Below are 144,179 nucleotides of genomic sequence, written 5' to 3'. Positions count from 1 at the left end.
CTTCAATATTTTGGGTGCTAATAAATACCTTAATATTTAAAGCTGGCATTTTCAGATATGGAAATGAACACTCTAGCTAACACGATTTGACCAAATTCATAGAGTGAGACAGAGTCTGACAAAGGACATTGAACAAATCCTTCCAAATTTTAAGGTAAAATAAACTTCATAAAGTGATGATATGGGAGATGAAGAGATACCACATTATGGCAGAAGATAAAAACATATTATATTTCCATTGTAGGTTAATAGTGCAAATATAGGTATATTTTATTGCATAAAGCAAAATTTACCACTAGAAATAAGTTGTGCATTTATTTCTTCAGGAATACAGTCTGTTTTACTGAGTGCCATATGGTGAGTCAGATGAGTATAATGAAAAATACATTGGATTGGTTTCAGTCAGTATAGCTTCTAACTTTGCCTACTGAAGATGGTAGTGTTTTAATTCTATGCACATCTCTTGACTGCCCTGAGTCTTAGGAGGAAGTTGAACTTGAACACTCTTTTCAGCTCTGAGATATAACTCTCTAGTAGACAAAATCTTCATTTGTTTAAAATATATATACCTTTTAGAAACAAGGGACCAATTTAATGCATTTATTATGTCAATTTTGTAACTGAAGGAATTTCAAATACTTTATGCTTTTCAGGGGCAATTATTTGAAATTATGCCACTAGTGTTTACAGTCTAGTTTTTACTTTGTGTGTACCTGCACTATTAGATGCATATTATGCATAATCTTTATTATTTTAAAAATTAGTTATACACTTACATTTAAATTCATATGGAAATTCAAAGGACCTGAGATAGCCAAACAATTTTGTAAAATGTCAACAGGAGGACTAACACTACATGACTTTAACATTTATTACAGTGGGACAGTCATCAAGGCACTACGGAATTGGCATGAAGACCAACAAATACATCAGTGAAAGAAAATAGAACAGACTCCAAGAACATTCCCACACTGAAATGTGTGGAATCAATCATGGTCAATTGATTTTGACAAAAATGTGTAAAGGCAATTCAGTAGCTGGAGCAATTGATATCTACATGCAAAATACGTGAATAAACTTAGGTCCATATTTCACACTATGCACAAAAATTAACTCAAAATGAATCAAGGATGAAAATGTAAAATCTACAGCTATAAAACTTTCAGAATAAGACATGAAGAAAACCTTGGTGACTTTGGGTTATATGAACATATTTTAAGATGTGATACCAAAAGCAATGTCCATGAAAGAACAAATTGATAAATTGGGCCTTATTAAAATTAAAAATGTGGCCGGTCACGGTGGTTCATGCCTGTAATCCCAACACTTTGGGAGGCCGAGGCAGGTGGCTCACAAGGTCAGGAGTTCAAGACCAGCCTGGCCAATATGGTGAAACTCCATCTCTACTAAAAATACAAAAGTTACCTGGAAGTGGTGGTGCACACCCATATTCCCAGCTGCTCAGGAGGCTGAGGCAGGAGAATCACTTGAACCCAGGAGGCAGAGGTTGCAGTGAGCCAAGATCATGCCACTGCACACCAGCCTGGGTGACCAAGTGAGACTCTCAGAAAAAATAAAATAAAAAATAAAAAATGTCTTATCTTTGAAGGACACTGTAAAAATATTCAATATATAATTTATAGACTGGGAGAATATATTTCCAAATCACATTTCTGATAAAAGACTTATATCTCTTAATACAACCTAATGTAAAACAAATGAGCAAAACATTTAAATGATTTACAAGAGATTTGCAATTAATAAGCATATGAAAACATACTGAACATCAATAATCTTCAGAAGAATAAAAATGGAAACCATGGGATACCACTACACATATATGACACTGACAAAAATTAAGGAAATTAACGACTCTAAATATTGTCAAGGATAGGGAGGAACTGGAATTCCTATACATTGATAGTGGGGACATAAAATGGTATGGCTACATCAGGAAAAGTGTGACAGTTTCTTAATAAATTAAGCATACATTTGTATATAATCTAGCCATTCCACTAGTAGATATTTACCCAAGATAAGTGGAAGCATATGTCTATATTAGGACTTGTACCTAAATGATCCTGACAACTTTATTTGTAATAGCTGGATTCTGAATGCAACCCAAATGTTAATCAGTGGATGAATGTGTAAATAACCTGTAGTATATCTATAAAATTGAATACTATTTAACAACAAAAAGGAAGGAACTATTAATACATAACATGAATATATTTAAAAATAAATATGCTGAAACAAGTTAGGAGTATTATACGATTCCATTTATTAAAAATACTCCAATAGAAAATGCAAATGAATCTAGGAAATCTTTGCCTAAAGCTTCTCTGTGGTTTGCCTGCGGGTGGAGGAAGGGAATTGGCCATGGAGGGGAGGGAAGGAGGTATTACCAAAAAATCATGTAGAAACTTTTGGGAATGCTAGATGTGTCTATCATTATTGTGACAGTGGTTTCTTGAACTTACACATATGTCAACACCTATACTATTGTACATTTTAAATGTGTGCAATTATACCTCAACAAAACTGTTTAGAATATGTGAAAATTATTATTCAAAACTGAATCCTTGCATGTGAGGTCCTTGTAATATTAATAGTAAAAATTACATATTAATGAAAAAACTAAAAAAATTATATGAAGCATACACACAAACATATGATAGAGATACTAATGCAAAGTGTATTGAAAAAAATGAGTCTTAAGGACAATGTAAATGTAGCACACAATGGGAGTAGGAATGGGAAAGCAAGACAGAAGGAAGTAGAAAGAAACATTTGATTAGCATTATACTTTATTGTTAATTTGAAAGAAGCAAAGCAATTTCATTAACCTCTTATTTGTTTTATTGTAATTCGGTTGGTGAATATTGTAGCTACAGTCCATACAAGGTCAAATAATATTGCTTATAGTCTCTAGAGTTCAGGCAGTTTTAATTGCACATTGGAAAACAAATATGTTTACGCTTTGCAGAGTGTTTAGTGTTTAAATTGAGGCGAAGCAAACATCTGCGGTGTTATAAAGTGAGAGGCATAACTACAAAAATTAATCAGCTGACATTTTTCATTATCATAAGGCTGAACGACTTTCAAAAGACCATGGTAGCTGTGCTCATTTGGACACCGACATTAAAATGTTTTAGGTGCTTTATGGCATCACTCTGACACTAATGTGCCTTATCAAAAGATAATACTGCAGAGTTAAGAAGAACACTGAAGAAGAAAGTAAGAGTGGCCAGAGGCCAGTTTGTTAACCTCTCTTTCCCTCTGTCCATGAATATTTTATTCTAGTTGTGTCAACTAAATGTGAATAATAAAAAGATTTTCAGGGAATTTTTATCATATCATTTTCCATATAAAATATTATTTTTGAAGCTTTTGTCTCTGGATCCTGTCTCCCTCAGCCCTCTTTGCCTGTTGAAAATCTATACATTTTTCTTAATCAGTTTAAGCACTCTTCTTCTATGAACTGTTCCAAATATTCAGGCTGGCTTTAGTCCTCCATCTGTTTGTTATATTTATATCATGTTTCTCACTTTGGTAGGTAGCATTTAGTCTACCTGGTTGATTATCTGTTATCTTTTCTGTTTCCTCTCTGGGCTAGCTTGGATCAGTGACTATGAATCCGCATGTACATACATTGAAACTACTAACACTCACTGTGTGTGATGGAAAGCACGGGGTTCAATGCCTTTTTCTGAAATCTCACCAAAAGAAGAAGATAAAACAAATATATAGCATACCTAATAGTTAGAAAACTCAACAGTTACATTGGAGAGTTTATACAAATTAAAGAGCTGTGTTGTTCAACAACAAAACTGAATGCAGCCATTGAAATCAACAACCAGAACTATTATAGGGGCTACTGAAGAAATGTATATTGATTTAACAAGATAACCCAGGAAACTTGCAGAGTGTGCTTCATGGTGTCATAATGGGTAAGTAACTTAACCAATCCTCTGCTCTGCATATAACAATAGCTTTATCTGTGCTTTGTTCCTAGGTTAAATAAAACTCATATGAACAGCTTTCTAATCAGAAATGAATGATTTTTGTATGCCATACACAAAGCATATTAGAGCTAGAAAGAAAAGGTGATATTTTTGGTAACTTTACTGCTCAAAATTTATACAGCTCACAGGCTGAAGCACATCATAGCCACTTATCAAAACAGGGGGTTTCCTATTAGCAACAGCATTTTGTGCTAATAGCACAAAATCATCAGTTTACTACACTGATCATTTATTATAGCTTATTATCACCAATCACCCTATTTATATGAATGGACAATGAATTACTATCAGATATATTAGGCAGATGAAGAGGGGAAAATAAAGATAACAAGCCCAATTAAAAAATCAACTTTTAAGAAAATAGGGAAATATAAAACTTAAAAATATATGTTTAATTTGTATTGTCAGAAATTCAAGAAGATTTTACATTGGTAATACAAGAACAGGATACTTTAATAAAAATAATTAGAGATTAAGTAAACTTTTAAAGTATTATTTAAAAAAATAAATTGATTCAATGAATAGCAGAAATCATGTAGTTGAAAAGAAAATTTGTATTTGGAATACATGTTTCCTTAAATATTTCAAGAAATCCAAGTTAAACCAGTAAAGAGAACAACTTGTAAGTCATAAAATGATTCAGTAAAGTGGCCTGTCCTAAATCACATCTATCTTAAATACCAACAATAATTAATGAGAAGATATATTATCAAATATTTTATTCACACAAACTAGTGACAATACGACACACACACCCACACACACTTAGTGGCAAAAAAATGTGCAAAGTGTTTGTGGTAGAGAAAATAATGGCCCTGTAAAGATGCTTACACCCTAAACTCTGTAATCTGTGAATATGCTACCTTATATGGCAAAAAGAAATTTACATGTGATTAAGTTAATAATCTTGAGATGGATCTGTTATTATAGATTATTTAAGTTAGATTCAATGTGATTATATCATGAAGATTCTTATAAAAGGGAAGCGAGAGGGTCAAAGTCAGAAAAAGGAGATGTGACAATGGAAACAGTTTGGAGTGATGCATGTTCAAGACTGAGGAAGGGTCCACAACCCAAGGACTGCAAATGGCCCCTAGAAGGTGGACAACACAGGAAAATGAATTCTCACTTGGAATTTCCAGAAAAAAAAAACAGTTATGCCAAACCTGCATTTTAACCCCCTCAGTCACCCAGAATTCAGACCTCTAGAACTGAAAAATAACAAGTTTGTAATGTTTTAAGCCACTAAACTTGTGGTAATTTATCACAACAGCAATAGAAAACTAATATAGCCTGTAGAATTTTGATAAATCAAAACTCAAACTGTTGGGAAGAATATAAAAAAGCTTGCATACATATGGTAACATATGAATTATTCCCCAATTAATCCATAAATTCTAAGCAACAAAATTAAAATGTTGTAGTCTTTACTCTTATTATAATCATTATAATCAGTATAGCTATTAATCTCCTACTATGTGATAAGCATTGATTTACATGTCAGACATAAAATCACAAGCAAAAATAGAAATAGTGTTGCTTACACTGAGGTTATAGTTTTGTGAAGAAGATAAAACTTTAAAAGATTATACATGCTTATATACATGCTGAGGGGTGTGTATGTATGTCTGTGTCTATGTCTGTGTATTTCTCTGACAAAGGCAAGAAAGATGGAAGATACAGGGTTCTATGAGAAAATACAATTGGGTAACTAATCTAAGTAGCAACATCAGGAAGTGATATAAGAGCTAGGATCCACAGACTGAGTAGGAGGAGCTGGTATAGGAGGAAAGGAGAAGTAGCATGTGCAGAAGTGTTTTGTGAAAAGATTACACCTTGTTCATGGTTCATAGAAAGAAAGGTCAGCATATATTAAATCTTATTTTTTACATAGGCCAATTAAAGATTCTATGCTTGTCCGAATAACACAATTGCGGCACAGGTGCACAAAGGTATTTGTGTAAGAATGCTTACTGTAATGTTTTTATAATGTAATAATAGAAATATTTAAGTATCTATGAATAAAGGAGACAAAGATACACAAACACACACACATGTATATATACCTCTACATATATTCCAGTAAGTTTAAAAATATAGTGACTTTTTTTAAGTTTATAATATATTATGGCATAGAAAAAGATCTTTATCGGTACCTGTATTATAGTAGTTTACATGCTTAAAATCTATTATGTGCATGTGTAAATTCATAAAAATGTATACTCATATATTCCTGTTGCTCTAGGCTTTAACTAGAGTGCGGAGAATATACACTAAGTATTTAAAAGTAGTTTCGTTTGCAAAGTGAGATTAGGCAAACGGGGGAACATTTTGGTTTTCTTACTGTATTTCTTTATTACTTGAGTTGATTAGAACAATTTATGATTTTGTTTAAAAATAGGAATAAAAATACATGTTGAACTTAAACAGATTTCAGTTGATGTTAACAAAAAAATCATCTAATTATTGTGTTTAACCATACATTTAATAACTCATCAGCCACTACTTATTTGGTACCCATAACATTATAGTCACAAAAAGCAACTGAGTCTTAAGCTTATTATTTTATTCTGTTTACTTTAAAATTCTGTAACGTAAGTATCTAGATGTCAAAATTACGTGAAAATTAATCCCTGTTTCATCCTTGATTATTGCGTGTATGTGTATGAATGCACATCATTAAAATTCTCAAATAGGCAGCCTCAAGTCAATGCAAGAAACTGAAAACGTAAATCTAATTAATCAGTTGCTCATAATTTTTCTACGTAGCAATATTATCCAAAGATATCTTGACTGATATAATAATAAAATTCTGTTTCACATTTTCTGTAAAATAATACAGAGGAATAATAATACAGGTAGACATCTACAAGGAGAACAAATATTTCCCTAATACTATAATCCCTGATCCAATTATCCTTACATTTTGTTTCCATCAGAAAAAAAGCAAATCATCTGAATAATTAAAAAATAGGCATAAACACTTTAATTTATACTTCTGGAATGTAGAAAGCAAATTTTAAATTTACTAAGTAAAAACAAATGTGTATAATTTTGATATGGCATTATTTATGTTGATAATTTAACAAATAACAATATCCTATACTTAACTTGTTCTGATTCCTTGCCTCCATTATGGGCTTAAAATGGAGAGGGTTCCACCTTTGGAGGTGGAATTCTCTTTGAGAAATTTGAAGACAATTCAAAAATCAGCTGGTTTTTGGCTACAGTATTCCTAAACTTTTACCTTAGCAAATCAAAATCATAGACAGTATTTTTTCACACTTCTATTAGAACAGTTTCTGTGCTGTTCCATAGTTAAAAAGTAGTATTGACATTCAACATACACAACACACAGAATTACACTGAATGCAATTATTTATTTAGCTTGTCTAATGTGATACATGACATCATTATGAATATACAGATTCCTATTCTGTTCCTAACCCTTTTTCAGAACTCAATTTATATTCGCATTCTCTATGAACTCATATCCAACCATTTTAGTTCTACTTGAATCTGCTCAGGCAGTTAAATAAGTAAATGTATGTCATATTTCAGTCTATAACTGCATGCTTCTGTATGTTAGCTGTCCTTCTACAACTAAATTGTCATCTTCTTGAAGGCAAACAACATGTTCTGCACTTACTGGTTGAACTGACATTCTCTCTATATGGTGTATTTCATTAGTTAATTGCCAACTAGAGGATGGTGTGGAATGACTTATCATTCATGCAAGTTTATGGAAAAGCTATGAATAAAGCTGATATCTAGAATGGAGAAGTCAATGTTGATTTTAAGATTTTTAAACTTTGTGTTTTTATTGTGTATTTTAGTACAGTTTATTTATAACTGATTTTTGTACAGATAATGCTCCTAATGTAACATTAAACTAAAACAACAGTTCCCCACTAACATAATCAGTCTATTGATACACACAGGGGCCCCTCAAAGTTTTGGTTTCATTTTGATGAAGGTCTCCAGCATTTAGAATAGACTCATATTTTGCTAGTAGCCCCTCCCTCTATTATTGCAGGATCTGAGATGCTGCTGCACTCTGGAATCTCTGAGAGATAACACAAATTATACATAGCAAAAAGAAAAGACTGTATATTAAGAAGTTGCGGGAAATGCTAGTTTAATTTGTATTATTGATTGCAGGAGCTCATATCACCTTTAATGGTTTAAAAAACATTGTTATTATCCAAATTCAGTTTTAGCATGCAGTGTTTCCTAGAATTAGTTCACACACTCACACTTTTGTAACTTCTGATTTAAAATACTTTGTATCACAGTTTTTATGACATCTACTGTATAATAATTATTCCAGGAAACCAGATAAACCAAATTTCTAGGAAATTTTGATATTTGTTACCAGAGAATTCATGGAATCGTGAAGGGCTTCAAAGGAATCTTGTTGAGGAATTTTAACCACATTATTCTGCTTGGGAGAAAATCATAGAACGCTACAAGTTGACAAGTGGTGGAGATAAAAAATAAACTTGCTATAATCCCTGAAATTTGTAACCAGTATATAACGTGATCAAATTTGCAATACTTACTTCCTATATGAGATAAAATATGAGTACGTTAACTGCCTCTCGTTATTAAGCAGGTTGTTCTTTACAAATACACATCTTTATTGTTTGCATGAACACAAATATTTCTTGAGAAGCATGTTGAGCCATGAAATATGAATCAATTATTGATAGAATTGAGCCATTGAGATGGTTAACAATGTCATTTTAATTCTATAAGCCACACCAGACAAAAACAAGCTTAAAAAATTTTTGGATGGTATCTGTATCTCTGAGATAGGAAGAATTCCAAAGGCTGATAATGAAATCTAAGGTTGTTCAGCTGCTTAAACAAGATGGTCGTAGGTATTTAAGTCTATCTCATGATGTTAAAACTGTCATAAAATGCATAAAGCTTTGTCACTTTATGCTCTATGATACACAGATAACTAATAGTAACAGTACTTACTTTATAGAGCTGATATGAAGATATCTATTTGATACAGTTTATATATATATATATTTGAAACAGGTTCTCACTCTGTCACCCAGGCTGGAGTGCAGTGGCACAGTCATGGCTTACTGCGACCTCCAACTCCAGGGCTGAAGGCATCCTGCTACCTCAGCCTCCTGAGTAGCTGGGACTACAGGCACACGCCACCATGCCCAACTAATTTTTGTATTTTGTGTGGGGGTGTGTGTGTGTGTGTGGAGAAGGGGTTTCGCCATGGTGCCCAGGCTGGTCTTAAACTCCTGAGCTCCAGCAGTCCTCCTGTCTCAGCCTCCCAAAGTGATGGGATTACAGGAGTGAGCCACTGCGCCTAGCCTATGAAGATATTAATAATAATATTGATGATGAAAAAGAGCTTAGAATAGTCAGTAACAGACTGTAAGTGCTATGAGTCCTTATTAAATGAAAAAGTACTATAATAAAGTAATAATAGTATATTAATATAAAATAATTTTCTTCTAGCTATCTTTTTATAAATCTGTAAAACTTCTAAAAGATGTAGCAGGCATTGAGATGTTACCAAGCCCTCACAGATGAGGAAAATAGAGTTTATTGAATAACATCTATAATGCATTCTACTGGGAGCAAAGCACAAAGAAATGCTGTGAGAAGTAAATATTCTCAGACAATGGCTCTGCATAGACCTTGTCCCTATGTACAGTCATTAACTGTTGAGATTAGGATTCAGGAATGATACAATTGCTAGTTAGATAACATGCTGCTGATACCTTAAACCTAGAAGAAAGGCAGAAACGTAAAATGTATGTGATATTAGACTAGTCCTGAATCTTATGGCTTGTTATTTAATTACAATACTACAGTAACCAGCCTTGTGATACAATAGCACTTTCAAATGATGCATAGTTGGAGCCCCTTCCAGTATGAATTAGAAATGCAGTCAGCAGTTCTGTCACACATGTGTGTCCTGATACCTGGTAAAAAGGTGAGTGCATGAAAACAGGCCCTGATGTTGCTTCTTATATGCTTTTAATTCCTTCTATTTTGAAGAAAATGAATGAAATTGCTGTTCAAGAATACATCAAGTCAAAATATACACCATTGCTAGAAATAAATGGGTTTTAATATACCCACATATTTGTTTCATTTAAAGTTCGAGAATATAATTTAAGACATCAAAATAAATATATGATAATAATAGAATAGCTCAAGAACTGAAATTAGGCAAAGTTCTATTTGAAGACTATTGTATGCATTGGATTTTTTTTCTACAGCACTTTCAAAAATGATTCTGAATTTTCTCAAATTTTATGGCTACTAAATAGATAAACTGCCTGACTTTCACTTAGTAATGATGGTTTCCACCCTTTCCCTGTGTTTTCTAAGAATTATAAAACGAATACAACTAAGATACGTCTAGTTACTTTTGGCACAGAAGGTTATAGCTGCGTTTTTATCCAAAACGCCAAGCATTGCTTTTGACTATGGAATCCTGTGAGCCCTAAGCAGTATGTTTCAAACTGTGAATTGGCCCATTTATATCTTATGGTGTAGTGGGCATTTCTTTAAGTTATTGGTTTCCCAGAAGGCTAGGAAACAAACTTATTTTTTAAGTAGAATAGAGTAAAACAAAACAGCAAATATCGTGATGCACAGCATATAGTAGAGTGTAAGGCTTTTTTAAAGAACATTCTCTTTCTTTTATGTGTATGTGTGCATACGCATCTGTGCATGCACACAGCTGTTGAAACATATGCATATTTATAAATATTTATAAAGTTTGAAAGTCACTGTGTGGGTCTGTGATTATATGTCACAGGTTTCATATGGCCTCGAAACGGTCATTAGAAATCTGTACATGCACATTTTCTAGGAAGAAGTTTTATGTTTTTCATTTGAAATACTTGTAAAGTTATCATATAAAAAACTTTGAGACATACTTATTCCAAAGCAAATTCAATCATATTTGTGGTTTTGGGATGAATATACTTCAAAATGTAAAATAACATAGAATAATTTATATTTATATGCCTATTTTGCAAATAGATGTACTATAATTGCTTATATGTTTTTTATATAAATTTAGGTTCTGAACATGGCAAAGTAGAACTCTCCAGCAATTGTTCCCTCATAGAACTATCAATTTGGTAAACTATTCACATAGGAAAATGCCTTCATAAGGGCTAGCAGGTAAGTGATCACAAATTTGTAGCATGATAATAAGAAAATATGCTGATTTTGTACCTTGCAACTTCGCTGAATTTGTTTATGAATTCCAATAACTTTTTAGTGGAGTCTTTAGGTTTTTCTAAATATAAGATCAGATCATGTGCAGACAAGGATAATTTGACTTCTTTTCCAATTTGGATGCCTTTAATTTTTCTTGTCTGATTACACTCTGGCTAGGACTTCTAGTACTATGTTGAATAAATGTGGTGCAAGTGGCATTCTTGTCTTACTCCACATCTTTCAGTTTTTCCCTGTTTAGCATGATACTAGCTGTGAGTTTGGCATATATAACTTTTATTATGTTGAGATATTTTCCTTCTATATTCAGTTTTTTGAGATTTTTTATCATGAAGATATGTTGAGATTTTTTTCAAATGCTTTTATGGCATCTATTTAAGTGGTTATAAGGTTTTGTACCTCATTCTGCTGATAGGGTGCATATTATTTATTGATTTTCATTTGTTGAGCCATCCTGGCATACCTGGAATGCATCTCACTTGATTACAATGAATGGTCATCTTAATGTGTTGTTGAATTTGATTTACTAGTATTTTATTAAAGATGTTTGCATCTATGTTCAGAGATATGGACCCATAGTTTTCTTTTTTGTTGTGCCTGTCTGGTTTTAAAATCAAAGTGATACTGGCCTCACAGAATGAATTTGGAAATATTCCCACCTCCTTTTTTTTTATAATAGTTTGAGTATGATTGATATTAATTATTTTTCAGCTGTGGTTCCATCAGGTCCTTGACTTTTCTTTGATTGAAGACTTTTTATTACTGCTTCTATCTTGTTACTTTCTATTTGTCGATTCAGGTTTTGGATTTCTTCATGGTTCAATCTGGGTAGATTGGATATGTCTAGAAATGTATCCATTTCTTCTAGGTTTTTCAATTATTGTCATATAGTTGCTGATAATAGTATCGAATTATTCTTTGAATTTCTGTGGTATCATTTGTAATGTCTTCTTCCTCTCTGATTTTACGTATTTTGGTCTTCTTTCTTTTTTATTTGTTAGTCTAGCTAAAGATTTGTTGATTTTGCTTATCTTTTCAAAAACTGAACTTTTATTTTACTTGATGTTTGTAGTTTTTAGTGGCTACTGCATTTATTTCTGCTCTAATCTTTACTATTTCACTTCCTCTAATTTGGGGTTTGGTTTCCTCTTGCTTTTTTATTGCAAAAAGACTTATCACAATGTTGTTTATTTGACATTTGACTACTTTTCTGACATAGGTGTTTATTGCTATAAACTTCCCTCTTTGTACTGCTTTTGCTATATCATACATTTTGGTATGTTGTTTTTCCATTTTTATATGTTTCAAATTTTTTTTACATTCTTTAACTTCTTCATTGACCTATTGGTCATTCAGGAGCATACTGTTTAATTTTTATGCGTTAGATACGAAATCAACATAAAAATATTAGTAGCATTTCCATATGCAAACAATGAACAACCTGGAAAGAAACCAAGCAAGAAAGCAAAATTTAAAATAACTAGAAATACAATAAAATACTTAGGAATTAACCAAATCAGTGAAAGATCTTGACAAAAACTATAAAAGGTAGTAAGATAAATGGAAGGGGACAGAAAAAATTGAAACATATTCCACATTCATTGACTGGAAGAATATTGTTAAAATGTCCATCCTACCCAAATCAGTTTACAGATTCAATGTCATCTGTATCAAAATACCAACAACCATTCTTCACAGAAATTTAAAAATCAATAAGAAAATTACAATGGAACAAAAACGACCCAGAATAAACCAAGTCATCCTGAACAAAAAGAAAAAAAATACTAGAGGAATCATGTTACCTGACCTCGAATTATATTATAGAGCCATAGTAACCAACACAGCATGAAACTAACTTATAAACAGACACATAGAACAATAAAACAGATTAGAGAACCCAGGATAAATCTACATATTTACAGTGAACTCATTTTTGACAAAGGTACCAAGAACATACATTGAGAAAATGTCAATTTCTTTAATAAATGGTGCTGGGGAAATGACATCCATGTGAGTAAGGATGAAACAACCCCCCACCCCCACCTTTTCTCACTATATACAGAAATCAAATTTAAAAAGATTATAGACTTAAATCTAAGATGAGAAATTGTTAAACTACTAGAATAAACCATGTGAAAAGCACTTCAGGTCATTGATCTGGGCAAATGTTTCTTGAGTAACACCTCAAAAGCACAGGCAACCAAAGCAAAACTGGACAAATGGTATTACATCAAACTAAAAAGCTTCTGTACAGCTAAGAAAAGAAAGTTAAAAGACAACACACAGAATGGGAGAAAGTATTTGCAAACTAGCCATATGACAAGTGATTAATAACCAGTATATATATATAAGTTCAAACAACTTAATAGGAAAAAAGACAATCCAATTAAAAATGGGCAAAGAATCTGAATAGACATTTATCAAAAGAAGACATATGAATGGCCAATTGTTATATGAAAAAGTGCTCAATATCATTGATCATCAGAGAAATGCGAGTGAAAATACAATGAGATATCATCTCTCCCCAGTTAAAACAGCTTTTAACCAAAGAGAAGCATAACATATTCTGACAAGGATGTGGACAAAGGGAAACTCTCATACACTGTTGGTGGGAATGTAACAATTAGTACAGTCTTTATGGAAAAGTGTATGGAGTTTCTTCAAGAAACTTAGGATAGAACTGCTATACAATCCTGCTGGGTATATAGCAAATAATAATAATAATAATAATTTTGCTATATAAGAGATACCTGCAATTCCATGTTTATTGAAGTACGATTCACAATAGTGTAGATATGGAAACAACCTTAGTGTTCATCGAAAGATGAATGGATAAAGAACATGCGGTAACCCAATGGAATATTATTCAGCTATAAAAATAAAGAAATCCTGTCATTGGCAGTAACGTGGATGAAACTGGAAGACACTATGTTAGGTGAAATAAGCCAGTCACAGGAAGACAAATATCAAACATTCCCACAAATATATGAGAGCTAAAAAGAAAAAGAATTGAACACATGGAGATAGAGAGTAGAATGATAATTACCAGAGGTTGGGCAGAATAGTCGGGAGTGGGGATAAAGGGGAAGTGGTTAATGGGTACAAAGATATACTTAGAAGGAAAAAGATCTAGTGTTCATTAGAACAATAGGGTGACTATAGTTAAAAACAATTTATCATGTATTTCAAAATAACCAGAGTAGAATTGATATGTTCCTAACATAAAGAAAGATATGATAAATGCTTAAGCTGATGGATACCCCAATTACGCTGATTTGAATGTGACACATTGTAGGCTATATCAATATATCACATGTAGTCCATAAATATGTGCAAGTATTGTTTATCCATAATAATTAAAAATGAAAACAATTTTTAAAGGAAAATTTGCATTTAAGAGGATCAGAAGAACATTTTGGCATTACTCGCATCACACCCCTGCCAACTCAATCCAGCAAAGCATGGAGGGAGACATCACCCACTTGGGGAAAAGATAAAAATATAAGTAAAGGACTTTGCTTTGAACTTCAGCACTGAGCCTGTCTTAGTAAAACCAAGCACGAGACAGAACCCACTGCCCCATCCTTCAGGCTAGCAGCCACAGACAACCTCTTGACCTTCCCTGTTACCAGGCATTGCTACACAGTCTTAGGCTTCAGTCTTGCTGATTTAACCTCTGGCCTGTATCACTGTTGAGTTACCTTCAGAGGACCCAAGCTCTGGAAAACTCTCAGCCATAAGCAGCCTTTAGAGTCCCCAGGCTTCTATTGTTGTCCAGTGCTGTGCTGGCTGCAGTGGGCCCTGGGCTTCTGGTTCCAATGTCCCAGTGCCATGTCAATTGTAGCTGCCTCCAGCTTCTGGTGCATTGCAGCTCTCTGCTTGCCACAGGTCTTTCCCAGACAAAGACAGTCGTTGAAAGCTAGAACAAGCAGCAAATTCTTCAAGTGCACAAACAATAATTTATGACCATAAGGAAAAAGAACAGTTAGGGAAACGTGTCATCATACAGACAAAATAAAGTCCCAGTGACTGATACTAAAGAAATAATGATGTATAAATAGCCTAATGAAGAATTCAAAACAACTATTTTAAGGAAGCTCAGGAAACTTAAAGACAATGCAGAGAAACAATTCCAAGAAATAAGGAAACCAATATGTAGCTAAAATATGAAATTTAACAATGACTTTTTTTTTAAAGTCAAATAGAGATCTTGGAGTTGAAAAAATACAATAAGTGACATAAATGCAATGTAAGCATCAATAACATAATTGATCAAACAGAAGAAAGAATTATGAACTCAAAGACAGGTTATTTGACTACACACAGTCGAGGAGTTTGGGGGAGGAAATAACCAGAATGAAAAGGAAGGAAAAAGTTTTATGACATTTATGGAGCATCAAAAGAGCAAATTTTTAAGCTCTGACTGTTTAAGAAGAAAAAAATAAGGAGGTAAAAAGCTTATTTGAAGAAACAGGGGTAGAAAACTTTCCAAACTTGGAGAAACATATGAATATCCTGGTATATGCCCCAATCAAATTCAATCCAAATAAAACTACCCTGAGACATAATCAAGTTATAAACGATCAAAGATGAAGAGAGAATCCTGAAAACTGCAACAGAAAAGAAACAAATTACATATAAGGAAGTTCCAATATGACTAGCAGCAGACTTAGCAGAAATCTTACAAGCTAAGAGGGAGTGGGATGAGATATTAAAAGTGCTGAAGAAATAAAAGTGTTAACAAAAAATACTATACTCAGCAAATCTCGTAAGAAGTGGAAGTGAGATAAGACTTCCAGACGAACAAAAGCTGAAGGAGCTTTTTTCCCACCAGATCTGTCTTAAATGCTAAAGGGAGTTTCCAAGCTGAGAGTAAAGGACACTAATGAGTAACATAAAATCATCTGAAAGTATAAAACTGGCTGGTAAAAGGAAGTATAAAACCAATTTCAAAAAGTACTTTAATACTGTAATAGTGGTGTGTCAGTCATTTATATCCTTATAAGTATGAAGGTTAAAAGATAAGCAAAATTTAAAAAGCTACAATCATTTGTTACACTATACATAATATAAAAAATATAAACTGACAGCAAAAATTCAAAATGTGGAGTGGAGATTGGAGTAAAAGTGTAAAGGTTTTAAAATATTTTTATCAGCTTAGCATAACCTATTATAACTATATTGTTTTTGTAAGCCTCCTGGTAATCACAAAGCGAAAATCTATAGTAAATTAACAAAAAATTAAAAGCAGGGAATCAAAATATAAACACAAAAGAAAAGTCACAAAGGAAGGCAGCAAGAGACAAAAAAATTAGTGAAAGATGTGGAAAACAACTAGAAGACAATGAATCAAAGCCATGGTAAGAACCGACCTGGCAATACTTAACTTGACTGCAAATGATTTAAGTTCTCCAATCAATATAGAGTGGCTGAAGTGATTATTTAAAAAAAGTTCAATTATAACTATGTTCTAATTATATTCTGTCTGTAAGAAACTTTATTCACCAGTAAGGACACACATAGACTTCAGGTGAAGAGATGGAAGAAAATATTCCATGCAACTAGGAAATAAAAGAGCAGGAGTGACTACACTAGATAAAATAGACTAGAAGTATAAAAATATAAGAAGAGACAAAGTAAGTCATTGCACAATGATAAATTCAGAAAAATCATATAACAATTGTAAATATATATATATATGCATACACCCAATGTTAGAGCACCTAAATATAAAAAGCAAATATTAATAGATCTGAAGAGAGAGATAAACTGCAATATTCAATCACAGAGGACTTTAACCCTCCACTTTTAGCAAGGGACACATCAGACAGACAGAATATTAGTAAGGGAAATTGGACTTAAACTATACCCTAGATCAAATGGACCAAACAGACATATGCAGAACATTTCATATCACAAATGCACAGTAAACGTTTTTCTCAACTAAACATGGAACATTGTCCAGGATAGATTAGACATTAGGCCACGAAACAAGTCTTAACAAATGTAAGAAGATAAAGCGACATCAAATATATTTTCTGACCACAGTTATGTAAAACTGGAAATCAATAACAGGAGGGACTTTGAAAAATTCACAAACCCATGGAAATTAAACAACATGGCCCTGAAAAATCAATGGGTTAGTAAAAAAATGAGTTAATGAAAAAATCAAAACGATATTTTAAAAAGTATCTTGATACAAATCAAAAGGGAAACACAACATACCAGAACAGATCAGATACAGCAAAAGTAGTCCTAATAAGGAAATTTATAGCAAAAAATGCCTCCATTAAAGAAATATTTCAAATGAACAACTTAATGTTTCACCTCAAAGTCCTAAAAAAAAAAGAACAAACTAAGCCCAAAGTTAGTAGAAAGAAGGAAATAAAGATCAGACAAGAAATAAATGAAATAGAAACTATAAAAGCAATAGAAAAGACCAGCAAAACTAAAAGTTGCTTTTTTGAAAACAAAATTAACAAACCTTTAGCTAAATGAACTAAAAAAATAGAGAAGACAAATTAAATCAGAAATAAAAAATTTGGCAACAGGTACAACAGAAATACAAAAGATAATAATAGACTATTATAAAAAATTGCATACCAACAAATTGGATAATCTAGAAAAAAAGTATAAATTCCTTGAAACCTATAACCAACTAATATGGAATTAAGAAGAAATAGAAATTTTAACAGACCAATAATGAGTAAGGAGATTTAATCAGTAATGAAAAGTCTCTGATCAAAGTAAAGCCCAGTATTTGATGACATCACTACTGAGTTGCAACAAACATTTAAAGAACTAATACCAATTGTTTTCCAACTCTTCCACAATTGTGAAGTGAAGGAAATACTTCCAAATTCCCTTTATAAGGCCAGCATGACCTTAATTTCAGAGCCAGAAAAGACACTACCAAAAAAAAAAAAAAAACTATAGCCAACATCCCTGATGAATACAGATGTAAAAATCTTCAATAAAATACTAGCAAACTGTATTAAACAACACATTAAAAAGATAATTCACCATGATCAAGTGAGATTCATTCCAGGGATCCAAGGATGGTTCAACATATGTAAGTCAACAAATGTGATATCACATTAAGAGAATGAGGGACACAATTCATATGATCATTTCAATAGATGCAGAAAAAACGTTTGCCAAAATCCAACATCTCTTCATGGTAAAAAACAAAACAAAACAAAACAAAACAAAAAAAAAAACCAACTCTCAACAAATTAGGCAAAGAAGGAATGTTGCTCAACATAATAAAGGCTGCATACAACAAACCCACAGCTAACATCATACTCAGTAAATAAAAGTTGAAAGCTTTTCATCTAAGCTCTGTATCAAGACAAAGATGCCCAATCTCATCACTTCTAGTCAGTATAGTACTGGAGGGCCTAGTTAAATTAGAATTAAAGAAGTTAAATTGTAATTGTTGGCTTATGACATGATCTTAGAAATAATGAACAAATTCAGTAACATTTAAGGATACAAAATCAACATAGAAAAATCAGTAGCATTCCCACTAACAGTGGACTACCTGAAAAAGAAATCATAAAACAATTCTACTTAAAATAGCTATAAGAAAATAAAACACCTAGGAATAAATTAACCAAGGAGGTGAAAGCTTTACACTGAAAAGTAAAAATCACTGATGAAAGGAATTAAAGTAGACCATATATGGAAAAAAAATTCATATTCATGGATTGGAAGAATGAATATTGTTCAAATGTCCATGTTACCCAAAGTGATTTACAGATTCAATGCCATTCGTTTCAAAATACAAATGACACTCTTCACAGAAATTTAAAAAATATCCTAAAATTTGCTTGCAACAGAAAAGACCCCCCAAAATAGTCAAAACAATATTTAGAGAAAAAAAAAAAAACCTGGAGGCATCACACTACCTGACTTCAAAATACTTATATTACAAAACTATAGTAACCAAAACAGCATGGCACAGGCATAAAAACAGACACATAGGCCAATGGAACAGAATAGAGACAAAAGGAAAAAACATGCACTTAATGTCAATTGACTTTTCAACAAAAGTGAGGTGACATGAACACATAATGGGAAAAGGAAATCTCTTCAATAAATGATGTTGGGAAAACTGGATATCCACTTGCAAAAGAATAAAATTAGACTTTTATTTGACATCATGTACCAAAATCAATTTTAAATGAGTTAAGGACTTAAACCTAAGACTCAAAACTATGAAACTGTTATAAGAAAACAGAGAGAAAGCTCTATGACATTAGCCTGGCAATGATTTTTTTTTTTATACGACCCCAAAAGCACAGGCAAAAAGAGCAAAAGTAGCCAAATGGTACTCTGTCAAACTGAAGAGCTTCTGCAGAGCAGAAGAAATGATCAACAGACTGAAGAGACAATCTACAGAATGAGAGAAAACGTTTCCAGATTACACATCTGATAAGAGATAAATATTCAAAATATTTAAGAAAATCAAACAACTCAAAGCAAAAAAAAAATAGACAAAGAACTCGAGTGTATATTTCTCAAAAGAAGACATAGAAATAGCCAAAGGGTAGATGAAAAATGTTCATCACTACTAATCATCAAGGAAATGCAAATTAAAACCACTAGGAGTCATCACTTCACACCTGTTGGAATGATTATTATCAAAAATACAAAGATAAGTATTGACAAGGATGTAGAGAAAAGGGAACTCTTAATACACTGTTGTTGAGAGTGAAAATTAGTACAGCCGTTATGAAAAACAGTATGAATGTTCTTCAGAAAAACTAAAAATAGAAACACCATGTGATTTAGCAATTCCACTACTGGGTATATATCCAAAGGAAATGAATTCAGTTGTCAAAGAGATATCTGCACTCCTGTGTTTTACTGTCTTATTTAAAACAGGCAAGATATAGAATCAACCCATGTCTGTAAACAGATGAATGAATAAAGAAAATATAGTCACATACACCATGAAAATCCTGTCATTTACAACAACATGGATAAAACTGGACAACATTATGTTAAGTTAAATAAGCCACGCAAAAAATGATGAATACCACATGATCTCACTGATATTGAAATCTACAGAAGCTGATCTCATAGAAGTAGAATTGTGGATTTTGGGTGCTGATGTATTTGGAGAAGGAGCACAGGGAAGATACTGGTCAAAGGATACCAAATTTCTGTTAGGAAGAACATCTATGCAATGTAGTGATATTGTATTCTTGAAAAATTCACTAAGAGAGAGTAAGTAAATTATTCTCACCACAAAAATGATAACTATGTGAGGTAATGCACATACTAGTTGGCTAGGTTTAATCATTCCACAATGCATATTTACTTCAATATGTTGTACATGATTAAAATATTCAATTTTATCTTTCAATTTAAAAAATAAATAAATTTAGATTCTAATTGAGTTACATACAAAATATATTTATCTTCCTGAAAATGAAACTAAATTTGAACTCCAACAGTGTGGAAATGGTGTACTGTATATGTCACTTTTCCTAAAATAGTTTATTATTCCTTAAAACAATTTTACAGGTTAAAGTTCATCTAAATATTATATTTCTATTCTTATAATAGATACATGATGTATTAAGTAGTGAGGACAGCAACCACAGGGGGAAGAGAGATATGGGAAAGACAGATGACTCTTAATGACCTTTTCATGACCTAGAGAAAGAGGCCAAAATTAACAAATCCTGAACAAAAATTATGTACCACCCACAGTGCTTTAAAGATCTTACATCAACCTGGCATAGTGGCTCACGCCTGTAATCCCAGCACTTTGCCAAGGCAGGTGGATCACGAGGTCAGGGGTTCGAGACCAGCCTGACCAACATGGTGAAATCCTGTCTCTATTAAAAATACAAAAAAAAATTAGCTGGGCTTGGTGGCAGTCGCCTGTAATCCCAGCTACTCAGGAGGCTGACGCAGGAGAATTGCTTGAACCTGGGAGATGGAGGTTGCAGTGAGCCAAGATCGCACCACTGCACTCCAGCCTGGGCAACAGAGCGAGACTCTGTCTCAAAAAAAAAAAAAAAAAAGATCTTACATCATTATGGTTTTCAGCACATATAAACTACCTTGTAAAGTGGGTAATATGTAAATTTTGCAAATAAAGAAAACAGGGTTCACTGTAGTTAAGATCTTTTGCCATCACAAAAGCAAGAAGTTGGTGAAGCTTAAATTTTAATCCACCCATGTCATACTGCACAGGATAATAAAAGAGGGAGATTCTCAATTCTAGTTCTCATCTGCATGTAACTTAAAATTGTAAAGTATTGGCCTCCCCCTTACAGCCCCATTTTATGGATAAAACAGAAGTTGGGTTATTGTAATAAACAGGCATCTCTGTCCAAGGGAAATTACATTCTTTGGCTCCATCCAAATTATTCCAGTCTATTGTCACTCAAATGAGACAGGACTGATTTGGAGGTATTTGTTACCCGAAGGGTTAAAATGGAGCTGGAAAGGTGTATATAAACAAATAAACAAATGCTTGCTTTTAAAACAATTGTGAGTGACAGCATTATGAGGGGTTCAAGCAAAGATTATGACCACAATCAAATTGCAAGAGTACATGTAGACAAGATCAGAGCTGAGCAGCGGATGGTAATGGTGAACTTTCTAGATCCCTACTGAGGGGGGAAAATCTTACTTCTCCAGTTGTTATGAGTGCTACTGCCTGATGGCTCTCTGCTGCCAGCCCTCTCTGGAAGTTGCCCTTTGTTGGAGAAGTCGCCTTACTTTTCACTGGGCAGCCTGCTTTCAGTGACTCATAGCATTTATAGCATAAAAGCCTGGTTCTCTTACTGCAACACAAGATAATAGAGATATCTTGGCCTCAGAAACTTTTCTACAACATACAGTCAGCTGAGGCTTCTGTTAAGACTAGTCTTGTTCTCTGCCCAATTCTGCTGCTTCCTTTTTTTCTCTTCTATAATAAAAAAAAGATTACTATAGAAGTAATCTTCTATATTAATTACTGGCACAATTATTTTAGCCCAATGAGACCTATAGAACCATCAGACAATATAGTTCAAGAACATACTCTTAACAAACTTTCAAAAATTTGTTCTTTATCTCACATTCTGTTTTCCAAGAAACCCAACCTTCAAAAGGATTTACAATAATGATTCCGTATCTGTTGCAAGCTACAGGAGATCCACAGGGATTGAGCAAGGGTAATTGGTGAAATGGCTAGACAAATGGTCACAGTTGGTCATTGACAAGACAATAAAAATGTAGATCTGGGGCAACAAAAATTCAAGGAAGAAGAAAATATGCCATTAATAGTGATCAAGTCTGTTCAGAGGAGATTACCTGTGATAGGAAGAAAAATGGTTCCCAAAGATGTCAACAGCCTAATCCCCAGAAACTGTGTGCATGTTGCTTTACATGACAAAAGGGACTTTGCAGATGTGATTAAGGTTAAGGATGGTGAGAATGGAATATTGTCCTGGATTATCAAGGTGGACCCAATGTAATCACACAGCTCTTTAAAAGCAGAGAGCCTTTCCAAGCAATGGTCAGAGCGGGAGATGTGACTAAGGAAAAATGGTCAGAGGGATGCAATGTTGCTGAATTTAAGATAAAGGGAAGGGAACAAGGACTGTCTATGGTTGGCCATTAGGAACTTGGAAATACAAGGAAACAGATTCTTTCCTAGAGCTTCTCAGAAAGAAACACAGTTGTGCTGGCACATTAACTTTAGCCGAATGGGACCTATAGAACTATAAGACAATAAACTTGCATTGTTTTAAACCACTAATTTTATAGAAATTTGTTACAGTGGTAACAGAAATATGGTACAGCATCTTTCAACTATTACCTGTTATAGTATTTGAAATACCAGTGAGAGGAAGTAAAGGCTTAAATCGGCAACTGAAAATGTGGTGATGGACAAGGGATAGGAGGCAATACGGGCTCTTCTCTGGGACATGTTCTCTACACTACACTTGAAACAGAAAAAAATCCACTTTTATGAAAATGCTAATTGATTTTACGTGTAGATAATCCTAACTCAAAGCATTAGACATATGTTACAAATGTTCTACTTCATAACAAAACTAAAATCATACCAAAGAAATTGGGAGTACTTCTTTATAGGTACAAATAATTTATATTCACTTTATTACTTTATGTTTTTCTTTGTATATGAAACATGACTGGGTCTAGCTGGTCCTTTTCATAGTAACAGGTACTTCATTGACTGTAATTATAAAGCTTTTCTTCTTGAGGGTTTTTCTTTTCACTGAATTGAAAAGAAATTGCTTCTTTTATCTCATCTGATTTGACTGAAATACTTATATTGTAAAAATGCTGACAGATCAGTTCTCCACAAAAGGAATGTTAAGCCTTTTATTCTTTTTGTGAAAGTGCTATGGAGAGGGGGATTTCACTGTTGCAGGATTAATTGATTTGCTATAACTGAACAGACAGAATTAACAATTAATTTCGGAGCAGTTATAACATTTATACATAAATCCAGGTTGTTGGAAATATTTCATTCAGACACTGAGTTTGTAAGACAATTTTAATGGATCATATAAATAAAAAATGCATAATAATCAGTGTGCTTATATCTACAGAAAAGTAAATGAAAATACTGTAACACTAAACATGTACTGTTTGAAGGAGAATTTTTCAGTCTTCAAGGTAAAGTGAAGTGTCTTTTCATTCCTTTCATAATTTTTGATGCCTCATGGGCCATACTCAACTATAGTTTTTTTTCTGTGATATTTAATTTTTGACCTTTTTTGTTTTCTTTTCTAGTCTCAAGTCATAAGATATTCAGTAATTTTTTTCAAATGTGGAAAATATGTAGGGATTCACTTTACTGAACACACACACACACACAGTTTTTGATGCTAGTTTGACTAGATATAGCAAAATAATTTTCTCAGTATTTTAAAGGATATTTCATATTATCTTACTTCTGTAGGTATTGATGACTGGAATTCATAGTAAAAATTTATACTAATTTGTATGTAAAGCAATTTCATCTTCCTTGAAATATCAGTGGAGTTCTAACTTGTCTAGAATATTATTTTTTATTCTTAGAATTTTGAAAGAAAATTTTAAGATATTTCAGATAAGGGAAATACACTTCTATCACATTGTTAATTGTCTTATTCTCTCTTTTTAGAACTCTTATTAAATGGAACAATTCTCCATATATCTTAATATTTTCCATAATTTTCTTTTGCTTTGGACTCTAGGGATTATTTTCCCAAGTTAATTTGTGATTATTAATTAGGTATGTAGTTCCATTGATTCTATTTTTTAGTCATTTTTAATTTTTATGATATTTTTAACTCAAAATAAATATTTCCCATGCTTCTTTACTTCTTGTTTTATAGACTTAGTAACTATATCTTCCTGAGAATCCTCAGTAAACTTTTTAAAGTTTTATATTATGTGTGTAAGTCAGTTTTGCTGTTTGCACACCTTGCACTTTCTTTATTGAATAGTTTATTTCTTCTCCTAAATTGTCAAGTGGTCAGAGTTGTTCGTTCACAGTTTTAGTCATGCTGTTCAGTAGAGATTGCTGCTCTGTTTTCTGTGAGGTGTGTGGGTCTGATTTCCCAATATTTCCTTCTCCTGGATGAGAATAAAAAGTGGGTTTTGCATGAGTTTGCAGAACATGCCAACTAGTAGGTTCTGCTGAAGTGTGTTATGTTGCAGACAAGTTGGGCACCGAACTGCTTTCAAAATAAGAAGGTGGGTGGCACTTCAGTAAATTTCTTCTATGAACATATATTTTTTTCTTTTTTTATTTGGAAGGTCTAGCTGTGCTCTCTTTCTTCAGGTCTTAATTCCTAAACGAGAGACTTTCTTGTGGGTACAGCCAATGCTTTTAGAACGAAAATGTTTATGCCATGTTAACATAGGTCTAGCTTTAAAGAGTTTTTGTTTTTTTTTACTCAGTACTTGCTGTATAATGAGAGTTCTTTTTCCTCTTGTGAAGTTTGCTCCAGCTTGTGTTGTATGTTTTGGGGGATGATGCTTTTGGTTCACTTTTGATCTAATCTCATTTGCATCACATATTCTGGAAACTCTTTAATTTTCTGGCTCACTAGTGGTGCCTTTTCATATTATGAAAATATATTTTATCATAGGAGAGGAGGTTCAGGATGGCATTATATAATCTGCACAGGAAATCTATAAGAAAGCATTTTTAACTGCTTTTTTTTAGTCAAGAAACTGAAGAAACTGGCTCTCTGACATATTTTTGAAGTGATTGAGCAGTAATTTGACTTGGGTTTCTCTGCTACCATGTCAAGATCTTTCATTTCTAACCAGGGATGGTCTTAACATTCAACTCTATTTAATTCTATTGAGTCAACAAAACATATTCTAAATGACAGTACTGTACAAGCTCTGAAAATACAGAGATGGCCACATAATATGCAAATGATAAAAGCAAACCTACTTATATATAGATTATAAGGCTTAATCATTTTCTCAACCTATTTAATACTTGTCAGAGACAATTTCTGACAAGGAGGTAAGTGTAATAAAAAGTAGCGTTATTAATAAGTAAAATGCATTAAAATATACTTAGGAAAATTAATGGGCTTGCTTAACTGTATCATTTATATTTTGACTATACTGTTTAAGTAAATAATACTTTGAAAGTTCCTTGAAATGTGATATCTTAGAGATCACTTGTCTGCCAGTCTTCAGTTTTAGAGAAAATAAAATATAAGGAAGTTAAGACTTCCTCTATGACCTCTATGACATATATTCAAAGGCATAGCCAAGTATACTCTGTAATTTACTTCTCCTAAGCTCCTTTTCTTAATGGAGTGGGAGGATGGGAAGACTTTTAGTCACTTAATTCTCCCAATTTCTTTTAGGGAAATTTTCCTTTGGTTTTATGGGAACATAGTACCTCAGTATTAGTATAATTATTTTGAAAAAACAACAGTTTAGGGAGAGGTAGACAATAATTAAACAAATAGAACCTTTGTTTTATGGAATAAATTTTTATTACATATAATGAAATTTGTTTCATTAAAAGCCCAAATACAGGGATACCTAATATCAGTGAAGTTTTTTGGTTGCTGACATCTATCCTATTGAAAATAAGACTGCTGTTGTTTCCCTCTATTATCAGTATTTAAGGAGGAAGCAGATTCATATGGTTCATGGTTCAAGGTCTTATTTTTAACTCCATTTTCCAATCTAGCTTCAAAGTAAATAAAGTGGCTGAGAAAAGCAAGATGCTGTTTGTTATTGGCTGAAGGTAAGTACATTTTTTCATGGAATCCAGTGATTAAGAAAATAACAATATAAAGAGATATATTTACATTCCCTATAGACATTGAGGACCTGAGGAAGGAAAAAATGTGCTTTCTTCAATGTAGGCACATTTTACCTATTGCAGATTCAAATTGCATATCAGTGGAACACCAATATGCAAAAGTGCCACAGAAATAATTGTTGCAGACAAGATCCATTAATGTATGTGAAAAGTAGTAGGAGAAAGCTTGGGAACAGGTTACTAATATAATCCTCAAAGTATCTATCCAAAGATATTTATTAATTACAATGGGAAAGATAGTAACCTAGCAAACACCATTCTAATTGATGATCAAATTTAACATCACCACTAATATGACATATTGATATTACAGATATTTTGATATGATACATTGAAAATGACATATTGTCATTTCTGTTATATATGCCAAATATTTATAAGCTCAGTTCAATAATGAAGAAACATAAAACAGACCCATAGTGAAGGACATTTTATGAAATAGTAGTACCACTCATAGGTGTCAATCATAAAAATGATACAGAAAAACCCATTAAAAAGTGGTCAAAGGACATGAAAAGACAATTTTCAAAAGAAGAGTGCATGCAGTCAACAATCATGAAAAATTTCAATATCATTGATCATTAGAAAAATGCAAATCAAAACCACAATGAGAGACCATCTCACAGCAGTCAGAATGGCTATTACTAAAAAGTCAAAAAATAATGGACGCTGGCAAGGTTGTGGAGAAAATTGAATGCTTATACACTGTTGGTGGGAAAGGAAATTAGTTCAGCCATTGGGGAAGACAGTATGATGATTCCTCAAAGACCTAAAGACTGAAATACCATTCAACCCAGCAAGCCTATTGACTGAATATATACCCAAAGGAATATAAATCATTCCATTATAAAGACACGTGCATGTGTATGTTCACTGCAGCGCTATTCACAATAGCAAAGACATAGAATCAGCTTAAATGCCCATCAATGATAGACTGGATAAAGAAAATGTGGTACACATACACCGTGGAACGCTACGCAGCCATAAAAAGAATGAGATCAGGGACTGGATGCGGTGGCTCACTCCTGTAATCCCAGCACTTTGGGAGGCTGAAGTGGGCGGATCACAAGGTCAGGAGATCAAGACAATCCTGGCTAATACGGTGAAATCCTGTCTCTACTAAAAATACAAAAAATTAACCAGGCATGGTGGCAGACACCTGTAGTCCCAACTGCTCTGGAGGCTGAGGCAGGAGAATGGCGTGAACCCAGGAGACAGAGCTTGTAGTGAGCTCAGATCATGCCACTGTACTCCAGCCTGGGCGACAGAGTGAGACTCCATCTCAAAAAATAAATAAATAAGAATGAGATCGTGTTCTTTACAGGAACATGGATGAAGCGGGAGGCCATTATTCTTAGCGAAGTAATGCAGGAACAGAAAACCAAATACTGCATGTGTTCACTTATAAGTGGAAGCCAAAAGATGAGAACACATGGATGCAGAGAGGGGAACACAGACAGGGGCCTATGGGACATTGGAGGGTGGGATAAGGGAGGGGATCAGGAAAAATAACTAATGTGTACTAGGCTTAATACCTGAGTGATGAAATAATTTGTACAACCCCCATGACACAAGTTTACCTATGCAACAAACCTGCACATGTGCCCCTGAACTTAAATAACTAACTAAATAAATAAAATACATAAAGACAGACTAAGAAATTGTTGCTGGCTGGGTGCAGTGGCTTATGCTCGTAATTTCAGCACTTTGGGAGGATGAGGTGGTTGGGTCACTTGAAAGCTCAAGAATTCAAGACTAGCCTGGGCAACATGAGGAAACCCTGTGTCTACAAACAATTAAAAAAAAAAAATAGCTGCACATGGTGGTGTGTGCCTATAGTCCCAGCTACTTGGGAGGCTGAGGTGGGAGGATCAGTTGTGCACAGGAGGCAGAAGCTGCAGTTCGCTGAGTTCACACCACTGCACTCCATCCCTCCAGCTTGGCAAGACCGAAAGAAAGGAAGGAGGGAGGGAAGGAAGGGAGGAAGGGAGAAAGGGAGGGTTCCAGATTGGAATTGGAAGAGACTAGAAAGACTAAAGAAAAATTTCAAAAAGCAAAAAAAATGCAACATTGAATCCTGGGTTGGATCTTAAACCAGAAAGATGACATTAACAGAAAATCTGATAAAATTTGAATATGATCTGTAGTTTAGAGTATTGTATAAATGCTAATTACCTGGTATTGATAGTGTACTATGTCAGATGTTAATATTGGCAGAAGCTGATGAGAGATATGTAGGATCCTCTGTACTGTTTCTGCAACTTTTCTTAGTCTAACACTTTCAAAATTAAAAGTTTACAAAATCATTTTAGCATAAGAATACAGATTTTGAGTAACCCACTTTCTCCACATATCTCTTAAAATCTCATTGAGGCTAGGCACAGTGGTTTATGTCTCTAATTCCAACACTTTGGGAGGCTGAGACAGGAGAATTGCTCGAGCTCTGGAATTGGATACTAGCCTGAGCAATGTAGGGAGACCCTTTCTCTCTATATATATATATGTATGTGTGTGTGTGTGTGTGTATGTGTATATGTGTATATATGTATGTATGTGTATATGTATATATATGCATACATATAATTATCATCCTGAAGTTGTTTGGTGGTATCTCATTGTGTTTTTGATTTGTATTTCCCTCATATTTAGTGAGGTTGAACATTTTTTTCATGCGTCTACAAGCAATTTTCCTATCTTCTTTGGAGAAATGTCTAACCAAATATTCTTTTCCATTTTAATTGTTTTTTCCCCCATTCTAGTTCAATAATGGGAGCTTTACTCTTTGAACCAAAACATGAGAATAGGTAAGGAACAGGAGAGATATGATTAAAAACTTTGGTCTCAATCCAGTATGTAAATCTGCTGTTATTCCCTAGGGATTACTATATCATCCTTGAAGTAATAGGTAACGAAGACTCTACAGGTTATGAGGAAATGGCAACATCTGGAAGCCCCAGACCCCAATCAGAACAGATGGCTGTTTCCCAAGGGATATAAAAGTAACCGCTTTCCTTAAATAAGCCATCTGTCTGAATAAAATAATTTTCACCAATTAATAAAGGCATGTGAAGGGCTGAGAAATTTCTAAACTCTAAAAATAGGAAGGATGAGAGAACTAAAATTTGCCCAATTATCAAAAGACACCATTCCAAGATATTTATGTTGAATATAAGATAGGACTTATTTTAGTTGCCCTTTCTGAAACATTCTGTGGACTAGCTGAACTGGTAAAAAAGCAAATCAATATATTAAACTAGTCTGTGATAACAAATTTGACTTACTTTACAGCAATGTATAGGATCATTGATCACCAATACCAAATCAGGTAGAATAAAGCAGCTCACATGCTCTTGTAATACAATAAGATCTGACTTGTTAAACTGGTGGTAAATTCAGGCAAGTGGGTAATTTTATTATACCTTTGTGTTGTTTCATTATTCTAATATTGGTTAAGCCCCTACCTACTGCTCATTAGCTGTCTTCCTCAAGTCTAAGCTCCAACCATATTGAAACATTTATAGTTCCACTGGCCAGACTGTTTTAAACTAACAAGCCCATGTAGATGCTGGTGTCAGCCCTAATAGACCTACAGTTTGACAAATTGGCAAACATTGCTTATCCTCCAGGTTCTAGCTCAGGCATCTTCTTTGAGAAGAATTATTTTATCACCCAAAAAAGCTGATGGTGTCATCTTAGCTTCCTCACTGTTTCTGATATGCATTAATAGTGCAGCATACTTCTCACTGAACTTACTCATTGCCAAAGGTTGATTCCCATATTAATGTGTGACTACATAAGGAAACAGACTGTTTCCCACTCATCTCTGATGAGTAGCCCTGATTTTTGAAAAGAAAACTTAAAAACAAAAAGCCTGTTTATGAATAAAACAGATTGAAACTACTAATGACAAATTAAGGCTTGGCTTTAAAAAATTATATTGATGATTATTTTGATAAACCTTTAATTCTTTGTTGCTTAATATAAAAAAACCTAGGAATAAAATTAAGTAGTCTCAATTTTCAAGCAACTAGCAAAAATATTTAATGTCTGGATACAGAGGTTCTGAGATTTGCAAATCTGATTTTTTGGGTTTAGGATTGGTGTAAGTTAAATAGAATTTGCTGTGATCTGTAACCCAACTTTAAACCTGGAAATTCGTGGGATTCAGAAATGTTGGTTCGGTATCCATACCTATAACTTTGTATTTCATAGTTAAAAAAAAATGCTCCCAAAGAGACTGATCTAATTTCTTAGTTTTATTAACTATTCTCAAACACACAAAATTGAAAAATCTAATATCCATTTCCTCTGGCTTAGCTGCAAGCTTAAAATATTTCGTCCTCTTCCCCACCCAAGTCTCCTGGGGTCAGACACATAGGGTAGAATGATATGCTACAGTCAAAGCTTGCATATCACGGTGAAAGTAACAATGGTATATACACAACAAAACTCACATTTTTCCCGGCAAAAAAAAAATCACAGAAAAGAATCAGTTCTTGATGAGGTGATCTGTCTGAATCCATAAGCCTGGGTAGATTTTTAAAAAAGGTTGCTCAGTGCAAGTTTGTTAGTTCTCTATAAATATATAAACATAAATTGTGTATATATGATGAAGACTGGCTTTCACTTCTTTCTATATTATCCTTAACTTTTATCCATTAGTCTCAGTTCTTTCATATTTCCTTACCTCATTTTTTCTCAGTAATTTTCTGAGTAGTGAGACTTTGCTTTTGGCAGCCCTTAATAATATTGCTTAAGGAAGGAAGTGCTCAGAATGAATTTTATGTTTGCTTATTTTATCCTAGTAGGAAAGTACTTTTGTATCATATTCCTTGCCTAGTGTCCTTAGTGCTGCATTCTCCCTCAGTTGATGGATTGTTTCCTGTCTGCAATCACTAACCACAGTGTCTTTTCGTCTGGGATCTTGCACGTTAACTCAAGCTGTCTCCTTGTCTGGTCCTCTTAATTTAAATGCTTGTCTCCTTGCCTCTCAGTCTAATAGCTCATTTCTTCTCCTCCCTATTACCCAGCATTGTTTCTCCATCATATCACTTGCAATTTCCAGGATGACATATTTTACTTCAGATCATAGCTCATTTAGTCTTTTCTCCTGCTGGTATGCTAATGGCATCTCAAGCTAATCATTAATTTCCACCCTGTGGTTTCAATAATTCCTTCCCTGCTAAATCTTGCATAGGAAAATTGTTTTAGATTTGGCACCTTAACTTCATCTAAGAAAAAAAATGAACCAGAGGATGCTGAGTCACTGCCAGATGCCCCTCTGGTCAATGGGGGCTCTATTGCTCACCTAGGTAAAGGCTTCTAAACGGGGTAGAAAAATAAAAGGCACAGGAGTGACTTTAAATCTGCTGCTTTATGTGTGTTTAATCAATGTCTTTTGGAAATAAATCGGAAACATTCTGTAAAATTATTGTTTCTGTGACCCTGCAAATAACTATATGTTACGGGGGTACAAAAGATAAAGCATCAACAGAACTGAAAAAAATAATAAAATGTTAGTGCTTGAAGCATCTTCTGAGATCAAGTTCAAGCTCTTCATTTTTACAGATGAAAGCACTGAGGTCCATGGAGCTTAAAAGATTTGCCATGGGTCATACGTTCAGTTACATGAGGTTTATTAGCAGGAAATACAGGCCCCATGGCTAATGTTAAATTGCAGTGCCTGAGCTAAGAGAATAAACAACTAGCTCCAGATTCTTAGCCAAATCCATTTCTCTCTTCCTATCTTGAATTCGTCTAGGGCACAGCACATGTATGCCTAGGTATTCCCCCTAGGCATACCATCGTGATTCAGTACAACCTACTCAAGCTCCTTACACACAGTACCTCCCCCATCAGCAAGTAACTACCACTATTGTGACATGGTTTGCCTTTGGAGAACAACCCAGAGAAGTAAAGCAGCAGAATATGAAGGCTGGCTCCCAGTCATTAGGCCAGGGAGTCCTAGAGCACTGGGTCATGGAGTCCAGTCTAGAAATGGAGATGCAGGCTCTGGGCTCTCTCTCTCTCTCCCCTCACATATTTAGATGATATATTTTGATATAATAAAATTTCCTAGTTTTACTATTTTTTCCTCTCATTGTTTTTGTCTCCGTCTTTCAAAATGTTGGATACCCACAAATCTTCCTTCCCCACCACATACACATGGACATGAATGTTGCATTTTATGTTATATTTCATATGTAAGTACAGGACACTAATATACTGATAGAAGCTCTGTGTTGCTTGGGGGAAAGAAGATTGTCAACTGGTGGCTTTCTATGCAGAAAGATCAAATAGGCAGATGGCAGACCCATCTATTTACTTGAGGGACTTCTAAATAAGAGCGTATATGAATCTTTCCTACTAGGTTTATCCAGTGTCTTCATAGCAGGATCCACCTATCTCATGCTTGGAGTGTATACATTTGGGTGCCAGGATTCTAGAAGTTTAATCGTGTTCCTTTTAACTCCTTGTCTGGAGTTCCTTTTAACTCCTTGTAGGGGGTTGGAAGTCCTACCATCCCATAACCTGAATTTCACTTAATGTTTTTTTTTTTTTTTTTTTTTTTTTATTTGGGTGCAGCTCTCTCTCATTCTGAAGTGGCCAGTGGCCAGTGGCCAGGGTCTTTGATTCAATTTTCTCTGTTCCTTGGTAAACAACCTATGTTTGGGAATACTTACTGGGATGCATAGAATGAGGAAGCAAACTGGGGATGTATCTATTTCACAGCATACTTTTGTTTTTTGTTTTTGAGATAGAGTCTTGCTCTGCCACCCAGGCTGGAGTGCAGTGGTGCGATCTCGGCTCACTGCAATCTCCGCCTTCTAGGTTTAAGCGATTCTCCTGCCTCAGCCTCTTGGCTAGCTGGGACTACAGGTGAGTGCCATCACACCCGGCTAATTTTTTGTATTTTTAGTAGAGATGGGGTTTCACCATGTTAAGCCAGGATGGTCTCGATCTCCTGACCTCTTAATCCACCCACCTCGGCCTCCCAAAGTGTTGGGATTACAGGTGTGAGCCACCACGCCCGGCTCATACTTTTGATCAAGTCTTCTGATTTTAACCCCACATGTAATGTACAGTCTCCACTTCCACACATACAGCGCACCTCATAACATCAGTGCCTCTTACTTCTGAATCTTTTCAAAGTTCTGCAGTTTGTTAATACTCTTGCTATTCATTTGCATTGTCCTCTGCAGGCACTTGACAATCAGCTTCCTGAATCTGCTAATGCCTCATCCACATTCCATTAAAAATTTGTTCATATCTTTTTATCCACTATATTTTCCTCTCCTGTTCTCTTTGTAATGGTAAGTATGCAATTTGAAAATCTTTGTTTTCATTATTAAATTTTTAGAAGGCAGCAGAGCATTAGCCTGTTTCCATGCTGACCATCAGATTCCCTCTAAGTGGAATCAGTAGAAGAAGGATTTAATATACATTATTAATTATTTTGTGGCTTACAGAGTCACAGAAAAGGCTAGATAAGCAGCTCTTGATGAGCTCCCTGAGCAACACTGCTGAACAAGACCACTGAGGAAGATGCTAAGTCTGTGATGTTTGGGATACTACAGACTTTTGAAACCACCATCATTATTGCTGACTCCAGGACCACACTGTCTGCCACGAACTGGTCCAAGAAAATATTTTCCCCATCTCTCTGCAAAGCCATGAAACTAGGTTCTTGAATTTGGATTCTGATACAGCTCATACAGACCATGCTTACTAGCGGGAACTTAATCTCTGCTTTGTTTTTTTTTGTTTTTTGTTTTTTTGCCTTTGAACTCCAATGCTGGTAATTTTGGGATGTTTTAATCTAGATAACAATCTAAACTGTAATGAACTCTTGGAAATTTGGCTTTTAGCTTGCCATTTACTAACATGCAGTGAGGAATATTGCAAGGTTATTGGAATGGAATTGAATGAGCTATTTTCCACATTTATGTTTAACAGAAATTTTTTTTATTGATATGGCTTGGCTGTGTTCTCACCCAAATCTCACATTGAATTGTAATAATCTCCACTTTTCAATGATGGGGCCAGGTGGAGTTAATTGAATCATGGGGACTATTTTCCTCATGCTGTTCTCCTGGTAGTGAATTATTCTCATAAGATCTGATGGTTTTATAAATGGAAGTTCCCCTGCACAAGCTCTCTTGCCTGCTGCCATGTAAGATGTGTCTTTTCTCCTCCTCTGCCTTCTGCCATGATTATGAGGCTTCCTGAGCCATGTGGACTGTGAGTCCATTAAATGTCTTTTCTTTAGAAATTAACCAGTCTCAAGTATGTCCTCATTAGTATCATGAGAACGGACTAATACAGTAAACTGATATTGCAGAAACTGGGGTGCTACTGTAAAGATATCAGAAAATGTGGAAGTAACTTCGGAACTGTGTAACAGGCAGAGGTTGGAACAATTTGCAGGGCTCAGAAGAAGACAGGAAAATGTGGAAAATTTCAAAACTTCCAAGATACTTGCAGCACTCAGAAGACAGAAAGATGTGGGAAAGTTTGGAATGTCCTAGAGACTTCTTGAATGGTTTTGTCCAAAATGCTGATAGTGACAGGGACAATAAATCCCAGGCCAAGGTGACTCAGAGATGAGGAACTTTTTTGGGAATTGGAGTAAGGTTACTCTTGCTATGCAAAGAGACTGGTGGCATTTTGTCCCTGCCATAGAAATCTGTGGAACTTTGAACTTGAGAGTGATGATTTAAGGTATCTGGTAGAAGAAATTTCTAAGCAGCAAAGCATTCAAGAGAAAGCAGAGCATAAAAGTTTGAAAAATTTGCAGCCTGATGATGCAATAGAAAAGAAAAAACCCATTTTCTGGGGAGAAATTCAAGCCTGCTGCAGAAATTTGTGTAAGTAACAAGGAGTGGAATGTTAATCACCAAGACCACAGGGAAAATGTCTCCAGAGCATGTAAGAGACATTCACAGCAGCCCCACCTATCATAGGCCCAGAGGCCTAGGAGCTAAAAATGGTTTCATGTGGCAGGCCCAAGTCCCCCTTGCTGTGTACAGCCCAGGGACTTGGTTCCCTGCATCCCAGCAGCTCCAGCCATGGCTAAAAAAGGCCAAGGTATGGCTCAGGCAGTTATTTCAGAGGGTGAAAGCCCCAAGTCTTGGCAGCTTCCACATGGTGTTGAGCCTGCAAGGCACAGAAGTCAAGAATTGAAGTTTGGGAACCTCCACCCTAGATTTCAGAGGATGTATGGAAATGTTTGGATGTCCAGGCAGAAGTTTGCTACAGGAGCAGGGAGAACCTGTCATGGAGAACCTCTGCTATGGCAGTGCAGAAGGGAAATGTGGGGTTGTAGCCCCCACACAGAGTCCCCACTGGGGCACTGCCTAGTGGAAATGTGCAAAGACAGCCAATGTCCTCCAGACCTCAGAATGGTTGATCCACTGACAGCTTGCACCATGTGCCTGAAATAGCCACAGACATTCAATGCCAGCCCAAGAAAGCAGCTGGGAGGAAGGCTATACACTGCAAAAACATGGAGCAGAGCTATCCAAGACCATGGGAATCCACCTCTTGCATCAGCATGACTTGAATGTAAGACATGAAGTCAAAGGAGATTATTTTGAAACTTTAAGGTTTAATGACTACCCTATTGGATTTCAGACTTTCAAGGGGCCTATATAGCCCCTTTATTTTGGCCAATTCCTCCCATTTGGGAGGAGTATATTTACTCAATGCCTGTATCCCCATTGTGTCTAGGAAGTAACTAACTTACTTTTGATTTTACAGGCTCATAGGGAGAAGAGATTTGCCTTGTCTCAGTTGAAACTTTGGACTGCAGACATTTGAATTAATGGTGAAAGGAGTTAAGACTTTACGGGACTGTTGGGAAGTCATTATTGGTTTTGAAATATGAGGACATGAGATTTGGGCGGGTGGACATAATTGAATCATGAGGGGTTTCCTCCATACTTTTCTCATGGGCATGAATAAATCTCATGAGATCTGATGGTTTTATAGATGGGAGTTCCCCTGCACAAACTCTCTTGCCTGCCTCCATGTAATATGTCCCTTCCTTCATCTCCTGCCGTGATTATGAGGCCTCCCCAGCCATGTGGAACTGTGAGTCCACTAAACCTCTTTCCTTTATAAGTTACCCAGTCTTGGGTATGTCTTTATTAGTAGCACAAGAACAGACAAATACACTCACTATATATTTTCTATAGATTCAGATGTGTAAATATCAATGGTCCTCAACTAGGGGCAGTTTTTCCCCTGGGGACATTTGTCCACATTTTTGAGTGTCACAACTGGGATTTAATATTGGCTTCTAATAGGCAAGGATGTTACTAAACACACTACAATGTACAGGACAGCCTCCAATAACAAAAAATTATCTGGTCCAAAATATCAATGGTAGTGAACTTAAGAAACCCTAATATAGGTTGATGATTGTTTTTCTTCTCTCAACACTTTCAATATTCTCTACTCTTCAACTGCATCTTTCCTGAGGAAAAGTCAGAAGTAATTTATATTTTTGTTTTTTGTTTGTTTTTTTTTTTAATCCCACTTAGTTTTCTCTGAGCTTCCTGGATCTGTGGTTTGGTGTCTGACAGTAATTTGGGAAAATTCTCAGTCATTATTGCTTCAAATATTGCTTCTTTCAGTTTTCTTCTTAGATTCCCATTACACATATATTAACTTTTTATAGTTGTCCCACAGTTCTTGAATATTCTGTTTTTGTCAGTCATTTTTCAGTTTTGAAATTTTCCATTCCTATATCTGCAAGCTCAGAGATTCTATCCTCAGCCATGTCCAGTCTACTACTGAGCCTACAAGAAGCATTCTACATTTCTGTTGCAGTGCTTTGATCTCTAACCCTTCTTTTCAATTCATTCATATAATTTCCATCTCTGCTTACCCTTTTCCATCTCTTTTTGCACGTCATCTACTTTTCACATTAATGCCCTTAAGCATATTATAATAGGTTTTACTTTTTACATTCCTAATCTGATTAATCCGCACATTCCTTCTATATCTGATTCTGATTTTGATGCTTGTTTAGTCTCTTCAAATTGTGTTTTCTTGCTTTCTCATATGCTGTGTAATTTTTTGTTGAAATTCAGACAAGCTGTACTGGCTAAAAAGAAACGCAGTAAACAGGCCATTAAGTGATGTGGTGGTAAGGTATGGAGGGAGCAACAGCATTTTATAGTCAAATGATTAGGTGTCGGCCTTTTCGTGAGCCCGAGCCCCTGGACTATGAACTTTATCAGTAGTTCTCAGTTCCCCCATCCCTCTTAAATGGGACAGGGAGGCTAGAAGGAATTAAGCATTTCCCTTTCCCTAGGTAGGTTAGGCTTCCACAAAACAGTTTCTCCTGAAGACAGGAAGAACAGAATGCTGTGACTCATTCCAAATTGGCTTATTTTCCCTTTTCCCTGCCTGAAGCACAAGAAGATTTTTCTGTCACCTTCATGGTCAGAACTTGGCCACACCCTTAAAGGTAAAACTCACAAGTGTGAGGGTCCTGCTGTGACTGGATCACTCCCCTTGAGTTTAATTCTCAGACTTGTCCACACCCAGCCTCCAGCAATTTATAATTACTACTCAGGTTTTCCTACACCAACTCTGGTTCCCTTAGAGGTTTCTGCTCATGGGACTCTTTTCCAGTCAGTTGTAATTGTCTGTATCTGCCTGTCCGTCTTTCCAATTTTTGAGGCAGGGTTTGATTTTTTCAATTTATTTTTTAGGATCCAGTGGTTACTTCTCAGCTCCTTGTAAGTTGGACTGGAAACCAAAAGTCCAGAACCCCTAATATATGCAAATCCATGTAAAATAAATAACTGGTAACTATGATTATCTCTGGGGAATGGAGGTGAAGACTTGATTTCAGACTGAAGAGTAAGGAGACTTTAGTCATTATTGTACTGTATTGTATTCATTTCACAGCATTTATAGAACAGTGTAAAGACTGATAAAAATCATAAAACATAATGAACAGAAACCAAAGTGTCTTGAAAGGATAAAGCGACTTGGAAACAAAAAAGATAGAGATATTCAAAATGAAACATCTGTCTTTCCTTTAAAGGTACTTTTTCTTAAATATTTTAATCAGTGTTACAGTCCACACTATTATTTCAGCAATAAGTCTAAGTGCCTTTCTTAACTTCCATCTCTTTCTCTTCCTCCACATCTAATCAGTGATTAACTACAATACATTGTAATGGTGAAAATACTTTGATTCATCATTCCCTCTTCATTTTCATTCATCTTTCTTAACATATTATTTATTTGCTCGATCAGAACTATTGCAACTGTTTTATTATGACTTCCCTTGCCTTCAAAACTTCTGTTCTCCTTGTAACTTTCTACACATGTGTTGTCATTTACAATTTCCCTTCATAAAGACCTCAGTTTTTTCTCTCATTGTTATTGTTATATAAAGAATGATAAAGCCAGCACTTAGACATCAGTCTCAGTTCCCATGTCCAAGGCAGGTATCTGTGATTGCTAACAGTAATATTTCTAGCCGATCCTAACTATGACCTCAGCCTTCCTCCTAACATTATAATCCATGTAGCCACTACAAATTGACTGAAGTCTTTATGAAGATGAAACCTATTGTGTTGTCTTTTTTAACCAGAGAACTGCTACATTTCTAATAGGTGTTTATCTCTCAGTGGATATTTTCATATTCAGGAACAACATGAGAGGTCATTTGAGACTTAAAGAATGGAGTTAGATATTTAGGAATAACTCATAACTGAGTGTTCTTTCAAGATACTTTACTGTGATTGTGCAACTCCAACAACTTAAGTCACAAGGCCTGACTAATAACTAACCATATTCTGTTTTTCTTATTTTCCTAAAATATAGTTTGCTGGAAGCTGACATTTAAGGGACAGCCTTATAAGTACTACTGTTAATAAACCATAGGATGGTACCTAAATGTAAGTGGACACTGCTAAATGGAAAACAAAAAATAAAGAGATAGTTCCAGGATATGGCAATCAGGAGAGCAATTAGGGAAAAGTTAAAAAAAATAATAGAAAAGAGAAATGAAGAACTTTGATTTTGGACAAGTTTAAATGAAAGAGATGGCAAGACAAAGTGAAGGAGATTATTTCAGAATAAGTCAAATGAACACAGATAATTAGCTGTGGTTTGTCATAGGGATGGACAAATAAATTTGGGTTTTAACAAGAATGCGAAAATGTCATCAAACTGACATTGAATAAAATGAGTAGCAGGAAAGAATACAAAGAGCAGAGGAAAAGATACATAACATTGAGTCAGGATTCTTAATAGAAACTTAATTTCTAAACACAGGCGGGAAAAAAATGAGTTAGCAATGTGAAGAGAATAAAGGGCCTACAAAGAGAATAAGAAGAGTAATATGAAGGAGCTGGACTTAGAGAAACTGAAACGAGAATATTGGGTATTATGAGGAAATTATCCAATACTTTCAGGAGAAAGATGAATTATCAAAACAGAAGAAGGTTTCTTCAATAATACATTTAAATTAATTTTATGTGTTTCAATTTCTGAATTTTCTGTAGATTCTGAGGAAAACATTTTTCAATTTGAATAACATTTTTGGAAAAAAAAAGTCATACTTTTAGTATTTTTAAAAACATTTTGCCATATCATAGGACCAATAAGAAAGAGATTTCTTTCCATAAGCTGTAGATATGACATTTGAACCTAAAGTAACTGCCAGTCATCAATGCCATAGCCAGATGCAGAATCAGCACCCAACAGACCAGTAGTATCTTTGAATGAAGTATCCATGTTCACCTTTCACAATGTTAATGGATCTAGACTCATGAGATTCTTCAGCCTAACCTAGCCCTGCAATTCGTTCAACTGTTACTACTTTTAAAGATTTTGTGAGGAAAAGTTAAAATTTCCCAAAGTACAACAGCATAATGATTTTGAAACCCTATCCGCTGAGAGTTGATGGCCCAATAGTTAAGGTTCAATTAACCCAATTAGAGTCTGTGTATTCCTTTCAAGAAACCAGAGGCAGTTGTGTACTTAAGCAAGTACACTTGTGTGTATCTATTTTTTTATTCCAACATTTCACACTATGTATATTCATGTTTCCATTTTAACTTTCATAGAACTTTTCAGTAGTATAAGTTAGATAAAAGCAAGAGTGATTACTCAGAGCTTCATGAAGATGGAATCATCTAAAACTTATATTTGTGCTAAAATGATAGGGAGCATATGGCATAAACAATCAAAGAGAAAAAAACTGCATTTCAAAGCCTAGTAGATTTAGATATCACCCAACTAAAATTAGTATTAGCAGTACCATGTAATTTTTATATGCTTATAGATCTTTATAAGTTCTATAAGAAGTTTGTGTATTTTCAAATGAGAAAAATAAGTAATCCAAGAGAAAAATAATTACTTTCAATGAAATAATAGGATCTGATGAAAGATCACAGGAACATGAAAGCTTAGACTTAAGGCAGGAAATAACTGGACTTCCAGCACTGTCTCCTTGACAGTCAATTCTGTTTTGTTTCAATAGCTGGCACATCCCCAGCAATTTACATTAGAAAAGGCAAATTATCCTTCTGTGGTATTTCCTATAATCTAGTAGTTCATTATCAAATAACACACACCCTTATTGGATTACCATGAGTAGCCATAATATTTTGTTTTCTTTGAGTTGTGATGTTTGAAGGTGAGAATGATAATTGTATTTTTGTATGGAACTTAGCTTAGGTTCATATCTGCATTTTTATAGATTAAACTATCATATATATCAGTCCCCAAAAAAGTAAAATGAACTAAGAAAGTTTATACAATGACCCAAAAAATACTATCCTAAAAACATAGAAAATGTTGGTATCATTTTTCTAGATCACAAAATTTAACCACCTATTTTATTAATGTTTACAATACTTCTTTCTGAAGCATGTTTTAGTAATGCCTCAAATTAGCTAGAACTATCAAATTTAATTCCAAAATTAATATCAAATCAAATTATCTTCATGTCCACTATCACTAACCAAGGAACAACTCCATAATGACAGCTATCGAAGAACAATCATATAGTAAAGTCAATTGATACAGAAAAAAAGCATCTGAAAAAAATCTAATACCTATGCATCATAAAAGCTCACAGCAAATTAAGGTTAGAAGGACATTAAAGTTTACTTAATGAAAAACATCTCCAAAAACTTACTGCTGACATCATACTAATTGTGAAAGGCAACGCTTTCACTGTAAGACCATGAATATGGCAAGAATGTCTGCTCTCATCATAATATTGGGAGTTCAACGATGAGAACACATGGACACAGGGAGGGGAACATCACACACTGGGGCCTGTCGGGGGTGGGGGTTGGGGGGGCAAGAGGAGGAAGAGAAATAGGACCTAATGCACCCAATGCATGCAGGGCTTAAAACCTAGATGACGAGTTGATAGGTGCAGCAAACTACCATGGCACATGTATACTTACATAACAAACCTGCACATTCAGCACATGTGTCCTGGAACTTATAATAGTAATAATAATGGAACCTCTAGCCACTGCAATAAAGGAAAATAAAGAAATAAAAGTCAAAAATAAAAAACCTTGGAAAGGATGAAAGAAAACTGTTCCTGTTTGCAGATGACATGATTCTCTACCTAGCAACTCTACAGGGATCTATACAAAATAACATTCCTAGAATGAAAACTGAATTCAGCAAGCCTGCAGGATATATGATCAAAATAGACAAATCACAGCACTAGCATAGTTAAAATCACCTTGAAAAGGAATAATAAAGTAAGGGTTATCACTCTAACAGATATTAAATCTTACTATATAGCCAAAGCAATCAAGACTAAGGTATTGGCAGATCACAGACACAGATTAATGGGACAGAATGAAGAACACAGAAAATAAACCGGACCAACAAAAATATGCTCAGCTGATTTTTGATAATGGTGTAAAAGCAACTGAATGGAAGAAAGTTTTTCAAATAATGGTGCTGGAAGAATGGAACATCTATAAACACATGAAACTCGGGCTCCAGGACTCGAGTGCTGGGGCCTATTCCTCCCTGTGCTTTGAAAGGCAGGGCTCCAAGTTGGTGTGGATGAAGATGCTTAAGGCACCAGAGAGTGTCCTTGCTAAGCACTGCCGGTACCTGTGAAGGAAGCTCTTATACGTAGGCCTCATCATTTACATGAGCTATGGCAGCCATCGTCTGGAAAGGGTACAGTGTGGTTCATGCCTCCAGGGTCATGATAGGACTCACTGACTCAGCTGACATTGCCAGGGACTATAATGGGAGACTTCAGCATCTACATTAGCAGGAACATCATCCGTGTTAGGAAATCCATGGATGGGTCCCAGAGAGATATCCAGCTGTGGTACCAGAGCAGTGAGCTGGTGAACTGGGCAGTGGAGGGCCATCACAGCAGTGTCTACCCAGCCTGACAACTCTTGATCACCCAAGCATCCCATCAGGACCAACTGCTTTGGTCACAAAAACTCAAGCAGGCACCCAATTCTGTCTCTCCCAAAACACATCCGGGTCGACCTTTTATCCACCTAAACTCAGAGAAGTTTGAGCCACCAACTTTATATTCCTTTTTGTATCCTAATCCAGCATAAAACTGAACCAAATTCTCTTTGTGCCAGATAAACTTCGGGATGTATTCAAAAGTCGGTAATGTGACCTTCTCCTTCTCCAAAGAAGAGACATTAAAATTCACAGTGCCAAGCAAAACAAAACAGAACAAAGCTAAAATAACAACAGCAAAACTCCCACAGAACTCAATTTACACCTAATACAAAAATTAATATGGACCTAAATGTAAAATGTAAAGCAATAAAACTTTAGAAAAAATTAGGGAAAGTATTCAGGATTAATATTTAGCCAAAGTGGGTGTTAGACTTGACACCAAAAGCATGATCGTAAAGAGGAAATATTGATTAATTGTACTTCATTAAATGAAAAACATTTGCTTTGTGAAAAAATTCCTTGCAGAAGATGAAAAGGTAGATCAGGAGAAAATATTTACAAGCCACATAGTCTACTAAGGGCTAATGTCTGGAACATATAAACAACTCTAAACCTCAAAAGTAGAAACAAAAACAAAAATCAAACTACAAAATGTGCAAAGACACAACAAACAATTCCACATACGCGTCCTTAGAAATGAAGACTGATTTGTAAAAATTTTATTGCATCCAATAAACTCTGAGTAACTCTTCTAATCTGAATAAATCCCTACTATGTATACTGTCATTGTTTAAACAAACACACATTGACAAAGATGGGAATTTACTGTCTTCTGTGCTGCATTTTAAATCTTTCCGTGTTCTTTTTATTTTTATACTTAAATAAAAAAACTTGAAGTTTCCGCTTTCATTTATATTTGAAGTGTTGAAATGTGTTTTATTCACTTCTGTCTAGATGTTATCAGAGAAAAGCTAAATTGTTTTTTGTAGAACTTACAGAATAACTTCTGAAGTTCCCCTGACAAGCCTATCTAATCTAGAATCTTGATCAAATTGTCTTATTTACTTTTTACATATATAAATCAGTGCATGTATCTTGTTAATTTTATAGGCTCACAGTTGAGGAATTTGTCTTGGAATTTGCCTTGGGTCTCATCCATATCTGATTCAGAAGAGACTCTGGATTTAGGACTTTTGAGTTGGTATTGAAATAAGTTAAAACTTTTGGGACACTGGGATGGAATGTATTTTGCAATGAGAAGAACATGAATTTTAAGGTTGGGGCAAAATGCTATGGTTTGAATGGGTCTTCCAGAAAGCATGTGCTGGTAACTTAACCTTCAATACAACAGTGTGGATAGATGGAATTTTAAGAGTGATTAATATGGTCTAGGTATGTGAATATCTAATACCAAGTTATGGACTAGGCATTCTCTGTAGTAGGAAGTTATTCACTGTGTTGTGCAAAAAGAGATCCAAATTTACCAAAACACAATCCAATAGAAACGATTACCTACTGATTTATATTACTCATACCAATGCTCAGAGCCCAAGAGCATTGCATTTATATGACATTTCCCCTGATTATAAGATCAAAATCTTGCTGTTAACATAACTTCAAAAGACCTTTGGGCATCAAAGACATTGGAGTGTAAGGAGCAATGAATATTTTGTCACTGAGCAGGTATGTCAAACATAAAAATGACTGAAACTTAGAATGTTCACTTAGCTGAGATTTTATATTTTTAACATCCCATATTTTCAGAAATTTATTGGTTCAGCTCCAAAAGTTAATTATAAGAAATGTTAGAAAAAAAACATAGTTACCAAAGCAAGTACAAAATTTTAACAGGTGGATATGTCTGAATTTTTATGTATTTTGCTTCCAGTTAGGAAGGAAGATGATGATACACCAAGATGTACTCAGCTCAGTGGCTCAGGCAGAGTGAGAAGATTCGGATATTTAAATTTGACCTAAAATCTTATAGGAAAAAAAGAAATCAAAATGGGTGGATCAAGAGAGTAGACTGCATGAGGATACTTACTGTCCTTCAAAAATTTCTTTAAATAGTGTTTCTTCATCTTTAATATTTTCATTTTAATTATAGAGAGAACTTCTGAACATCTCTATCCGAGCAATAATTAAAAACTCTTAAATCAGAATATATAAGGGGGTGATATTAGTAACTTTCAAAATCCCCATATAATTCAAAGTTCCAGCAAAGTTGAGAACGCTACTTAAAATGGCGGAAAAGTATTTTTATGGGGATTGTGGCACACCAGAGATGAAAAGTAAAAAAAGAAAGCAGAAAAAAATCTTTCCAGGAAGATGGAGTAGAGGTACTTTTTCCTAGTCTTCTCACTAAGTAGGGAAGATGGAGTAGAGGTACTTTTTCCTAGTCTTCTCACTAAGTAGAGCTGAGAGCCTTGACATATACATATATATATATATACACACACACACACACACACACACACACACACACACACAAAATAAGATTTCTCTGAAAGGTCAGTAAAAGAAAACTGCTAGGGACCCCAGAATCCAAAGAATGACATGATAATGAGCTTCTTGGGCTTCATATAACCTAGAACTTAGGCCTAGATTTGCTGACAACCTGAAAACACCAACAGAGAAATACAAATCCACAAGTAGAGCTGGAGACTGACACTTCTCTCTTAACAACTGATTGAGCAACTAGACAGAATGAACATGACATAAATTAATCCAGTAACATCTCCAGCCCATAAGATTTAATTGGCATTCATACAACATTCCATACAAAAACATCAAAATGCACATTGTTTTCAAGAGTCCACAAAACATGCTAAAATAGAGTGTACCCTGGACAATAAAACAAATCTAAGCAGATTTAAAAGTAATTTAAATTATACAGAATGCTTTTTCCAAACACAATAGAATCAAACTAGAAACCAACAATAAAATAAAAATCTCCAAATTTTGAAAACTAAACAGGAAACTTCTAAATTTATGAATTATAGAGGAGGTCTTAAGGGAAACTAAAACACGGTGAAACAAATGAAATTTAAAATGTAATATATCAAAATTTATGTGACACAGGTAAAGCAATGCTGTGAGGGAAATTTACAGCAGTAAGTAGACATACACATTACAAAAGAAGAAAAGTCTTAAATTGATAAAATCTAAGGTCCTACTTAAAAAACTTAGAAAAAGAAGAGCAAGATAAAAGATAAACTCAAAGGAAACAGAAGAAACGAAACATTGTACATAGCCAAAATTTATGACATTGCAAAGGAAAAAGCAATAGAGAAAAATCGATAAAAGAACTGGTTCTTTGGAAAGATCACGGCAACTGACAAAGCTGTAGCAAAACCAACATCAAGGTCAAGAAAAAACTTCCTCTTTGCCTTCTGAAAGTTTACTGAAAAATCACTGAGAAGGGACAGATTAACAGGAAAAAAGGCACATAAATTTATTTTATTATAGTTTTACATGGCATGGGAGCCTTCAGATTGAATATCCAATGATAGAGGGAAATTATCTATTTTTTTGCTTAGGTTTAACAGCATGAACAGCTATGTAGAAATTTGATTGGACAGAAAGGATATTATCTAATGTTAACAGCCGGATTGGGGAAACACAGCAAGACCTGTCTGTCTAGATGTTTCTTGGCCTTGTGGAGCATATATTACTTCCTTTTGCTTATGGGGCACGACACTGTCTAGAATGGGGGTCTTATGACTTACAATCAATCATCGTAGGTCAGACAATTTCTTCAAGGCCAGTTTCTACACAAAAAGGTGGACGAGTAAGTTTGAGTAATATTTTTAGGTTTTATGGCTGGCTTTGGTGAAAAGAGCTTCTGGTTTCTTATGACTCACTTTGGGAAAGAGGGATTCTAGTTTCTATGGCTAGCTTTGAGGAAGAATGAGACTGACAGTCAAAAGGGCAGGGGAAGATCAGGGAAAACTTTTATTCTGAGGCTGCTTTTGTGGACTTCATTTTGGGGTACTATTTACTGAGTCTCAACACCAAAAAAAAAAAAAATCACAAACCACCAAGATTAAGGATGAAACAAAGAACATGTCTACAGTTTGTAGACATCTGATGGATAATAGGAGTCGTACAAACACCTCTATGCACAAAACTAATAACTTACAGAAAATAGACAAATACCTCACGTAACCCTAGCTACCACACTCTTGAAATATGAAATAGATAATTTGAATTGTATTTAAAATTCATAACCTTAAAACTCCAATTAAAGAAATATTCAGGCCCATATGGTTTCACTGGAGAATTCTACCAAATATTTTAAACGGAATTAACATCAGTTCTACACAATCTCTTCCAGAAAAGTTGACGTACAAAAATGATTCCCAATTTTATGAAGTTAATATTCCCCTGATACCAAAACCGAACATTTGGAAAAAAGGAAACTGTAGAACAATGACTACAGATGCAAACATTCTTAACATTATTATAGAATTTAGCAAAAAATTATATACCTTGAGAATACAGTATTTAAAAGTCAAAAGATACAATTCAGCACGTTAGCATGCTAAAGAACAAAATCACATGATTATATCAAACACTGAAAATAAAGCATTTGACAAAATTAACACCCATTCATAATAACACTCTCAAAACTTGAATTTGAAGGAAATTACCTTAAGTGGATAAAAAGCATCTATCAAAAACCTACTGCTAACATTATACTTAATGATGAAAGATCGAATGCTTTCCCTCCAGATTGAGAACTAAACAAGGTTGTCCTTTCTCACCAAACTTATTCAACATACTGTTAAAATTTATATCCAGTGAAATCAGGCAAAAAAAAAAAAATAAAGAGAAAGACAATGTGTTCATGGTTTGTGGGACTCAACTAGTGGTGATACCCATTGTCTCCAAATTGATAGACAGGCTTAACATAGTCCCCAATTCCCAGCATTTTTTTTTTGTAAAAATAAAAGACATTATTTCAAAATATATATAGAAAGGCACAAGAAATAATTTAAAATATTCTGGAAAGAAAGAATAAAGTATAAGGAACCCCTAAACAATTACAAGATGTATACACAGCTCACTAATCAAAATTGTGATATTGGTAGAGGTACAGATTCAGAAATCAATATTACAGAATAAAGACACCAAAATCAATCCACAATATATGCTCAACCTTTGTTTCAACACAGGGTGTTGGAGCAGTTTGACATCTATAGACTAATCAAGACTTATCTCTTACCTTATAAAAAAATAACTTCAAAATGGATTATGAAGTTATACATAAAATATAAAACTATAATAAAACTTTTTAAAAAGTATAAAGAAAATCTTTTAAAGAGTTCTTAGTTTTGACACCAAAGGCACAATTTATAAGAGGAAAATATGGTAAATTGCAATACATCAAGAAAATTATTAAATGCTCTAAAAGACTCTGTTAAGAGGGGAAAAAGACAAGCTACAAACAAGGAGAAAATATTCGCGAACCAAATTTCTGACAAAGGACTAATATCTAGAATATATTAAAAATGTTGAAATTTAGTAAAAAGCAGACAAATTCAAAAGTGGTTAAAATACGTAACAGATTTTTACAGAATAAGTAAATGGCAAATAAGCACATGAAAACATATTCAGTATTATTAGCCATTAGCTAAATTAAAACAACAGTGATCTGTTTCACTATGTACCTATTGATATGGCTAAAATTTAAAAAAATAGTGAAAACATAATATGCTTGTGAAGATAGAAACTAGATCATTTTGGATACATGGTAAGTAGGAATGAAAAATGGTACAGATATATAGAACATTTTGAAAGTTTCTTTAAAAAAAACCCTCAACATGCAACTTCCATATGACCCAATGACCCAACAATTGCACTCAGAGGCATTTATCTCAGAGAAATGATACATGTGCACATAAATATCTGTTCACAAATGTTTATGCTTAATTCCTAATAGCTCAAAACTGGAAACAATCCAAATATCAATAGGTGAAACGTTAAACTGTTCTACATCCACATAGTATTACTGAGCAATAATAAAAACTATTGATACACACACTGAAAAATCCAAGTCTTCTGAGAATCATAGTGTTGCAAAAATATAAAATAGAAAAGTATATACTGTATGATTAATGCATATCAGATTCTTGAAAAGACAAAATCATAAAACTGGAGAAGGGACTAGTGGTTGCTTCAGTTCAGTTTAAGAAGAGGGTGAAGGCGGGAAGGTAGTGGTTGTGTCTCAAAGTGTTGGAAAGATCTTTCTGGTGATAAAAAGGGTATGTATCTGAACTGTATCAATATCAATATCCTGGTTGTGATATTATATTGTTCTTTTAGATGTTACTGGAAGAAACCGAGTAAAGGATACTTGAGATTTTAAAATATCCTTCCTTACAACTACATGTGACTCTACAATTATCTCAAAATAAAAACTTTTATAGGGAAAAGCTTAAACATTGAAACTTCATTAGAAGAGAAATTTTGAGCAATTCCAGGAAGACAGCAATTGAGGTCAGCGTGATGGAAGAAAATATACAGCATAAACACATCCCAAAACATAATTGAGAGAAAAAAAAAACTTTTGTTGTAAGGAGGTTCCAGTAATATGGGAGCTCAGATTCAACACAAAGTTGCAGAGAAAGGCTGAGGTTTCAAACAGCTGGTTTATTACCTCTTTCCACATGATCTCAGATAAATTTTAGACATAAATTGTTAGTTATTCCCCAATCTACTCCTCCACTTACATGTGGGCAAACAAAAAAATAAACGTGGTGAATTTTGTGGAAATATATGTTTAAATAACGGAGAAATTTTACATTTTTTCCAGTATAGTTTTTCATTCATTCGCTTTTTTTACATTTCAAAATGTTTATAACTTGATACTTTTGCAACAATTATATTTACATCAAAGTATATTATAGCTTTTGTTCCACTTTTTTAAATTAAGATTTCCAGGTGTTTATTACTCACATTAAAAACCTAATTATTTTTTATATATTTTGTATTTTGCTATATTGGTAAATATTAGTTATAAAAAGTTTTAGTTGATTCTTTTTGATTTCATGTGTAGATGAATTACATATTATGCAAATATTGCTAACCTTACTTTTTCTTTGTATTGGCTACTAAGTGCTGTGGTGTACTTGTGTTTTTTTAATCACATTTTCCACAGTACATTTTATTTATGTTTTACTTGAGAAGAACAATTGTTTTACCACTTTTACCATATTTCCTTATCTGCTTATATCTTCATTAATTTCTTCTATTTTCTTTCTACTAATTTGTTAATTTTTATATTTTCCTTAGATGAATGCTTCATATCTTTTCAATATTTTTAATTGAAACCACACACACTGAAATCTGTCTGTTATTACATTTAAGCTGAATCGATAAGGTGGCATTTCCTTCTTTTCCACTATCCCGTATAGAGGCTATATTTGGTTATTCTTTTATTGAGGCCTCCTTTGTTATCGATCATAAGATTATTTTTGAAAGAGTGATAGTCATGAATGTCAGACTACTTTATTATTTATATGGATGTGGGTGCGTATGTTTGTAATCACATTTGTTGGTAATATCAAATATTACGTGGATGCAGATTACCTAACTTAATCTATAAAATTCTGAGACATAATCATCTTAGCAAATATGATTATAAATTTCTCAAACTGTTCTAATTTTAAAAACTTTTTGCTCCACACACTTTGATGCTAAAGATTGAGGATCATAAGTCATGTATTTTATAAATTATAACTTTTATTAATATAAAACAACTTTATTTGCATCATTGGTTGTTGTTGTTTTGAATTCTACATTGTCTGATAATATTGCTTACCTGTCATTTTTTTTCCAGTTGTTTATTAAACTTTTGCCATTGCTGGATTTTTAACTCTTTTAAAGATGTGAGTTACTTTTCCAATTTACTTTTATAATGACAATTCTATATTTTGTTCATTATGTGATTTTATGTGTCTGCTTATGATAGTGTGCCATTTTTATTTTTCTTTAATTTTGTTCAATTCTATTTCAGTCTTCTCTAGTTACTAGTAAAATCCAAATGACATATTTTCAATGAATATCAAGTCATGACAATACATCTCTCAGACTTACATATGTGTACTTATCATGGTTTTACTTACATCATTCTTGTAAATTGTGTCCTGAATGTTAATTATATTTTTCTTGCTATTTCTAAGTTATTACTGCTTTGAATTTCAGGGGAATATGGATATTATATTTGCAGGCTGGTGTGGCTCTTTTTCAAGAGAGCACAGATAAATCATTTGATACCAAAGTGATTAATGAGAATTATAGACTATCCTGGAAGACATCGTATAAAATGCGGACTAAGAAGGCCAGATGGGGCTTCCTGGCTTTCAGGAGGATTAACTAATTTCTGAATATGAAACAATGTTTGCTAGGGGAGCCAGAACAAGTAGGGAATTCTAGGTATATGAAGCAGCTTGTTTAAAGGCCTGGAACCATTGGAGATTGTAGCATACCAAATGTGAAGCATTGTAATCTGCCATGATTGGACCCAGGAGTGCATAGCAGAGAATGGTAGAAAATGTTACTCTTACTGGCATTTTTCCAACTGATTTATTCACATCTTATTTAATTTTTTATAATAAACTTTGGAAGTAGTTACTATTATCACCACCATTTTATGTTACAGGAAGCTGAGACATAGAAGACTTTAGTAAATTATCCAGTTATTTAGAGTGTGTTTTAGTCCAGAATCAAATGTTGTGGTCAGAAAATCTATTTAAGATGGTAATATGTTAATATATGATAAATTTAGGAAACCTGGGAGTATATAGTTAGTTCTTAGAGTATGATTTTATAATTTTGCTATGAAGGATTATTCCCAGCTCTAAATGTACAGCACTATTTCAATGGTTAGTTTTTATCTTTTCACAGGTATTTCATCTCTGCTTTAATCTGTATTCCAAACATGAGTTTGGGCTTCCCACAATCAAACAGAACTCTATAGATCAAAAGCTCCATAAAACCTTGCTTTGTCATAAACTACACATTGCTAGAGAAGATGGATCAAGTGAAGTTTTAGTGACCTTGTTTCCCAGGCAAGGCAAAAATGACAAAAGGTAAGTAAATAAAAAGCAAGGAATTTATTCTGAGATGACCCTTTCCTGATTCTAATACAGGACATGTTTCTGACTTCTGTTGAAAAACACCTACTACGTGGACTGTAGGTGACATCTATATGAGTTTAAAACTGAGACAACTTTTACATTCCTCTTTTATTGCTTCTGCGTGTGGAGAGTTCATAGTTAACACTTGGATAATAATGTTTGATGTTGTTGGCCAATATCAAACAGAATTTTGGCCAAAGGTGTACTCTATCTTCAGTTCTAGTAAGTAGACTAAGTTAAGATTATTTATAAATCCGAACACTTCACAGGTAATTCACATTTTTTGCTTAGAATGGTTCTAAACTCTGTAGGAAATAATTTGCTTCTATAACTCTAGAACCATATAGATATGTTCAAGCAATCCAAGAGGTAGAATACCCCTGATATAAGTCAGATGATGGTATGCCATGTAATCCTCTAAATAATTCTGTGAAATATTATCCTCTGTTTACGAGTATAAGTGATGGGTGACAAAATAGAGACTCCAATAATCAAATCAAGATTATACCTTTTCGCTTGAACTTGATTGATACCATCCATGCCCTATGAAGGATTTCCTCTAAAAAGATAATTTCCTTTATAATACTTGTTGAGTAAAATATTATTCTCAAATAGAAAGGCAATGTATAGGTTAAGGATTCCATTCTACTTTTTCATTTAACAACGAAGCATTAAGCATTTGCCATGGGCCAGATGTAGATAAGAAATTGAACAGAAAAAAATATTTCCTCTTTTTATGAATGTACCAGCAATTTGAGAAAATTGGATATAAACAGGTATGATAAAGTGTGATGAATGTTATCAAATAGTCTAGGTATTATGGTGGTGTGTAGCTTCTCCCCACTCCCTTGTTTTCATGTAACCTAGAAATAGTTCTAAAAATGTGATGTTTTTATATACTAAATGTGGATAAAATAGCTCATAAGTGCTAAGCATTGCAAGTATTTTGAAGTTCAAATTGCATTACATCATGACACACAAATATCTGATTGAACATTTATAATTGATTCTGAATTACATCATTATATTATGAGCATGACATTCTAACTTCTCCATTACAGTTTTATTTGTCAACTTGTAACTAAAAACTAACTTGCCTAATATTATTTTGATATCTTATGAATGTCTCCTTTTCTTTTGACCACATACCACATGCTTTCAACAACAGTTGGTAACCTTTGCCTGGATCAGTCAGTGTTATGGAATAATTTTTAAATGTTAAACTATTTAATCATCAAGTTGGACCATTTTCTAATAGAAAAACTGGATATATGTTAAAGCTTTCACAATTTTAAAAACCAGCTATTCAATTGGCTTCCCAAATGCTTAAGATTTTTTCCCCTAGCGTTCTGTTTTAAAAATATATTTACTCATGATTTTCATAGAGTCCCTGTGTGTCAATTATAAAAACAATTCCTTTGCTCATTTTCACAATGGCATGAATTCAGACAGTCTCCTATGATATTTTTTATGTTCCTGTTTTTTTTAAGGCTTTTGCTATTGTTTTAATGTTTGTGTCCTCTCCCAATTCATGTTGAAACATCAGTTAATGCAATAATATCAAAAGGTAGGTCCTTTAGGAGTGATTAGACCACAAGAAATAGGCCTGTTTGGTAAGAGCCGTAGGCCACCAGGCTCCCCCTCACAAGGGGATTCCCGCTTGTGAATGAGATTAAGGTTCTTATAAAATAGGCTTTTTTTGGGGGTTGGGGGTGGTGGGCATTTTCCTTCTATCATCTGAGGGCAGAGAGTTAATCCCTTCCAGAGGATGAAGCAACAGGCATCACCCTGGAAGGAAAAAGGACAACCCTTTTGCCAGAAACTAAATGCTGGCACCATGCTTTTGAACTTACTAGACTTCAGAACTGTTAGAAAATAAAATTATGTTCTTTATAAATTACCCAGTCTCGGATATTTTGTTAGAGCAATACAAACTAAGATAGCATTCCTCTTTCTGTTATCCTGCCTTACATCAGGATCACTTTGAACTTTCCCTGGTCAGGACCTGTAATTAGGCATTTATCTGAGAATCTGAGATTCTATTTAGTAATTGTTTTACAGACTTAATACTAGTAGTGTTTATTGTTACTGAGAATATATTTATTTTAGACTATATTTTAGAGTAAATATATATCAATATTTTATTTTCAGTGTAATTTTATCATTTAGTATTTTCACTTACTCCATTTGATTTTATAGTTGCATCTTTTTCATATTGAATAAACTTATTCCTAATGTAACTAACATGGTTGCTTAATTTACCTTATAAAAAGTTCCACAATAAAAATGCTGATATTACAATAAACAAAACTACTACTGAATGAAGTATTGATTTTTTTTGTATTATTTAAATTCTTAGAATGGATCCTGCTCAATGAAATTCCATGGAAAGTATGGTAAAAGTGGTGTGATCTGGGTGTAGAGGGTAAAGGAATACATTTTCTGTACAAAAATTGTAAGCAATAATTACATTTACTAACTCATGGTCTACATTTTATTCTCACCATGTGCTCACAATTTTCATATTGCCAGCAAGAAATTACCCCTCAAAATCTTTTCTTAGTCTAATTTTGAAATATTCTACACAATTACTGTAGTTATTGTTGAGTTTTAATTACACATGTAAACATATACATGCCTCATATTAGCATTTATATTATGTATCATTAGCAGTATTTTATAATTGAAAGTTAGAGAATTCTGTTACACAACTGGGCTGAAAACATGCAGACTCAGCTACACATGTTCCTTGTAAGAATTTTATGGTTTGGCTGTGTCCCCACACATATCTCATCTTGAATTGTAGTTCCTATAATCCCCACATGGATTCATATATTTTAAAAGTATTAATCCATTTACTTTTGTTGTATTTTTATTTTTACTGGAATAGTTATGCTTCAAACTTCAATAAAATACTGTCTAAATTTATTTTCTGATCATTAGTGTTACTCATTATTAAACATATATTTGTCATGTAAATAAAGGAGATGTTAACAAATGAGCTGTTCTAGACCTCTGGCCATTTAATCTCTGAATTCCTCTATTTTAGTTTCTTATTTTTCCATAGGTGCAATGGATATATATTAGATATATATAAATATCAATATTGATATGGATATATATTAGATATATAAATATCAATATTGACATGTCTATATATTAACTTGAATTTATAGGTGTTGCTGTTTTCTTTTGCTTCATATTTACTTTTTAATTTAATTTTTCTTGCTGCGAATCTTTGAATTTATTCTTAATTTTTACAATATTTATAAGGAGTGACATCATCAAGATGCTGCAGTAGGAAGTTCCAGCCCTTTCCCTCCAACAGAAACACTGATTTAACAGTAATGTACAGACTAAAATACCTACATAAGATGTTTAGAATTGGTTAAATGGTTACGGTCTCCAAATCCGCACAAAACTTAAGCACCCACATTGAATCAGGTCAGAAGAGCAATTTCACTTAATCGACATCAGCTGTTTCCCCAAGCTAGCACAACTGGGAGCTAAGGAAGACGGCTTTGGCCTGTGACTTGGGGGCAGGGAAAGCGGGTGAGTGGAGCATGCTTCCAACATCCCAAGATTTTTGGGATGCTGCCTGAGAGGCCTGTTTGTCTGGCCTCAGCCTGGAGCATTGGGAAAACCAGCTTAGCGTGGAGGTCTGAGGGCAGCAAAGAACAATGTACAAGTAGCTTTTCTTCAGCTGACAAGGCTTTGTGAGATTTGGGAAAGATAAGCGACTCTGACACTTCTGAGGAGGGAGACAGAGTAGTGGAGCATGCATTCAACATGCTGATCTTTCAGAGAACTTTTATTTAGCTACTTTCACTTATAGTGTAATGTCATCCAAATTATTTTATGTAGTTGGAAATAGGATGTACTTCTTGAATAGAAAAAAAAATCCTAAAATTCATATGAAATTACAGAAGATCTGAATACCCAAAACAATCTTGAGCAAGAACAAAACTAAAAGCATCACACTTTCCAATTTCATAAACATCCTCTCATTGTTAGGGGTGGCAAATATCCGAGTCTCACGGCACCAAATATGAGTTACTGGTGGCGAATCTGTACAGGTCTGCAGCAACCTCAATTCTTGCCTCCTCTGAAGAAAGAATTTGAGGGGCATAAGGCAGAAAAAGAAACTGAGGTGTGTTTCAGAGCAGGAGTAGAAGTTTATTTCAAAAGGCTTTAGAAACACGAAATAAAGGAAGGAACACTTGGAAAAAACCCAAGTGGGCTTGTGAAGGTCAAGTGTGATGTTTAACCTTGATCCTAGTGCTTCACAGGCTGGCCCCTTTCCCATGATTCTTCCCTTGGTGGGCTGTCCGCATGGGCTGTGCTCTCCTTACACTTGGGAATTGAGTACATGCAGTGTGTTTAGGAAGTATGCATGCCCATCTCAGGCTTTACCCTTTTCCAGTGGAGTGCTCGGGAAGGTTGTATTTTGCCATTTTGTCTCTTAATGCACATGCCTGGGAAGTTGCTTCTCCCTGGTGTCTGCATTCAACTAACACTTTAGTGCAACGGGTGTGGATCATCAGGAAATGGCCTCTCCCTGGTGCCAGCTGCCAATTTAGCACTTTTAGAGAGGCAATGTGATAATTACCAAACTGTCACCCAACAGTTGTAGTGGGTTGGGGAGAGCCTTCTCCTGCCTGCTTACTCCTGTAGAGCTACCTGCAACATTATGATGGCTGTTATCCACAAAACAAAAAAGCAAGAATGTAGAGGGATGGGATCCCTTGTACACTGTTGGAATGTAAGACGGTACAGCCATTATTAAAAACAGTATGTAGGGACTTCAAATAATTAAAACTAGTACTATATAATACAATCATCCTACTTGTGGGTGTATATCCTAAACTATTAAAATCAGGATTTTGAAGAGATATCTGCATTCCCCTATTCATTGCAGCATTATTCCCAATGTTCAAGATATGGAAACAGCCTAAATGTCCATGGATGGATGGATGAACAAATATTTTACAATGTGTATAATTTAATGGAACATTATTCAGAAGAAGGACATCCTGCTGCATGCACCAACATAGATGAGCTTGGAAGATAATATACTAAGTGAAATAAGCCAATCACAGAAAACAAATGCTCTGCAATTCCACTTTTGTGAGGAATCTAACATAATCAAACTCAGAGAAGCATCAAGTAGATTGGTGGTTGTCAGGGCTTAGAGGGAGGGGAACTGGAAACTTCTTCAATGGATAAGAAGTTTGTTATGCAAGATAAATATGTTCTAAACATCTAATGCACAACATAGGGTTTATAATTTACAATACTGCATTGCACACTTAATTTTTTAAGTGGGAAGATCTCATGTCGTTACACAATATAAAAATATATCATTATGAATGTTTTTAAAAATCAGTATTTGTATTTACATATATTCATATTTATATCTTGTATTTTCACGAACCAGCTGTCAGTAGGAGGTTTCCTTAGAGGTTGGAGAGCACAGGAAAAATTTAATCAGCTTAAAACACACACACACACACACACACACTTGCAAACGTGATGTGTGTGCAGTTTCTTTAATGAGTTCCCCTTAACTCACCTTCTTTGCACTTCATACTTTTTTCCACTCAGCCACTTACAGAACTACATTGCTACTCTGTTTATTCTCAGAACTGGCTAAATCAATTTCCACTAAGAACAGGGATGTTCTCATCCTGGGAGTGTGTTTTAGCCTTGGTTGCTGGTGTTCTCTGGGGGCTGCTTTCTCCAGGTCTTACTTGAGCTCTTTATTTCCCGCATGGTACCCCACCACACCATAACAGCTATTTGCAGCAATTCTGCTAGATTTGAATGCCCCCTGCTCTGTTCATTTACATCTTATCGGGAATTTGCCAGAAATCCCTAGGTTCTTCTCACTAATGGTGAAAATTGGGGGAACTTTTGAAAATGCACATTGTCACCTATGTTTGTAAGGTGAAGAAAGTGGAGAATCATCAGCACTAGGCTGCTCTCCTACTCCTAATGAGTACTGAAACATTATTGTTTAAAATGACTATTATAATCAAAAGAGTGGCAAAAATTTAACTGTCGAAATTTTGAAGGTGAAGAAATCTGATGAGAAACAAGGTAATAAAATTTAACTCACTTTTTATTTAGGAAGAAAATAATGTCTGACACTAAGTTTTCTTTTGGGGAAAGTACCAGAAGAGTTAAAAACCCAAACTGATAAAAGTCGTTGCCTGTGAGAAGCAGGTATTGTGGTGGGGAATGGTGGAATGGAGATGTTTTATTTTCTTAAGCGATTGTTTAATACTTATGTTTCACCATGTGCATGTGCTTGCTATGTTCTCTCCTTTTGGTCATTTCTTTTAGAGGTTTGAAGTACCTCTGATCCTTTGCCTTCTTAGTTCTGGAACATTCTGTTCCTGGAATAAAGTAGATAATCTGAACTTATATGTAGTTGATTAGGAGATTTATGGCTGTCACGATGCCCTGCTGGACACCACAGGAGTTAAGGTAACGGATAAATCATTCTTCTGAAATTAAATGATAGACTTTTAAATAATTCATAGTGTCTGAACTAGAAGATTTCAAAAAGCTTTTCTATAATAATTCAAGGTACTGTTGAATATTTTCAATTCAAGTAATCTTGTGATCAGCTCTGACTTTTCTCTAAACACATTTAATTATCACTTGTTTGTACCAAAATCAATGCTTATATTCATGGGTATGTTTTAAATTTTTGACTAAACTTACTAATTTTCTTAGCAGCCAACCACTCTGAAAGCAGATTCATATTATTTAGTGTAGGTTTGCTATTACTGTGCTAGAGTTTTAAGTGTTCTCGATTGAATGTTGGACATTTGTGGTTTCTTGTGAGTAAACAAAAACAGTAATTTTTAGAAAACTATTTTGAATGTTTTCTCTCTCATAGTAGGAAAATGTTATCTCTCCAAATGTTAAAAGATTTGATACATTCCGTATAATATAATTTACCAATAAATTGGAACTTTCAAAATCTATGAAACACTGTCTGGTAGGTCTTGATATTAAATCCAGTTCAAGACATGATGTGTTGGCATTCGTAAGACAAACAGTGAAGTCATTTTTACTGAGTGTTAACATATTAAGTTACTTTTAAGTTTTCTATCATTCTATTCTTTGCTGTATCTATTTGCATGCTGTTTTGATTATAATAGCCTTATGTTTTGAAAACAAAGTGTGATGCCTTCAATTTTGATTTTTGACCAACATTGCTTTTGCTATTTGAGTTTTTTGTGGTTTTATACAAATTTTAGGACTATTTCTGCGAAAACAAATTATATCAGAATTTTTATAAGATGCAATTTGAATCTGTAGATCACTGTGCAGTAGGAACATTTTAACCATATTAATTCTTCAAATTCATAAATGCAAGCTATTTTCCGTTTATTTGTGTCATTTTCAATTTCTCTCGTTTTATAGTTGTTTTCAGTATATGTCTTAGCTCCTTAGTTTACTCCTAAGTATTTTTTAGATGCTATTTGTAAATAGCATTATTTTGGATGTTTGTTATTAATGTATAGAAACACCATACTTTTTTTATGTTCACTTGGTATCCTGCAACTTCACTAATTTATAAGTAGGGTTTTCTATATACAACACTATGCGATCAGCAAACAGATACGATTTCAAAGCAGTATTTTACTGGCATAAAAACCGACAACAAATTATAGAAAGCTCGGAATTAAACCCAGGAATTAAGATCAATTGTTCTTTATAACAAAGGTGCCAAGAACATACTGCTCTTTTACCCTGTTTCGATAAACAGTTTTGGGGAAATTGGATATACACATGAAGGTAAGAGCCCAATTTCACTAACCCACCTACAAAAATCAACTCAAAATGGATTAAAAACAAGCAAGACTGAAAAACTGTAAAATTCCTAGGATCAAGTGGGAGAAAATCTCTGCAACATTGGTTTGAGCAAAAATTTACTGGATATGACCCCAAATCACAGGCACACAAAGAAGAAATAAATGGGATTAAATCAAACTAAAGAGCTTCTGCACAGCAAAAGAAACTGAACTGTGAAGTGATAGTGCATAAGATGGGAGAAAATATTTGCAAATCATACATCTGATAACATGCTAATAAGCAAAATATAAGGAACTGAAAATTCAGTAGCAAGAAAACAAGTAACTGAAAAATGTTCAAAGAACTTGAATAGACATTTTTTAAAAGAGATATACGAAAAATGTTCAATGTCTTTAATCTTCAAATACAAATTAAAACCACAATGAGATATTAACTCACGTGTCAGGATGACTACTTTTAAGACTAAAAATTGTTGTGGAGGATGTGGGGAAAATGGAACCCTTGTACACTGTTATCCAAGCTATTTTAGAAAACAGTATGGAAGTTCGTCAAAGAACTAGAACTACCATACAATCCATCAATCCCCCTTCTGGGTATACATACATAGGAATTTAAATTAATATGTCAAAGTGATATCTGCACTCCCATGCTTATTTCAGAATTATTCACAATAGACAAGATATGGAAGCAAACTTGGTGTCCATCAAAGAATGGGTGGATAAAGAAAATGTAATATAGGCCAGGCCCATTGGCTCACGCCTGTGATCCCTGCACTTTGGGAGGCTGAGGCGGGTGGATCACCTGAGGGCGGGAGTTTGAGACCAGCCTGACCAACATGGAGAAATCCCGTCTCTACTAAAAATACAAGATTAGCCAGATGTGGTGGCACATACCTGTAATCCCAGCTACTTGGGAGGCTGAGGCAGGAGAATGGCTTGAACATGGGAGGCAGAGGTTGTGGTGAGTGAAGATCACACCATTGCACTCCAGCCTGGGCAACAAAGCAAGAATCTGTCTCAAAAAAAAAAAAAAAAGAAAAGAAAAAAGAAAATGTAATATATATACACAATGGAATACTAGCCTTTAAAAAGAAAAATCCATTTTAACGTAGATAAGCCTGCAGGACATTAAGCTAAGAAGACAGACACAGAAAGACAAATACTGCATGATAACATATGTGAAATCTTGAAAAGTCAAACTCATTGAAAGGAAGAGTAGAACTTATATTACCAGCACCTAGGGGAGGGGAGAATGGGGGAAAGAAGAGATATTGGTTAAAAGGTAGAAAGTTTTTGTTGGGGTGATCAGACCCAATACCAGGTCGTGGGGGTGACAAAGTCCAGCGGAGTCAAAGGATTGAGAAAAACTTTGAGAGAGAAAGGTGGCACACCAGGGGGTTATCGTGGAGGCTGTGAAGGCCCCAAGCTCTGGGAGCCCACGGTATTTATTGGTAATCCAACAAAAACAGGTGCTGAGAATGTGGAGGTCAAAAGGACACGTTGCATTAAGCATGTGATTTACAGCTGTGACAGTTTAGCATTTATATGGAACATGTTCTGCTACTTGAGATAATGGAAGTAGGAGCCTAGGAGGGCTAGTAGCAAGGAGCCAGCAAGTCTAGACACAGTCCAGAGGACATTATGTCAGACATGAATGCCCTGCCTCAGTTTCCCTTCCAACACTCAGCTTTTTCCCAACATGCCCCTCCTCTTTTTTTTGTAAAAGAGAAGGTATCATTACTAGCATAGAAGGTGGCCTTCTAATGGAGCAAGGCAGTTGCAGGCTGTGCAGCCCTTAATTACTTGTTGGTGATGCAGCTTTATTTTTCTTAGCTCTTATTCAAACTGGAGTTGCTCTAGTTTGAATGCTTCCCACATACCTCCCCCCCTTTCCCTTTTACAAGGGGACCCTTAATCCTAGGGGTTGCAGAAGGATGAAGGTCCATCTTCTGTAACTTCATGCTGAATACGGGCGATGATACTTCTAACTATTAGGGTCTCTTGTATTCAGGGTAGAGAGTAGCTGAGTCAGAAAACATTGGTCCATTAAAAGCATCGGGACTCCGGTTGGTCCTCCTTCCATCTTTGCATTCAGATTCAACTGACTCATGGCTCGTACTGGGGGAACCTGGTCCATGGTTGGGATCCATGTATCCCTCCAATCTCCCGTGCCATGATCATACACACGGTTTGTTCATCTCCTGGCAAAACACAAGCAGACCCTCATGTGCACATTAGTAAATCTACTGAAACAGAAGCAAAAACTTTCGTGGCTGTGGCCAGGAGACCACTGATAATGAGAAACAGGTCTTTTTTTCTGATTAACAGAAGGCACAGGAAAAGCAAATCGAGGCTTTTCAAACCTTCAATTTGCACTGTACAGGTGGTTCCACTAGATGCTGTGGCTTATGATAGATCTTCAGATGTTTGGTGGGAACCCACATAGGCACCTGATTGTCACCTGAAGAGACACAAGCAAATCCTCTTTCCCATAAAATTATCTTTAGGCAGGGATCAGAGGAAGTAGACTCAGAGGTAAGGAGAATTTTGGGGCCTAATGGCTTCCTGATGTTTGATAGGTGTTCCCTCGAAAGTTAGGAATTCTTTTCTCTCCATATTGCTGCGTGGACACGGAGAACTAGGGAAGCATGGAGTCTGTATGTATATTTACCCTTTTTCCTTCTCCTAATTGTAGTGTATAATGGCCCCTGATTTTGCTAGGATATCTTTCCCTAACAAAGGAGTGGGGCTTTCAGGCATAATTAGAAAGGCTTGTGAAGAGTAAAGTTCTCCAGTCACAACTTAGTGGCTGGGAGAAGTATCTGGTGACTGCCTGTCCTAGGACCTCTCGGATAGCAACAGATCTGGAGAACAGTTGTCTGGGACAGGAGAGTAAGACTGAGAAGGCCACACCAGTGTCTAGGGGATAGTTAACCTCCTGGCCCTCAATGCTCAAGCATACCTGGGGCTCTGTGAGGGCGATGGCATGGGCTGGCGTTTGCCCTGGACAGCCTCAGTCCGGCTGCTGGGTCATCTGGTTAATGGCTTGACTGAAAGGAACTTCGTCCCCTGGGGCAGTGGGCCTTACAGTGATTCCCTTGACATAAGGGGCATGGATGAGGGGGAGGCTTATTTCTATTCAGACAGTCTTTTTTAAAGTGTCCTTGTAGACCACACTGGAAGCAAGCCGTGTTAGGCATTTGATTTGCCCAGCGTTTCCCTTTTCCAGAGCCTCCAGAGTCTGCTTGCCTGAGGGTCATGACTTAAAGCGGTGGCTTTCTTTTTTTTAAATCCCATTTGTCCATTCCACCTGCTCCTCTAATCTGTATTATTAAACAAACAAACAAACAAACAAAAAATGTTGCCGAGTTCAATAGGGTTTCTAAGTTTTGCTCTGGGCCTAAGGCGGACTTTAAGTTTTTTTCTGCAGCTGACTGTTATCCTTTAAGATTAGTTGGCCTTCAATTGAGTCAGGTGACAGAGGTATGCTTCCTCAATGCCTCCCTTAGTCTCTCCATAAAGGCAGTAGGATTTTCTTCCTTTCCCTGTGTTGTAGTGGACATCACTGAATAATCTATAGCCTTTTTCCTAGTTTTCCTTAGTCCTTCTAGCACACAAGTTAGCAAATGTCTGCAGCACCAATCTCCATGTTCTGATTCTGTATCCCAGTGAGGGTCTGCACTGGAAACTGCCTGCTGGCCTGTGGGGTATTTTTCTTTCCTCTGTTGTCATCCTATCATTGACCTGAGATACCAGAGATCGCCAAACTCTCGGGCTGCAGTTATGGCGGCACTTCTTTCATTTGGGGTTAGTGTCTTATGTAACAGTAACATTGTATCTCTCCATGTCAGATCAAAGGATTGTCCTAACCCTTGTAAAACATCAATATAGCCATCAGGGTTATCTGAGAAATTACCTAGGCCTATTTTAATTTGCTTCAAGTCTGAAAGGGAAAAAGGTACATACACTCCGGGCTGAATTCTCCAGAATACATCTTAGGGGTGTTTTTGCCTTGGGGGAAATGTTTCCCATCTGAAAAAAGAACACAGGGATGCCAGCACATCTATTCATTTTCTGATGAGCATTAGTCCTAGAGCATCCTCTTTGGTCCTAATGCTTATTCCTTTCCAGTGTGCATCACCACCCGTGGGCCTCTGCTTATCGGATTAGTTACGCTCACCGATGTAGCCGTCCTGCATCTGTTTTCCTGCCTTTCTTCACCACAGAGAAAGCGGTCCCGGCTGCTGGATTCTAGTGGTCCTTTACCAGCGTGCCCAACATTGCCTTTGTGCTCAGGGGTGAGTTCTAGAGCTGGGCTGGGTTCCTGATATTTCGTAACAACTCAGCTGCCCCATCAAGATGTATTCCCATAAACAGTTCTTAGGCAAATTCATTTCAGAGAGGGTGTAGGTAACTTTTTGAGTCAGGATTGAGAGACTTTTTTGATTCTGTAGATACTTTAAGGCTTGGCTGAGTACAAACAGCTCGCACATTTGAGCAGACCATTTATTAGGCAATTCTTCTAACTCTGCTTCCACAAGAGTCTCGCTACCAATTACTGAATACCCATTGTGTTTTTTCTCCCCCTCAATCACCTGGGAGGAACCATCTATCGTCCTGTCCTGAAGGGAGTTCCTCCTAGGTCTGGTAGGACTTTTGTATGGTAATTAAGATTTAAATCCCTTATTAGAAAACCTGCTGGGCTAAGGGAATTTTCAGTGGTTAATGTTAAAATCATCTAACAGAATAGCCCCATACTTTAAGATTGGGTTAGTAAGCTACCTTTTTGCTTTTTACTTAGGATAGCTCTGAACTGGTGAGGTGTGCTCACAACGAGATTTCTTCCAAGTTATTTTTCTACTTTCTTCTGTTAGCAAAGCAGTTGCCGCCACCAGTGGCATGCATTTTGGCCATCCGCGGGTTACTGGGTAAGGATTTTTGACGGGAAGGCTACTGGTTGTCAGTGGTCTCAGTGCTTTCGGGCTATGCTCTTGTTTATACTGACAACAAGGTAGTATTGGAGTGTTACAGGGTCACTGAGAAGACCTTCAATTATCAATTATAGGTTTTAAATTTACCCTGGCTTTTAAAAGGAATAGGGTACACACTTAAAAACTACTTGTATATTTTTCTCCTCTACAGATGGATTTTGGAAATACAGCGGAAGGACGTTTGCCGTCCTCCCTGCTGGATTATAGTTACGGGAAATTGCCATGCTTCAAGGTCTACCTCGGCTCTAGCCTTTTGAATTTTGTATAGCACCACCAATTACTCCAGGTTTTAATGTTGCAACTACAGGAGCATTAAGTTTTGTAGCTAATTCATCTTGTCCATTAAGAGAGAGGACGTGGCCTTTCACTTAACTCAGCAGATGGAGCTCATGGGCTAATAGAACATAATTTTTTCAGTTTCCCTTTCTTTAATTTCTTCTGGTTTCTATTCCACACATTCAGAATCTGTAGTGTTTTTTTTTTTTTTTAAACACTCGTACTCATCTGAATCTGCCTCATTTGTTTGAAATGGCTCAAGAGCTGCTTTTATTAGCGCCCTCATTGACTAAACCGAGACTGGAATTCTTGCTCTGTTTTTATACTTTTTTTAAATCTCTACCAATTATCTCCCATTTATCCAACTCTATAGTCCCTTATTCCGGGAACCATGGGCAAAACTGCTTTACTGCACTAGAGTGAGTGATAAATTCTGAGTCCGAACTTTTTCACTCCTCCTCTTCGTAATAAAGACCCTAAGAGATTTAAGTAAGCAGAATATCTGTTTTCACTTTGCCCCATTCTTCACCCTGGTTCTTCCAAGCGCTCAGCTTTCCTGCCGAGCTTCTAAAAAGACATCTAAAAGACAACGTCTAAAAAGACATCCTCGGGTGTCCTTTGACGATATATCTACGCTTTCACACGCTCTAACGTTCCTACACCGAGGTCTTTATCACCCCACATTGGGCAGCCAGGAATGTTGGGGTGATCAGACCAACACCAGGTCACGGGGGTGACAAAGTCTAGTGGAGTTAAAGGATTGAGAAAAAAGACAGTTTGAGAGAGAAAGGTGATACAGTAGAGACGGCCATCGCTATAGTGGAGGCTGCGAAGGCTCTGAGAGCTGGGAGCCCACGGTATTTATTGGTAATCCAACAAAGAAACAGGTGGTGAGAATGTGGAGGTCAAAAGGACACGTTGCATTAAGCACGTGATTTACAGCTGTGACAATTTAGCATTTATATGGAACATGTTCTGCTACTTGAGATAATGGAAGTAGGAGCCTAGGAGGGCTAGAAGCAAGGAGCCAGCAAGTCTAGACACAGTCCAGAGGACATTATGTCAGACATGCATGCCCTGCCTCAGTTTCCCTTCCAACACTCAGCTTTTTCCCAACAGTTTTACTTAGGAAGAATTAATTTTTAAGATTTATTGCACAATATGATGACTAAATAACAATGTATCCTACATTTCAAAATTGCCTGTTAGATTTTAAATGTTCTCACCATAAAAAAAGGTAAGTAGGTGAGGAAATGAATATGTAAATTATCTTGATTTTATATTTCTACAATGTGTGTATGTATGTGTATATAATTTATATATCTACATACATCAAATTGTACCTCATAAATATATATAATTGTCAATTAAAAATGTTTAAGAAGAATTTTTCAAAAAATTGGATAATTGAAGCAAATTTTCTTTTCCTTAAAATGAGGGAAGATTAGAGCTGGCTACCAGAATAAGGTTTTACTTTATTCACAGGCCAGCTGCGTAGGCTATCCTGAGATTTCTGTATTTGCAAGAATATAGAAACAATGTGATTTATTACATATCCAATCATACTTAAAATTTGGATAAACAAATATACATTTTTCATCAAATCTTTAAGGCACTGAGGCATATCACCAATTAAGGTTTTGGCATTGTTGATTCTTGTTTTTATCATCATCATTTTCAACTGCAATTTTTTTTTTTGTCCTAGGACAGCAACAAATGATATATTTTCATCCAGCCTCCAGTTTCTCTCATCTATGATAATGATTCCTGGACTCACTGCTATATATACAGATCCAGTACCTTGAATTCTACTACAGATGCCGATAGTTCTCTATGCTCTTCCTCTGGTTTCTATAGTGAATGATGGTTTTTAGAGTTATACCCTTTCTTATATTTTCAGGATTATCATTTACTTCTTTGTTTTGTAGTATTTTTAAGCATAAACACAATCCTGTGCTCTAAAGACTTAGTGTTTTCTAGGAGACCAATAAATAAAAGCCTTTGGTTTTATTTACAATTTAATTGAGTGATAGTTGGGTTTGAATAACTAAAGTAAGAAGGCATTAATAAACATAATTTCCATTCCAATATATTTTACTCCTAGAATTTTTCTTGCTATATTTTCTCAAATCCATCCATATAAGCCCATCACCACAATGATCCAGCCCACCATTACAAACCCACCTAGACTCAAACATTTTCTTTCCATAGAAAATCTTGTTTCATTGAGCACATGCTTCTTACAGCACCAAATAATCCCACTCTTCCTAACTCCTGATTCCTATTACCTACTTTATTCTATCTCCAATACTTCTATCAGTTTTTCAAATATGCCATGCAGTGTTATTCCTTTGGACCAGGATATTTCTCTTGTTTAAATATTTTTCCCCCTCCTCCCACTTTTCCTTACAATATACACATTGCCTAGCCAACTACTCATATCTTACATAAAAAGATATTTTCAGTGTTCTGTGATTTTCTTGCATTGCTAGGAAAAGTTAAAATGCTTTCCCTATTTAATTCCATATAAGTCATTGTGTATAATTTATCCATAATAATGCAAAGAAATAACCATTCCAAGTTGCAGATTGTTTATCAATGTAAGTTCCTCAAAGGCAGACATTGTTTGTCTGTTATTCATTCCTAAATCTACAGTTTCTAGACATTATCTAGCATGTATTAAAAACATTATGTATTTGTTCAATTAAAAATATCTTTTTATAAATATCTGACTAAAATCTAAGTATTGGCAATTAAAATGACTCAAATATGTTTGCTATAGTTTTAAGAAATTTTTCTGCACCAGATATTACAACTGAATTTACATAAAAATATTTTTGAAAGATGTGTTTAATTTTGAATATTTCTGTCCATTATATGGTGATTAAAAACATGTTAGTAACAATTTTTCTTGTACCAATCTGTTTTCCATAACAGTCATATACATCCAGTAAAATCTGACTGATCTAGCATATATTAACCACAAATTTCCATGTAGTAGTTCATTTACTCATCTGTAGTAAAATAATGGTTAATATTCATAATGTTAACTCAAGACTCTACAAAATTTTGAAGTAACATAATAATCGAAGGCAGATTTATATTGTTTATGTCAGAGTTCTAATGGCAATAATAATTACTATAATAATAGCTGCTATATGTGGTCCACATATCAGAAACATACACAGTCCATTTCAGCATCAACACCCTGATATATATTCATATCCCCCTTCTACAAATTAAGACACCTCTAAGGTCACATTGTTGAGAAGTGACAGGATCAAGAATCAAACCCAGGTTTTTTAAATTACAAAGTCCAGGCTCTTAAGAACTGCTTGCAGTTCATGACCATCAGAATTAGATGAACTAAAGGTATTAAGCTGATTTCTCAGGGAATCTATGCCATACTGGGGTCTAAGACCTGGTTTTTAGCTTTTTAGGATTAGGAAAAATGTTGAGCAAGTCAGTTCCCTGGGGCCCAATTTGATAAAGTAAAACTCATAAGAGAGTTGTTTATACACAAGAAAGCCAATTCATTATTTTATCCTGAGAATTGTTACAATAAAGCTGGCTTCAATATTCATGCTTGGCTGTTTTATGTATTTTATGACATATTCCATGTTAGGCTATAAAGTCTGAATCCTCTGAGAGCTGTGACTGTTAACTAGGGGTGACTAGGAGAAACTGGCATACTGATAGTTGTTTTATAATGCTATTTTTGGGTGACGCTGATAATTGATATTTCCTAAGAAATATTCCTCCGAGCTAGCATTTTTTTTATTTTTTAAAAATACACTAAATATAGAGTATATTACCTTTGTATTACTCTTTTCCTTCTAACATTGAAATTTAAGAAGAGTTTTTCTCTCTATAATAAAGTGATTGTTCCTCACTCTTACAGGTTTGATAATGTAATTTCCTCAAATCCTCGAAAGCAGTTCTACCCTACAGGATCAGATACTCACTAACCAAACACATAAAACTGATACACACATTCAGAATATCAATTTATCCAGCACTTTAAAACAAGAATATAATGCCTACAGAACCAGCATATTCCTAGTATGCACAACTAGTGCATTCTCTTCCTGTAGAGAGAATAGCAAATAAAAACAAAATTATAAAACCGCTAGATGGACATGTAATAAGAATAAAATGCTCTAGTGTTATGTATTACATAGTAGTGGCACTAGTTTGTTCTATATATTCGAGATGACCTTAAAAATGTGGCTAAATTTTGAAGTATTCTGTTGAACATTGTCATCTCCTTTATAGCGTTCCTTTTTCTTTTCTCCTGGATGGACCATAGACTCCTCTCACTTGACTTTTTCATTCTTTTCTTAGCCTGTTAATATTATTTTCCAGTTAAAATAGGAACATTTTACCTCATCAGTAAAAATTTTTAAACTTTTATTTAACCCACATTGAAATGATTAAAACTTTAACTCTGAGAATATTATTTTTAACAAATTTTCAAGCCCTTTTTGAGTAATTCAAAAAATGGGTGAATAGATGCCTTTCGACAACCATCTCTCTGACATTACTGTCTATTTTTGCTACTCTTTGATGAAATTATTGTCTAAAATATGAGTCTCTATGTCTCACTTTAAAGAATGCACTTCATAAATTTCTTAGTTATATATTTTTGACTCAACTTCATTAAGCAAAATAGGGTATAAAGGAGGGTATGTTGAAAATCTGTAAGTGGGTATATTGAATGTGTGTATAAGAATTTCATACATCTCAAAAAGTTCTCTCTCTTGCTCTATCTTGGTTACAGGTGTTGTTTCCTTCTGTTCTTTCTGTATGTCAGATTGATTCTTTCTCTAAAGATCGCTTTTATGTACCCTACTTGCATGTGCAGATTCCTGCACTTGAGTCATTTTTTTATCCCTTTTCTCATCACTTATCAGAGCCTAGTGTCATGTGGCCCACTACCCATTAATTAGTGGTCCTAGGAAAAATTATATGAGAAGTAGATATGCTAAAGTAGATTTCTAGCATAGAGAGGAATAGATAGGAGAGGATAGGAAAGGAGAGGAGAGAAGAGGAGAGGACTCCTATAATAAATCAGTTTCTCCTACAATAAATCAATGTAGTTCGCTTGCACACCTATTGGTGTCACATCACTAAGTTTTAACAATTTGTTAAAGGATCCAGGCACTGATATATCTGACAAGAGTTAAATGGAAGGACTCATCCCAGTGGTACGAATTTATATAACAGAGAGGCTACTGTGGGTTTTCATGGACTTTGATGGCTTTGTACAAGAGTGTACACTAACGTGAGATGAATTGAGATTTGAATGGGTGGAGAAAGGAGAACATATTCAAAGGGAGGGAATAGCACATGTAAAGACACATAGACAGAAGGATTCCTGTGCATTGAGGAAGTAGCTCCTTCTTATCTTGTCTGAGGTGGATTTATTCATATTTCTAAAATTTCTAGGAAATATGACTATAATTTAGAGAGTGAGATACATTCTAAATGTCTTCTTCATATTAGATGTTGGTTCTTTGGGCCATGGTAGGCCATTTCCAAATATTAAAAGAGGAGATCATTATTGAATTAATACTACAAACATGTTTATGAAAATATGACTGATCTATAAAACTGACTTATCAAAAGATAAAGTATCACTGATTCACTACATGAAAAATTAAAAACAAAATTCATATAATCTCAATAGATGGAGAAAAAGCTTTTGATAAAATTTAACATCCCTTCATGTTAAAAACCCTCAATGAACTAGGCTTCAAAGGAACATATCTCAAAATAATGAGTCATCTATGACAAACCCACAACCAACATTACACTGAATAGGCAAAAGCTAGAAGCATTCCTCTTAACTGGAACAAGACATGGTTTCCCCCACTCACCACTCCTATTCAGTAGAGTGCTAGAAGTCCTAGCCAGAGCGATTTGTCAAGAGAAAGAAATAAAACACATTTGAATAGGAAAAAAGGAAGTCAAATTATTTCTCTTCACTGATGCTATGATTCTATACTGAGAAAACCCCAAAACCTCTGACAAAAGACTCCTAGATTTAATAGATGACTTCTTTAAAGTTTCAGGATATATAATCAAAGTACAAAACTCAGTAGTATTTCTATACACCAATAATATTTCAACTGGGTGTCAAATCAAGAACACAATCCCATTTACAATAGCTACAAAAAATAAAATATCTAGGAGTATATCTAACTAATGAGGTTAAATATCTCTATAAGGAGAACTATGAAAACACTGCTGAAAGAAATCATAGATGATGCAAGCGACCACACAGACCAATGCAACAGAATAGAGAACCCAGAAGCAAAGCTGCACACCTACAACAAACCAATCTTTGACGAAGTCAACAAAAACTAGAAAAAAATAAGCAACAGGAAAAGGACTCCCTGTTCAATAAATGGTGCTCAGAAAACTGGCTAATCATACGCAGAAGACTGAAACTAGACACTTACCTGTTACCATATACAAAATTTAACTCAAGTTGGATTAAATATTTAGATATAAGACCTCGAACTATTAAAATCCTAGAAGAAAACTTAGGAAATACCCTTCTCAACATTGGCCTAGGTAAGGAAATTATGGCTAGGTCTTCAAAAGCAATGGCAACAAAAACAAAAATGGACAAGTGGGACCTAATTAAAATAAAGAGCTTCTACACAGCAAGAGAAACCACAAATAAACATACAACTTACAGAATGAGAGCACATATTCACAAACTATGCATCCAAATAAAAGGACTAATATCCAGAATCTATAAGGAAGTTAAACAAATCAACAAGAAAACAACAAATAACCCCATTGGAAAAGTGGGCAAATGACATGAAAAGATACGTCTCAAAAGAAGACATACAAGTAACCAAGAAACATGAAAAAATACTCAACATCACAAATCATTTGAAAAATGCACATCAAAACAATGAGATATTATCTCACACCAGTCAGAACGGCTATTATTAAAAAGTCAATAAATAACCAATGTTTGCTAGGCTGTGGAAAACAAGGAATATTTACACTGTTGGTGGGAAGGTAAATTAGTCACTGTGAAAAGCAGCTTCGAGACTTCTCAAAGAACTAAAAATAGAACTATTCAACCCAGCAATCCCATTACTGGGTAATACCCAAAGAAAAATAAGTTGTTCTATCAAAAAGACATCTTCACTCGTATGCTGATCACAGCACTATTTACATTAACAAAGACACAAAATCAACAGTAGATTGGATAAAGAAAACGTGGTACATATACACCATCAAATACTAGGAAGCCATTTAAAGAATGAAATCATGTCCTTTGCAGCTGCATGGATGCAGCTGGAGGCCATTATCCTAAGCAAATTAACACAGAAACAGAAACCCATATTTTACATGTTCTTACTTGTAAGTAGGAGCTAAACCTTGGGTATACACAGACATAAAGATGGGAACAGTAGACACTACGGACTCCAAAAGGAGGGAAAGAGGGAGGGGGAAAGGGCTCAAAAACTTCCTACTGAATACCATGTTCAGTAATTGCATGATGGGTTCAATAAAAGCCCAAACCTCAGCATCACCCAATATACCCTTGTAACAAACCTGCACATGTATCCCTGAATCTAAAATTAAAATTAAAAAAAATATTTCAGTGTCTCACAAATAAAGTACTTTCCATTTTTAAGTTATTATTTTTTCAAATTTTCTGTAGAAGTTGAGCTTCTTTTGATAACGAATTTCTTTAGTCAAGGATTAATATTTTCTTTTAAGGAGTCCACACACTCCAGTCTAGGAGTAATAAACATTTTAAAAATATACAAGATTTAAATTTTCACCAGTGTTTAGAAAAAGTGGAAGGCATTATGTAAATAAACTCAGAATCTTAAAAATGGTATATTTATTTAATGAATCTGCCTCTTTTCTCTTTGAGTTTTTTTTTTTATACTGGAAGGATAGTGGTTTCTGAAAAGTAAAATGTTTTAAAAAATTAAAAGGAAAATCCATATTTATAAGAGCATTAAATTGAACTGTGCCCCTCTACCTTGCTTTTAATGGTTTATTAATAAACACTACAGAGAGAAGATACAACAAAACATGAACAACTCTTTTTATGCATATTTTTATTCTTTAGCATATATTAGGCACACCTAAGTATGCATAGTGCTATATAGAATGAATAAAAGCTAGAGTGATGATTAGGTTATATTCTGGTGCTGAATTTACAGTGGGTTCCCAGTAAATATGTGTGAGTCAGCCTTCTATTTTTCTTCTGATGTTTAAAGGGAGATCAATAATTTTTGAGCAAGGATTGCGGAAGAAAACGTTAGGTTTGTTGTGGAGAATGTCCTACATTATAATTCACAGATTTTATGCCATAACCTTCTTCATTCTAAAAGCATTAAAATTGGCATACCAGACTCTAACAACCCCATAAAACTTCTTTATTCTGATTCTTTTCCTCATATAAGCAAAGCCAAATTGGTTTATATGAAGGATCAAGAACTTCTGCAGTAGTGGAGCACAATGGAACACATTTTTTGCAACATTGGATTTCATATGGACTATGTGATAAAATCTTCTCTGGTCTTGTAATCAATCAGTTGCCAAATTTGAACTATGTGTCTTTGAGCATCTTATTTAAATTCTAATAATCATTTGCATATTAAAACTAATTTCCATTTGCATTAAAAACTGATAACTCTTAGAGAGAATGCAACAATTAGGTCATATAATATATGGGGTAGTATATTGCAGACTAGACATTCTCTGGGTATTTTCTCAGTGTTAGAAAAATATTTCTGTAACAAAGAATGTAGTCCTCAGAGACAGGATAGTTCACCAGGTGAGTGACCTGTTGTGAATTCCCTCACTTCTGACAAAATGAACCATTTTTTGCTCTCACTTCACTTTTTGTTCTCATGTTTTTAATGAAGATATAATTTACAAACAATGTATTCATTCATTTCAAATGAATTTTGATGACTTTGGACACAGTATAAGCCCATGAAAGCACCACCATAGTAAATATATCAATAGATCTAATAGTTTCACTATGCTAAAAAGTTTGCTCAGGGGACATGTAATCACTCACCCCATCTCTAACTTTATGTTACACCTGATTTGATGTCTGTCACTATAGTTGATATTTTACTTTTTATGGTTTCATATAAATGAAATTATATTTTATGCATTTTTTTGGCTCAGTATAATCTTGTCAAAAATTTATCTGTGGTTTTGCATGTGTAAGTAGTTTCTTCCTTTTTCTTGCTGAATATTTTTCCATTTTAAGAATAATAATAATTTATTGATTCACCTGTAGATGGAAATTTGGGTAGTTTTCAGTTTTTTGTTCTTCTTTTTTTTTTTTTTTTTTTTTTTTTGAGACGGAGTCTCGCTCTTTCGTCCAGCCTGGAGTGCAATGGCGCGATCTCGGCTCACTGCAAGCTCCACCTCCCGGGTTCACTCCATTCTCCTGCCTCAGCCTCCCCAGTAGCTGGGAATACAGGCGCCCGCCACCATGCCCGGCTAATTTTTTGTATTTTTTTTAGTAGAGACGGGGTTTCACCGTGTTAGCCAGGATGGTCTCGATCTCCTGACCTCATGATCCGCCCGCCTCGGCCTCCCAAAGTGCTGAGATTACAGGCGTGAGCCACCGTGCCCGGCCCAGTTTTTTGTTGTTATGAATAAAGCTGCTATGAATATTTACGTATGTCCTTGATAGGATATATGTTTTTATTTCTCTGGAGCGAATACCTAAGAGTGGAATTTCTGTGTCTTTTGGTAAATAAATGTTTAACTTCTTAAGAAGTTGCCAAACTATTTTCCTAAGTTGTCCTGACATTATTCATTTTAACTAGCAATTCATGAGAGTTGCTGCACATCCAGTTCCTACACACCCTCACTAACACTTGGTATGGCTCAATGTTTCTAATTTTAGCCAATCTAACATGTGTGAAGTGGTGTCTTGTGGTTTCAATTTGCACGTCCCTGATGATTAATGATGATGTAAATATTTCAATGTGATTATTGGCCTTTTAAACATCTTTGTTTGTGAACATTCTGTCCTTTTTCAATGGAGCATTTATCTTCTTATATATGTTTTTATTTTTCCTTAGTGGCTATCTGGAAGTGGCATTGCTAACTTGTAAGTTACTTCTATGTTTGACTTTTTGAGAAACTGCCAAACATTTTTCCAAAGTAGCTGCATTTTTTCTTCATTCCCAATAGCAAAGTATGAAGTTTTCTGTTTCTCCACATCTTCACCAAAATTTATCATTCTCTATCTAATTTATTATAGCCATCTTGGTGGGTGCAAAATAGTATCCCATTAAGATTTTAATTGTAATTTCCCTACTGACAATATGTTCAGCATCTTTCCGTGTGCTTATTGGCCATTGGGATATATTCATTAGTAGGATGTCTTTTGATTTTTGGCTGTCTTTATTGTGTTGTTTCCTTATAGAGTTGCAATAGTGCTTGTAGATTTGCAAATTCTGGGTACAAGTCTTTCATTAGATATGAGTTTTAATTATCTTTTCATTTCCTTTATGGTGTCTTTGCAGTACAAAACACATTTGAATTTTGATGAGGCCTAATTTTTCAATGTTTTTTCTTTTATGGATCATGCTTTTGGTGTCTGAGCTAAAATGTCTCTGTATAGCCCCTAGCTCTCAAAAATTTTCTTCTGTGTTTTCTTTTAAATGCTCTATTGTTTAGCTATTACATTTCAGCCTAAGATCTATTTTAAGGTGTGTGTGTGGTGTGTGTGTGTGTGTGTGTGTGTGTATGGTGTAAAGTGAGAGTCTAAGTTAATCTTTCTGCGTGTGTATACTGAATGTCCTCTGCACCATCTGCTGAACACACTGTGTTTCCCATAATAAATTGTCCTGGCAGTTTTGCCAATAATTAATTGAGTAGACAAATAAAACTTAGTTTTATACTTTTCATTTTTGTCTGTTATTTATATACTACCCTTATGCTAGTATTACACTCTTTTGATAACTGTAGCTTTATGGTATGTATTGAAGTTGGAAAGTAAAAGTATTTGTACCTTGTTATTACTTAAAAAAATTGTTTTGGCAAATTGATATGCTTTGTACTTCCATATATATTTTTGAATCTGCCTGTCAATAACTGAAAAAAAGAAAAAAAAACACCCTGGAATTTACTGAAATTTTGACAAGGTTGCACTGAATTAGTAGATTAATTTAGGAAAAACTATCATCTTAATCAAATCGAGTCTCGCAACCCATTAATGTAAAATTTGTTTCCATTTATTAGAATTTATCGAATTTACCTCACCAAGTGTTACTATTATCAGAGTCCAAGGCTTATACTTTGTTAAATTTATTCCTAAGTATGTTTATTCTTTTTGGTGATGTTTTGAATTGAATTGTGTTCTTGATTTCAGTTTCGGATTGCCATTGGTCATAAATAGAAGCACAGTGATCTTGTGTCTTGTTTTCTTGCTGTTTATTAATTCTAATATTTTCTTTTGTGGCTGTGTGCATGTATAATTTACTCTTTTCTATATATAGTATTATGTTGTCTGTGAATATAAAAATGTTTTACAATGCGGGTGCCTTTTTTTTGCCTGATTGCTCTGGCTAGAACCTTCAGTACTATGTTGAATAGAACAGATGATAGTGGACATTCTTGCCTTGTTCCTGATCTTAGTGGGGAAGCATTCAATCTTTTATCATTATGTATAATACTCACTATAGATTTTTCATAGATGCTGCCGTTCAGATTTAGAAAAGTTCTTTCTGTTCCATGTTTGTTAAGAAGTTTGATCACAAACCAGGTACAGGCGTGCAGTGGCGCATACCTATAATTCCAGCCACTCAGGAGGTTGAAGTGGGAGGATTTGAGGTGGGAGAATTGCTTGAGCCCAGGAGTTCAAGACAAGCCTGTTCAACACAGTAAGCCTTTTTCTCAGAAAAAAAAAGTTAGATCATTATGGGTGTTGGATATTGTTAAATATTTTCTTTATCTATTAATGTGTTTGCATAATTTATATTTATAGTTGCATAATTGGTGATTTATATGATTCATTACATTAACTTTGGGATGTTAAACCTTCACCCCCTGGAATAAATTCCACCTGTATTTGTTATTGATAAATAGTCCTTTTAATATATTGCTGAATTTGGTTTGCAAATACAAACCAAATTTCGTTGATGATTTTGCATTTATATTCATGAGGGATGTTGATCTGTAGTTTCCTTTTCTTATGATGTTTTCATCTAGCTTTGGTACAGGGTATATACTACTAGTCTCATAGAATGAGTTGGAAAATATAATTTCCTTTTATATTTTATGGAGTATTAGTATTTTTCCTCTTTAAATATTTAATAAAATTTAACAATTGAAACCATCTGGATCTGGGCTTTACTTCATGGGAAAATTTTTAATTATAAATTCAATTTATTTACTATAGATTTACTCAGATTTTATATTTTTTCTTGGGTCAGTTTTAGTAACACTTAGCTTATTAGGAATTTGACCATTTCATCTAAGTTACTGATTTTTTTGGCAGAATATTTTGCTTAGTATTTTTTTAATACATATAAATGTTACTTATAATCATTAGCACTGAGTGGGCTCACTAATTTTTGCTACTGTTTTCTATCAAATTAAATTCCATCCTAATATTTATTATTCCCTTCATTCTGTTTGTCCTTAGCTTGGTTGCCCTTATTTTTCTACATTTTAAAAGTGAATTCTTAAACTATGTATTTGAGATTTTTTTCTTTTCAAATATAGGCATTTAAATTTATAAATTTTCTCTGAGAACTAATTTAGTGGCATCCCATAAAGTTTGTTAGGTTATGTTTCTGATGTCATAAAATTTTTCTTTATTTTTATTTTTTTAAACTTTTAAGTTCAGGGGTACATGTACAGGATGTGCAGGTTTGTTATACAGGTAAACATGTGTCATGGGGGATTGTTGTAAAGATTATTTTATCATCCAGGTATTACATCTACTATCCATTAGTTATTTTTCATGGTTCTCTTCCTCCTTACACCTTCCACCCTCAAATAGATCCTAGTGTGTATTGTTCTCCTCTATGTGTCTACGTGTTTTCATCATTTGGCTCCCATGTATAAGTGAGAACATGGGGCATTTGGTTCACTGTTCCTGTGTTAATTTGCTAATTATAATGGCCTCCAGCTCCATCTATGTCTGTACAAAGGACATGATCTCATTCTTTTTTTATGGCTGCATGGTATTCCATGGTGTATATGTACCACATTTTCTTTATCCAGTCTATCATTGATGAGCACTTGAGTTGACTCTCTGGTCTTTGATATTGTGAATAGTGCTGCAATGAACATACACGTGCATGTGTTTTTATAATAGAATGACTTATATTCCTTTGGGTATATACTCAGTAACGGAATTGCTGGGTCAAATGGTAGTTCTGCATTTATCCAGCATCTGTAAGGAACTTAAACAAATTTACAAGAGAAACAAACATTAAAAAGTGTGCAAAAAACATGAAGAGACACTTCTCAAAAGAAGAGATACATGTGGCCAATAATCTTTGGAAAAAAGCTCAACATCACTGATCATCAGAGAAATGCAAATCAAAACCACCATGAGATACCAACTCACACCCGTCAGAATGACTATTATTAAAAAATCAAAAAATAACAGATGATGGTGAGGCTGTGGGGAAAAATAAACACTTTTACACTGTTGGTAGGAGTGTAAATTAGTTCAACTATTGTGGAAGACAGCGTGGTGATTCCTCAGAAACCTAAAACATTTTTTTCTAATTTTTAAAATAACTTTTTCTTTGACCTGTGGATATTTAGGCATGTTTAAATTTCTAAATGTTAAATATTAATATAAAGTTTAAAATTATTTAATTTTAAATATTTGTCCATTTCCCAGATTTCCTTCCATTGGTGATTTCCAATTTAACTCCATCATGGTTGGAAAATATGTATCCCATGCTTTCAGTCTTGTTAAATTTGTGTGTACTAGTTTTATGGCTTAACATATGGTCTATTTTGTAGAGTATTCTTTGTGAAGAGGAAATAATTCCTTACATACTGATCTCTGGGGCCACAGAAATTCCCTGAAGGTCGTTCATTAAGCCTATTTTTCTCTGTAAGTCCAGAATGTTTGTGGAGATTATGAAGACTACTAAAGATTCCTTGACAAAGCTCATGGTCAGAGTTTAATTTTATGAAATTTATAAGTGAAATCAACAGTACAGTTATGACATTCCTGCCATGGTGCCATATCTCAGCACCATGGCATCTGTTTCAACCATAATATTGGAGGGATTTCCTAGTTGGAAGGATTTTGAATTTTCATATAAATTGAATTTCAATGTTACCTAATGATGTCACATCCAGAGTGAGCAGTTTGATTTATTCAATGGGCTAAAATAAATTATTAGGGAATAAAATTTTTATCACTAAGTGGCTGTGAATCAAAACAGCATTTTGTCTATATAGATTGTCTTATTAATATACAGGTGAAGACTATCGCCCTGGTCAAAAGAAAAAGAAATGAGTCCCTTGCCCGGAAAAGAAATTTAAATAATTTCAGGAAATATTGTATGGAAGTGAAATATTAAGCTAAGCATTAATATCCTGAGTTCAGGCCAGGCGCAATGGCTCATGTCTGTAATCCCAGCACTTTGGGAGGCCAAGGTGGGTAGATCGCCTGAGGTTGGGAGTTCGAGACCAGCCTGGCCAACATGGTGAAACCCCGTCTCTACTAAAAATACAAAAGTTAGCCTGGTGTGATGGTGGGAACCTGTAATCCCAGCTAGTCAGGAAGCTGAGGCAGGAGAATCACTTGAACCTGGGGGCTATAGATTGCAGTGAGCTGAGATCACCCACTGCAATCCAGCCTGGGTGACAGAGTAAGACTCTGTCTCAAAAAAAAAAAAACCAAAATCCTGAGTTCAAAATTAATCTTTACCTCCAACATATTACTTGACAGTAATCAAGATAAGAAACTTACTTACAAATGTCTTGTTTTCATCTTAATGGAATGGAAATTGTAATAGTAACTACCACATAAGGCTTTTGGGAGAATGAACATAAATATTCTAAACAGTGAAAAAATCTGGCATCGCAATTAATTTCAATGTGAATATATCTTCTTTATTATATTATAACTGGGACGTATTTGAAGAGCACTTTGCTGTGACCATTAGTACCAACAAAATTTAATTCCGGTTGTAGGAGCCCTACAAGAAGTAGACAGTAAAACAATCTTCTTTCCCAATTTCTTCAACTCTTTGAGATCATTTGATATGTTTCAAGGTTATTGTAATAAGTCAGTTAAAAACTTTGAAGATGAACTCTTGAGAAACCAGTAATAGCATTGAGAGATACAACAGCCTCTCCAGGTTGATTTTATTTATTTAACTGTTGATTTTAGTCCAACACATTCATTTTATTTTGAATATAATTTTTAAAGAAGCAAACGAGGTAAATCTGTAGATTTCTTTGGTAGTATAGACATTTTAACAATATTGATTCTTCCAATCCATGAACATGGGATATGTTTTCATTAAGTTAAGGATCTTAAAATGAAGAAGTTATTCTGAATTATCCAAGTGGCCCAATGTAATCACAAGGGATCTTACAAGAGTCAGGCAAAGGAAGACTGGTACAGAAGAAGAAGGCAATGTGATCACTGAAGCAAAATGCCACACTGCTGGCTCTGAATGTGGAAGAAGGGTTTTTGGGTAAATAAATTTAAGGGCTGGGTGTGGTGGCCTGTGTCTGTAATCCTAGCTACTAAGGAGGCTGATTTGAGAGTCTGAGGATCCCTGAGCCCAGGAGTTTGAGATCATCCTGGGCAATAAAGTGAGAACCTTTCTCACACACGCACACACACAAAAGGAATGCTGTTTTAAAAGTTGAAAACACGAGAAAAAGCATTTTGCCCTCTGAACCTCCAGAAGAAGCAAGGCCCTGCTGATACCTTGATTAGATTTTTACCCAGTGACATTGATTTTGAAACTTGGACCTCTAGAAATGTAAGGAAATAAATGTATGTTGTTTTAAGCCATCAATTTTGGAGTAATTTATTACAGCAGCCATTGAAAGCTAACAGGATTAGAACATTTTTCAGTGGAATATTTTCAAATCTCTACTCCAATGTTATTTACTATAATTTAACAGGCTACCTCTATTCTACTTTTAGATAGGAGTAGAAAAGTAAGTGTGTTGGACATCTGTATTACTGAGAACTGTAACTACGGTTTAACAAAGTGCTGACAAAGATTTTGACTCAGGTGACCCTCAGGAAAACAAGGAAACAGCATAATATGGTGGGAAGATAATTTCGAACTGGAAATATCTGTTTCCAAACATAGGCTCTTATATAGGATAACCATGCTATCTTTGGTGGTCTCTTTGACACATTTGTAAAATGGAATAATACCTATAGTGTCAGATATTTTATTCTCAGAATTAAAGTAGCTATTATGTGTACGGTGATGGGCAAATGTTATACTTTCAATGATCTATAGCTATATAAGAAGAAAATCAGAAAATTGTTGTCATTATGTATATTTGATGATTTGGGAACCTAGGGTTCAGAGACTAATTGTTTTATGGATAGTGGATAGAAGGGCTGGGGCTGGAACCTGATTGCTGGTGAGAATTTCATAAAGTTATCTGCCACTAATTTATGAACCTAACTTTTAACTAAAGAAAGAGGTACATATAAAATTTTCAAAAATATAAATATAAATTTCTTATATTCCAAAAAAGTCTGAAATGATTAGAAATTAGTATTAATAATTAAAAGAGACTCCAATTGCCAAAGCAAAGGATTCATCTCTTCTAAATGAAGAACTGCATGCTAGATCTCAAATAAAGGTGGAACCCATAGAGAGAGTAGCCACAGAAAGAGTCAGGTTTAAATTCTGATTTAATTATTTTTATGGCAGGTTACACCCACACAGCTTTCCTAATTAAGTATTAAGAAATTCTAAGGTACAACCTAGTGTCAAGTGATTTTAAATTATTCCTTTTTGATTAAAATATTATATAAGCAAAAAGGTGAGTTTTATGAATTTGAGGAGAACAATTTTTGGGGAACTTGCTTATGTTCAAGTTGTTTAGTTGAGCTTTATGAAGATTTACATTTCTCTTCTACAGGTTTGGAGGAAAGTAATTCATGCTGTGAACTGTATGGATAAAATTCTGTGCAATGCCAGCTCAGTCTTTTCTTGTGTGCCATAAATCTTCAATATAGGAATAACAATATTTCTTCTGAAAAGGCTTTCAGTTATTGTCTCTTACCATGCAAAATTATATATATGTATGCTTTTCATAATGTTAAAGTAAAATACAAATATTATAGTTAATTCCAATGCATTCAGCTTGGGAATGTTTTATTTAGGGAAATTTTCAGGGTGATCTAATTTAGAATTATTTAATTTTTATTTTAATTCCTAAAAAAATACATTTTAAAATACAGTATATGCACACTGAAATTAAGAAACACAATCCTTCTGTTAACGTTACCACGTCACGTAAGATTGAGTGCTTAGTAATTGTTGAATTAAAATATAATAATTTAATTATATTTTAACACTTTAATGCATGTTTTCCACAATAAGTAATAGACAAGGAATTCATTTCTAGTCAAACTATTCACATGGTCAAACTATATGTATTATGCTTTTGTTTACCACTATATCTGAATGCTGAATGATGATTTCTAACATTATTCACAAAGGGAAATTAAACACATGTTTGTTAAATAGTGAAACATGAACCACCTTCAAATCATCTCACACTTCTATAGTATATTTTTTCATGTAGTTTCATGCAATTGTCAAAACAACATTTAAATTATTTTGTTATAGTATTAGAATAATATGTATAATTATTTAAAGGAAACAGTTCTATTTTAATTTACTATTTGTTGTAAATTGAAATTAAAGGATTTTATTTTATCTTTTTTACAAAGTAGTTTTAAATATTAGGTTTTGCAGGTAATACAGCAATTATTTTCTTTTCAATGCTGATTATAAATGGGGCCACAGTAAATGCAGTAGTTAAGAGAACTGATTCTAGAATCAGACTCTTGGGGTGCAAATCCATGCTCACAAAATTTATAAGTCTAAGTGAACCTTCCATCTTGGAGAAGTGTGGACATTTTTTTAATAGGATTTAACAGGACATGGTCAACAGAGTTTAGCTCATTTTAGAAATAGTTGGTCAAGGACAGTTCTCAGGAAAAGGGATTTTTTTAATGATATATTAGCCATTGCTTGTACAGTTTAGATTTGATCACAGGGAATCAGAAGAGTTAGTGACTAAAATAATGTGCATGCATTGGTGGAGAGACAAAGGCAACAACAACAAAATAAATAAATTGGACTATGTAAAAATTAAAAACTGTGCATCAAAGGGTTTAGCCAATAGGGTAAAAAGGTGAGCTATGGAATGAAAGAAAATATTTGTAAATCGTATACCTAATACAAAGTTAATATGTAGAATATATAAAGATCTACAACACAGCAACAACAAAAGCCATACACTGTAATTAAAAATGGGCAAATAATTTGAATAAACGTTTCTCCAAAAATATAACTGCCCAAGAAGCATGTAAGAAGATGCCCAACATTACTAATCATTAGGGAAATGTAAGTTGAACCCACAGTGAGATACCACCTCACACCCATTAGCATGGCTACTATAAAAAAAAAAGATAAAATATTTTAGTGACAATGTGAGAAATTAGACAATTGGTAGAAATGTAAAATGGTACAGCATCTGTGGAAAACAGTAAGATCGTTCTTCAAAAAATTAAAAGTAGATTTGCCATATGATCCAGCAATTCTACTTCTGGGTATATACCCTAAAGAATTGAAAGAAGAGTAATGAAGAGGTATTTGTATACCCCTGTTAATGCTCATAGCATTACTCATAATAGCCAAAAGGTGGAAGCCACCTAAGTGTCCACTGATAAGTAAAAGGATAAATAAAATGTGGTATAGACATACAATGGAGTATTAGCCTTAAAAATGAATTCAATTCTAACACTTGGTACAACATGGTTGAACCCTTGAGAATATTATATTCAATTAATTTAGTTAGTCACAAAAAGACTTATAGAACGATATGGCAAACTGTCAAATCCATGGGGACAAAAGTAGAATGGTAATTAACGGGCTGGTAGAAAGGAAAACAAGAACTGTTGTTTAATGGGATTAGAGTTTTAGTTTTGCAAGATGAAAGGAGTTCTGATGATTGGTTGCAAAACAATGTAAATGTACTCAACAATACTGCACTGTACTTAAAAATAGTTGAGATGGCAAATTTTGTTTTATATGTCTTTCATTATCATTATTATAAAGAGAGAATATTGGAGATACGGACTTGCAAGAGTCACAGTGAAAATTCCTCAGAGCATTACGTTTCTCACAGTAATATCAGTCAAGTTATTTATCTTTCTCTGCTTCCGTTTTCTTATATTTAAAAAAGTAGCACCTTCTTTGTTGGGAAGATTAATTGTTTATACATTTAAGATCCTTCAAACAATTCTTGGAACATCATAGCATATTAAAACTGTTCACAATTACTATTTTAATTCAAATTGAATTCCTTTTACCAGTAGATGATAGCAGGAGGGAGAAATTTCCCATAGTTGCAAGTACAGTGAAAACTATTAAAAGCTGTATCATCATCTCAATAGTATCAAAAAGTTACATCTTGAAGTAGCCTTTATCAATTTATAGCTTTTTTCAAAAATGTAATATGCCTTAGCTTTCAAAATACTTGTCGAAATATACTGAGTAGCACTTTAATTCAACCCCAAAATTTATGTGTTAAATTTTACTGTTTATTTTAAAAGAACTTTACAACAGAATTTGATTTCTGTTAAATTCACTTAGATAGAAGTCTCCATGAATATGTTTGTAAGTTACTTTACCATCTTGAGAAAAACAGGTAATGCCATTAATACTTTCAGAGAATCCTAGCTTTGAAAATTACTACTTGATGTCATAGAAATTCAATATATTGTTATCAGTTGCAGAATAATGGGATTATCCAGAGAAAAATCTGTAGCAAATACATGTTAGTAATGGTGGACCTAATTTGTGGGAGGACACTTCTTTGGGCATTGACATGGCCAATACTTCTGAAAAGGTTGAAAATAGTAACTGTAAATGATGTAAACATGTAACAGGCAAAAAATAGCTTTATACCATTTGCAACACTTTAGGAAATTCACATTAATCTATTTTTAATCTCTTTTACATTTAGAAGTAGTAATATTACTACTACTACTAATAATACTGACTTTATGTATCTTCAGAAGCTGTAATTAATACTATTGCTTTTGTATCATAGTGGGGTTTAACATATTTTTCATAAATTTTTTTATCCAATCTTATTTACAAGTCACTCATTATAATTTTAAAAGAAATTATTTTTGAAAAAATAAACATTTACTTTTATCCATCCTATAAAATTCAACATCTTCTCTCATTAAACTTTTTATGGGTCCATGAGGAGGACTGAATTGGACTGTTTCATCTTCTTTTATTTCCTGTATTTACCCTTTGACAGAGGTGCTAATGAGCAACAAATTAGTGCTAAAGATGAGCCTTAGGAGGGAGGAAGCAGAAATAAGACTGGCATAGAAAAATGTATCAACAGAGTAATCTGTTTCTAAACAAAGGATGCTGTTTGCTCCAATGCAATGCCAGAAATTTTGTAATCCACATGGAATTATACATACATAAGATTAGGTAGCCAGAGTCTTACATTTTCCAAGAATGTTGTTAGAGGCTGGCCATAATTGAAGTTATCTCTCAAGAGAAAACAGGTTATATCACACCAATAATAGTGATATTATTTGGCATGGAGGATTTTCAAGGAGAGGGACTACCACAGTATTTGCTGTTTAGATATTTAAAAATGTCTCAGCTTTGAACTATTTTCTTTTTGCTATATTACAATTAGAATATGTAATCAGGATGTAATTTAGGGAAATTTGGCCATTAAGTTATATGTAGCGCTCTAACATCCCATTTCTATGTCTTTATCCTCAGTTTTGCCCATTGCATGGCACCATTTTCCATTTCTTCAAAGGATTTAGAATGCTTGTGTTTTTATTATTCTTCTAATCTGTCCCTTTTCCTGTACAAGTTATCAAATCCTATCCAGTAGCATCTCTAACTAGTCACACATTGCTTTATATATATATGTATATATATGCATATATATGTGTATATATGTGTGTATATATACATATATATGTGTGTATATATGTACATATATGTGTGTATATATGTACATATATGTGTGTATATATGTACATATATGTGTGTATATATGTACATATATGTGTGTATATATGTACATATATGTGTGTATATATGTACATATATGTGTGTATATATGTGTGTACATATATGTGTGTGTATATGTACATATATGTGTGTGTATATGTACATATATGTGTGTATATATGTCAATATATTAAGTCACACATTGGTGTGTGTGTGTATATATATACATTTATGTATTTATTTAAGTCAATATATTAAGTTTTCCAGTGGTTTTTACCATCATATTTCGAATTCTAACATGTTAATTTTATTAACAAGTTTACATTCATAAATGTGCACATAACAGAATTTTTGGACTGTGCTGTTATAGTCTGAATTTTACACCTCTGCCATTCATATGTCGAAGTCCTAATTCCTGGTACCTGAGAATGTGATTGTATTTGGAGGTAGGGTCTTTACAAAGATTATAAGTTAATATGAGGTCATTAGGGTGTTCCCTAGCCCAATATGACCGTATCCTTATAAGAAGAGGACATTTTATAGATAAATGAGAAAATGGAAGATAATTTGAAGACACAGGGAAAAGACAGCCATCTATAAGCCAAGGAGAAAGGATCTGAAATGGATCCTTCTCTCATGGCTAGAAGAAACCAATCCTGTTGACACCTTGATTTCAGGCTTCTAAGCCTCCATAACTGAGAGAGTAAGTTTCTGCTTTTTAAAACACTCATTTTGTGGTACTTTTTAATTGCAGCCTAGCTAACTAATGCAGGTGTCTATTTTAATATTCCTCAAAACATCACATAGTCACTGCCTATTTATAAATACAACCAAATGTATTCAAGGGAGCATACATTGTAGTCTTCTCTTTTTAAAGTGAATCAAATGAAAAGGAATTCAATAAATATATTTATTCAGTCTCTACTACTTTAAAACTTTGAGCAATACCATAGAAGATACCAAGGCCCTGGTCTCAAGAAATTTAAACCCAAATGAGGAAGACAAACTGATATGGTTTGGATATTTGTCCCTTCCAAATTTCATGTTGAAATGTGGTTCCTAATTTTGGAATTGGGGCCTGGTCAGAGGTGATTGTATCATGTGGAAGGATCCCTTGTGAATGTTTTAGTACCTTCCCCTTGGTAATATTTGAGTTCTCATTGAGTTACTTCACATGAAATCATATTGTTCAAAAGAGTCTGGGACCTCCCTCTTTTCTCTCTTGCTTCATATCTTCCCATGTGGCATTGCCTGCTTTCCCTTCACTTTCCACCATGATTCCTGAGGTCTTCACCAGAAGCAGATGCTGAAGCCTTGTTTGCATAGCCTGCAGAACTGTGAGACAATTACAACTTGTTTCTTTACAAATTACTCTTTCTCAGATATTTCCTTATAGTGATGCAAAAATAGACTAACACAGAAAGTTGGTACTAGAAGTGGGGTGTTACTATAAAGATACATGAAGATATGGATGTGGTTTTGGAACTGGGTAACAGGTAGAGGTTGAAGATTTTAGAGAGCTCAAAAGAGGATAGGAAGATAAATGAAAGACTGGAACTTCTTAATTACTGGTTAAATGGCTGTGACCAAATTGCTGATAGAGACACGGATAGTGAGGGCAAGGCTGATGAGATCTCAGATGGAATTGAGGAATTTTTTGGCAACTGGAGTAAAGGACAACTCCGTTGTGCCCTAGTGAAGAGCTTGGTTGCATTGTGTCCATTTCCTAGGGCTCTGAGGAAGTTTGAACTTAAGAGTGATAACCTAGAATATCTGGAGAAAGAAAATTCTAAGCAGCAAAACATTCAAGAAGTGGCATAGTTGCATCTAACAACCCATGATCAAGAGCAAATAAATGGCTTAAAGTTCGAAATTATATTTAAAATGGAAGCAGAGAATAAAACTTTGGAAAATTTTCAGCCTGGCCCTGTGACAGAAAAAGAATACCAGCAGGCTGTGAAGAAAACACTTACTAGAGAGATTAGCATGACTAGAAGGGAACCAAGTGCTAATATCTATAACAGTGTGGAAAAGGCCTTGAAGATAATTCGTAAATATTCAAGGCAGCCCGTCCCATCACTGTCCAAGGGCCTAGGAGGAAAAAGTAGTTTTAGGGTCTAGGCACAGGGTACTACTGACCTGTACAGCCTCAGGATACTGCTCCCCACATCCTGACCACTCTGGGCACAGTTGAGGCTCAAAGACCCCAGGTGCAGCTCACGCTGCCACTGTGAAAAACAAAAGCTGCCAAACGCCTTTACAGTTTCCACATAGTGTTAAACCTGCAAGTTCACAGAATGCAAGAGTAAAGGTGACTTGGTAGCTCCCACCTAGATTCCAGATGGTGTATGGGAAAGCCTGGTTGCCCAGACAGAAGCCTCCACAGGAGTGAAGCCCCCATATAGAAATACTAAGGTACTGCAAGAAACATACGTGTGCATGTGTCTTTATAGCATTATAATCCTTTGGTGGGAATTGAACAGTGAGAACCCTTGGACACAGGAAGGGGAACATCACACACCGGGGCCTGTCATGGGGTGAGGGGAGGGGGAGGGATAGCATTAGGACATATACCTAATGTAAATGATGAGTTAATGGGTGCAGCACACCAACATGGCTCATGTATACATATGTAACAAACCTGCACGTTGTGCACATGTACCCTAGAACTTAAAGTATAATAAAAAAAAAAGAAAGAAATTCTACTAAGGTAATGCTGAGGGGAAACATAGAGTTGGATCTCCAACACAGAGGCCCCACCAGAGTACTACTTAGTGGAACTGTGGGAAGGGTGCTGCCACTCTCCAGACCCAAGAATGGTAGAACCATCAGCAACTTGAAACATCAGCATGGAAAAGCCACAGGCACTGCATTCCAACCCATGAGAGCAACCATGGGAAGAACACCCTGCAAAGCCACAGAGGTGGAGTTGCTTGAGGCCTTGGAAGCCCACCTCTTGCAATAATATGCCCTGGATGTGTGACATGGAGTCAAAGGAAATTGTTTTGGAGCTTTAGTATTTAATCATTGTCCTATGGTATTTCAGACTTATGTGGAAGCAATTGTCCCTTTCTTTTGGATGATTTTTCTCTTTTGGAATGGTAATATATACCCAATGCCTGCACTATCATATCTTGGCAGTAAATAACTTGTTTTTGATCTCACAGGCTTATAAGTGGAAGGAACTTATCTACAGATGAGAATTTGGATGTGGGTCTTGAAATCTGGGACTTCTGAGTTAATTCTGGAACCAGTCAAGACCTTTGGGAACTATTGCAAAGGCATCATTGTATATCGAAATGTGAGAAAGGTATGATATTTGGGGAGTCAAGAGTTAGAATAATATTGTTTGGATGTTTATCCAGTACAAATCTCATGTTAAAATATGGTTTCCAGTGTTAGAAGTAGGGTCTGGTGGGAGGTAATTGGATTATTGGAGCAGATTCCTCATGAATGGTTTAATACCATCCCCTTGGTGATAAGTGAGTTCTCAGTTAGTTCATGTGAGACCTGGTTGTTTAGAAGAGTCTGCAACCTCACCCTTCTCTCTTTTGCTCCCTCTCTCACCATGTGACATCGCCTGCTCTTTTACCTTCTGCCATGACTGTAAGCTTTCTGAGGACCTCAACAGAAACAGATGTTGAAGCCATGCTGTTACAGCCGGCAGCACCGTGAGCCAATCAAATCTCTCTTTATTAATTACTGAATCTCAGTTACTCCTTTATAGTGATGCAGAAATTGACTAACACACAGACGTACAAGTCATTTTACTAAATATGTGCTAATTTACAGCTATGTAGATGGCTATCAATTTATTGCAAAGCACAATGAAGCTATCTTAGAAGTCCAGTTAGGGTACAAGGATGGGAGAAAGATAAATTACTATGAAATATATTGAGATATTTTTTCTAGAAGGAGCATTTACAGTGAACCTTGGAACCATATTTCTACTAGCCAAACTGAGTGAAAGGATGTGATAAATGAAAATAAATGGCCTGTGATAAATTGTAAATGTTAGACTATACAGGGTATGTTCAAGAAACAAAATAGGGACAGTCATATGGGGAAAGCAATGAGAAAGGATTAAAAATTATTATCAATTTAGAAAAATAATAATATTAAGGTAATTTAGAAATAAAGCAGTATATAAAACAGTGAAGAACATGCTAAAGAAATAAAGTACTAAACAATAATATTTTATACACAATGAATGTTTCCTTAACCTCATTTTAATTGCTTATAAAATCAACTTTATGAAACCTCTCACACATAAAATAAAATTCAAATAAAAATCATCTACTTCCTTTTTAATGCAGTTACAAGTCTGGACATTTGCTATACAGAAATTCTGATTCTGCCATAGAATGAAACTGAAAAGAGTTTGGGGTAAAATTAGCATGTTTAGGTAATGATAATATTGTTTGCAGAAAATTTTCTTGTCTTTGCTATTTTTCTGTATATTCTCTCATTGCAATTTTGGTATTTTTAGTAGAGTCTTTGAATTATATTCATCCTAAAATTCACATAATAGAGATACTCATAATTTTGGTAGAGGCTTTCATTTTTGTTGCCTAAATATCAATATTGTCTCTGGAGGTCTTGAGAGTAAGGAAACACATTTAGTTAGTGCAAGACTTTGGCTGAGAATAGTTTTGTCACCTTATGTTTGACATACTATTATGCTGAGCATTACGCAAAGCAATGTTATATAGAATCTATTTGTTCAGATAGGTAGTAACTAAATCACGAGGTCAAGAAAATTATGGCATTTCAGCCAGAGTATAATAAATACAGACTTCTTACACCTCTGTTTAGAAAATAGACTTGACTCATTTCTGACCTAATGAATCAGATTTTTAATGTCTCTTTTTCTTTATGGAATTATTTCTTGAAGAATAAATGAGGGCAAATGGAGTGACTTATTTCCTACTTCATTCAAAAAATGGTACAAAGCTCAAGTGGTTTATGTGATTGGAAAAAGAGAAACCTCACTAAATTTAATTAGAGTCACTCCCATACTTTCTCATTTTCTTTTAATACAAGTATTTGTCTTACTAAAGAGCTTAATAGGAATATAAATGTCAATAAGGAAATGAAACCACAGCCAAATAGATAATGGAGAAATGTGTCTCCAGGTGGAAAAATAAGCCCTGGGTCAAAAAATGTAACTTTTTTCAATAAGAATATGTAGTTTCAAGATTTTCTTTGAAAAATTGACTCATATTGTTTAAGTAAGTGAGGTGTATAGTTTTAGAATGCCAAGATTGTTTCAAAAATGAAAATTTAAAATTTTACACTTGATAAATTCATAGTATAATAGCATGAGGAGCCCTTCAGACCAGCTCCCCAGTGAAATGGTAAAAATCATTAGTGTGTTTCTTTTTTAACAAATACAATAATTTCAAAGCTCTGGAAATTATTCTAATGGAAGACAACAAATTAAAAAAATCTATTCAAGAAAGTTTTTGAAAATTAGGTAAATGGGAAAATGTGTAGTATTCAAACCAAGAATGTGTTCTTCCTCTACCTCTTCAGTCTAAGACAAAACCTCCAGACTAATGTAGCCAAGAACATACAGTTTCATTTCCTGCCAGCTCCAAGTCAAAAGAATTTCTTCCCAGGAGGAACAATACATTAGCACTTCTCAGCTTGCCCTCTGCTACTTATTGCCATGGCTAAGTTCTGAGTAAATGTGGTGGAGACATGAGACTTCTTCCTTTTGCCCAGATATCACTTATGAAATGGAGACTTTACACATGGCAGCATGAAAATGAGTGATTCCCAAGTACCCTTGCCCTGGCTTATAAGTTAGTGGTTTCTTGCCAGGAGAGACAAACCAAGAAGACCACAGGCTACTTTCTATCTGCTCCCTTAATTCTTAGCATCAAAAGTGAGAGCATCACTCAAAGAAAAGTGTGTTCTTGTTCCCATGTCCAGATCCACAGCCATGGCACTGAGATATTTTCTGAAATGAGAAACATAACATAAATAGTTTCATATTTCTTCCCAAAGGAAGTAATTTAATTTGCAATAGGACCTGGAGAAGTTCAAGCCTAAGAGTGCTCCCTAGAACAGTGGAGGTTGAGCCAAAATACAGTTAAGAGGAGATTTCCCCACTTTATGCCTAATGAAGATTCAGGACAAATTGTAGGGTGTCCAGTTTGCAGGAGAGAGCCAAAAAAATAAAAATGAAGAAGGAAGAGAAAGAGGAGGAGGGGAGAGGGAGGAGGAGGGGGAGGGGCGGGGCAGGGAGTGGGGGAGAGGGGGAGGGGGAGGGAGAGGGAGAAAACAGCTGTGGGGAGCCTTCCTGCTGTCAGAAAAAAATATCAAACACCTAAAGGAAGTATTCCCTTAAAGGAGCCAAAATTAGAGTAATTTATTTCCCAGGGCATTGTTGAAGATAATAGCTCAATCAACAGCGAGCAGCGTAGATGAACATCAGTGTGTGATCAGAGAAAGAGACCCAGAAAGCCCTGTCAAAACTATTTTTATTTCAGAGTGACTACAGCTTTATCTTCTGAGGAAAAACACCATGGGGTTATTACTGCAGTGAGGTTGGGGAAAGGGGAGGTGAATAAACTTCACTAGAATAACTTAGCCAATGTCTAAACAAATAAACAAACAAATAACAATTACATAGTCCAGAGGGAGTAGTAAAAGTTGATATAATATATAATATAAAATGTCCACTTTCAGCAAAAAAAAAAAAAAAAAGACAAGATAAGAAATAAAGAAAGTATAACACAAGCACTGCACTGGGGAAAAAAGAACACAGGCTATACACACTGCTTTTGAAAGAGACCAGAAGTAAGATTTGACAGATACATAAGTATTCTTGTAAGTAAAATAACAATTTTATAAGCAAAATAAAATAAAAAATACTTATAAGTAACCATTATGAATATTTTCAAAGAATTCAAAGAATGCCATGAGAGAAGCAAAGGAAGGTATGGTGTTGGTGTTACATAAAATAGAGAATATTACTAATAAGATATAAATTAGAAGAAAAATGAATGAAAATTCTGTAGTTAAAAATCACAATAACTAAAATGAGAAATTCACAAGAGAGACTCTATGGTAGATTTTAATTGCTAGAAAACAGATTTAACAAACTTGAATACAGACCTATAGATATGCAATCTGAAAAACAGAGAGAAAAAGGAATGAAGAAAAATAGAGCTTCAGAGAAATCTTTGCCAATATTAATGCACCAATATATGTGTAATAGGAGTACTAGGAGAAGGTAGAAAAAAAACAGAAAAAAATTTTAAGAAATAACTACTCACAACTTTCCAAATTTATTGAAAAGCAATACTGTATGTATCCAGAAAGCTTAATGAGCTCCAAAAAGGAAAAAAAAAATCAAATGGATCCACTGACACAGCATAGTAAATATGCCAAGAGTCAAAGACAAGCAGGAACTCTTGAAAGCACCTAGAAATAAATGACTTGTCACGTATGAAAAATTCAGTAAGAACAACAGCTAACTTATCAGCAGAAACAATGGAGGGCAGAAGGCAGAGGACTAATCTATTCAACTGATGAAATAAAAATTGTCAACTGGCAAGTCTTTATTTAAAAAAGAAGGTAAAATTAAGACATTTTCAGATAAACAAAAACTAAGTGATTTTTTTTTTGCAGGCATACCCGCCTTATAAGTAATATTAAAGGAAGCTGTTTAGATGGAAAGTAAGTAACCCCAGATAGTAATTCAATTCCACACGAAAATATAAAGAGGAACAGTAAAGTTAATTATGTAATTATAATAAAATATAAATGCAAATTCTTCTTTAACTGATTTCAAAATAAATTGCATAAAATTATATGTCTATAATATATTGTCAGGCTTATATCAAGCTGCAGCTTTTACTAATATTTGCCAATAGCGACACAAACAAAAGATGTCAGTGGGAGAAAAGCTGTATCAGACTGAGAAAATGTTTAGAGATAAATATATATAGCAATACCATAAAAGGAAGACAAATGAATAGAAATATACAGGAATAATATTTGTATATATCGCTGAGATTAAGCTAGTATAAACTTGAAGGTGATTTTGGAATATATACATAAGCATAAATATAAAACCAAAAGCTTCTTTTTTGAGAAGATCAACAAGTGGACAAACTTTTAGCTAGATTGACTAATCTAGCTTATAAATAAATAGATAAATATATGTATATGTGTATACACACACACACACACAGACACATACACACACACACAGTTCTGGAACAACTAAAAAAACCATCAAACCTTGACACAAAGTAAAAAATATTAAAGTAAAATGCCTCATAAAATAATATTTGCCTGGGCGTGGTGGCTTATGCCTGTAATCCCAGCACTTTGGGAGGTCGAGGCAGGTGGATCGCCTGAGGTCAGGAGTTCGAGACCATCCTGGCCAACATAGCGAAACCCCATCTCTACTAAAAATACAAAAAATTAGCTGGGTGTGGTGGCACGTGCTTGTAATCCCAGCTATTAGGGAGGCTGAGACAGGAGAATCGCTTGAACCCAGGAGGTGGAGGTTGCAGTGAGCCAAGATCACGCCACTGCACTCTAGCTTGGGCAACAAGAGGGAAACTATCTCAAAAAAATAATAATAATAATATTCACCCAATTAAAAAAATTTTTTGAAGAAAAGAAAGTATAGGCCAGGCATGGTGGCTCACACCTGTAATCCCAGCACTTTGGGAGGCTGAGGTGGGTGGATCATGAGGTGAGGAGTTCAAGACCAGCCTGGCCAAGAGGGTGAAACCCTGTTTCTACTAAAAAGACAAAAAATAGCCTGGTGTAGTTGTGCACACCTATAATCCCAGCTACTCGGGAGGCTGAGGCAGAAGAATTGCTTGAACCTGGGAAGCAGAGGTTTCAGTGAGCCGAGATCACGCCACTGCACTCCAGCCTGGGTGACAGAGCAAGACTCCGTTTTGAAAAAAAAAAAAAAAAAAGAAAGAAAAAAGAAAGTATAGAGGAAGAAAAAAATACATGAGACACGTAAAAAGCAAAAATTAACAGACACAAATCCAACACTATTAGTAATAACATTAAATGTAAATGAATACAAAATGTAATCAAAAGACAGTTATTGTAAGACTGGATTTAAAATTCTAACTGTGTACTATCTACAGCACCTTGATTTAAAATATAAATTTATTGAAAGTAAAAAGATGAATAAAGATATATTATACAAGCAGCAACCACAGAATTAGTGGCTATAATAATTCTAGGCAGATAATGAAACAAAATATGTTATTAATAACTTTTTTTTTTTTTTGAGACAGAGTTTCTCTCTTGTTGCCCAGGCTGAACTGCCATGGCACCATTTCGGCTCACTGCAACCTCCGCCTCCCAGGTTCAAGTGATTCTCCTGTCTCAGCCTCCCAAAGAACTGGGATTACAGTGCCTGCCACCATGCCCAGCTAATTTTCTGGGGTTTCACCTTGTTGGCCAGGCTGGTCTTGAACTGCTGACCTCAGGTAATCCACCCAACTTGGTCTCTCAAAGTCATGGGATTACAGCTGTGAGCCACCACGCCTGCCCCATATTTTTTATCATTATAAAATGATATATAATTTTATCATTATAAAATTTTATTCTATAATTTTATTAAGAGAAACATTTTATAATGATAAAAATGTAACGATAAAATGTTAATTCAAGAAGATACAATAGTTATAAATATGTATGTATCAATAGTAACAGAGCACCAATTTACATGAAAACTGATGAAAGTAGAAAAAGACAAAGTGAATAAATGGTTGCATACATCAATGCACCACTTTCTGTAATGGATAGAACAATTAGACAAAAAATAAAGGAAATAAGCAATTTAGCACTATAAGCCAACTGGACCTGGAAAACACCTATAAAACACATCACAATAATAGAATGTACACTTTCCTCAAGTGCACATAGAACACCTCCATGATAGACCATATCCTGGCCATAAAGCAAATGTTAATAAATGTAAAAGGATAGAAATAATGTGAAATATGTTTTGTGATTGCAATGGAATAAATTTAGAAATCAATCAAGGAAAAAAAATTAGGAAATTCACAAATACGTGGATATTGAAAAACATTTAGAAATGTTTAAATAACTACTGGGTCAAAAAAAATCAAAAGGGAAATCAGAAAATACTTTGAAATGAATGAAAATGAAAAAGCATAACAATATTTAATGGGGGTACAGATAGAGTAGTCCTTATTGGGAGACTTATAGCTGTACATGGATATATCAAGAAGAGAAATTTCTAATCCATAACCCAACCTTCCACTCTGAGACACTGAACAAAAGAGCAGAGTAAGCCTAAATCAAGCATAGTAAAGGACATAATAACAATTAGAGCTAAGATTCATGAGAGAATAGAAAAACGATAGACAAAATCAGTGGGCGCAAAATCTTATTTTTTGAGAAGATCAACAAATGGACAAACTTTTAGCTAGATTGATCAAGAAAAAAAGTGAATAGAATCAGAAATAAAACAAGTTTTTACTACTAATCATGTAGAAATAAAATATCAGGAAGGAATACTATAAACAATTTTGTGCCAATAAATTATATAACATAGATGAAATAGACAATTTTTAAAGAAACATACTGATTACTAAAACTGACTCAACAAAAATAAGCAATTTAATAGGACTTACAAATTAATTGATTAATAATAATATTAGTAACAATAATAAACCTATCGTAAAGAAAAAGCCTGACCCAGGAGCCTTCATTACTATCTTCTCCCAGACATTATAAAAAGTCCTTTTACCAACTCTTGACAAACTCTTCCAATGAGTAAAAGAGAAGATAATATTTCCCAACTCAATTAGGTCATTATCAATCTGAAACCAAACCAGACAAAGACCTCACAATAAATGAAAACTACAGACCAATATCTTTTATGAATATGGGTTCAAACGCTTAACAAAATAGTAACCAAATTTACAAGGCAGTCCTTCATAAAAAGCAGGCTGGAATGCTCAGGCATAGTCTTAGGCTACAGTCTTTAGTTATTAAGTCAAACACTATTCTACGTCTTGCTGTAAAGACATTTTATAGATATAGTTTAAGTCCATAATCTGCTGACTTTAAGTAGGTAAAATCATCTCAGATAATCTGGGTGGTCTTGAATCAATGAGCTGAGAAGCTTTAAGAACAGAACTGAGGCTTCCCTGAAAAAGAAGAAATTCTGCCTGTGAAATACAGATTCAACCTGCACATGAAAGATTTGACCTGCTCTTCCTGGCCACCTGCCCCATGGACTTCAGACCTTCTTAGCCAGCTCCCACAATTGCACACATTAATTCCTTGCAATAACTCTGTAAACAAATGTCTTCTACTGGCTCTGTTTCTCTGGTTGCACACTGACAGAATTAGATTTAGATTATTTTTGTTTTCACAAACTACCATAAATCAAATTAATTAGATGACATGTTTCCAGTAACCAGCATACCTGAATTTGAATAATAGTTTAGTTTTTAAGACATGAAATATCTATTTATAAAAAAAGTCAGTTCAGAGAGACGTGGAGTAAAATGGCAGAGTGAGACTCTCCAAAATCATCCACTGACAGAATCATCAATTTGAACAACTATCCATGCATGAGAAAACCTTCATAAGAGCTAAGGAAACAAGATGTGAGTTCACAGTACCTGGTTTAAGCATAATAATGAGTAAAGATTCATTGAAGAAGTTTTACATTAGCTATGTCACCCCTGCCCCAACCCCAGGCAGCACAGCGCAGATAGACACCAGCTGCTTGTGGAGAAGGAAATAAAAATAAACCAGGACTTGGCCTTGGAATCAGTAGAGGCCCCACTGCTGTAAAACCAAGTGCTGGGCAGATCCCCAGGCCAGCACCAATGGGCAGAGCCTCTAGACATGTGACAGTGCCAGACAGGAACCTGTGGCCATGGCAAGAGAGAATCAAGATCTAATCCACATCATCACTGGCTGACTACAATGACCTTGAACACTGAAAAAACCTCAGTGACAGGCAGGCCATAGTGGTCACGACCTTAGGTATACCCCAATACTATGCTGGTCTCAGCGATCATGGACTCTGAATGAGACCCAGCACTATGTCAGCCTCAGCAGTTAAAGGATTCCTGCTGCAGAGGTCCTAGGCTTAGGGAGCCCCCCTAGTGCTTCAACAACTTAAAGACCTCGCAGTCACCTAACCTCACTTGCGTTGAATCTATGGACAGCACTATTGCCAAAGGAACCTCCCAAAGAAAGCCATGCTGTGAAAACTTGGTTAGGTACCAATATCAATTCACAGACTTTGATGCACAGCCACAGGATTAAGATCAAGTAGGGAAATAAGACATCATAAATGGACAAAATAATGTGACAGTGACTGATCCTAAAGAGATGGTGATGTAGGCACCACCTGAAAAAAAATTCAAAATAACTGTTTTATGGAAACTATGCAAATGTGAATAAAATAAAAAGAATTTATAAATTTATCAAATAAATTTTACAGAGAGATTAAAATAATTTTTTTTTAATTAACAAATTTTAAAACTAAAGAATACATGAACAAAATAAAAAGATTGAATGGAGAGCATCAACAGCACAATTGATCAAGCAGAGAAAATAATTTGTGAACTCCAAGACAGGTTAATTGAAAACATACATTCATAGAAGAAAAAATAAAAAGGAATAAAGAAAGCTTATGGCATTTATGTAATAACAATAACAAGGGCAAATATATGGGTTATTGGTGATCAAGAGGAAGAAGAGACCAAAGCATAGGAAGCTTATTTAAAGAAAAAACAAAAACCTTTCAAACCCAGCCAAAGATGTAAATTCCAGGTACAAGAAGGTCAAAGGTTTTCAAGCAGATTCAATCCAAATAAAATTTTACCCATAATGTATAATAATCAAAATGTCAAAGATCAAAGACAAAGAAAGAATCCTGAAAACATTAAGAGAAAGAAAGCAAATATGCCTAACAGCAGAAGCAGATTTCTCAGTAGAAACCTTATTGGCCAGGAAAGAGTGAGACGGTATATTCAAAATGCTAAAAAAAAAAAAAAGCAGTCAACCAAGAATACTATACCTAGCAAAGCTGATCTTCAGAAATGGAGAGATAAAGACTTTCCTGGATAATCAAAAGCTAAGGGAGTTAATCACCACCAGTCATGTCTTACAATAAATGCTGAAGAAAGTTCTTCAAGATTAAAGGTAAAGACTCTCACAAGAAACACAGAAACGTCTGAGGGTATATTATTCACTGGTACTCTAGACAAAATGGGCCTTACAGACAATCCAGCAGCTACCAAATGCACATTCTTCTCAATGCCATATAGACCATTGTGCAGGATAGACTATATGTTAGGACTCTAAGTCTCAGCAAATGTAAGACGACTGAAATCATATCATGTATCTCTTCTGACCACAATGGTATAAAATAGGAAATCAATAACAAGAGGAACTCGGAAACATTACATTACATGGAAAGCAAACAACATGCTCCTAAACAACCAGTTTGTGAATGAAGAAATCAAAAGGGAAATTTAAAAATTTATTATGGCAAATGATCATAAAACTACAACACACCAAAAATAACAAATAACCTTATTTTTAAAAATTGGCTAAAGACCTGAATAGACCATTCTCAAAAGAAGACATACAAATGGCAAACAGGTAAACAAAAAGCTAAACATCGCTAATAAGGAAATACAAACCAAGACCACAGTTAGATATCACCTTATCCAAGTTAGAATGGCCATTATTAAAAGACAAAAGATAACAAGTGTTGGCATGGATATGGGAAAAATAGAATCCTTGTACACTGTTTTGGGGAATGTAAATTAGTACCCCCATTATTGAAAACAGCTTGGAGCTTTCTCAAAAAAATTAAAAATAGAATGACCATATGATTCAGCAATCTCACTATGGGATATATATCCAAAAGAAAGGATTTGATATGTCAAAGAGACATCTGCACTTTAATGTTTATTGAAGCATTATTCACACTAGTCAATGTGTGAAATCAACCTAAGTGTCCATCAATGGAGGAATCAATAAAGAAAATATGGGATATATACACAATCGAATTTTCAGCTATAAAGATTAAGTCCTGCTATTTGCAGCAACGTGGATCAACCTGAAGGACATTATGTTAAGTGAAATAAGCCAAGCATAGAAAGACAAATGCTACATTATCTCAGTGATATGTGTAATCTAAAAAGTTGATCACATAAAAACAGAGGAATGGAGGTTACCGAGGCTTGCGTGGTTATGTGGGGGAAGAGAAATGAAAGACGTTGGTCAAAGGATACATAATTACAATTAGGAAGAATATATTTCAAGAGATCTATTGTACATCAAGGTAACTATAGTTAATGATTATAGATTGTATTCTTGAAAAATATAAAAAGCATAGATGTTATGTGCTCTTAAAACAAAAGTGATAATTGTATGAGATAATGCATTTGTTATTTAGCTAGATTTAAGCATTTGATAATGTATGTCTTTCAAAACATTACATCATAAATGACCAAAACATACAATGCTATCTGTCAATTTAAAAAACAGTCGGCCGGGTGTGGTGGCTCACACCTGTAATCCCAGCACTTTGGAGGCCGAGGCAGGCCGATCACGAGGTCAGGAGTTCAAGACCAGCCTGGCCAAGATGGTGAAACCCCGTCTCTACTAAAAATACAAAAATTAGCCAGGTGCGGTGGCACATCCTGTAGCCACAGCTCCTCGGGAGGCTGAGGCAGGAGAATCACTTGAACCCAGGAGGCGGAGGTTGTAGTGAGTTGGGACTGTGCCATTGTACTCCAGCCTGGGTGACAGAGCAAGACTCCATCTCAAATAAAATAAAATAAAATAAAATAAACCAGTAAATATCTAATTAGTATTAACTATAAAGTTACAAACCAGCCTTTGAATCGTTTTGTTTGGTCATGAAAAGTAATCATTTAGAACCCTATGTTTTGAATGTAGCAAAGTGTCTATATTTTATCTTATATATATTTATTTCAAGTGAGATAATTAGTCACACAATAAGATCAATAATAATAATTCAACATAAGGGATCTAGAGGTTCTTTAAAATTATCTTATAAATATCACCTTAGATTGACCATTTTTAAGTGAGCAAACATTTAGATCCAATTTGGTTTCATAGTCTTAATGAAGAAAACTAAATGACCTTTCCAACTATTAACTTAATTCAATGCCTGGGGCAGTCAACACTTCTCGATGGACTGTGACTGAAACAGAACAGCAAAAAATATGCTCACTTTGTTTTTAGTAGGATAAATTTTATTTTATTTGTAATGAGCTAAATTTAGAGAAACACCATTAGGTCCACAAATTTAAACAGTAAAATTATGATTCTTGTCCTTTAAGCTTTGTTTTTTATATGCAGCTAGATTGAAAATACAGTTTTGACAAAGTTTGGAAAACAGCAGTAATGAGGAATAATGTTTAGTTAGTTTAGTCAAAAAACATACTTACAAGATGGTACAGACTAGTTATTTGTTGGAGAATTCTGATGATGCCAAGAGAGTTTCACTTAGCAAAGATATACAAAAATGTTTGCCATTTTATATAATGAAAATTATGCCAATACATAATTTTACATAAAAAATTAACAGTCAGAAGCATTCTAGTTCCATCCATGGCACAGTAACTGGGACTAACTTGCTTTCCCAGGAAAGAAACTATAATACTAAACAAAATAAATGCAGAAACTGTTTTCAGGCAGTGAGCTATGGATAGAATAGGACTATAATTATTGCAAAAAGGAAAACACAGAAGTTAAGCCCCATGCAAATTACCTTACACGTCTTTATGGGAAGGCTTGTATAATAGGAGTTAAGGAGAACCATAGCTGAGCTATGGAGGCAGAAATTAGAGTTCTTTCTCACAAAAATGAAAAGGTTCCAGAGATAAGGCAGCGCATGATGGTATATAGAAGTTGCATGGAAATTTACCAAGGTTACTAGAGTGAAGGTTGTTTTACTCAAGTGTAGGCAAAGACTTCACGACATCTAATATACATCATCTACTTCTGGGCTGTGAACTGACTGGTGATACCATAAATTATGCCTTATGGGGACATTCTTGAGTTCTAGCCCAGTGGTAGTGGAGAGCCCTCACTGAGCACCCAGTGCATTCAAACTAAACCCCAAAATAAAGACATTCCTAATAGAATGGAGCACACCCTAGAGCAAGAAGAATAAGGAAATCTGAAGATTCTCAGTGAATTGTGTGGTAGTATTATGTCTAATATATGTATAATTTGATTCCAAGATGACTATGATAGAGAACAGGGCAAAGTAGTGATTGAGAAAATATATCCACAATGAGATAAAAAGTTTTATTTTATTCAACATTTAGCTGTTTTGCACTGCATGGGTTGTTCAAAATGTCTCATCTGTTATACTGCCACAAGTAGAAATTCAATACATTAATTTTTGAACTGATATTAATTCGTTTCAACATTTTCTATACCTGTTCACTCCTACCCTTCAGATTATGGCAGATAGTATTGAAATTTAAAAGAATTAGGGCACTTTCTTTATAAGCCAACAGAGGACATAGTAGATGCTTGATGAATCAAGTTTATTTGGGCAGTAAGTGGTGTTGCTTAGTATTTTTTCCAATGGTATGATGGTGGGACTAATTAATGTTATATGACTTGCTATAGATGACCCATGTACAATAATGACATTTATGACTCAAAGGAAATCTATTTGAATTGCTTTTCCAGTAGAAATCAAAGGCAGTTTAGTGTTATGACAAATTATTATAAAGATTGAAAATACTGTTTTATTGCTGTTTTCATTCACATAATGTTGACTGGAATGCAGTGTGACTCTAGATAATTTCCCCTATTTTTAATGCAATAGTATTAGTATAATATACACTATGTTTAATTGAATTTAGTTTTACCTGTCACAGTATCACTTGCAAATAATTAACAAAATCAGCAGACCTGAAGTATATTTTGGATCTAGTCATTTTCGACAATATATTTTTTTCTCCCTGCCTTCTTTACTGAATGTCTAAGACAGTTGTTAGTTTCAAACTATGTTCTGATCATAGTTTCCTGGTGACATGCTAGGAGTATTTAATACTAAAAGAATGACTATGCACGTTGACTCATCCACTTTGAGAAGATAAAACAACTGAAACATTAATTTTATGCTAATAATAAATGACACCTAATATGTCATGGAATGAAATGCAATCTGCCTGCATTTTCTAAAATAAGACATAGTGTTCAAAAATATTCTTTACCAATAGTAGAAACTTCAAACTACACCTTTAAATGGTCAGAACATGCATTCACTTAGCTTTTAGAGGCACTTCAATAAAAACATTTTAAAAGCACAAAATTAATGGGTTATATTTCAATTTGTTATTCATTTTATAACCACTTTAAACATTATTGAGGTGGCATATGGCAAAATATTGTACAATATGACTCTAAATGTAGATTTAGAAATTTTAAAAATGGAGATTAAGTTAAAAATAAATAAGGTCAAAGCCCAGATTAATATGTTTATTAAAAGTTGAAATTATAATTGACTCTGAGTTTCATAGGTTCCAAGAAAAAGGAAGATAAGAAGAGAGATTCTAAACTGGCATGACTTCTAAATATAAACATGACTTATCTGGTGGAGGAACATGTTACTAGGTCTTAATTTGAAAATGAATTTTCAAGTACCAAACATCAATTTTAGGTGATACCCAATAAAATCCAAGGGAATCATATTAAAATATTATTCAGTGAAGGCAATTCTCTAAGGAAAAACAAAATATATTTTGTTAAAGCCTATCAGTTGGACATGCCTGTAAAATTTTCAACCTTGAACATGCCTTTAAAATTTTGGAGATTATCTGAGTTGCTGATTGAAGGAAAATTATTCTGGACATCAGATGTCAAAGGAACAAGATGAAGATTTTATTAGGATAATTTAAGCCTTTGATTTGTAGTCTCATCTTGGAGTTCTGGGCCAGAGGAAAGCCTGGACATTTTCTTAAGAATGCAATCTAGGTTTGCCCAAGTGTCCAAATAAGCATTAAATGTGAACAAAATCATAGCTTTCTGTACCACAGTACATGAATGACCATTAATTTGTAGAAAAATAAAGTGAAAGTTACTTATTTTACTATAAGTGAAGTTCAAAATAATTACTGAGGAATATCTAATTTGAGTAGGGCCTGAATCCTCAGCTTTTTGGATAAACTGAACTACTCCATTTAGGATACTTGTTATTTTCACCATTTTTTTTTTACATTTTGTTGTATTTGTTTTGTCTCTATTATTATTAGCTAAAAACAGTTACTTCCTTAGACTATCACCATTTTGTAATAATAAGATAATTTTTATTTGATGGGTCAATAGGTCTTATATTAACTATGCCTAAAATATAATTAACTTATTAAAATAAAATTTGAAGTGATGAGAGCATAGGCTGTAGATTAGTTTCACATGAATCAAGATTAGTGTTTGTTTTTCAGAAATTTTGTAGTTGCCCACCCTGGTTTTTCTAGTAGCTTTTTAGTTCTTGAATGTCAAGTAGCTAAATGTCAAACTAAAACCCATCTGTCTAAACGTAAAAGAATAACTTGGGAAAAATTCAGTTTTTGAAAATTCTTAGTCTTGCCAATTTTTAAAATTAATATTGTAATAAACCATTTGTTTCTATTTATGTCACCAGAACTAAAATGTTATATTGAAAAAAATTAAATGACAATAAAAGTTAATGTAGGATTATAATTTAAAAATATAGCTTGTATTTTCAGTGTATCTTAAATCTTGGAAACAATTACTAGGTGAATTTTTAAAAAAATATTGACACATTTTAAGAGAGGATTTAAAGGATATGGAGATAGTGAGTTTTTACGGTATGGTAATAATTTAGATTATATTAAATTTGAAAACCAGATCTTAAGCCAGAGACTTTACTAAAATCTAAAAACACATGGAAAATTTTACTAGGATAATAATATAACTTAGAAAGCTTTTTCAATAATCAATAGGAAAATATGCCTTCATAATTTCCCTTATGAAAAATGTTGTTTGCTGATCAGTCTTTATAGATGTTACTGATGTCTTATCTCAGGGCCTCTTATACAGATATGGATTGAATTTTACATTTTTATGGTACAGGGAAAGAGGATGTGTTCCTAATAATAATTTAAACTCAAATCCCTTAATCCATATTTTCCTTTGAGTATTTTTTGAGCAACCACTACACTTTCCGGGCTACATTCTAGGTATAATGGATAGAGAAATACGCAAAACTTAGTTAAAAATTCTCCATTCTCATAGATTCTGCATTTTTGTGGGACAGGCAGTAAACAGATAAACCAATAGGTAAATATTTATACCTCAGTGAAAAAATAAGGCAAGGCAAAGGACTAGAGAGTAAGAGGAATGTTTTTTAGGCTGGGAAAATTCTGTATGTTAGCTTTCCAACTTTTTTAAAGCCTTATTTATTTATTTATTTTTTGTTGTTTTTGTTATTGTTTTATCTTTATGCACATTCATTCTTCAAGAATCTAGCCAGGTTAGAGTGATTCTGGCCTCCAACGTTTGGACCAACTAGTGAGAAAGATCTCTGGAAGAAATAAAAGCAATTTCTTCCGGAATACAGCTAAACTCATATATTCATCACAGCTCTATTCACAATAGCAAAGACATGGAATCAACCCAGGAGCTCATGAAAAGTGGATTGAATACAGAAAATCTGGTACATGTACACCATGGGATATTATGCAGCCATGAAAAAATGAAATCGTGTTTTGCAGCAACATAGATGCAGCCAGAGGCCATTATCCTAAGTGAATTAATGAAGGGACAATAAAAAAAAATACTGCAGGTTTTTACTTATAAGAGGAAACTAAGCATTGGGTACTCGCAGATATAAAGATGGCAACAATAGACACGAGGACTACTAGATGGGAATGGAAGGAATAGAGGCAAGTGTTGAAAAACTAACTATTGGGTACTATGCTCACTACCTGGGTAACGGGATCAATCATACCCCAAACTTCAGCATCATGTAATATACCCATGTAACAACCCTCCACCTGTACCCCTTGAATCTAAAATAAAATGTGAAAAAAATTTTTTAAAAATCTGAATACAGCTAATGTGGACATAGTAACCTCTGCTAATCTGGAAAGAAACTGATGGCAGCCCCAGTCACAGTTATATTGAGGATCAAAATAAATTGAGGACCAGATTGTGGATCTGCATCTTAAGGATAAAGAACCACTAATAAGATTAACTATTGAAAATATAGTGGTTCTGATTTCTTGACAGAAAAATATGTAAAATTTTTATAAACTTTTCCCTCAAGCTGCCATTTAAATATATTATGTTGTACTTAGAGATAACTTTGGCCAGTTTTCCCATTTTATGTGGATTTTTTTTTTGCTATAATAGTAGGCCATTCAGAAGTAAATTTAGCGATTTCATAGTTTCTGTGGATAAAAACTTATGAGTTTAACTGAATCATTTAATATTGTTTAAATTATTTTATATTTTTACAATTACTCAAATAGTTGAATTGGACAATAAAGTTCAATTTCACTGCAAAAATATTTTTAGACAAATAAATAAGATATAAACATCAAAAGTTAGATAATTTGTCACTGGCCTTTAGGGAAATTTGTCGTATGTTATCAAAAGCAGAAATTTTATCATTAGATATGCCAGTGCAGACCTAACATAATTTGGTTTCAAATTGAGAAAAATGTGTTCTGGTTATGTATGTGAACATTTAATTATTATCTCATATATTTATTCATTTACTGAAAAAATTGTTTGGTGAGTAAAATGTGTTGGAAGGGCTTTATCTAGCTGCTCAGAATACAGGAGAGATCGAAGCAAACAAAATCCCTTCACCCATGGAACACACTTTCTGGAATTTACCAGAGATCAACATACGCAGTTCAGCTTTACTGCACAAAAGTTCCTCCATTTGATGGCTAAAAACAAACGATCCAAACTCTTAAGCATAGGAAGAAATAATTTCCTAAAGAAAAAATATCACACAGACCAAGAAGAAAGTCAGCAGGCCAAGCCTTTTTCTTTATGGTCATAATCTGCTGCTGGTTAGTTATTGGAATGAACATTTAGGTATTGTATAATGTCATAGAAAATTTATGTAATTGGAAATATAGATTATATAAGAGGTGTTAGCTTGAAAATAGCAGAAACTGGCCAATTTGGCAAAATTCAAAATTATTAGGAAGATCAGAGGCTTACACAATGGATAAGAGTTGAAATATTGAGCTGATAAGCTTATTCATATCAGTGGAGTATTAGATGTTTAAGGAAGAAGGAATAAAACAATAGTTTTATAGAAAGAATGATCTTGTCTGCATGTCAGTTGGCCATGAATGATGGCCAGATTTATCTTCTTCCCTCAAGTGAAAATTTAATTTTAAAACCAAGCATCTAATTGACTGAACTTGGTCAAGTTTTACTCTGGCTTCTGAGATTGAGAAAACCAGAATCTATTTTCTATAATTTCTGTGTTGGAGGACAGCTAATTTGATTTGTCCTTCCATCAAAACTACACACAATAGGTGGTGATTTCTCAAAAGGAAATAGAGATTATACAAGGACAGTCACGTGAAAGCTGAGCTGCCTAAACAGACAAACAAAACACACATAGAGCAGGCTTGTATCTGATGTAACTTTGCTACTTGATTTCTGCTATCAGAATTACTCAGACATCAGTTCATCTAATTTAAAGAACAGTGTAGCCAAAAAAAAAGAGAACATATTTCTTTCCAGAGAGGGACTTTTCAAGAGCATCCATTTGTTTTTGATCTTAAAAATTTACTCCAACCACCCTCACCCAGAAGCAAATTTGGTTGTCTTATTTTTTTCCCCAGATATAACCTTTCAGTTTATGTAACTCCTTTTAGAGAAATTAAATGTGAACATTATAGAAAATTCAGTGAGGGAAAAATAAGTGTCCTTGGGCCAGTTATCCCATTTCAAGGAGAACTAAGAAAAAGGAGCTGAATGATATTGCATGTCTTTGCACTGTTGGTCAATGTTTCCTAAGTTTACCCTGAGCATAGGTGTCTAGCTGGCAACCAAGTATGTACATTTTTGCTGAGTTAATATAGACTGAGGAATGAGATCATAGTATACTGCTTCAAATATATTGACAGACAGAAAAATTAAAAGCATTACAATAATTTACCATAAAAGATCAGAAATGCATCATTACTTCGTCCAATGCCAAAAATGTTAACATAGATTTGAGTTTTATTGATAATATTAAATAAAAACCATTCATTTCATAGTTTAAAAGTCAAGGTAAGTGTATTGTCATATCTTGAGATAAAGAGCCACATGCTATTTTAAAAGTTCTTCAGTTGTAAAAGTTATGATTTGATAAATGTTTGACTTCATGAATTTTGTTAGTCCTTAAGTTAATCAATTATAACAGTAGTTTCACCAAAGACATTCACTTTTGTTAAATCTGATGAGTTACTATCAGTGGAGCTAAAAGCCGAAACTTGTTCAACTATATTTATACATATACACAGAAAAATAAAGAGATGATCCACTGTAATATACTTATCTGTCACTAATATCAGTAAACAATATATATATACATAATGGACATTAGGTATAGAAGTATGTTAGCCATAGTTTGAGACACTCTATCTTCAAGTTTAAATTTTAAATTGATCCATTCTCTTGCTAGTTCTGCCTTGTTCAAATAAAACAAAAATCCATAAGATTTAACTTATTCTTTTTCTGTAATAATGATTTGCTCTAAACCAGTTTCAAAACTCTTCTGTTTCACCTTGGGCCCAAGGAATTGAAAGAGACCTGAAGAGGATATTTCAGCCACTGCTAATCTTTTTTGATTTCATGACTTTACTCATGGGTATCCATTTCTTACTTTTCAATAAATTTTCTACTTTAGCCCATATTGTCACAAATAGCAGTAATCAAAAAGGATTCATGTACTTACCAGTATTAGGAAAAGGATTAATATGAGCGCAACCAGTCTGTGACCAATCCCATTTTAACTTAGTTGTATAACACTGTAGTGACATAGTTTATTTTCTGTATATGTGTCTATGATGGTGGGGAAAAAGGTAGACAAAATAAGAAATTTCTTATTCTTTTATCACTCATGCATTGAAATGGGATTAATCATTGCATCTCTATATTTAAATATTTTTTCCAATGGGAGCTATAGTCAGTGTCAGCATACAGCACAATTTATACTGAGAATTTCTTCTAGTATGTGAAATTATTTTCATATTTTTCAAACTAACACATAAGCCATCAGCTCAATAGCCACACATCTTACACTTGGCAAATTCAAGCATAAGTGGGGACTTCTATTCCCCTTAAGTAATAAAAATGAGTAAAAATTCTGACTGATGTGAATGCATGGAACTGGAATGCTTTTAAAATTTATTTTCAGTGTATTTATTCTCCTAATTATCTTTGGTTAAGTGAATAACCCAATTTGCTTAAATATCAAATAGGATCTTTCTTTGTGAATAGGCGTACGTTGCTATACAAATGTGACTTACGCTTATCGTAATTAATAAGCGTAGATCAAAATTGGTCTGAAGAGTTTGGAGCAGTTGAATAAAAATTACTCAGTAAAACTCATATAATACAAATACACAATTAGAAATTAATTGTCTTTGTGGAATAAAATATTTCTCAATTTTCAACATTTTCATTGTCTGTAAAAATGAAGGTACATGAGCTCTTCAAGAGCCAAGACGAAATCTTGGTCATTTCTATATGTCCGGTACTGTGCAGTGCTGAGCATATGCACACTTCATCAATTTAAAATGCACATTTTTAGTAATTTAACATCTCTGATAATTGGACTGTATCTTGCAATCAGGGTCATGTAATAGATTAATGGCTTTTTTTTTTTACTTCTTAGAGTAAAATATATATCAGTGTACCCTACAATCAATGGTGCTTTTGATTTAGTTGAATATATGATAGTAAGTATTGACTAAAAGTTTACTAAACTTGAAAAGCAGCATAGTATGGTAGAAAGATAGATCTAGGATCAAGTCTAGATTTATATTGCTAAATATGGACTGAAGCAATGAAATTGGTAGAATGGCTTGATTTGAGGCCAAAAGGGAGCGATTTTTTAAAAACCAAAGATGTCCAACTTTTTTTAGGTATAAATAACAAATAAAAACCTTATGTTTTCAGAGCATACAATATGATGTTTCATGTACACAAATAGATACATTGTGAAACGAATACCAAGCTAATAAACACATCAGTTATATTATTTTAACAGATAGGATAACCTTCTACAAAATGAGATGGGGTAGAATCAGTAACAAAATAGAAATTTTGCCTGTGGGTAAAAGGAAGGGTACATACACCCCAGACACAGAAAGTAGGTTCGAGCAGTGAAAAAGCATACATTTTGTGGGGGAGAGACAAAAATTGGAAATAACTTTGTTATTTTAGTAAATTGGGAGACAAAGTGATAAACTGAAAGAGAGCCAGGCCAGCTCTAGACATAAAGATGGAAAAGGCTGGTTAATAATTTGATATTTTTGCTATACAAAATTAAGAATCTCAGAAAAAAAGTTTTTTGAGTTCTTGGTCAGAATTATCTGAAACAGAGGTGCAATCCTGTTGGGGAAGGAGTTGAAAAGGGGCTGTCCATTTATGACCTGGGCAGTTCCCCTTGGTCCAGCATTTCAGATCTCACTCAATAAAACAAAAGCCTTGAAATTGAGAGAAATTTTGAAACATATAAATCAGTCTTACAGTACTTTTTTAAAAGAGCAGACACACATAAGAATTAATCTAGTCAAATTATGCTTCTACCAGTGCAAAAACATTAACAGCAATTGCCACTAGCAAGAGACAATGGAAATTAAATATTCAGTTTTTATGTTAGAAGGATTTAACAAGAAAAATAAAAAAGGAAGAACGGGCCTAATATAATTCCAAGTTAAATAGCAACCTAGAATACCACAAGAGGGATTCTAGGTATGAAATTGGTCAGATAAGGAAAAAAATCAGTGGTGTTTACATACTGTGCAAATACGTAAATCCAAACTGTCATGTCAGAATTCTTATATACTGCAATATATTGCTTCTCCTTGTCAGACTCATCATGTAATAAATTATGTAATTTTGTTTTACATGGTAACTTTTGCTATATTAATTTGTTTAGTATCACTGCTTAGAATCAAACCCAGCAACATAAAGTGGGAGAAGTCAAATGCTGACATTTCTAGTCTTGGATGAAGCATTCTGAGATAGAGACAGTGTTGAAAGCATATTGTTTTTATCACTTTCCTGGTTTTTGTGGTAGCCCAAGAGGGTTGAGTCCACTGACAGTGGAGAGAACTGGAAATAGCAACATACATTAAGCAACTATACTCTCCATGGAAAAAAAAATTAGTTTATATTTGTGGGTCTTGGCCCCATAATAATCAGATTATAAGAGAAGTCCATCCAAATACATGTATGACTTCCTCTGAGATTTCTGATACCAATTCTTCTTCTTCTTCTTTCTTTTGCGTCTCTTTCTTCTTCTATTTAAAAACATTTTAGGATTCAGTGAAGAGACAGGTGTTGCTTTGGTACTCCTTATTAACTGGCACCTTTGGGAACTACATGTTTCCTGTGTCACTTACTCTGCCCTTAGAAGGAGCAGATGTGAAGAAATGAAAGACACGTTTGACCCGGGAGTAGGAATTAGAAAGGCAATTTTTATTAGAATGAGAGAGGGAATCGCTGCTGCTAGCAAATGCACCACTGATATGGCTTACTATATGGTTCAGGCTTTTTGGATGGAGAAATAAAATCAGAAATTGGTTGATTTATCATAAAAAGAAAGCAATCTAATAGATAAAACTTTTATAACAGGATTAGTGAGAAAGAAGAACGAGCAAAACAGAGTACTAATTTGTGCCCTAAAATTTAACATTAAAGTTAAGCAAGAAGCATAATCGCAGCCTGATGAGAGCATGATGCTGGTAGGATGAGAAAAGGGGTAGAGTATGGTGTGTGTGTGCTCAGGGCAGGCTGTACAGGCCACATGTAGCCCATTGACCCTCAATTAGTTGTGCAAAGGTAAAGTCAGATAAAAATAAGGTAAGAAAAAGAATCTCAATTAGGATGATCAAAAGAGTTACTAATGTTCATGCTCAAAATCCAACAAAACTGAAAACACAGCTTTTCTGTCTAGCACAGCTAAAAAGGTGGCATTCACATGCTATGTCCACCTATTCCCCTGTGTGGTCCTGACAGACTTCATACAGGAACTATAGGCTTTCCTTTTAAATCCCAATCCCCTGAAGTCATCGCTTTTCTGAAAATGGCAATAATAATTACAAACATCACAGTAACCCTTGCATACAATATAAATTCCATTAACAGTTTCAGCCATCCATTTAAGACAAATTGAAGCAATTTTTTTTCACTATGTTGGGCATTTATAAAAATGAATATTTTGCTTGTTTGTTTTCACTAATTCACTGGTAAATTTACTTGAGATAGTCTATCCGGCTCTATAATTACACAAAGCTAATGGATTTCTTGGACTAAGTCATTAGATAATTATATTATTTAATGTTCTTTTGGTTGCAAGCAGTGAAATCTGACTGTGTTAGCTCACACAAGGCAGGAACCTTAATGGCAAGACATTAAAATGGAAATAACAGAAATAGTTGAGTAAACCAGACTTAACAAAAAATCCAACAAGGACAGCTTAAAATACTTAATGGTCCATTGGTCTAGACCAGAGCAATAAGAAGCAAACTTGTTTTTCCCTCATAAATAGCCAAATAGTTACTTATTAAAGTTTTACAGGAGATACAGTCCCTGTTGTAATACTCATCTCTACTATTGTGTCATGAAAGCAGCCATACACAAAACATAAATGAATGAGTGTGGCTCTATTCCCGTATATATTTTGCATGTTGATGTGTGAATATCATCACATTTTCATGTGTCATAAAGTATTCTTTTGACTTTTTTCCTCCAGCTATTTAAAAAATGCAAATCCATCCTTGCCTTTGGATCAGACCATAACACAAAAACAGGCTGAATGTGGCAGATATGGCACATGGGCCTTCATCTGTCCACTTTATTTGGCCCAGCTTTGCCCAGAACCCTCAAGGAGATTCAATCTCTTTGTTCAAAGTTTAAAATTTTAAGAAAGATTATCTTATGTTCTTACTGTGAGTTGGTCTTTTATTCCTGGATCTATTGCCCTCTGCAGGGTGGTAAGGATTACACAAGATAGATATGGCCTCTGGAAGTTATCCTGGGTATCAGGTATGGTTGTCAGAAAAAAACCCAATGTGAGTGAGGGTTGTTAGGAGCTAAGCAATCCCTTTAACAAAAAAACCTACTATCATATCATTATATTTTTGTTAGTATCCAGACTATTAAGTAAATATATGTACTTGACATAGGAACTTTGTTAATCAGTGCATCCACACATGAGCTTTTTCTTGTCTTTTTTCTTTTCTTGTCTTTGAGATAACAAATAAGTTTCCCAGATGGGATTCTAAGAGCCTCCAAATATCTACAGCTTTGCCTTGATCTATTCCAAATTCTATGAGATCTTATCAGAAAAATTTCAGAGGCTTAAAGAAAAAATGTGCTGCTTGAAGAGGTTTAAAGCTATTGCCTACCAGAAAATATCTGTCTAACTTGTGAAGAATGACAGAAATTTTCATAACCTGACTGAGCAGACAATATTCTGCCACCCACCAAGATGTTACATCGACCTGCTCTACTGTTCCCTAAACAAGATATCTGAATACATCTTTGTCTTTTGCAGCAGGATCCATCTAAATTATAATTGTTTCTCCTTTCTTTAAGAACCGTTGTTTGGCATTCATAACCCACACAAGGTTTATTGATCCTCTTTTCCTCTGTGCTTTTTAAAAGTTCTATTAATCCTTATTGTAGATTGTTTCTGATTTAATAAAAGAAGATATCATGGCGGGGGTACTAGTCTGTTCTCACACTGCTAATAAAGACATACCTGAGACTAGGTAATTAGAAAGGAAAGGGGTTTAATTGACTCACAGTTCCACATGGCTGGGGAGGCCTCAGTATCATGGCAGAAGGCAAAGAGGAGCAAGTCACATCTTGCATGGTGGCAGGCAAGAGAGCATGTGCAGAAACTGCCCTTTTATAAAACTGTCAAATCTCATGAGAACTATTCACTATCACAAGAACAGCCAAGGGAAAAACTCACCTTCATTAGTCAATTACCTCCCAGTGACTCCCTCCAATGACACATGGGATTTTTACAATTATAGGTGATATTTGGGTGTGGACACAGAGCCAAATCATATCAGAGGGTTTGACCTAATCAAATTAACACTTTGAAAGAAGTAGAAAGCACTTTTGGAGGCCAAGGCAGAAGGATCACTTGAGGCCAGGATTTTGAGATTAGCCTGGACACCAAATTGAGATATCTTTACAAAAAATTTAAAAATTAGCTGGGTGTGTTGGTGCATGTCTGTAGTCTTAACTACTCAGGAGAGTGAGGTGGGAGGATACTTTGAGCTCAGGAGTTTGAGGTTTCAGTGAGCTATGATCATGCCAATGCATTCCAGCTTGGGCAACAGAGTGAGATGAAAGAACAAAAAATGAAAGAATGAAAGGAAAGAACGAAAGGGAAGAATGAAAGGAAGGAAGGAGGGAGGGTGGGAGGGAAGGAAGGAGGGAGGGAGGGAGGAAGGAAAAAGAAAGAGAAAGAAAGAAAGAAGAAAGGACAGAAGGAAGGAAGGAAAGAAAAAGGAAGAAGGAAGGAAGGAAAGAAAAAGAGAGAAAGAAGAAAGGACAGAAGAAAGGACAGAAGGAAGGAAGGAAGGAAAGAAAAAGAAAGAAAGAAAGAAAGGAAGAAAAAGATGAAACTCAGAGGGATGTTCTTAAGCTAACCTTGAAGTTGAAGCAAATTGCTATTTTGTTAGAGGATCTATGGATGGGAGCAGGTGCAAGAAATAAATGAAAAAAAAAAGGGGCCCAAAGAGTTATATTTAAAGGATTGTATGTAAAAGCTTCATCTGCCCATGATTTAAAATAATTTAGATTTTGGACTCTGAACTGACAATATTTTGATTTAATTTTGGACTTTGAGTTGAAGATACAATATTTAATGATATTTAGATTTTGATTATGAACTTTGAATTTTGAGCGAATACTGTGCTAGGATGAAACTAGGAATTGTGAGAGAGGTGAATGTTCTTTGCACTTGGGAAGAATGTGAATCCTTGCAGGCCAGAGGGCAGACTATGTGTAGGAATAACAATAAATCTCCCAAGATTCCTGCCACCTGATATATATGTGCATATGTGTATACACATATCAGGTATGGTTGTTGCAGGAATCTTCGGAGCCATATGTTGCAGGAATATTGGGAGCCATATTTTATATTTATTTATATATATGTGTGTATATATAATATATATTTGTATATATATTTGTTTGATTTTGTTTTTTGGAGGGGTTTTTATAGAATTTTTATCTCAATAGGTTTTTGGGGAACAGGTGGTGTTTGGTTACATGAATAAGTTCTTTAGTGGTAATTTCTGAGATTTTGGTGCACCCAGCACCCAAGCAGTGTACACTATACCCAATGTGTAGTCTTTTATCCCTCACCTGCCTCCCATCCTTTCCCCCAAGTCCCCAAAGTCCATGATATCATTCTTAGGCTTTTGCATCCTCATAGCGCAGCTCCTACTTACAAGTGAGAACATCCAATGTTTGGTTTTCCATTCCTGAGTTACTCACTTAGAATAATGGTCTCCAATTCCAACCAGGTAGCTGTGAATGTGATTATTTCATTCCTTTTTAAGGCCGAGTAGTATTCCATGGTATGTATGTGTGTGTGTATATATACATCACATTTTCTTTATTCACTTGTTGATGGGCATTTGGGCTGGTTCCATATTTTTACAATTGTGAATTGTACTGCTATAAACATGCATGTGCAAGTATCCTTTTGCGTGTAATGACTTCTTTTCCTCCGGGTATACCTAGTAGTGGGATTACTAGATCAAATGGTAGACCTACTTTCAGTTTTTTAAGGAATTTCCACACTGTCTTTTATTCATTCCCACCAACAATGTAAGAGTGTTTTCTTGTCACCACATCCATGCCAGCATCTATTATTTTTGTTTTTTTATTATGGCCATTCTTGCTGGCATAAGGTGGTATCACAATGTGCTTTTGATTTGCATTGCCCTAGGGAAAAAAAAAAACCCTAAAACCCATACGGAACCAAAAAAGAGCCCATACAGCCAAAGCAACACTAAGCAAAAGGAATAAATCTGGAGACATCACAGTACCCAACTTCAAGCTCTACTATAAGGCCATAGTCACCCAAACAGCATGGTTCTGGTATAAAAATAGGCATAAATACCCATGAAACAGGATAGAGAATCCGGAAATAAAGCCAAATACTTACAGTCACCTGATCTTTGACAAAGCAAACAAAAACAAAGTGGGGAAAGGGTACCCTATTGGACAAATGATGCTGGGATAATTGGCAAGCCAAATGTAGAAGAATGAAACTGGATTCTCATCCCTTACCTTATACAAAAATCAACTCAAAATGGATCAAAGACTGAAACCTAAGACCTGAAAACATAAAAATTCTAGAAAATAATATTGGAAAAACCCTTCTAGACATTGGCTTAGGCAAAGACTTCATGACCAAGAACCCAAAAGCAAATGCAACAAAAACAAAGATAAATAGACGAGACTTAATTAAACTAAAAAGCTTCTGCACAACAAAAGAAATAATCAGCAGAATAAACAGAAAATCTACAGAGTGGGAAAAAATCTTTGCAATCTATACCTATGACAAAGAACTAATATCCAGAATCTACAAATAACGCAAACAAATCAGCAAGAAAAAAAACAAACAATCCCATCAAAAAGTTGGCTAAGAACATGAACAGACAATTCTCAAAAAAATATATGCAAATGGCCAACAAACATATCTGAGATATGTGTGTGCATGTGTGTGTATGTGTGTGTGTGTGTGTATATTTTATATATGGTCTTTTAAATATATAAACACATTTATATTATGGTCTTTTAAACATATATATATTTTATGTTATGGTCTTTGCTTCAGTGTGTACAAAACCTGTAAACGTGATGAAATATTACTCTTATGATTAGGTCACCTTATATGTCAAAGATAAAGCCATTTTTCACATGTCATAAAAGTCTGTAATCAGTTGGCAGTTTAAAGTCTGTAATCAGTTGGCATTTAAGATTTTCTTTGATGGGGCTGGCCTAATCAGGTAAATTTTTAGAAGAGGAATTGTCTTGCTGGCCTGACATAAAGCAAATACCATGTTATGAACTGCCTGTGGAAGGGGGCACATGGCTAGGCTCTGAGGGCTGACTCGAAGCTGAGATTGGTTCCTAGCTGACAGTACAAAGAAAAAAGGGACTTATAGGAGTAAGGAACTGAATTCTGCTAATAGTCACACGAGCTTGAGAAAGGACTCTAATCACCAGAAAGGAATACAGACTTGGTTACAACCATAAGTTCAGCCGGGTAAAATCTGAGCAGAAGTCCAGCTAACCTGTACCTAAGCCTACCGAAACTGTGGGATAATAAATGGGTGTTGTATTAAACAAATGTAGCCAATAAGTTTTGTAGCAATAGAAAAATAAATTCAACAGTGTTGTGATTATTGGTCTGAGTTACCAGTTGCTAGTCTTGTGTGATTGTTGACTATCTCTTATAATCTGTATCTTATTGTAAGTATTCCGAAGAAAACTTAGTTCACATTTGCATAATTCTCTCACTAGTTCTTTAAATCTATTGTTTCGCTTATTCCTCTCTCATAGGAAATCTCATGGGTTTGTATATTCGTTGTCTATTCATTGTTTCTATCCTTGAACTGAAATTACTAATATTTTTTGTCTTTTCATCTTTTTTCTTCACAATTTGATAAATGCTTATGTGCTTTTAACTGCTAATAAAAAAAACATTATTAGAACTTTCATTTGTATATGAGACTATCTTATGCCCATGTTGTATAGAACAGCTAACTGCATTTCCTCAGCAGGAAAAAGATTCAGAAACACAGACAATTCTGATTTCATTATACACTTGTCCTCTATTAGTTTTCTTCAGTATCTTGAAATCACACTAACTGTGCTTGAGCTCATTTCACCTATTACTGCTTCAGCCAAGAAGCAGGAGCTAATATCCACAAGTTCCCATTTATTTTAGACATTATTTTCATACCAAAAATCTCTCTAAATTAAAATGTGTAAAAGAACAGTTACCAAAAAATAAATCACAAAAAATAAACATGTGAAATAGAATAAACCATATTGTAGTTATCAGCAATTCGTTGTGAAATTTTAAGTAATGTGTATCTTAAAATACCATCAAATAATTTAAGTATATGAAATTCATTTTTAAAATAATTGTACACAATTTTTAAGAAAACATAATTTGAATTTCCTTAAAAATCAATAATGTATATGGAAGTAGTGATGGTAAAAAGAAATGACTGAAAAAAATTCATAGTTTCAAAGTTCCTTCATGAAAGTAGAAGGGACAGAATATGGAATGGTAATAATCAGTGCTGATTAAAGCTGGAGGAAATTTTTTTAAGATGACATGGATGAAGAGAATGCACAGTTCAGAACATTTTCTGCCACACAAGTTTGAGGTTGGTGTGATGAAGGAAAATCATTTAAGGAAATTATTAAGGCACAGAATTCTTCCCAGGTGTGACAAGGTCAATGGTAAGCCTCGTTGGTAATGCCACTCTTGCTTTCCTAAGCCGTCTAAGTGAAGCTGTTGCCCTTCCCTCAGTGTGTTAAGATTTTGTCAAATCACGCTCACTTTTACTTTGATGCTGGGTTTTAAACTGCATTTCCCATCACAACAATTTGGGTCTAAATTCAGTTGAGTTTTTTTATATTTAGCCCTCTTAAGTGTTTTTAGTTTAATACAACTACTTTTGTGAATACTCTCAGCCTTGAATTATGCACTTGTTAAGTGTCTGGTTTCTTATGTTCCAGATATTCTGGTGGAATTATGATTATTCTCTTTTCAGGAAGGTGAATATTGAAAGACCTGTAGTTTCTACTTTCCCAATCACCTTTTTTTCTGCTCCGATTTTATTCATTCCCACAGTAGGTTTTAGTAGTGACTCACCTGGATACAAAAAGGAAAAGGGACTTTCATGGTGTTCCCAGGTTGACACTCCATCTGCTTCTAGTAGAACTGCTCAATAGAGGATTTCAAGAGGTCTGTCAGCTTCTCCTTATAATGAAAACTCCCAGAAATATGATGATTGCTACTGCTCCAGGCAGCAGCTCCCAGCTGCTTCTCATAATCACTTTTATTTCTTCCTCAATTCCTGGTTGCATTCACATCAAATTCTTCTTTCATTGCATATTTCAATATTTCTCTGTAAGCACTATTCAAAGTTGCTTCTAACTTTCCTGATAAGAATCATCTTGGGTATGGATTAAATTTAACATTACCAAACCTCTCTGTTACATAGACTGATTCCGTAGAATCTGTATGTTTGACAAGTATCCAAAGTGATTCTTGCCTGCGGGGACATTTCAAAATCATAGGACAACAACCTAGAACTAGGCTGGTGGTGAAATACCACCTAGAAATAACAAATAATTTTCTCCAAGCCATTTTAATTATAACCCTTTTAATTTCATGCATTTTTACAAATATAGCTATACCTTTTTCTAAGAAAGACTATATCATTTACACACATAAAATATAATACATCTGTGCTACAGACATTATAGCAATTTGGGATATGGAAGAATCAAACAACTTTTCTGCCCTTGAGGAGCTCATACTTTGACAGCATAGTTGAAACCCAGGTAAAAATGAAGATCCAAACACTTCAGAAAAGGAGAATTAGAAATGCAAAGAATCTCATGCAAGATTATGAGATTCATACTACATGTAAGCATGGTAATTAAATTTAAGTTTCTTCAAATCCAAGGTCAAAAGGAAACACATCAACTCATATACTTCTCTTTGCGGAGAGGGGAAATGAGGTATATGCAAACAACATTTGTTTCACCCTGGACACAGTGAAGAATTAAATTTTTTTTGGATAATGAATATCAAATTACATAAATTATATTTATCATTATAAATGTAATGATCATTTCATTATAAATATAATTTATATTTATAGATAACAGGTTCATTCCTAAAGGTTTTAGACATTTACCAGAACAAAATATAAAAGAGGAGGAAGAATAGTGTTCTAGAAGAAGGGAATAGTAAACAAACAGATAAATACTGAACAGTGGGATCTGTTTCAAAAGGTGCTTACAAGTTATGTGTCTGTAAATCAGCAAGCAAACATACCTATTACATGCTAATAAGTTTGCCAATAATGGAAATTAATATAAACAGAAGATCTGAGGCTTTATTTTTATGTGTCTGAAACTGAATTTTGAAATGCTACTTTAATATATTTAACCATACAATTTGCTATGTAACATATATTATGATAATCACAATATTAGGATGTTTCACTGCACTGTCTCCATTTAAAATTTAGTGAATGTGGATTACTCTTTTACATTAATTTTTGGAGCCTATCAATAAAATGCCCATTGACTTCCCGGATTCAGCTGTGCCCTTCACATGATGTTGTTGTTAAGAGGCCTATTTCAGGACCTAATGAAGATCCAATGGTGAATCTCTACCAACAGTTTGTGAAATCTAAATCTTGGAGTTGCAAACGTACTGTATTTCCATAGAGCACTTTGTGCAAAACGGATTGGAATCTGCTATAGTCTTACATCTCCTTGACAGTCAATTTTGTGCCTTATTTGCAAATGTAGCACTTTGTGTGAAGCAGTTCACCAGTAATGTTACAAATCCTAATGAAGTGCTTTACCTCCTGCCAGATTTCAGTGGGGAAGGCTTTCAAATGCATTTCCATTTATACATGCCTGCTTTTTACCCTCAGTGCACAATGAAATCCTACTGAATAATGTGCTTTATTTTCTGTTTCCTTTCTCTGGGATGTATGTTGAAAGACAGAAAGTAGATTGGTGTTATAAATGCAAAGAGAGGAAAGCAATTAAGTCATAAAAAATGAGACAGGCTTTGCCTAATGTAGATGCATTGTTATAAATAAGATATGTGTAGAAGTCTGTAGACTTAGGGATTTCATACTCCATACCAATGGTTTCAGTTTTCTATCAATGGTGAGACAACAAGGATTCTATTTTCTTTCCTCCCAGTGTCTGCTAGACCTCAGAAACAACATGTTTAATCTTGTAGCATCGGTGTTTTAGAGATCTTGTTCTGTATATTTCATCTTTCTGGCCCAATGCCATCAAGGGCAGTAAAGTTCAGGCATAAAGGAAAAATGTCAAACATAATAAAAATATGTAATGATAAATATATGTAAAATAAATAAAAAGAAGAAAAATCACACACACAAAAAATCGAACAGAGCCACTTGTTTTGCTTTCAAACTATGCAGCACCAGTTAGGTTTAATAATTATAAATTTATGTCTGAACACATTGGAGATGAGCTTTAGTAAATTGACAGCAAAGCCACTAACAATTATATATTTAGCTCTGATATTAATATTTCATTATTTTTTAAGTAAAGCACATGGTATCTTGATTGGTTATGAGCATAGTTTTGATTTAACTCTATCGAGCCACTAGATTCATAACTGCTTTATTGCCCACTGATAAAGTTAATACCTTGCTATACTAATAAAACATTATTTATACATTTTTAGAATTATCAGTATAATTTAAAAACTTACCAAGAAAGACATATACCTTTCGCTTCTGTTGCCACAAGTATAATCAAAGTGTAATAAAAATACTGAATGCAGATTTTTAAAAAATTGGTGTAAGATTATATTCTTGGTCTTCAAAGACAAGAATGATTATAGCCCTATAGTGTTACTCATGTTACTGTATGACACCAGGTGCTGCTCTAAATCTTCCCCTAAATTGCTATATGTTACACCCTCAATGATGTGATTTGATAGATGAAGAAACTAAGGGTCAGAAAACCTAATAAACATACCCAAGTTCTCCACTATTGAAGATCTAGTAAAGAACCAAGCTGAGATTTGAATTCACACAGCTTGATTCCAGCATCAAGTTGTTTTTGTTTGTTTGTTTTGAGACGGAGTTTCACTCTTTTGCCCATGCTGGAGTGAAGTGGTATGATCTCTGCTCACTGCAACCTCCATCCCACTGGGGTTCAAGAGATTCTCCTGCCTCGGCCTCCTGAGTAGCTGAGATTACAGGCATGTGCCACCACGCCTGGCTAATTTTTGTATTTTTAGTAGAGAAGGGGTTTCACCATGTTGGCCAGGCTGGTCTCGAACTCCTGACTTCAAGTGATCCACCTGCCTCAGCCTCCCAAAGTGCTGGGATTACAGGCATGAGCCACCATTCCCGGGATCCAGCATCAGGTTTTTAAGCACTACAATCTACAACTTCTCTAGCTCTCTCTAGTCCTTGTTTCAGGATTCTGCAAACAAGCTTAAAAAGAATTCAAAAGCAATAAGCTGGGAAACACTACAATATTATTAGTTTGGCTTACTGTCCTTTTTAGAAATTGAAATTAATAAGCAAGAGGAATTATTAAGAAAACATTGGGCCAGCAACTCATTACAATCCTCTTCCAACTTCCCATGAAAATGTCAGTGCAGCTACAAACAAAAAGTGTGAAACACACAGCAAAACTTTAAAAACTAGATATGTAAGCCATTTATTGCCATAATCTGTGAGAAATTTCATCAACTATAGAAAATGGAGTTGAATACACAAGGAAATTTATATCAAAGGATTGTTGTAAGTAAAAGATGGAAAGGGAAGTAGATTCACATGTAGAAGGTACTATGGTGCTGTTAATTTTTTTTTTTACTCTTTATTCTTATTTCAGATTCAAGGGGTAGACTTTGGGATTTCATGTGTAGGTTTGTTACATGGGTGTATTTCCTAATGCTGAGGTTTGGAATAGGAATGATTTCATCACCCATGTAGTGAGGAATATCCAATACTTCGTTCTTCAGCCCTTGCTCCACTCCATCCCTCCTTCTCTGATAGTCCCCAATGTCTATTGTTGCCATCTTTACATCCATGAGTACCCAATGTTTAGCTCTCACTTGTAAGTGTGAACATGTGGTAGTTGGTTTTCTCTTCCTGCATTAATTAACTTACGATAATGGCCTCCATCCATGTTGCTGCAAAAGACATGATTTCATTTTTTTTCATGACTGCATAGTATCCTATGATGTATATGTACTGCATTTTCTTTATCTAATCCACTTTTGATGGGCACCTGCGTTGATTCTATGTCTTTGCTATTGTGAATAGTGCTACAATGACCATACGAGTGCATCTGTCTTTTTTTGGTAGAACAATTTATTTTCTTTTTCTTATATACCCAGGAATGGGATTACTAGGTTGAACGGTAGTTCCATTTTTGTTTTTTGAGGAATCAAAACTGTTCTGCATAGTGTCAGAACTAATTTACATTACCACCAATCGTGTATTAACCCTCCCTTTTCTCCACATCCTTGCCAGCATCTGTTTTTTTGACTTTCTAATAATAACCATTGTGACTGCTATAAGATGGTTTCACATTGTGGCCTTGATTTGCATTTCTCTGATGATTAGTGATGTTGAGCATCTTTTCATTTATTTCTTGGCCACTTGTATGTCTTCTTTTGAAAAGTGCCTCTGCTGTGGATTCTTATTCAGTTAGTCATGGCGCCTTTTTTCCACTAGGCATTTTCAGTATAGTGTGTAGTCCTTTAAGATTTCACAGGCCTACAAAATAATTTAAAAAATAAGAAAGTATTTACTTCAAAATGCAGAACTAAGAAAAGAAAACTGCGAAGTTTAAAGAGTATATGATTAAACATTCATAAAATATTACATAACCTGAACTAATTAATTGGAACTTCACACACAAACACACACACACACACACAGAACTACATGTGCTATATTTACATGTGTAGTAAGTAGAAACAGAGCCATACAGGTCTATACGTTTCTGAAAATGTCCTTGCACTGAATAAACCTTTTCCAGACTCATAGCTCCTGACTCAGCCACCCCAAGATGTTCACATTCAATTCCTGATCTCTTTCCCTGCAGGGTCAGTATCGTTCCATTTCCCAGGCCAAATAGGACTCACAAAAGCAGAAACAAAGTCAGGTTCAGCCACCCCAAAACCTGACAGCACTGTTAACTTATTCCAACATGGAACGGGGGTGGTGCAATGGGGAAGGGTAGCTGCTGGTTCTTATGCCGTTCCCTGATCCAAATTTCCTAGTTGCATTCCTTACTTTTGGCCACACCCATATGTGTAGTACTTAAAATTAGATTTCAACTATGGTTTCCAGTCTAATGTCTTTTTTACTAGCTAGCCCTTACTAATGTAGATTCTCTGAAAAGTTTGAGGTCTGACGTCCTATGAACTCTTGAGCTCCAGGTCCCTCAGTGTGTTCCAATTTACAGTCAGAACTAAGCTGCTATTTGAGTGGCCTGTGTACCACCAAAATCTCCTTCTTATCTGAACCTCTTTTCCTCCCCTAGATTCAGAACAATGCCCCTGAACCTCTGTTTATATCTGTGCTAGAACCCTCCAAGGATGGCTTTAAGGTTCAGTTGCTGTTTCTTGGACATCTGAAGATCATCATTCATCTAACTCCTGATGGGAGAGGATGGTCATTTTTGTTCAGTCGAACCTCTAGTCAGTTGGGCTCAAACATATTCCCAGGACAATACCAGGTCCCAGACTTTGCTTCACATGATTTACCACAAATAAACAGCTTGGTTCACTGACATTCTTAAGATTATGTGAGCTGAACTCTCTTCTCTGTTTTGATACTTTTCTTCTATCCATTCTTCATTTTATATTGGGAGTACATTAGGCATTCTACTTTATAAAGTGAGAAGCATATTCTTCTAATATTCTCATGAAAAGATGAAAACACATTTGAAACACTCATATCGAAGGCTATTTTCCCCTTTGGTAATGTGATAATGTATAAATTAATTCCAAATTCATAAAAACTTACCAGGCTTGGTACTCTAGGACAACTTCCTAAATCAATGACTAGTCATTAAGAAACAAAAGTAACATTTTAAAATCCTTGAAACTCTGAGTTACCACAAGTGAAAGGGTGTAAGGAATATTGTTGTAAAATAATTTCCAGTAAAAAATAATCATTAGCTCATTTACAGAGGTGAAACATAGGCCTTAGGTATGAACAATATTTCTCTTTTCTTTTCTCAACTGGACACCCCCTGACCCTTACCGCTGCTTACATGTGGTGATCAGATAATTTACCCTTTTTCATAGAGGGCATCCACAGTGGCTGATTAGCAGAACGTAGGTTAGAGTCTGAGGTTGTAGTTTTAGGTAGTAAAAATTAGAAGACATTTATATGCACTAAAAAACTGGATATTTTGTTAATCAGTTATTCATTTCAGCTTAGTATTTCAATTGAAACAATCAGTTAATAAAAATTGGATGGAATACTATGCACTATGAGAGAGAACAGTAGAAAAATTATCTTACACTGAATACTGGGAAGTTAGAGGAGGTAGCGGTTACCTTAAATTGCAGATAAAAGTAAAGTTATACAAACTTTGACTTCTGAGCCTGTTTTCTTTTCTCTTCTGCCCTTTTTTGGTTTCTATGTGGTAGAATATTTTTAAAGAAAAATCACTTTTTAAAAATGATTGATACCCTTGTACCAGTCAGTGGGTATTGAGATGAGGTATGCTAGCCTCTGGTATTTTCTACCTCAGCAAAGAGGATATTGCTGAGACGGGTACAGTTGTAACAACTATTTCCTACATAAATGCATTTGGCCTGTCTTGAGTATATTTTTATGTTGCCAGCAAACCCGTTTATCTTACGAGATTTTTAATCTTGTATGTGTATGTGTTATATAAACTGCAAGGCCATTTCAAAAACCTGTAAGTATACCTATATATATTTTTCAAGGCAGCATTATTTTCAAAAATAAAAAAATACCTTTTCTTGTACAAAAATTAATGGCAGAAATACTTCCTTTACACAAGTTCAGAGACCAATAATTTCAGATGTGTTCAGGAGAAATAGGTGATGATGTCAGAAGAGAAATATATACATAGTTAATACATGAATAAACAAAAACACAATAGAATATTTTTTGGGCATTAACAAATCATTTGGTAATTTAAGCCTTACGCACAAGGAAAGCAACATCTGTTATTTGTGATTAACATTTCTAATTATTTATTTTGGGGTTGATGTCTTAATGCAATGACTTTTTTCTTAATAAAATAGAAAATAAAGACCAAGGGAATAAAAAAGTAGAAAAAGAAATTTAAACTATTTTATGTGTATTAGAAATTTAGGAGATGCATCATCTTTAAGATAATTTTTATCTATAAGAAAACTTTTATGAAAGCAATGTTTGAAACACGTTTTCAAATATTGTTTTGAAATAGTATATATCACTTAAAGTTTTGTTTGGCATACTGCTAAAACAATTTTTAGACATTTGTAAGTCTAAGAACAACCTATAATAGTATCTACTATCAGCCACATTTTGGAAACAAATAACATGATTAGATATCTATACAGAGAAGGAAAATTGTTAACAACACAAATTACCCTAATTTTTCCTTATTTTAAAAATAATCAAATATTACTGTCTTTCTGGTTTACCTTTCTTTTAGCTTTTTTAGCTTATTTTCCTTTTTATTACATAAGATGGGCAAATATTCATTGTAGGAAGACAGAGAGGACCATTTAGAAGCAATATTGTCAAGAACAAATATTTTTTAAAACCCACAATTTTTATAATGGGCAAAAGTTGATAAGGCAAAAGCTTTCAAAAATTCACATGAAATTTTAAAGTCATATATTCTGACAGGCATAGATTTCATGTTTTGGAAGTCGAAATACTTTAATAGGGAGATTTTCTCTTTGTATTTCCGTTCTTCCTTTTTTGGCCCCATTTTTTCCTAGCTCAATGTGGGATTTAGTGAGACTTTCAATACCTAGTAGTTGACTAAACGATTGATGCACTGTTCTTTGATGAATAAATAAATAAATGACATTTTAGGCATGTGACCTGCTGATTCAGAAAAGACGGAGAAGTAGTATTACACTGAGAAAACAGTGGAGTAATTACCTTACACTGAATACTGGGAAGTTAGAGAAAGTAGTGGTAAGGAAAAAGAGAAAAAAAAAATATGATGAGATATAGGACAAGCAATTTTTTTTATTATACTTTAAGTTCTAGGGTACATGTGCAGAATGTGCAGGTTTGTTACATATGTATACATGTGCCATGTTGGTATGCTGCACCCATTAACTCTTCATTTACATTAGGTATATCTCCTAATGCTATCCCTCCCCCCTCCCCCCGACCCCACAACAGGCCCCGGTGTGTGATGTCCCCCTTGCTGTGTCCAAGTGTTCTCATTGTTCAATTCCCACCTATGAGTGAGAACATAAGATGTTTGGTTTTTTGTCCTTGCGATAGTTTGCTGAGAATGATGGTTTCCAGCTTCATCCATGTTCCTACAAAGGACATGAACTCATCCTTTTTTATGGCTGCATAGTATTCCATGATGTATATGTGCCACATTTTCTTAATCCAGTCTATCATTATTGGACATTTGGGTTGGTTCCAGGTCTTTGCTATTGTGAATAGTGCCACAATAAACATACGTGTGCATGTGTCTTTATAGTAGCATGATTTATAATCCTTAGGGTATATACCCAGTAATGGGATGGCTGGGTCAAATGGTATTTCTAGTTCTAGATCCCTGAGGAATTGCCACACTATCTTCCACAATGGTTGAACCAGTTTACAGTCCCACCAACAGTGTAAAAGTGTTCTTATTTCTCCACATCCTCTCCAGCACCTGTTTCCTGACTTTTTAATGATCACCATTCTAACTGGTGTGAGATGGTATCTCATTGTGGTTTTGATTTGCATTTTTCTGATGGCCCCAGTGATGATGAGCATTTTTTCATGTGTCTGTTGGCTGTATAAATGTCTTCTTTTGGAAAGTGTCTGTTCATATCCTTCAACCACTTGTTGATGGGTTGTTTTTTTTTTTTTTGTAAATTTGTTTGAGTGCTTTGTAGATTCTGGATACTAGCCCTTTGTCAGATGAATAGATTGCAAAAATTTTCTCCCATTCTGTAGGTTGCCTGTTCACTCTGATGGTAGTTTCTTTTGCTGTGCAGAAGTTATTTAGTTTAATTAGATGCCATTTGTCCATTTTGGCTTTTGTTGCCATTGCTTTTGGTGTTTTAGACATGAAGTCCTTGCCCATGCCTATGTCCTGAATGGTATTGCCTAGGTTTTCTTCTAGGGTTTTTATGGTTTTAGGTCTAACATTTAAGTCTTTAATCCATCTTGAATTAATTTTTGTATAAGCTATATGGAAGGGATCCAGTTTCAGCTTTCTACATATGGCTAGCCAGTTTTCCCAGCACCATTTATTAAATAGGGAATCTTTTCCCCATTTCTTGTTTTTGTCAGGTTTGTCAAAGATCAGATAGTGTGTACAAAGATGTGTGATATTATTTCTGAGGGCTGTGTTCTGTTCCATTGGTCTCTATCTCTGTTTTGGTAACAGTACCATGCTGTTTTGGTTACTGCAGCCTTGTAGTATAGTTTGAAATCAGGTAGCATGATGCCTCCAGCTTTGTTCTTTTGGCTTAAGATTGACTTGGCAATGCAGGCTGTTTTTTGATTCCATATGAACTTTAAAGTAGTATTTTCCAATTCTGTGAAGAAAGTCATTGGTAGCTTGATGGGGATGGCATTGAATCTATAAATTACCTTGGGCAGTATGGTGATTTTCAGGATATTTATTATTCCTATCCATGAGCATGGAATGTTCTTCTATTTGTTTGTATCCTCTTATTTCATTGAGCATTGGTTTGTAGTTCTCCTTGAAGAGGTCCTTCACATCCCTTGTAAGTTGGATTCCTAGGTATTTTATTCTCTTTGAAGCAATTGTGAATGGGAGTTCACTCATGATTTGGCTCTCTGTTTGTTATTGGTGTATAAGAACGCTTGTGATTTTTGTACATTGATTTTGTATCCTAAGACTTTGCTGAAGTTGCTTATCAGCTTAAGGAGATTTTGGGCTGAGATGATGGGGTTTTCTGGATATATGATCACGTCATCTGCAAACAGGAACAATTTGACTTCCTCTTTTCCTAACTGAATACCATTTATTTCTTTCTCCTGCCTGATTGTCCTAGCCAGAACTTCCAACACTATGTTGAATAGGAGTGGTGAGAGAGGGCATCCCTGTCTTGTGCCAGTTTTCAAAGGGAATGTTTCCAGTTTTTGTCCATTCAGTATGATATTGGCTGTGGGTTTGTCATAAATAGCTCTTATTATTTTGAGATATGTCCCATCAATACCTAATTTATTGAGAGTTTTTAGCATGAAGGGCTGTTGAATTTTGTCAAAGGCCTCTTTTGCATCTATTGAGATAATCATGTGGTTTTTGTCATTGGTTCTGTTTATATGCTGGATTACGTTTATTGATTTGCATATGTTGAACAAGCCTTGCATCCCAGGGATGAAGCCCACTTGATCATGGTGGATAAGCTTTTTGATGTGCTGCTGGATTCGGTTTGCCAGTAATTTATTGAGGATTTTTGCATCGATGTTCATCAGGGATATTGGTCTAAAATTCTCTTTTTTTGTTGTGTCTCTGCCAGGCTTTGGTATCAGGACAAGCAATATTAAAGAAATGGCCCATGGCCAGGATATACAGAAGCCAAAGATCCTGTTGTTTATATTCAGAAGTCCACAAGAAGATGTGATATTCTCAGTATCTAGGTCTTCTGTAAAATAGCAATTCACATTTTGAGGAACACTATGCTATAAGATAGTTATTGCTTGTGCTCTGTGCAAATTCCAATAACATTTCGTGTGTGTGTGTGCACATGAGTGAAATTAAAGTTTGATTTTGCATATCTAACTATATAAAAAATGTCATTAAATAGTAAATATTTCAGAACATTTACTAATTTTTTTTTCCATGGCTAAAGCAAAATGTTGACCATGTAAAAAAATCTTTAAAGAAGTAAGTTGAAATTTAAAGCAAATGTTGAGAATCCATCTATCTTTATGTACAAATATACATCAAATATTTGAAAAGTAATATGGAAGATAGCAAAGAAAATGCAAGAAAATTGATATGGTTTGGATGTTTCTCCACCCATAACTCATCTTGAATTCCCATTTGTTGTGGGAAGCACTCAGTGGGAGGTAATTGCATCATGGGGGTGGGTCTTATCATGCTGTTCTCATGATAGTGAATAAGTCTCGCAAGATCTGATGGTTTTAAAAACGGGAGTTTCCCTGCACAGATGTTCTCTTTGCCTGCTTCTGTCCACATAAGAAGTGACTTGCTCCTCCTTGCCTTCCACCATGATTGTGAGATCTCCCCAGCCATGTGGAATTGTAAGTCCATTAACCTTTTTTCTTTTGTCACTTGCCTAGTTTCAGGTATGTTTTTTTCAGCAGTGTAAAAATGAACTAATACAAGAATCTAGTACTATATTACATTTACAAAAGAAGGTTGACCACTATGTACATTCTATGTAACTTTCTGTGAGTCTGTCATTACTTCAAAATAAATGTTTTAAAAAAGCAGAATAGACCCATTCTTCATGCACAACCTACTTCGAAGGTAAGAGACTGTCTCACTCACATTGTATACCAGCTGACACTGTTTATGATAGATATTTACACAATAACAATTCCAATCATTGCATCTGTCCTTTATAGAAAGAAGGCTCTAACTAGTGCAGAGAAATTACAGGAAAGCTAAACAGAAGAATTACTCTTCCTCTACAAAGGAAAGCAATTCAAAGTTAAAAGTTGCTATATTCATGTCTGCTTTCAATAAGTTTTGAAAAACTTGTTAAAATTGAGGACATGGACGTTGAGGACATGAACGTTACACTGGGAATTTCTCCCTGCCCACAACTAAGCAGTGAGAATTACAATATAAATGTTCAAATACATTATAACAATACAAAGTAAAACAACACAGCTCCATAAAAATAAAACTTTTCATGGACTATAAATTCTGGGAATGGAGGGGCAAGGCATTAGGGAAACACAGATACCTTCAGGGTAGCAGGAATCAAAACAACTTCGTGAATGACAGAGAACCGCAGTAAGACTACTATATGAATCAAGAAAGCTTAAAATGTTGGGAATGTTCACTGAACTATTGCTTATTTCAATCAGTGTGCTTGTGGTAGCAGGAGAAATCATTGCAGAGGGAGCCTGGGTCAAGTCACCCCTTGGTTGTATAACTGGAACTGGAATATTGCCAATATAACCGAGACAGGAGATTTTAGCCACTAATTGAATATCTGAATCTGAAAAGTCATCCACAGGGAGTGCCCACAAAGTCTCCAAAGGGGAAAGGTTAGTAGAAACATCGAGGAGAAAATTTCACAAGAAAATCTTTCCACAGAATTAGACCCTGCTGATTAAATTCAAAACCTCCTGAGAAACTAAGAAGGACATCAATGATTAACATCAACTGTGATACATTAGACTTGTAGAACAACCTCAAAATGATTTTAAAATAAATTAAGTTCTGGAAGCTATAAAATAAAGGAATAATGGTCCTAATAACAAAATATAATATTGATAGTCATCAATAAAAAGTGCACAAGCATCAGTTTACAATGCCGAGTCCAACAAATGAAATCATATGTTGTTTTAACATAAACGTAGAACATGCAAAACATTTGAAAGTTGGCTAGGTAGGGGAGAGGGCAAGATGAACAACTAGCCAGATGCAACAGCACTCACTGAAAGATGGGTGTGCTTTTTACAGATCTTCAGAGGGAAAGTACCTAGAGTGGACAGAGGGAACACACATAAATGGGTGAAAGGAGAGAAAGCTGGGAACCCTGGACAGGGCTATGGCACAATGGGAGTCTGAACCACAGCAGCCTCAGGGGAATGGATGAGTTGATTTGGCAAGGAACAACGTACTCTCACCATGGGCCTCTGGAGCCCCAGCAGGAGAGGACCCCTCGACTACCACAGGCACTGAAGCTGGCAGGGAGAGCTGCTTAGAACAGTGGTAAGGACAGCAAGCCAGCTGATGTGGAGCCCAGAAGGTTCAGTGTGGAAGCACTGGTACTGGAACATGGCCAGAGACAGCCATTCCCCCTAGGTTCTACTTCCTCTCATAGAGACTTTAGCCCTAAGGGATTTCTAGAGGGCAGTCTTGCCCATCAGATGAGGCTGGTTTGACTTGAGCACACCTTGGTCTCTCCTGGGGCCCAAGCCTGGCCAAGCCTGCTTGCCAGGCACTCTTTGGTGCCCTGGCAGCCCATACCATAGCTTCTGTGCCAGTGGACCATGCCTGACAGGTGGAGAGCTCCAGTAAGGCAGCCCCTACAGCCATGCAGCAGCCTGCCCACTCCCTCCCCATACTGCAGCTTTCCACGGGCTCACAACATCTCCACATTGCTTTGTTGGCATGTCTTCAGGTGGATGGGTTTTGCTTTTTTTACCTGCCAGCACACAGGAGAGCAGTCTGCCTTCACCTCCTCATGACCACTGACATTGGAGATGAAGCCTTGGTGGGCATAGAGCCAGCAAACCCCACCCTCACTAGTGCACAGTCCTTGTGCTAACACTGAGCAAAGAACAGTGATCCTCTCCCAACCTGAGTGATCACTCCTGCTTGCCAGGTACAGAAAAGGCACCAGGACTTGTGCTCTCCAGTGTCACACCCCCAAGCCAATACTACCTCCAGTGTGGCTATGCACAATTCTCCACCAGGGGCCCCCTATCTTTCCCAGTTACATTGCCTCTGCCACTGTGGTGAGTGCCCACATGGAGGCAGACACTTCACCATCTGCTAGCACTCTGCCACAATTGCCACACCTCAACTTCCTCCCAGCACAGTGTAATCCAAACCTCTAGAAGCCAAAGAACAAAGTCAGGGTCCAATACAAGTCCCCCAGAGTTACAGCACACTGCCCAGGAGTTAAGAGCTGAACGTTGGCCCCCTAAAATCTTCCAGAAATGAAGCCAGTCAGCTAAATTCACCTTATACCATAAAGAAACTCTCAAGGTCTTCAAATAGGATAAAAACAAAAACAACACAAAAAACCATCCAAAAGTAAACAACCTCAAAGATTGAAGGTAGATAAGCTCACATAGATGAGAAAGAATCAGTGAAATAATGGTAACAATGCAAAAAGCCAAAGTGCCTTTTTTCCTCCAAATAGGGTTGCCTCTCCAGCAAGGGTTCTTAACTGGGTAGAGATGGCTGAAATGACAGCAACAGAATTCAGAAAATGGATAGGAATGAAGTTCATTGAGGTACGGGAGTATTTTGTAACCCAATGTAAGGTAGCTAAAAATCATAATAAAACAACGCAAGAGCAGACAAACAAAACAGAAAGTATAGAAAAAATGTAATTGACCTGACAGAGCTAAAAAACACGGAAGAATTTCATAATTCAATCGCAAGTATTAATAGTAGAATACACCAAGTAGAGAAAAAAATCTCAGAGCTAGGAAACTGGATTTCCGAAATAAGAATGCCAAACAAGAATAGAGAAAAAAGAATAAAAAGAAATGAACAAAAGAATCATAGAAATATGGGATTATGTATAGAGAATGAATCCACGACTGATTGGTGTACCTAAAAGAGATGGGGAGAATGGAACCAACCTCCAAAGATATTTCAGGATAACATCCATAAGAACTTTCTCAAACTAGCTAGAGATGCCGACATTCAAATTAAGAAAATGCGGAAAACCCCAGTATGATACTTCACAAGAAGGCCATCCCTAAGATATAGCCATCAGATTCTCCAAGGTTGAAATGAAAGAAAATGGATAGGAAGAATCAATATCATGAAAGTGGCCATACTGCCCAAGATAATTTATAGATTCGATGCCATCGCCATCAAGCTACCAATGACTTTCTTCACAGAATTGGAGAAAACTACTTTAAAGTTCATATGGAACCAAAAAACAGACCGCATTGCCAAGTCAATCCTAAGCCAGAAGAACAAAGCTGGAGGCATCATGGTACCAGACTTCAAACTAACTACAAGCCTACAGTAACAAAAACAGCATGGTACTGGTACCAAAACAGAGATAGACCAATGGAACAGAACAGAGCCCTCAGAAATAATACCACACATTTACAACCACCTGATCTTTAACAAAACTGACAAAAACAAGAAATGGGGAAAGGATTCTCTATTTAACAAATGGTGCTGGGAAAATTGGCTAGCCATATGTAGATAGCTGAAACTGGATCCCTTCCTTATACCTTATACAAAAATTAATTCAAGATGGATTAAAGACTTAAATGTTAGCCCTAAAACCATAAAAACCCTAGAAGAAAACCTAAGCAATACTATTCAGGACATAGGCATGGGCAAGGACTTCATGTCTAAAACACCAACAGCAATGGTAACAAAAGCCAAAATGGACAAATGGCATCTAATTAAACTAAATAACTTCTGCACAGCAAAAGAAACTACCATCAGAGTGAACAGGCAACCTACAGAATGGGAGAAAATTTTTGCAATCTACTCATCTGACAAAGGGCTAATCTACAAAGAACTCAAACAAATTTAAAAGAAAAAAAACAACCACATCAAAAAGTGGGCAAAGGATATGAACAGACACTCCTCAAAAGAAGACATTTATACAGCCAACAGACACATGAAAAAATGCTCATCATCACTGGGGCCATCAGAAAAATGCAAATCAAAACCACAATGAGATACCATCTCACACCAGTTAGAATGGCGATCATTAAAAAGTCAGGAAACAAGAGGTGCTGGAGAGGATGTGGAGAAATAGGAACACTTTTACACTGTTGGTGAGGCTGTAAACTGGTTCACATGCCAAGTTTCTCATATCAAAATTTAATTTTCATTTGAATATGTATTTTTAAATTAAATAATTAGTTATTTACAAATCAAATCTAACAACTCTGTAATAGATATATGTTGCCTATATTATACATTATCAAGTAAATTTTATACTGGGAATGTAAGATATAGAACTATATCAAAAGTTTGATCAATGTAATCTATTAAATCAATAGCTTAAAAGTTATAACCTGTACCTTTCAACAGAATATACAATTTAACATTCATTCATGATTAAGATAACAAACAAACAAAATTAAACAAAACTTCTAACTATATCAGAATAGCCAGGAACATCCTTAATTTTGTAAAACATTAACATATGTATGGTAAAACTCACATTGCCATTAACGTCAAGAAGAAGCTAAGGAAGCCCTCCTTCCCCTTTATGACATGGTATTAGAAATCAGCATTGTAGTAAGATATACAAACTGAAAAAGAAGAAATAAAATCTGTATTATTTAGAGTTAATGTGAGTATCTTCATGGGAAATCAATACAAAAATAAACTAGAAGAATATAAGAAAATTTTATCATGATTGTTGGAAACATAACTAATATTCAATAATTAATGGCCTTATGATATACCAGCTATAAGAAATTTTTAGAATCGTGTAGAATGTATTTGATTCTTAAATACCAAAAATTCCATATAAAACATTAAATTTTAACAGATTTTCAATATATTTGATTTTTTTTAAGGACAGGAAAGGTGACCTGAATAAATAGAGCAAACTAGTTCATTTGGGGATTTAAATACTCAGTATGTAAAAATATCATTTTTAATGATAAAAATATCACTAAAAGCTTATGAAGATCCAAAGCAATTGAGAAAAAAAAACACAAGATAGGGAATTGACATCATCAGATTTTAACATATACTCATATTAGGGAAAACAGTGTAATATAATAACTGAATAGCTTAGCTTCATAATGTATTTTAAAACTTTTTTTCTTTTTTCTAGTTTTTTTTTTTTCAAATACACTTTGAAACTTGTTGTTTTACTCACTTCTCACTGGAAACCTCTTATGCTGTGCTAGTTTATCTAATTATATGCTTGCTTCGAAATTCCAGGGGTTAATCTTGAAGTGAACCAGGTGTGGTGACCGAGCTGTGAATTCCTCCCCATCCAGAGATTACCTCAAGGAAGTTAATTTACAACCAGCCACTATCGAGATGGCACCACCCCACACTTCATATGAACAACAGCTCAAGATAGCCATTGGAACAAGACACCTAGAGCCCATATCCTGCACTCTCCTGCATGTTTCTCATACCAAGTTTCCTTTCTCAAACCCTTTACCTAGCCCCAAATATGTAATGATCATTCAGAGGCACGAGCCTAGCCATTTCTCAACTGCTAGCACTTGAATAAAGTTGCTTCTCTTTCACCACACCTCACTTCTAGTGGTCTGACTTTATAGCATCAAGCAGCTGAACTTAGGTCAGTTACAAATTTGGTGCCCTGTGTGAGAAGCTGTGTTTCAAGTGGCCTTCCTTGTCTGTCTGTTTTCCAATAAGTGGAGTAATTAGCTATGCAGTGTACTAGGGCTTGCTTGCCTGTTCACACTACTGGACAAGACAATGTCTACTTATAAAGGCTAGCTGCTCATGATTGGCTGACCCCACAGCTGGGAACTCCAGGGGACTCACAGCAGCTGCTGAGGATGCTTTTGCCTTGGAGATTTTCCCATTTGTTTCCCCCACCTCTCCCATGGCATCAGGTGTCTGCAACGCTTTGTTGGTGTAAGGAAAGCAACATATGGGAAGGTGATGGGCTTCAAGAACTTTGTAAGTCAACCAAAGTGCACCCGGAAATCCTGACTCTATCATGTGGACTCTCTAGCCATCTGGACCTAGTATAGGTCATCTGTGGTGCTATCTGAACCTAGCACTGGTCATTCCATGGTGCCTACTGGGTTTGAGATATGATTGAAGAACTTCTCTTCAGTCTCCTCTCTTTGGGGATTGGTTCACAATAGTCTGTCTGCAATAAGATCCCTCTGTCTGTTTATGTTTGTTTAATATTTTCCCTGTCTCTGAGGGTGTTCAGCACAGTTTCCAATCTAGTCTATCTGTAGAGTAGGGTCCCACTGACTAAAAAGATCGGGTACATCTGGTTGTCAGAAGGCAGCAAGATAGAGCATTCCCCTTTCAGTAAATAGGCAAAATTTATTATCCTGGGCCACTCTCTCTGATAATAAATTCTAGGCTAATAAATATCAAAAATTTTGGATATTCACATTGAGACTTATGGGGAGAGGAAGCTTGTGAACTTTTCTAGATGAGCCTGCCACCCTGCTGATTGAGTTCTGTGCTGCTTATGTGAAAATAATATCAATAGTACCTGGGTTCAGTCCTCACATAATCCTCACTCTAACCTGTTTGCTCTTTTGGTCTGCCTTGGTTGTTATCACTCTGTTTCTATTTGTTATGGTTGGTGGGTCAGGAGGACTTGGACTCGGTGCAAAGCTGAAGAGATAGAGAAAGCTATCCAGACTCTTACTAGCCACTGGCCCACATGAGGAACTCTTTCCTTGACATCACTGGCTGTCATGGCTGTATGGAGAGACTTAAGTGAGCAAGCCTACTGGGACTGGGAGTGACATTATCCCCAGCCCAAGAGAGCTCATCTTACCCCTGGACCTTTGATCATGTGACATGCTCTATATAGACATAAAATTGGTGGCAGGGTTTCTATTCCACATGACATTCCCCTGGGATATATCTTGGCTAATTGGAGAGCCTATAGCTATGAGCCCATGTCTAAAAAGAAATGATTTCTTATTGCAACACTGTTTAGCAACTGTACAAATTGGATGATAAAATTTGTCATGTGAATGGAATCACCCAATATTATAAACTATCACCGCTGGAATTGTTCTGTCAGAGGGTTTGGGAAATGGGCAAAAGTATCCTAAGTTCAGGCTTTTATCTTACTGCCTAACTAGGACTCAGGTTAAGGGGAAAATCGGCTGCAGACTGAACAAAGCAATGAAAAACAAAGCTTTCCTCAAACCTGATAGTAGAACCCAGGAAAAAAAAGACAATGAGGAAACAAGCCTCCTAAATGTTCTGAACCTGCCCCCTTTGGATCTGGCTTCAATGGCTGCCACTCTGGCTGCTTTCCCAGTTGCTGTTCCAGCTGCTACTCTAGCGGCTTCCCCAGGGGCTTCTCTGGCCATTGCTTCAGCCTCAAGGTTTGATGACATGGCTGTAGCCACTGCTCCACCAGTTCCTCTGGCAGTAGCTCTAGCAGCAGCGGCAGCGGCCCTGCTGGTTGTGGCTGCTGTTCCAGCTACTCTTACCATTGCCCCAGTAAGCCTTTCAATGTCTGCACCAACCGCTTGGCCCAAGATGCCTTGGCAGCACCATACAAGGACCTATTGCCAAACACTGTGCCAGACCAAGCTACCTTGGTGCTGCAATACAAAGCTCTAGACCTAGAAGGGGTAGTGACAGCCCCACTCCAAGAAAATGAGGTAATTGAAATGATATCCCCTTCCAAGAACAAACAGGGCACGCAATTTGGCCAGAATAGCACTAGAAATGGAATAGGGCAATATCCACTCAGGTAATGCCCTATAAGCAGATTGAACGCATATGGCTTTAAATATCCTGGGATCCAAGGTGGCACTGTGCATTAAGACTAAATGTTTTATATATATATATTTTATATATTTATATATATCAGATTTTTCTCATGATATAATCCAAGCTATGCATGCATTGGAGACCCATGTTTCTTCTGTAGATACCCTCTCCCAGGAGCCTGTAACATTATGGTTTAGCCACTCTTAATGCATAGAAGACTTATATACAGCATGATTGCTATTCTGTTCATTGACCTCTTCAGCTGCTATGAACTTTATTGCTGTTGTATGCTTTGAATGGGGATGCAAGATAGATTTTCTCAGAAGTTCCTAGGTCCTCACACATTAATATTCCAGCAAGTTCCTATTATGAGTTTGGGAACTGGGAATTATTTTCTACTCCAAATGTACAGACTCCATTCTGGTGTCACCTAACTGTGCCCCTTTTCAGCAGGAATTAGCCAGGTTGACTGTGTTGCGCACCCTCCATAGAAATTGAATGGAATTTGACAGTGGGGAGTTGTAAACAAGTAGTTTAGCTTCAAAATGCATTTAAATGTTGTTTCCTTCTTTCTAGTCTTAGCCTTGAAATATACTTTGAAATTGTTTGTTTTCCTCTCTTCCCACTGGATACTCCTTGCACTGTGCCAGTTTATCTAGAATTGTGCTTGCTTATAAATTCCAAGGGCTATATTGAAACAAGCCAGACAGGGAGACCCAGCTGCAGAATCCTCCCCATCTAGAGATTATCTCAAGGCAGTTAAAGTACAACTCTGCTGGCTGGGCGCAGTGGCTCATGCCCGTAATCCCAACACTTTGGGAGGCTGAGGCGGGCAGTTCACGAGGTCAGGAGTTCGAGACCAGCCTGACCAACACGGTGAAACCTTGTCTCTACTAAAAATACAAAATTAGCTGGGCCCTGGTGGCGAGCGCCTATAATCCCAGGTATTCAGGAGGCTGAGGCAGGAGAATCGCTTGAACCTGGGAGGCAGACGTTGCAGTGAGCCGAGATCAGGCCATTGCACTCCAGCCTGGACAACAGAGTGAGACTCTGTCTCAAAAAAAAAAAAAAAAGTACAACCCTGCTACCCCTGAGATGGCACTAGCGCACTAGCTTGCACCTCAGGTGGACAACAACTCAATGTAGCCATTGGAACAAGACACATAGACCCTGTACTCTGCACTACTCCCTCATATTTCTCATATACTACGTTTCCCTTCTTTAGCCACTTACTCAGCTCCAAATATGAAATTGTCTTTCAGAAGCATGAGCCTTGCCATTTCCCAAGTAGTAGCACTTGAATAAAGTTGCTTCTTTTTCATCACACCTTGTTTCTCAGGTTCTGTCCTCTCAGTGGCAAGCAGCTGAATTTGAGTTGGTTACAACATATTTAAATCCATCAATGGGCATAGATCAAGGGAAAATGTTGCAGAATGTTGAATTTACAGGGAGCATGAATGACACCATGGCATATGATAGGAGACATATTAAAAGACATGGAGGGCCAGGCGTGGTGGCTCATGCCTGTAATCCCAGCACTTTGGGAGGCTGAAGTGGGGGGATCACAAGGTCAGTAGATCGAGACCATCCTGGCCAACATGGCGAAACCCCATTTCTACTAAAATACAAAAATTAGCTGGGTGTGGTGGTGTTTGCCTGTAGTCCCAGCTACTCGGGAGGCTGAGGCAGGGGAATCACTTCAACTTGGGAGACGGAGAGATTGCAGTGAGCTTAGATCACTCCACTGCCTTCCAGCCTGGCGACAGAGTGAGACTCCGTCTCAAAAAAAAAAAAAAAAAGACATGGAGAAAAGCTGGGCTGTTAAACAGACTGTGTTAATTCAACCGTATTTTTTCTTACATACAGAATGAAGAAACAAAAACATATGTATTTTGAAGTGCTTGGTGGGGGGTGGGGAATGATGAAGGCTAAATTCTCACTTCCTGTATTAAGAAATAAAAAGATCTTGTATTGAAGTGACTAAAGGCAAGAAAATTTCTCAGGTAACATTTTTTTAAAACTGAAAATATTTGCCTCTAAATGTAAAAATCAGGGATAGGATGGAATGAAAGTGGGCCCTATATTTTATTATAATCTTACTTCAGTTTTCCAAATAATATGCATGGGTTGCTTTCTTGAATATGAATATTAATTTTTTAAAAAAACATTAGAGACTTTTACTGTCGTTTGAAATTTCAAACTGGCATCTCATTTCCTATAAACATTTAGAAAAAATTAATGTATGTTGTGATGTTTAAAACACTTGCAGCACTGAGTACATGACACACATTTCATATAACTATGCCTGATGAACCTGAACTTTTATCAGGGCATTTAAAATCTACCAAGTTCATCCAGAATTATAAATGTAAAATCAGAGATAAATAATTGCTAAAACTTTTAAGGATAATGACTACGTATTGGGTCATATACATTAAGTCAAAATCATGTGTTACTATTAATTCAGAGACAATAGAGGGGTTGAGAAACCATAGTCTGTGGGCAATATCTATCCTCCTTGTTTTCATATGCTCTACAAGCTGAAAATGGCTCTTACATCTCTGAAAGACTATACAGGTGCTTAATGTTGTCAATCTTGCCTTTTGGCCCACAAAGGATAAAATATTTTCATTCTGACCCTTTAGAGAAAAATTTTGCCAACCTCCTGTCTATAGAATAATAAAACACATGTAAATTTGGTCAATTTTGAGAAAAAAAACTCATCAAATTGCTTGTTTAGCTAAATTTCCAACTGTTTTCAATAGTGCAATTAATTAAAAATAGCTGATCCAGGTGTTCCAAGTAAGCACAATCTGTAATTTGCCCCCCAGTGCCTGAACTAAGAAATGCTGCTACTCAAACTATGTTAAAAAATGGATAAGTTCCAGCTTTGGAATGTACTAGCAAATATATTTTAGACAGGGACTATACAGATTTATCCAGAAGCAAGGTAAACATCTGTTCTATCAGTTGATACAAAGTTTATATACTTGGCAGATTCTGATGATCAACTCTGCCAATGCATATGTCATAGCTCTTGACTTCAGAGAGTTTATTAATTCATTTTTACTTGGGACACATCAATAGTCCAGATAATCACTTTATAGACACTACACTTAGGGTGGCTGTATAACTGGTTAATGGATAATACCCAAAGAATTATCAGTATAAAAATTCTGGCTTACAGAATGTAGTACACATTCAGCTTCATTTCTATTGTAAAAATTTGTGGAAGTAGAATTTGTATAAAATATTATTTGATACATCCAAAAATTAAACCAAAGGTGAAGAATATGATGTAGAACTGCATTGTTCAATAGGCAGCTACTAGCCAAGTACAGCTGTTTAAACTTAAACTCATTTTCTCAGTTGCAACAACTACATTTCAAGTATCAATAGCCACAGAAGTCTAGTGGCTACCATTTTGGACAGCAAAGACTTAGAACATTTTCATCATTACCCACATTTCTGTTAGATGGAGCAGATACAAAAGATAAAATGAAATTCAGACCAAACTCAATCATGTCTGGAAATGGTGAAAAAAAACCTCCATAGAATAGATACTTGCTTAGTCTGACTGGTAATATACATCTGACTCTGGATGTGAGGTAGTGAGTTTTAAATGTATTTAATTTGAGTATTTGTGGTATATATCCTAGTGGAGATGTCCAATAAACAAGTGAAAATATAGTCTGAAACTCAAATGTCTTTTTCTTCAAATAGAGAAAAAAAATTGGTGGTTATTAACTTATGGGTTTTAGCTGAATCTGTGATAAAGTTAATGGATATACCTTTGAGAGACACTGTCTCAGTCATAATAGTTACTAACAATAGAAACCATTGTAGCTAATTCATGTAGCTGAAAGCATATTTATGACTGCTAGAGATTCAGGCTTAGAGGCTATGCAGCCAAAATTCTCCCAACTATATCATAGAAATGCACCAGCAAAGACTCAGACATGCAACAGGCATCATTGGTGCTTGTCCCCACCCATGACCCTCACTGTGTTGTGCCTGTAGACTGCATACCTCCACCTTCATCCTCACCCACTTTTGTTCCTCCTTTCCCAAGTAAAGTCTCAGATAGGTGCACTTGATTGGCAGAACATAATTTCCATGCCTACACTCTATTAGCTATAAAAAAGCCAAAAGAGTAAGTTATCCAACTTCTCCCTTAGGGTTGCACAACTCAAATTTATAAGATGTCCTAAAACATAGACATCATTTCCAAAAACTGCTAGAAATGTTGACAAAAATTCATGATAATATGGATGTCTGCATGCATATGCTTGATCAAGGAAGAATAAAAAACTAAGATATCAAAAATATTCACCATGAACAATACTGTGAAAGCCAGAAAACATCTGTATGAATGATGATGACATTGACCACTTGGGATGCAGCATTCTTTTTTTTAAGTTCTGGTATACATGTGCAGAACATGCAGGTTTGCTGCATGGGTATATATGTACCATGCGGTTTGCTCCACCTATCAACCTGTTATGCAGGTTTTAAGCCCCACATGCCTTAGGTATTTGTCCTAATGCTCTCCCTGCCCTTGCCCCCCACACCCCAACAGGCCCCAATTGTGTAATGTTCCCCTCCCTGTGTCTGTGTGTTCTCATTGTTCAACTCCCACTTATGAGTGAGAACACGCAGTGTTTGGTTTTCTGTTCCTGTGTTAGTTTGCTGAGAATGATGATTTCCAGCTTCATCCACGTCCCAGCAAAGATAGGAACTCATCCTTTTTTATGGCTGCATAGTATTCCATGGTGTATATGTGCCACATTTTCTTTATCCAGTCTATCATTGATGGGCATTCAGGTTGGTTCCAAGACTTTGCTATTGTAAATTGTGCTACAATAAACATACATGTGCATGAGTATTTATAGTAGAATGATTTATAATTCTTTGAGTATATACCCAGTAATGGGATTGCTGGGTCAAATGGTATTTCTGGTTCTAGATCCTTAAGGAATCACTACATTGTCTTCCACAGTGGTTGAACTAATTTATACTCCCACCAGCAGTGCAAAAGTGTTCCTGTGAAACCCCGTCTCT

This window comes from Pan paniscus, chromosome 11 (assembly GCF_029289425.2).
Source record: "Pan paniscus chromosome 11, NHGRI_mPanPan1-v2.0_pri, whole genome shotgun sequence".
NCBI classification, from domain to species: Eukaryota; Metazoa; Chordata; class Mammalia; order Primates; family Hominidae; genus Pan; species Pan paniscus.
The sequence above is the reverse complement of the archived record's forward strand: the minus strand, read 5'-3'. Positions refer to the sequence as shown.